Source organism: Mirounga leonina, unplaced genomic scaffold (genome assembly GCF_011800145.1).
Source record: "Mirounga leonina isolate KUSES-001 unplaced genomic scaffold, KU_Mleo_1.0 Mir_174, whole genome shotgun sequence".
Taxonomy (NCBI): domain Eukaryota; kingdom Metazoa; phylum Chordata; class Mammalia; order Carnivora; family Phocidae; genus Mirounga; species Mirounga leonina.
Window position 1 is genome coordinate 8828439 of NW_023270451.1, and position 144179 is coordinate 8972617.

A 144179-nucleotide genomic window follows, 5' to 3' on the forward strand; every position below is an offset into this window, starting at 1 on the left:
CCCATCTTTAGATCCACTGCAGTGTTCAGTGTAGGTCTGAGACTTTACCCTTAAGAGGCTGCCCAGAGTGGGTGAGCAAGGTGAGGGTACAAGACCCCAGGCTGTTTCTGCCCAAGGCAGGACTCTTCCAATGAGCAATATTTACTAGGGTGTGAGAGGGTCAGGATTTTCTCGGAGGGAGGGGGTGGAGCAAGACGGCAGAGGAGTAGGAGACCTGGATTTCGTCTGGTCTCAGGAATTCAGCTGGATAGGGATCAGACCATTCTGAACACCTACAAACTCAACAGGAGATAGAAGAAAAGAATAGCAACAACTCCCTGAACGGAAAAGCGACCACTTTCTGGAAGGTAGGACGTGCGGAGAAGTGAATCCGAGGCGATATTCGGGAGGATAGATGGTGGGGGAGGGGCCTCCGTCGGCCGCTTCTGGCAAGTGATAGAGCTGCGGAGCACAGAATCTGAAATTTTAGAAGTCTGCTCCGCTGAGGGACGTCACTCCGGTGGCTAAGTGGGGGGTTGAACCCTCGTGGGACACTGTGGTCTCAGGACCCTTGGGTCACAGAAAGACCGGTCGTGCCTGAGCGTGGAAGAGCTCCCAGGGATCGGAGTGGGGAAGCTGGCTGCAGAGACGGAGATGAGGCGCGGGCTCTCAGCTCGGGGTTGCCATAAACCGTGATCCGCGGCACAGTTGGGCCACTGCTCCTCCAGCAGGGACCCAACAAGCGGCAGATCCAGGGAGACTCCCCTTCCTCCCCTGGGAGGAGCGGCACGGGAGCGCACCGCAGGGATCTGCTGGGTTTGGAGACTCCACCCGGGGTCAGGTGCCAGAGATAGAAACGCTCGGTCACAGGCCGGGCGAGCACGGAGTGCGGCCGGAGACCGGGGAGACAGGAGTGACTGACTGCTTTTCTCTGGGGGCTCACTGAGGAGCAGGGCCCCGAGTTCTCGGCTCCTCCGGGACGGAGATTGGGAGGCCGCCATTTTCACTCTCCGCCTCCAAAGCCGAATGGAAAGCTTGCAGGGAACAAAAGCTCCCGAGAGCAAAGCCGAGCAGATTACTTAGCCCGGACTGGGCAAGGGCAGGGCAATTCTGCCTCCAGCAAAGACATTTGGGAACCACGGCAACAGGCCCCTCCCGCAGAAGATCAGCAAGAACAACCAGTCAAGACCAAGTTTACCGATCAATGAGAATGACAGAACTCCAGTGCTAGGGGAATACTGCACATAGAATCCATGGCTTTTTTACCATGATTTTGTAGTCTTTCAAAGTTAATTTTTTTTAACTGTCTTTTTTTTTTTAAATTTTTCTTTTTCCCTTCTTCAACCAACATCTTATCAATCCCTTTTTAAAAAAACTTGTATTTTTCATTTTTAGAGTCATATTCTATCCCTTCATAGTAGTTACCCTTATTTTTGGCATATATATATATAAGTTGTTCTCTCTTTAAAATTTTGAGAAAGTTTCTTCTAACAGATCAAAATATACCCTAAATCTCTAGTGTATGGTTTTGTTCTACTCTCCTGCCTGATCACATTCTTTCCCTTTTTTTATTAAATCCTCTTCTTTCTTTTTTCAAACAAATTCTTATCAATTCCTTTTATAAAATTTTTTATAATTTTCATCTTTACAGTTATATTCCATCCCTTCATCATATCAACCCTTATTTTTCTACATATATAAGTTTTTCTTTCTTTAAAATTTTGGGAGGCGCTTTCTTCTAACAGACCAAAATACACCCAAAATCTACTGTGTGGCACTCATCTATGCACCAGCCTGATCATATTTGATAATATTCTGATTTTTTTTGTTGTGTTCTTTTTGTTGTTTTTATCTTTTTCTTTTTCTTATTTTTTTTCTTTTTCTTTTTTCTTTCTTTCCCTTTGTTTCCCCCCGGCTTCAGGTCTTTTCTGATTTGTTTAGAGTATATTTTCTGGGGATGTTGTTACTCTGTTAGCATTTTGTTCTCTCATTAATCTATTCTCATCTGGACAAAATGACAAGATGGAAAAAATCACCTCAACAAAAAGAACAAGAGGTAGTACCGACTGCCAGGGACCTACTCAATACGGACATTAGTACAATGTCAGATCTAGAGTTCAGATTCATGACTTTAAAGATACTAGCTGGGCTTGAAAAAAGCATGGAAGTTACTAGAGAAACCCTTTCTGGAGAAATAAAAGAACTAAAATCTAACCAAGTAGAAATCAAAAAGGCTATTCATGAGGTGCAATCAAAAATGGGGGTGCTAACTGCTAGGATAAATGAGGCAGAAGAGAGAATCAGTGATACAAAGACCAAATGATGGAAAATAAAGAAACTGAGAAAAAGATAAACAACTACTGGATCATGAGGGCAGAATTCGAGAGATAAGCGATACCATAAGACGAAACAACATTAAAATAATTGGGATCCCAGAAGAAGAAAGCGAGAAGGGGGCAGAAGATATATTGGAGCAAATTAGAGCAGAGAACTTCCCTAATTTGGGGAAGGGAACAGGCATCAAAATCCAGGAAGCATAGAGAACCCCTCTCAAAATCAATAAAAAAAGGTCAACACCCCGACATCTAATAGTAAAACTTACGAGTCTCAGAGACAAAGAGAAAATCCTGAAAGCAGCTCGAGAGAAGAGATATGTAACCTGCAATGGTAGAAACATTAGATTGGCAACAGACCTATCCACAGAGACCTGGCAGGCCAGAAAGGACTGGTATGATATATCCAGAGCACTAAATGAGAAAAATATGCAGCCAAGAATACTCTATCCAGCTAGGCTGTCATTGAAAATAGAAGGATAGATAAAAAGCTTCCAGGACAAACAAAAACTAAAGGAATTTGCAAACACAAAACCAGCCCTACAAGAAATATTGAAAGGGGTCCTCTAAGCAAAGAGAGAGCCTAAAAGCAACAGAGACCAGAAAGGAACACAGACAATATACAGTAACAGTCACCTTACAGGCAATACAATGGCAATAAATTCATCTCTTTCGGGGTGCCTGGGTGGCTCAGTTGGTTAAGCGACTGCCTTCGGCTCAGGTCATGATCCTGGAGTCCCGGGGTCGAGTACCGCATCGGGCTCCCTGCTCTGCAGGGAGTCTGCTTCTCCCTCTGACCCTCCCCCCTCTCATGTGCTCTCTGTCTTTCTCATTCTGTCTCAAATAAATAAATAAAATCTTTAAAAAAAAAAAATTCATCTCTTTCAGTAGTTACTCTGAATGTAAATGGGCTAAATGCCCCAATCAAAAGACACAGGCTATCAGATTGGATTAAAAAACAAGACCCATCAATATGCTGTCTGCAAGAGACTCATTTTAGACCCAAAGACACCCCCAGATTGAAAGTGAGGGGGTGGAAAACCATTTACCATGCTAATGGACACCAAAAGAAAGCTGGGGTGGCAATCCTTATGTCAGACAAATTAGATTTTCAACCAAAGACTGTAATAAGAGATGAGGAAGGACACTATATCATACTTAAAGGGTCTATCCAACAAGAAGATCTAACAATTGTAAATATCTATGCCCCTAACATGGGAGCTGCCAATTATATAAGGCAGTTAATAACAAAAGCAAAGAAACACATTGACAACAATACAATAATAGTGGGGGACTTTAACATTCCCCTCACTGAAGTGAACAGATCATCTAAGCAAAAGATCAACAAGGAAATAAAGACTTTAAATGACACACTGGACCAAATGGACTCACAGACATATTCAGAACATTCCACCCCAAAGCAACGGAATACACATTCTTCTCTAGTGCCCATGGAACATTCTCTAGAATAGATCACATCCTAGGTCATAAATCAGGTCTCAACCGGTACCAAAAGATTGGGATCATTCTCTGCCTATTTTCAGACCACAATGCTTTGAAACTAGAATTCAATCACAAGAGGAAAGTTGGAAAGAACTCAAATACATGGAGGCTAAAGAGCATTGTACTAAAGAATGAATGGGTCAACCAGGAAATTAAAGAAGAATTAAAAAAATTCATGGAAACCAATGCAAATGAAAACACAACTGTTTAAAATCTTTGGGATGTGGCAAAAGCAGTCCTAAGAGGAAAGTATATAGCAATACAAGCCTTTCTCAAGAAACAAGAAAGGTCTCAAGTACACAACCTAACCCTACACCTAAAGGAGCTGGAGACAGAACAGCAAATAAAGCCTAAACCCAGCAGGAGAAGAGAAATAATAAAGATCAGAGCAGAAATCAATGAAATAGAAACCAAAAGAACAGTAGAACAGATCAATGAAACTAGGAGCTGGTTCTTTGAAAGGATTAACAAGATTGATAAACCCCTGGCCAGACTTATCACAAAGAAAAGAGAAATGAACCAAATCAACAAAATCATGACTGAAAGAGGAGAAATCACAACCAACACCAAAGAAATATAAACAATTATAAGAACATATTATGAGCAACGCTATGCCAGCAAATTAGATAACCTGGAAGACATGGATGCATTCCTAGAGATGTATCAACTACCAAACCTGAACCAGGAAGAAATAGAAAACCTGAACAGACCTATAACCACTAAGAAAATTGAAGCAGTCATCAAAAATCTCCCAAAAAACAAAAGCCCAGGGCCAGATGGCTTCCCAGGGGAATTCTACCAAATATTTAAAGAAGAATTAATACCTATTCTTCTGAAACTGTTCCAAAAAATAGAAATGGAAGGAAAACTTCCAAACTCATTTTATGAGGCCACCATTACCTTGATCCCCAAACCAAAGACCCCATCAAAAAGGAGAATTACAGACCAATATCCTTGATGAACATGGATGCAAAAATTCTCACCAAAATACTAGCCAATAGGATCCAACAGAACATTAAAAGGATTATTCACCACGACCAAGTGGGATTTATCCCTGGGCTGCAAGGTTGGTTCAACATCCGCAAATCAATCAACGTGATGCAATACATTAACAAAAGAAAGATCAAGAATTATATGATCCTCTCAATAGATGCAGAAAAAGTATTTGACAAAGTACAGCATCCTTTCTTGATCAAAACTCTTCAGAGTATAGGCATAGAGGGTACATACCTCAATATCATAAAAGCCATCTATGAAAAACCTACAGCAAATATCATTCTCAATGGGGAAAAACTGAAAGCTTTCTCCCTAGGGTCAGGAATGTAGCAGGGATGTCCACTATCACCACTGCTATTCAACATAGTATTAGAAGTCCTAGCCACAGCAATCAGACAACAAAAAGAAATAAAAGGCATCCGAATCAGCAAAGAAGAAGTCAAACTCACTGTTTGTAGATGATATGATACTTTATGTGGAAAACCCAAAAGACTCCACCCCAAAACTGCTAGAAGTCATACAGGAATTCAGTAAAGTGGCAGATATAAAATCAATGCATAGAAATCAGTGGCATTCCTATACAGCAACAAGACAGAAGAAAGACAAATTAAGGAGTCATTCCCATTTACAATTGCACCCAAAACCATAAGATACCTAGGAATAAATCTAACCAAAGAGGCAAAGGATCTGTACTCAGAAAACTATAAAATACTCATGAAAGAAATTGAGGAAGACACAAAGAAATGGAAAAACGTTCCATGCTCATGGATTGGAAGAACAAATATTGTGAAGATGTCAATGCTACCTAGAGCAATCTACACATTCAATGCAATCCCCATCAAAATACCATCCACTTTTTTCAAAGAAATGGAACAAATAATCCTAAAATTTGTATGGAACCAGAAAAGATCCCGAATAGCCAGAGGAATGTTGAAAAAGAAAAGCAAAGCTGGCGGCATCACAATTCCGGACTTCCAGCTCGATTACAAAGCTGTCATCATCAAGACAGTATGGTACTGGCACCAAAACAGACACATAGATCAATGGAACAGAATAGAGAGCCCAGAAATGGACCCTCAACTCTATGGTCAACTCATCTTTGACGAAGCAGGAATGAATGTCCAATGGAAAAAAGACAGTCTCTTCAACAATGGTGTTGGGAAAATTGGACAGCCACATGCAGAAGAATGAAACTGGACCATTTCCTTACACCCCACACAAAAATAGATGCAAAATGGTTGAAAGACCTCAGTGTGAGACAGGAATCTATCAAAATCCTAAAGGAGAACACAGGCAGCAACCTCTTCGACCTCAGCCACAGCAACTTCTTCCTAGAAACCTCTCCAAAGGCAAGGGAAGCAAGGGCAAAAATGAACTATTGGGACTTCATCAAGATAAAAAGCTTTTGCACAGCAAAAGAAACAGTCAACAAAACCAAAAGACAACCGACAGAATGGGAGAAGATATTTGCAAATGACATATCAGATAAAGGGTTAGTATCCAAAATCTATAAAGAACTTCTCAAATTCAACACCCAAAGAACAAAGAATCCAATCAAGAAATGGGCAGAAGACATGAACAGACATTTTTCCAAAGAAGATATCCAAATGGCCAACAGACACATGAAAAAGTGCTCAGCATCGCTCGGCATCAGGGAAATCCAAATCAAAACCTCAATGAGGTACCACCTCACACCAGTCAGAATGGCTAAAATTAACAAGTCAGGAAATGACAGATGTTGGCAGGGATGCAGAGAAAGGGGAACCCCCCTACTGTTGGTGGGAATGCAAGCTGGAGCAGCCACTCTGGAAAACACTATGGAGGTTCCTCAAAAAGTTGAAAATAGAGCTACCATAGGATCCAGCAATTGCACTACTGGGTATTTACCCCAAAGATACAAATGTAGGGATCCGAAGGGGTACGTGCACCCCGATGTTTATAGCAGCAATGTCCACAATAGCCAAACTGTGGTAAGAGCCAAGATTTCCATCGACAGATGAATGGATAAAGAAGAAGTGGTATATATATACAATGGAATATTATGCAGCCCTCAAAAGGAATGAGATCTTGCCATTTGCAATGACGTGACTGGAACTGGAGGGTGTTATGCTGAGCGAAATAAATCAATCAGAGAAAGACATGTATCATATGACCTCACTGATATTAGGAATTCTTTTTTTTTTTAAAGATTTATTTATTTATTTGAGAGAGCGAGAATGAGAGAGAGTACATGAGAGGGGGGAGGGTCAGAGGGAGAAGCAGGCTCCTCGCTGAGCAGGGAGCCCGATGCGGGACTCGATCCCGGGACTCCAGGATCATGACCTGAGCCGAAGGCAGTTGCTTAACCAACTGAGCCACCCAGGCGCCCTGATATGAGGAATTCTTAATGTCAGGAAACAAACTGAGGGTTGCTGGAGTGGGGAGTGGGGTGGAGGGATGGAGTGGCTGGGTGATAGACACTGGGGAGGGTATGTGCTATGGTGAGCGCTGTGAATTGTGCAAGACTGTTGAATCACAGATCTGTACCTCTGAAACAAATAATGCAATATATGTTAGGGAAAAAAAAGAAGAAGATAGCAGGAAGGGAAGAATGAAGGGGGGGAAATCGGAGGGGGAGATGAACCATGAGAGACTATGGACTCTGAAAAACAAACTGAGGGATCTAGAGGGGAAGGGGGTGGGAGGATGGGTTAGCCTGGTGATGGGTATTAAAGAGGGCACGTTCTGCATGGAGCACTGGGTGTTATACACAAAAAATGAATCATGGAACACTACATTAAAAACTAATGATGTAATGTATGGTGATTAACATAACAATAAAAAAGAAAAGATTTTCTCGGAGTTGCACCCTAGTCTGAGGCTATTCCTACCCAGTCTTTCTTCTTTCCTTCTCTCCTTCTGCAGGTGTCAGAGCTGCATCCCATTTGAAGGCGCTCTTCCGGTTCCCCTCTCTTCCCCTAATAAACCTCTTTCACACTCATTCTGTTTTGGTATCTCCTTCTCAAAAGACCTGAACTGATGTGCTGTCTTGTAAAACACTCTGTTTTGTAATCTTCATAGCACTTAGAACTACTTTTGAATGTGTCCGGTTTAATTGATCAGCTTACCTATTTATTTAACATCTCTCTCCAACCACTGCCCCCATTCACACCCTGAGCTAATACATCTTACTCATTTATTCCCAGTGCTAAGAACATTGCCTGGCTCATGACGGGCCTTCAATTAATTTTGTTGAATAAGTTAATGTATGGTTTAGAAGACTAGATTTATGCTCTAAATCCAGCTTCTTCCATTTATCCATTTCCAGGGGGTATTTACTGTTCTAGCTGTTGGAGATAAAACAGTAAACAAAAGAAACAAAGTCTCTGCTTTTCTGAATTCATATTCAAGTGAGGGAAGACAGGCAATAAACAATCACAGAAATATGTGGGTTATGTGCTAAGAGTTACAAAGAAGTGGAAGTGCATAGTGAGGGAATGAAGAGTGACAGGTGGATAGTTTAGGGAGTATATTTTCCTGATAAGGTGACATTTGAACAGAGATTTGAATGAAATAAGGGAGTGAGCCAAGCAGATATCTGGCAGGAGAGTGTTTCAGTCAGGGAGAACAGAAGCACAAAGGCGCAATGATGGAGTGTGTTTGGCAAGTTCAAGGAATATCCTGGAGGTAGTGACGCTGAACCACAGAGAGCAAGAAGGAACGGGGCAGGAAATAATATTAGGGGTGAAAGAGGTAAACTTGATAAGTCAGGTGAGTCCTTGTATGTCATCATAAGAACTTTAGATGGGATTTTTCTCTAAGTAAGATGGAAAATGAATGGATGGTTCTGAGTAGAGGAGTGGAAGATATCTGACTGACATTTTTAAAGGATGGTTCCAGTTGCTAGCTAGACAATAGTAGGAGACAGTGGTAAAAGCAGACCGAATAGGAGCAGGCTATTGCAATATTCCATAGACAGTTTGAACCAGGGTGTATCAGTGGGCGTTGATATCAGGCCATGTTCTGGATTTATTTGAAGGCTGAGTTAGCAGGATTTCCTGACAGACTGGATATATAGGGGTTGGGGGGGGTGGCGGGAGGAATCAATGTTGACTTCCGATTTTTGGCTGGAACAAATGGAAGGGTAGAGTTGCTGACTACTGTGTTTCCTCCAGTCGAGCTCAGCTGTGCAGGTGCAGACACGTACAGGCAAAGACTTTAATCAAGTTGGAGGTTTTCCCTGTTGAATACAATGATGGCGGTGTTTTGAAGGTATGTGGCAAAAGTATGATTATCCTTGTGGAAGATGGGACATAAGTTGCATAATGAGAGAAATTAGCACATGACAGGTCATGAGGGACAGGGGAAAGGACTGTGCTCAGGAAGGACTCGATGGCATTGAAGAATTGGTGGCTAGAAGGTATCACCGGGAGTGAGGTGGAAAAATTAGAGGCTGAGGTCCAAAAGTGGGGCAGCTGTGTTCTTTCCTTTGTACCATAAGGACTTCCTTTCTTACCCCTGCATAACACTTGAGAAGACTTATGGCTAAAATGAAACAAAAAATCTCAAATCTACTTCTCCATCTACCATCCCATGTGTCTACCACTCTTTGTGATTAAAATTCTTAAACGTTTCCTCATTAAGCTTTGCATTCAGAGCACTTACTTAACCTGGAATTTTACATCGTATGGATTCCATTCGCAACAGTACATCAAAGTACTTTTGTATCTTTGCCAACCACTTCTTGTTGAAATGATAGATTCATAGGAACTCAGATTTATTGGGACCTGGCAGGTGATCTAATTCAATAAAATCACTTTGACAGATTGGGATACTGTAGTTTACAGAGGTGAAGGGACTTTCAAAGACAACGCAGTTGAAAACAGAGCTTTGAACTGCTCTAAGTTTATCTGATTACCTGCCTAGAGCTTCTTCTACCATATACTACTGTCAATTCTTTTTCTTTATACTTGTCCCTGGGGATATTTTTTGATGTATTGGAAATCATATATTACCCTTTTTCCCTAAACCTCTCCCTCCTTCACTATGTCCTCCTGTATTCTTCAGTTTCCCCTGGCCTCATCAACAGTGACTTCAAGACTTACCTGCATTAGCAGGAACTGTAGCCTCCTAAAAGCATTCCCCAAATAATTCTGAGAGTCCACCAAGGTGACCTCATCTTCTCATGTGCTCCCAGACAGGTTTGTTGGTTCAAGTCATTTTTTTAAATATTCTGCATGTTTTTTCTCTTCTTTTCCAGTTCCTTTTGTCATGGCCACTGTCTGTGAAGCTACTGGAGGGAAACGGAGGATTGCCACTGGTGCAATGCCCATCAGGAGAAAGTGAATGTCCATACCCAAAGCCCTGTGTCTAGAAATTTTAGTCCATGAGTGCACAGGTGCCTGAGAGGTGGTATGTTCCATTCAGAGATGATAGCTTCTACATTATCTCTGCCCCACAATGTAACTTGCACACCCAAAGAGTGCAACTTGTCCTATAAAGTCTCTCAGTAATAATTCAACAGGCTTTTCTTTTTCAACCTTTGCCTAGAATCCCACTTCTCTAGTAGAAATGGTTTTGATTTGGGCTTTTCTAGCTCTAGCTAAAGAGAGGTATAGATGCCATGCTAGCCCTTCTGTTTTTCTAATTTTTTTTAGTCTCTCCCCAAACCAAACTCTTTCCTTCTCACTTAGAAAGCAAAAACCTCAATGTAGGCAATGGAAAAGTGTCCACATGCCATGTCTGTTCTCACCTGTGTGAGCCAAAGATACGCCCTGCCCTTCTGATTTCTTTCTCCCTCCCTTTGTGTGTGTATATATGTCAGGTCGTCCTGACTCTGTCTTCTCTGGTTCCTCCTTATCCCTACACTAATCCATCAACACACCAAGCCAACACATCTTGGATACACTCCCTTTTCCCACTTTTACTTGTTTGTCATATGGCAAGATAAGTAGGGACAAGGTTGGAAGCCAGAAGGAGTTTCTGAATTTTAATCTCAGTTCTGATACTGATCCCATCTGACTTCTGAATGATATAGAATCTCAAGGGTGGAAGGGATCTTTAAGGTTTATCTATTTCTAGATCTTTCCCAAAATGCAATCATCCAGTCTAGATGTTTATATCTTAATCAAGAATGAGCAAGCTTCTAAGGCTGCCTATTCCCTTTGGGGGAATTATACACCATTTTTCTTCACACCAAAGTAAAATTTGTTTGGTGTACCTTTCTTCCAATACTTCTAAATGTATCACCTTAAAGTCCGACAGTTTTGAGTTATGACACAGTTTTGAGATACTTTAAGACCTAGATGCCCTCAGATGAATGTGTCGCAATTGGTCTTAACATGTCTCTAACTTTTTTTAGAACTTAATTCTAGTATAGTTAGCATACAGTGTTATATTAGTTTTGGATGTACAATTAACTCTCTCAACATATGATGCTTGTTAGTACTCAGCAGTAAAAAGAAATGAAGTCCGGATCCATGCTACAACATGGATAAACCTTGAAAACCATACGTGAAGTGAAAAGAAGCCAGTCCCAAGAGACCACATGCTATATGGTTTCTTTTATATAAAATGTCCAGAATGGGCCAATCTACAGAGACAGAAAATACATTAGTGGTTGCTTAGGACTTGGGGTCAGGGATTGAAAAATTGGGGATAATGGCTATGGGTGATGGGGTTTCTTTTTGGGGTGGTGAAAATAATCGATAATTGATTGCCATAATGTTTGTACAACTCTGTGAATATGCTAAAAGCCATTGAATTGTGCACTTTCAATGGATAAATTATATGGTATGTGAATTATATCTCAATATAGTTGTTCAAAAAATATGATGTCCAGAAGGGAAAACAATACTCTGAAGTAGATTGCCTTAACCTCTGTATTTCAGTTTCACTCTATAAAATAGATGAGTTAATAATATCTGCTCCACCTCCTTGACAAGGTTGTTGAATCACACTTTGCAACATCATAATTATGTAAGTTATTAGTTTGAGTGACTCTCACTGCCTCATATGTGGATTACTAACACAATCCATTTACTGGTAACTCATTTGTTTTGTGGGGTAAGAGACTATTTCTTTACAACACTTATTACCCAACTCAGGAGAATATAAGGAACACTTAGCACCCATTGCATAAAGTCTTACACTTCACCTTAATATTTAAAGCTTTCTCCAACTTTGTCCCACACTTCCTATCATTCTTCACAGCCAAACTACATTCCAATTATAAAACAATTGCTTTCCCCAACACGTATTTTACGTATTAACCCTTTTAGCTGGTTATTCCTCTCAAACAAAATATACTGTGTTACAGACTTTCTTTCCCCCTCACCCCCAAATTCGTATGTTGAAGCCCTAACTCCAATATGATGGTATTTGGAGGTGGGTCTTTGGGAGGTAATTAGGTTTAGATGAGGTTATAAGTCTGGGACTCTATGATGAGAAATTAGTCCTTATAAGAAGAGAAAGAGATAAGAGCTCTACATGCCAGGGCACAGCAAGGAGGAGACCACCTATAAGTCAGGAAAAGAGTCCTCATGGGAGACCTGAATTGCTGGTGCTTTGTTCCTGGACTTCCCAGCCTCCACAACTGTGAGAAATAAATTCCCGTGGTTTAAGTCACCCATCTGTCCTAGTTTGTTATGGCAGCCCCAGCTGACCAATATATGCCCCTTGAAATCCTTCACTAATCCTGGTTATGGCTTCCTTCTAAAGTTGGGTTGGTTTTTTTTTTTTTTTTTTGGTAACTTTCTTCTCTTGGACTCCCCCCCCCTTACTGATTACTCCATTACTCTGTATCCTCTAAGAAGGTTAGCTTCATATAAAGCTAATTTTCAGTTCTTTTTCACCTATGTACTATATTTTAACTCCTCACCTACTTGACAAGTTTGTCAAATGAGGGAGGTAATGTGGATAGTTTTGTTGTATCTTTTTTTCTCCAAAACATGAATTTTATGGTCACTTCATCTAGTATTAAGTCATGGTTGCTTCCTCTTTTCCTGTGGTTGTTGGCCCTACACTCAATATGGATATTGAGAAAGGCCTCATAGTCAATAATCCAAAATGGCTAATACACAAACACTATGTTGAAAGTTCACTCTGTCAAGTTTAACCTCAGAGTTTCTGATGAGCATCAACATTTAAAGCATCAAGAAATACAAACTGGGTAGAAGGTGATTAAGTATAGTTTAAAGCTTGCTCCTTTTTGTTGTTATGTTACAAAAGCTCATAGGAAAAGTTGAGGCAGTTCTTGAAATTGCATCTCTTTAGCCCAGCAGGTTTGACTATTGTAGGAGGACACGAAAGGGCATGTCCAATAAGAAGGAAACTGCAATCTCCGCTAGCCCACAGGCCTGGCTTCAGTGACCCACTTCTGCCTATAGCATCAGCTCAGCCTTACCTTCATGGAAAACTCAAGCCAGTTTTTTTTTTTTTTTAAAACACTTTTTAGAAAGTAAGACTTCCAGGTGGAAACCAAAGAGCAATTTCCTAATTTTTAATACATTAAAGAGGATGTTTTACTCTTTGCTACCAGCCCGTCTTCTAATCAATCAACATCCTGCAATGTCAGTAAGGGAAAAGTGTAGTGTAACTTACAGAAGAGACCAGACCTTAAACCTGCGCTCATTCATTCCATTCTGGGTGAAATGCCTCCCAGGGCCCTACCAGCTTATCTCCCCGAGACCAGTTGGCACTAGAAGGATGGAACCATAATATGAATAAACTCCAACTCATTTTATGGGCAAGGAGGCTAACTAAGGCCTGTAAAAGGGAATGTCATGCCTAGTGGCTTATGATTTACTACCGTGGTCATAAATAGGGTTCCAAAATTTGGCGTAGAAGCTTACATGCTGCTCCAGAGGAGGTAGGTTTGGGTGCGGAGCAGATTTATTTGTGTAGGTGTGTTTTGTTGCTCTTGTCATTATAAAATATACTGTGAATATTTGTCTCACATTTTCTCAAGTTATGAGAAAATCTATCAAAATGTTCTCTGCTTGTGAAAAGAAACGTGAGAATGGATAGAGGGAGGGAAAAGGACAGAAAGAAAAACCTGAAGGAAGTTAACCTCCTAGCCCCCTCCCAGACTTTCCTGTTCCCCACTGTCCCCATCTCTGCTTTCGCCATGGCTCCATTCCCTTCCCAGCTCCCTCTATTCCCACAACCCTGAAGGCCAGCCGACAGAGGTTTACATTTCGAAAACCCTTGCGTGGCTGCCGGAGCTGGGCATGCTCAAACGCCCAGCACTGGCTTTTTTCAGCTTCCAACTTTGGCAGCTCTCCCACCTGCACCGCGAAGGGGCAAGTCCGCACAGATCCCGCGGTGTGAGTAAGCGGGGAGAAATTAACCCGCTCCCACGGAGGAAGCGAGGTAGGGGAGCGAGCCGGGCAGTTCGGCGTTCCGGGGCCGCTTCCAAGGCGCCGGGCCCTCGGGGGCTGCGCGGCGCCGGGGTCGGTGGCCGCGCGGGCGCGCGCGCCCGTCCGAGGCCGTGCTGTCCGAGGGCACGTGCGCGGGAGCGCGCCCGGGGAGGGGTCGTGGAGTGGCGGGCGGGGCGGGCAGGGGCGGGGCCGCGGCGGCGCGCGGACGCCGAGCTCCACCGGGCTTCTTGGGGCTGCGGCGCGGCCACCAGCGGGAGGGCGGCAGCCAGCGTATCCAGAGCCTGAAAACCTGGGACTTCGGGGGCGCTGAGGGACGCAGGAGCGGAACCCGGCCGCGGGGAAGAGCCGCGCGGTGCAGCTCGCTGCTTTGCAGACAGCGCTCTCCTCGCTCCGTTTAGGAAGTGGGTGGGGGTGTTTCGTGGCCGGCGTCGGGAGGTGTTCGAACGCCCGCGCCCGGAAAGAAAGAATTCACCTGTGTTTGAAGGCAGCGCGTCGGACGTGGAGGGAGCGGCGGCGAGCTCTCGCTCCTGGCACAATGGGCTGTACGCTGAGCGCCGAGGATAAGGCGGCGGTGGAACGGAGTAAGATGATCGACCGGAACCTCCGTGAGGACGGCGAGAAGGCGGCGCGCGAGGTCAAGCTGCTGCTGCTCGGTAAGGGCGGCTAGGCGCGTCCCGAGGGGGGGCCCTGGGGTCGGGCCGCGGCTTGCTGGGCGCGGCGCCCCGCGGTGGCCGCCACGGCCCCCGCGTTTGGAACCCAGAGCGGACGTGTCAGAGCCGCCGAGAGCGCGGCTTGTGGCGCCGGGGGATGGTTTCCGGGCGCGAGCGGGGCCGGGGCGGTGCGGAGCCGGGGCGGGTGCTCCTCTCCCTGGTCCCTGCCTCTCTCCTCCCTGGCCGGTGAGAACTCGCCCGCGGTGGGGGGCGGGGGGAGCTTCACTTCACTCACAGGCGTTGGTGTGGACCCCGCGAGGAGCCGAGGAGCGGGTCGCGAGTAAGCCCGGTGTCTCTGAAGTTAGCTCAGCCCTCCGAAGATGAAGGGGGCATTCGCGGCAAGGGGAAAAAAACCAAAAAAACCAAACCACACCACCCCTCCCCCCTTGAAAACCCTTCGTACGCGGTGTCGTGTCGCGCTGGTGCTTTTCCCCTGTCGAGAGTGCCTCGCTTTGTGAAATTAGTGCACCTTTTGTGAGGTTCCGTGGGATCGAACTGTGTCCTTCCTGTTAACTTCCTGTGGCGACTTAGTAAGTGGAAAAGGAGCACTGATTATATTTACCTTGCCCAAGGAAGCAGGCTCTGCTGGATGCTTGATTTTTATTACTGTGGAGACGTGGAAACCATCAAAGTTGGGTAACGTTTGCCCCAGTAGTAGGTAAGGCAGATACTCGAGGGGAGAAACCTATGTGAAAGGTGCGGAAGAGTCACGCGGAAAACAGGATTCTCTCCCAGCTGCCACGGTTTCTGATGAATGAGATTGGCCAGGTACACGGCAGGCTTTTATTTGTTCTTAGTATTGTTCTCCTGGTGGAACGCTATGTGGAGGTCTTTTCCAGCTTTTTGAAAGGAGAGACCAAAAAAAAAAAAAGAGGAAGCCAGGATTCTGACTGAAGGATACATTAGGAAAATATTTACAGCATAAGATTGGTAGATCTGTGAGTTAGGGTTTTCTTTTGTTTGCCCCCCACCCCCAACATACACACTCCGTAGCTATTTAGGTAGGTGAAAGATTTCTTAGAATCTTCGTTTGCACTTCCAGCGATTGCTTTTGTTTTAGAACAGTTGTGATAAAAGATCTTGCACAAACCTGTTTTCAGTAAGCTTCTGTTTCATTGGTTTAATGACTGCAGGAAAAATGGTGGGTTTTTTTTCTCCATTACTAGTAGGCTTAGAAGCAGCAAACTTGGCATGACTAAAAGTAATAATGATCTGAGTCATTTTGCTAGCAAACTGTGAAATAACTTTGCATTTTAAAGACCCGGGTGGCCTTCTTCACCCTTGCCCCCAACATAAATCTTTCTCAGTAATACTGTTTACCTAAGTTTTTATGTTAATAAGAACATATTTTGCCTGGGTCAGTGTATTTTTAGTGTATTGAGCATAGAAGAGACACACCTTGATATGGAAACATGTAAATGTTTCTCTTCTGATGTGGATGTGCTTGAGATAAAAATGAAACAGAAGGAAGCTTACAAACTTCTTTTCTTGCAGTTTCTGCACTCCTGCTCTGATGTATTCTTTCAGTGAATTTTAGTGTGACTCTAGTTTGAGCCAGCCATCCACCATGTTTAAAGCAATTGAAAAATGCTTTAATTAGATGTCTGTTGGAGAGAGATGGACTAGGATGAAGGTCAGAGGAGTTCGTTTTTGCTTATACTCAGAAGAAATCAGTGTTTCTCAACCTTAGCGCTATTGGCATTTTAGGCAGGGTAATTCTTTGTTGTGCAGGCTGTCTGGTACGTTGTGGGATGTTGAGCATTGTAGGATGTTCTTTGGCCTCTACCCATTAGATGCCAAGAGCAGCCCCCTTAACCTTTGATCCTTGAAAATGTCTCCAGATAGTCCCCAAAATCCCCTGGGGGTAAAAAATTAATCTCTGGTGAGAGCCTAGATTAACAAGTAAGTACAGTTGAATGTATAATGTAGAAAAGTAAAAGTTGCACGTCTACAACCAGCTATAGTGAGAGGAGGAAGGTGTAGCAGAGTCATGATTTTCAGAAGAAATTTTGAGATTTTGTTTTTCTATACCACTAATGATAGAAAGATTTCAGAATGATTTTTAAAATTTTTTAGGTAACTGAATTCCTTCAGTTGTCCTTTCTAGCTTTGGTGTTTTGCTTTTCCCCGCATCTCCTCTCTCTGTAGAAATCCCTTTGTAACCCTGTCTTGTTGGCCCAGCTCTCCCTCCTCTTCCTCCTGATCTTACTCCTACATTACCCTTTTGCCCAGGGTCCCAGCACTCTAGTTCCTATAAACAAAATGTTGGCTTATTTCATAAATCTTATTCTTGGGATGTTTCAAAACATTTTTTTTTTCCTAATTTGTCTTTAGCAGTGAAGTTTTGACCTTTGGTTCTTTTTTGGATGTTTAAAGTCGTATGTGTAACTAGCTCAATGAAATAAAACAACTGAGGGGCGCTGGGTGGCTCAGTCGGTTAAGCCATCTGCCTTCGGCTCAGGTCATGATCTCAGGGTCCTGGGATTGAGCCCCGCATCAGGCTCCTTGCTCAGTGGGGAGTCTGCTTCTCCCTCTCCCTCTGCTGTTTCCCCCCACTTGTCTCTCTGGCACGCCGTCTCTCTCTCTCTCACTGTCAAATAAATAAATAAAATCTTAAAAAAAAAACCACAACTGAATCAACTGGAAATACAAAATGGTTTTCTAGGTAATCTATAACCACTGTCACTTCCATTTATATCAGGTCGTCTTCCTCTTTAATTATTTTATTTTTTTTCATCAAATGAATTTTTTCCATTTAAGGAAAACATCCAAAGTATAGTTAAGATAATATATTAAATAGTTCATTGTATTGCATTTTTTTCTTGAGGCGTGTATGTATTGTCTTTCAGACATCTGGGTTGAGAGATTCAGATATGAGATGCACATTATTAGAAAAAAATTTGGTACTGGGTGTCTATTATAATTTAAATTTTTTTGAAAATCAGAGATATTTGACTATCCATATTAGGAACAGTGAGTTAGGCCTTAAAAAAGAGAGGACCCAGTCTAATCATTGACCTAAGGGAAATTAGGTCAGGGTTAGAGTGGTTCAAGTCTTTAGGTTTAGTTTCCAGGCATTGGTATGAGAATAAAATCCTAAATAGAAAAACTTATTTTTATAACGAAAGTTTTCTTTCCATTATAAATGGCTAATTGCCTGAGGAGAAAACATTTATTATTGTCATACCGTTGAGGATGTTATGGTTTATCATTTTTTAAGGGCTGTATCATTAGGTTTTGGCTGTTTTTTTCAGTGAGACTATATTATGCATATGGGCGCTTCTTAAATATTGTTATAATTTTCAAAGATGTAAAGGGTTAATTATACAAAAGTAAAACTTTCATCCATTCTTCATTATTCATCTCACTCTGAAGCTGAGTTTTGAATCTCCTTTACTCCACCTCATTATCCTCTCCACTCATCCTCACAGACAAACAAAAATCCACACCCTTTCTCTTTCTGTAGTTTGTTTTAAATATTATAGGTGGAGTGAAAATGAGGTGAGGGATAAGCTCTCTTCTGCTTGGTGAACATTTTTCCATTGCGACCAGCAACCATCTCTTTCAGAAGCTACATCATTAATCTTTTTGTTCCCTTTAAACTTGTCCTGTGACTTCCTTTGTTGGGCAATTCTGGCATTGCAGGACTTTGGATTTTGCCTGGCTTTAGCTATTTCCTTAGCATTGGCTCAGGATCTTAGATGTCAGGAGTCCCATTTCCTTGAATAAATGGACCTGGTATTTCAACATGGGTTCTGTGCTTCTCCGTCACTCACTTACCTGAGGTTAACAATTACTTTGATAGACACTACAGGTGGTATTAAAGTGTGTTTTGAAAGGGCTGATTTTTCTGTATCTTCTGATTCTCATTCTTAAAATTTGTAGTTTCAAGTTCTCCCATGCCTCTGGCGGCCTAATTCCAGAAGGCTTTCCAGCTTCTGGTCTTTTGCCTCTAGCCTACTCTTCCTATCATGCTAATTCCTTGCTCAGAAACCTTTGTTGACTTCTCCATTGCCTGCGCAATAAGAACTTTCTTCTAGACTCCCTTCCTCCATCCTTATACTCTTCTCCTCAGGTCACCCTCCTCCTCCAGATAGGGACAGTTGGCATATGGCGAAGCATATTGCACTCTTGTTTCTAGTGTTGTTTAGCTGTGGGCCCTGCCTGTTTCTCTGACTAGTGTGGACACTTTAGGGGCAGAATCATTGTAAGTTGTACTTGTATCCATCCCTAACAACCATTTACTTTGTCATATGCTTAAGTAGTTCCTAATTAGGTTAATATCTAGTGTAGAATTAGGACTTAACCTAGAATATAAACCATCCATTTTAAGTATTGATGGGAATAATTATCCAGCCAAACAAAGTAAACCAGAAAGGAATATTAACAGCATGTGATGACCAAAATAAGCACATGGTATCTAAAAGCAAATTGGTTTAAGAATTCTTTTTGATTTTTATGAGAACCTTTCACAGTCCTTTATATTATTTGAGAAATGAGAGAAAAATGACAGCGGATATTCATTGGAGGAAAGTCTGCTATGTTGCAGTTGTTATGTCATTCCTTACATTTTTTTTCTTTTGTACATCTCATTTTGTAATCTTTATTTTTGGCCTCTTTTAACCATAAATAAAGAGCATGAGTCCTGTTAAATTTATCAGTGATAGGAAATCTAATGCCTGTGTTATAGGATTTAGTAGACGTTTGGAAATATAATGCTTGTCTTCTAGGATTTAGTGGGAGATGTTATTTAAACCTGAAAATGATTACTATGATTTTTTAAACAAAAAGTGAGCATCCAACCACAATCTTACTGTTTTTCTTACGTGTGCCTCAGCCTCGGAAAGTTCAAGCTACCATAGATTCCCATGGGAGGACCTGAATGTATTTGTTGCACTTCTGGGTCACGTATTTCCTGGTCACCTGTTCTGGCCTGCAGCTACCCAATGTGTGACTTCCCACAGTGTGACATTGGGGAAGCTCAGATCCCAGATGGCATTTGAGCTGTATGAACTAAGGTCAGCAGCACCTTAGTTCTGCTTAGCCTTCTGTCATAACTTGTTACATACTAATTAAAAATCTTAGCAGAAATAAGGCAAACATCATTTTAAGGTGGATGTTCATTCCGTAAATGTAGTGGCTTTTAAACAATGTAAAATATAATTAACTTTACGTTCCTGGAGGTCGGAAGTCCAAAATGGGGTTCACAAGGCTAGAATCAGGATGTCAGCAGGGCTAATTTTCTTCTAAAGGTCTCAGAGGAGAATCTGTTTCTTTGCCTTTTCCAGCCTCTATCTAGAGGCTACCTGCTTTCATTGGCGCGTGGGATCTTTCTCCATCTTCAGAACCAGCAGTGGCTGGTAGAGTCTTTCTCTTGTAGCATTGATCTTGTGCTGGTCCTTTCACTTACAAGGACCCTGTGATTACATTGGACCTGGATAATGCAGGATATCTACCTCACCTCAGGAGACTTGTCTTAATCACATCTACACAGTTCTTTTGTCATGTAGGGTGACATGTTCTCAGGTTCCAGGGATTGGGACGTGGGCATCTTTGGGAGCTATTACTCTGCCTCCCACAGTCTGCCCTCTGGCTGCTAAAGATTTATGTAAAATGCATTTACCGAATTCCAGCATCTCCCAGAGTCTCAGCCCATGAAAGCATCAGCACTGTGTCCAAAATCTCATCCAGATCTCATGATCTAACTGACTTTGGGTGAGATTCTGGATATAATCCATCCTGTGACAAAGTTCCTCTCTACCTGTGAAACTTGAGAACATGTCATCTGCTCGTATAATATAATGGTGGGACAAGCACAGAGTATCCAGTTATAGGTCTTCCTGTTCAGAAAGAAAGTGGAAGAAAAAAAGGAGTCATCCAGTCCCCTGCACTGTCCAAACTACATGAGGTTTCAAGACCTGGGAATAATCCTCTGATCCTGCTCCACCTTCCAGGTGCTGGACTCTGCCCTTCCTTTTTAATGAAAGGTAGCACATGTTTGCCGCTGAGTAATTTTATCACCCGGTTTCTTGCCTGTAGAATTCTTGTGACTTGACAGCATTCTTTCATTTTGGACTCTCTTAATTTATCTTTTTTCCTTTCCTGTTTTACTATAACCAGTAAGCAAGAAAACAGCGTGTACCTTCCAGCAGTTTGCTTGGAAATCTTCTCATCTAAATACCCAAGTATATAGCTTCTACATTTTGTTTTCACATAACCGTAGGACATAATTCACTTAAGCTTTCTGCCAGTAGGTAGCAAGGATCCCCTTTCTGCCAGTTTATAATAACATGTTCCCCCTTTACATCCAAGTCCTTGCCAGCACCACAGTTAAAATCTGTATGTCAGCAGCATGTTCATGGCAATGAAAATATTTTCTGGTATCTCATGTTTTCTCTAATATATGTTCATATAGGTGTTAACATCTGTATTTCTGATAGCGCGTTGGGAGCAATCCAGGCTTTTTGTACCTTGTTCCTCAAAATTTCAGCCTCTGCCCATTGCCTAATTCCAAACCCATTTCCACATTTTTAGTGTTTTTTTTGTGGCAGCATCTTTGATATCTCATGTATAACTTTAGAGCATGCAGAATGATTTTAACTTCATTTTCTTCAGTCCTTTGCAACTTATGTGACTATCATGGTAACAGCAAAATCACCAGTTTCTAGTGCTTCATATTGAACCCATGGTATTTCACTCCAGACATAGTGTTAAAGAGTAAGACTTTTATTTTTGTTTGCGTCTGCTTCAGTGAAGTTCTTCCTGACCACCTAAATTTGTCTTCCTTCCTCTCTCTTCCTAATTATACCATTTTGAAATCATCTTGTGCATTTACTTTTTTATTGTCTGTTGTACCTCTTGTTGGGGTTGGTTTCCTCAGAGCATAAATCCAGTCCGACTTGTTTATCATCTAATGGCACAGAGTAGTCCTTCCATAAATGTTGATTAAATGATTGACTAGTTAAATAATTGAACATTAATTTTGACTAATAATCTTTTAAAATGAAAAAGTTGATACATTTTTCTTGTTCCTTGGATAATTTTAATGAGTTTTGGCCCAGTGTATTCTCATTTATTTCTTTTATATCTTGCTGGTTAGCGTAACTAAAACCTACTACATTATTATTCACACTCTTCTAAAAACTGGAGTTAATTTAGGATACCTAATTCTTGTTGCATGATCAGAAAGATATTATGACTCTTGGGAAATTAGGTGTAGAGTGAAATGTGATTTTTATATTTGCATATTCTGGACAGTTTTTTTTTTTTTTTGTGGACACTTTTTCAACAGGATTGTTGCATTGGTATTTCACATGTTATTTGAGTGCTTTCTTAAAATGCATGCGGTCATACGACGTGGCATCAAATGAATTCTCACAAGGGCGCCTGGGTGGCTCAGTTGGTTAAGCGACTGCCTTCGGCTCAGGTCATGATCCTGGAGTCCCGGGATCGAGTCCCGCATCGGGCTCCCTGCTCGGCGGGGAGTCTGCTTCTCCCTCTGACCCTCCTCCCTCTCATGTGCTCTCTCTCTCTCATTCTCTCTCTCTCAAATAAATAAATAAAATCTTAAAAAAAAAAAAATTCTCACAATAATATCTTTCACAGCAGGACAATGAGATTGTAACTTTGGCTTTCTGGAGCCAGTAGGGTGCTCAGAAACTGACCAAAGTCTGTTCTTTATGTCTTGCCTGTCCTTATGTGGCAAGAATTATCATTGGTGGCATTTGCAAAGTGCGTTGTTTATTTTTGGTTTTGAGTTATGCCTTAGGTTTACCAAATCCTTACGAGAATTTACGATTTACTTAGGGAAATAAAATATATACATAAAAGTAACTCCTCATAACAGCAAATAGGGAAGAAATGGTATAATAATTGATACTAGGGGAGGTGAGCTTCAACATTGGGGGTCTTCATTATTGATCATAGTTGAGGGTGGAGGTCATGGACCTCTCAGAAGTTACTGTGGTTATAAATCTGTCCATTTCCATGCATTTCTGAGCTTATTTTTTGATCCTGCCTGGCTGTAAGATCTGTATTATATAGAAACCTGCAATCTAGAAGAGACTTTGCTATCTATAACTTTGTTTTCTTACAGTCTCCACATAGATGGAATTTTAGCCCTCCAAAGTTTATTTAGCTTTATCCAGAGACTCTTTACACAGGGAAAGGCGATTGACCTACAACTCTGGCAGTAAAATGTTTTCCTTGAGATCTTGGACAAGTTATCCTAATTCTTTAAGCTTTAATTTTCTTTTCCATAAATTCTGGATAATAAATGTACCTACCTCATAGGGCTGGGGGACAGAGTAAGCTAATACATCCAGAGTCCTTAGAATAATACATGGCACAGAAGTTCTTAATAAATATAAGCTGTTATGATAAATACTTGAGAGACTCTTTGGAGTCAACCCTCCCTCTCTGTCTCTTTCTAGTTTGATCCATTTATGGTCATAGATATTAAATCCTTTTATTGGCTCTTGTTAGCAAAGGTATGTACATAGCAAAGATATCAAGAAGTATAAAATCAGTCTTAATTACTAATTTCTGATCCAGCCATGGCTTCCTTGTGGGACTTGGCATTCTGTTAACAGTATCCCCATTGGAAAAAGACCAGGTAAATATCTGTGCTGTTAGGAATTTTAGAGAGAGTAGATTTTAAGTAATTGGAAAACTTTACAAATGATTTAAATGTAATTTTCTCTCCCTTTTATTACCCATTTTTAGAATAAATGTAATAATTTCCTGCAAACTTTCCTTTTATCTTTCTTGAAAATAAAACAAGGCTGTTAGTGTAAGTTATGAAACATTATTTGAGTTGACTCAGATGAATGTGCCATTTCTCTGGGGAATTTATGATTACTTCCCACAAATTTTAAAAACCTTTTATGAAACTTTCTGTACTGATGACTCAGATTCCTAATAAAACTCCAAAATGACCATGAATTTACTTTTAAGAGAGAAGTAGCATCTCTTGAGAAGTGGTAGTAACTTTGATGTAGAAACAATGAAACATTGAATCTGTGATAGTATTTGTCTCTTTTTTTTTTTTAAAGATTTTATTTATTTATTTGAGACAGAGAGAATGAGAGACAGAGAGCATGAGAGGGAGGAGGGTCAGAGGGAGAAGCAGACTCCTTGCTGAGCAGGGAGCCCGATGCGGGACTCCATCCCGGGACTCCAGGATCATGACCTGAGCCGAAGGCAGTCGCTTAACCAACTGAGCCACTCAGGCGCCCTGGTATTTGTCTCTTTTAATAGTATTTCAGAAGAGTCTCTTAAAGATTTAGCCTTGAATTACCTGGAATTTCTTCTGTTTACTTTGCCTTTCTAAGGCACAGTCTAAATTTTTTTCTAGTAATTTACTTATCTAATCTATATTGTAATATTTATTGTTTGTTTGGGCACATGTCTTTTATTTGACAGCCTTTCATGATATTTAAGAAGCATGGGAACTGTAAGTAAATGGCCCCTAAGATCAATATAATGTAATAGGAATTAGAAAAAAAACTGCCTTCTTATTGGTAGTTCTGAAGTTAATGTAATTTCAAGAGTTAAATTTATTTCAGTGCAATTTAAAATTGATCGGAGTTTTCACAAACTGAGCAGTCAGTGTAATTGGCAACAAGATCAAGAATTCTAGGCAAGCGATGTGCTCTGACTGTAACCAGTCATCAGTCTGATCAGTTAAGTTGCTGGAACTGATGAGCTGGTGCTCATCAAGGCCAGTGCTGTGCACTCCCACTCACTCATCCTCCCCTGCCTCCCAGAACCTTCTGTCCACCCTGGTTCTCTCTGCCATCTTCACACTTCTCTAAAGACTCCTGCGTCCTGGTCCATAAACATTCTCAAGTCATGCCCAGCATTAAAAATAATAAAATCCAAGCAAAACTGTCCATGCTCTCCTTAAATCATTTTAAATCTTTCATTTTCCATCTAACCTTTTCAAAATATGAGGCTGCATTCCCATTTTTACATTTTCACTTTCCATTCGCTCTTTAAATTGCTTTTTATTTAAAAAGTTATTTTTCAATTATATAGGAATATTGAGAAATACAACAGGCACTCATGTAATCCATACAAATATATTTTTTTAGAGAGAGATTATCTTATGGTTAGTCTCTGTCTTCTGGATTTTCTTTATAATTAGGTCAGGCTTCTCATTCTAACTTCCTGTCTCTTAACTTTTCTCCAGGTTTTTTTTTTTTTTTTAATCTCCTTATCTTTTTATGTTACTTATATATTTTTTAGTTCACCTTATCTATTTAGCAATAAACTAATCTGCCTTTTAACATATTGAGTTTTTAATTTTATTAGTAGTATTTGTATTTCTAGAAACTCTAACCTTTTGTAAATAGTTTATTCTATTCTTATATTTTCTAGCTTTTTAAAATCACTTTCATCATACCATACTTAATTCATAGTCTGTGAAAAATTTATTATATAAAGTTCTTAGGATTCACATATTTGTAGGGTCTTGACTGTATTTCACTGTAGGTAGATCGTGTCCTCTAGTAATTTTCTATTGTGAGCACATATATATATTTTTTTAAGATTTTTTATTTTATTTATTTGACAGACAGTGAGAGAGGGAACACAAGCAGGGGGAGGAGGAGAGGGAGAAGCAGGCTTCCTGCGGAGCAGCGAGCCAGATGCGGGCGGGGCTCGATCCCAGGACCCGGGGTCATGACCTGAGCTGAAGGCAGATGCCCAACGACTAAGCCACCCAGGCGCCCCTATTTTGAACACATATTAACCAGCACATTGTCTTTGTGAATCCTGTGCACCCCAGGTTGGCTGTAGCTTTCTTCTTAGTCTCGTGGGGTGAGGGTAGAGGGCAGGTTTACTTTACTTACCTTATTAACACAATATTCCAAACGGAAGGCGCCATCTCTCATCCACTTACCCAACCACTTCTTCCTTCTCCCCGTTGCCTCTGTTTTGGTTGGTGGCACCACGATCCTTGATTTCTTATTTGCTTTCACACTCAGTCAAAAGGTCCATCGACTTTGTTTTCTAAAGTTTTTGCTTATTTTCCTTTCTCGCGTTTATCATCCAGCAGTGTTGAACTTAAGGTTTCCCTTCATTTTTTTTTTTTTTTTGCCTCTCGCCACTCTTTGCTCGTGTGGTCTCTGCTTAGCACGAGGGGTATGTGCGTGTGCGCGTGTGTGTACGTGTGTGCGCGTGCGTGTGTATGTGCGTGAGCGTGTGTGGTGGGTTGGCTCTCCCAGTACTGTTCTGGACTTCCTCATCAATTCCCATGGTGCCCCTGTGCCTGGCAGCCAGTTTTTTTTCCTTGCCTGCCAGCATGCACTGCTTATTGGTCTGTTGTGGCTCATTTTGTTCACAGCCAGGATGGTTTCTCTTACGGTCTTGTCCCTCCTTTGTATCTCATGGATGCTATGGATCTCCTGATCTGTTTTTCCCGGGCAGCCTTTTGCTGCAGAACCAGTGCTGGTAGCCAGGCTCTTTCTTGGCTGCCCTGAGTGCTCTGTCTTCTCTGGTCACATCAAGCATGTGGAAGATGATCTGTCCTATACATTTCGCAGTGGTGCTGATATGCCATGGCGAGATGACCTCAGATGTTCCTTCTGCACAGCCACACTTCTCCACCAGGCTGTGTGGATGTGTTGCTGCCTCGGTGGCTTTCTTCTCCCAGGATCTCACATAGACCCTCTGCCTTGAGCAATCTCTTCATCTTCTCTGAAATACTGGTCACCTCTGCAACCGTGGCTCAGAGAGGCATATCAAGATAGAGGTGACTCCCGGCCTCTCTCATCCCTAGCTCCTTTCTGCCTTTGCTACTAGGCCACTGATGACCCTCTGGCTGCCAGGCTGACGGTCTCTGCCATGCGATGCCTGGAAAGTAAACCACTTGTGCTCATCCATTTTCATCTGATGGTACTAAGGCACCCCATCTGCCTCTTCTTCCATTATGCATGTAAATGCGAAGGAGAAAAAAAAATGGATCAGTAATTTTCAAAATATTTCCAGCATTACATCTGCTTTTGTTCTTTATATTCCTGCTCTGAAGTTAGGTCTTTTCATACTTGTCCTTTTTGTATGCTTTTGCTGGTCCAGGTCTGCTCACCTTATTTTCCTAAAGCAGCTCTTCTTAAATTTAAACTTTAATATGCATAGAAATAAGTTGTCATCTTTTAAAATGTAGATTTTCATTCTAAGTCTGGGATGGAGCCTGAGATTCTGCATTTCTCATGGGCTCTCAGGGGCTGCCTTTGCCGCTCATCCCCAGGCCAGTCCATACTTTGGGAAGCAGAATCCTAGAGTAGGTGATCCTCCTGAATCTTTTCCATTTATCCATCGGATAAGCATTTTTCAAGACTTACCCCATCTTTGCCACATTTGTGAAATCTCCCATAACCTCATCTCTAAGGTATTTGAAACAGTGCTTTGCACAAAGTAAGAGCTCACTGTAATTTATACATACACATATGTGTACATGTGCATATGTAAAGCCTACCACACTTATATAGTTAAGCTCTTAATGTTAACCTGAAATGGTTTTTTAGTAGCGCATTTTGAGAAAAACTATTTGATACTATCTTGCATGGAAACATGCACTTCCTGGAGAGTTATCAAAAACTATAATTAGTCATAATTGAATCTTCTGTGTATTTAGCAAGAATTTTTTTTTTTTAAAGAATTTATTTATTTGACAGAGAGATAGCAAGAGCAGGAATACAAGCAGGGGGAGTGGGAGAGGGAGAAGCAGGCTTCCCGCCGAGCAGGGAGCCCGATGTGGGACTCGATCCCAGGACCCCGGGATCATGACCTGAGCCGAAGGCAGACGCTTAACGACTGAGCCACCCAGGCGTCCTTAGCAAGAATTTTTAAAGTGGATTTCATCTTTTGATCATATGATTATTCAGGTCAGGTTGAATGTGACCTTATAAATATGTTTTTATGGACATTTTCATCTGGTAATGTTCATGATGACATTCCTTTCTCAGAAGTAAATAAAGGATGGTTGCAAACTCTGAGAAAGTTTATAGTCATGGGTCTTGAAATAATTGATTGTACTATTTTTATGTAACCTCATCTCTCCTAATCTGTCCTCAACATACAACATGATTTCCATTGCCTTTAAAAGGCAATTCTGATCTTAGAAAACTATCCTTTACGTTAATATTTACTGACAAGTACTACAATATATGAAACATTTTGTGATTAAATATAGCACAAATGATCTATCACTTCTGCTTTCATTTGCTGGTTTGGCTTAGCTTTAAGTTAGTTATGACACCTGGTTCTTATGAAATGTGTAAATTCATTCAATAAATATTTATAGATGCCAACTCTATAGCTTGCATTATCTAGGTATCTGGAAATGGAACAATCTTTGGGAAGCTGATATTAATTAAAATACAGGAAATATTCTTTAAGTGTTTTAGCATAGGATAAAAGCAATATGGTTATTTTGGCTTGTTTACTAATAAGTTTAAGGATAAAGAAAACGGGTTTTGGGTTTCTTCTCTCTTTTGTCTTACTATGCCTATGTAGTAGATCATTTTAACTTTGTTTTGGATGATTGCATTTTATACATCAGGTTGAATTTTATTGCTTTTTGCCAAAAGCTATTCAAAAGCTTTCAGATGAAGGAGTTAGTAAGGAACTCCAGAATAATTTATACTGTGCACATGGCAATGCTTAGAATTTTAGCACTAATTTCTTGAAAAGTTATCAACCAATGGCGTAGCCCATGGGGGTTTTAGCAGTCACTTTTGAGATGACTTAAACTCCGATATAAAATGTAACCAGTATAAAAAGAGTAGTTCTCTGAAGAATAGAAAACTCTTAACAGACTCTTACTAGTGGCTATATTTGGAGAGCCAGTCAGCAGAACTTTATAATTCATAGACTTGTGTAGATTTTGAATTATATTTGTTATGTGTGTGTTTTTGTTCATCAGTGAGCAAATGTTATTTTAAAAAAAAACAGAACAAAAAATGTTAGAAGATTCAAGCATCAGAACGAGTCTTTCAGATAAACAGCTCATTTTTTTTTTTTTTCCTGAATAGAAGTAGAAAATGCTGTAAAGTTCTTGTAGAGTGAACCCATGTACATGGGGGACTAAGTTGAGAACTCAACTTTAATAGTTTCAGAATTGTGTGGTATTCTAGAAATCACTTGGCATAATGGTTTCTCTGGATTTCTGAAAGTTAAGATTGGTTGTTTAGATTTATGATAGTTTTAGTCATTAAATATTATATGGATAAGTTTGCAACCAAGATATTCAGTGCATTTGCTAGGACATTTTGAGTAAGAATATAGAGATGTCGCTTACTTGTCATTTATTTCCCATGTATGTCGTCTGTGATTTAAGAAAGGTTTTTAATAACGTATCTATCATTTACCTTTGCAGTATTTTCGAGGTTTAGTTTACTGTTATTAAGATTCTAAAACTGGGGGCGCCTGGGTGGCTCAGTTGGTTAAGCGACTGCCTTCGGCTCAGGTCATGATCCTGGAGTCCCGGGATCGAGTCCTGCATCGGGCTCCCGGCTCGGCGGGGAGCCTGCTTCTCCCTCTGACCCTATCCCCTCTCATGCTGTTTCTCTCTCTCTCTCAAATAAATAAATAAATAAATAAAATCTTTAAAAAAAAAAAAAAGATTCTAAAACTGGATATGTGTGTGCCTTAAATTGAAGCATTCAGCTGGAGCATTTCTGTTATGATATAGTGATTCTGTTATTTGAGTATGTTTCTTCTAATAATGGATTGTATGGTGTGTAGATCCAAGATAGTTTCATACTTTAATGCAACAGTGGTGTGATAATTTCAGTATAGAGACTTCATAAAAGATAGAGTCTGCAACTTTCTTGGGCATAAAATATTCACAAAGTTTTTCTAACTATCATCTGTTCTTCTAATTTTATCTTTAATATTTATTATTCTCTTATTAAAATGGCATCTGTGCTGGTAGACACGGTAAACATTTGGCATGGTGTGTGAAGAGTACCCCCGTTTATAGGTAAGGCTTTTTCTGTGTTAGGAGGAGATACTTTTCAAGCTAGCTCCGGCGCAGAGTGTGTTATGAGGCAGACATCTCAGAGGAAACCCAACACTGAATACTTCAAAGCTGGTGGGTGGGGAACAAGACTGTGCCTTTGGCTTTGGAGCTGGTGGCCTTGCCATGGTGGTTTCCTTCCAGCCTTCTGATTCCTCCATAAGTTTTATGCTCCGTTTATACTACTCACTGCTTCAAACTCTTAATTAGTTTTCCAAAATCAGACAACTCTGATCTGCCCGTCTCACCTTTTGTCCTCAGCTGTGGAGTCTTCAGCCTTTGGCAGGTGGAGATTGGGCTACCTTTTGGTCAAACACTCGATCCTCTTAGGTCCAGGGAGCTGTGGTGGGAGGGCGGTACAGGGCCATGGCACGGCGCCCGCTCCTCGGCCAAGGAAGGAAAGGGCTGTGAGACTCTGTTAAGCAAAAAAGTTTGGTGCTGCTTCCAAAACCTTTGTACATCTAGTATCAAAAAATAGTTTACTTATTACCTCTTAACAAAGAAGTGGCTTTTTTTTTTTTAAATCAGACTGTTCCATCAGCGACAGCATATATGTTCATTGTTTTACATGCTTTGTGTCGTTTAGTCTTGAGCTTTACATGAGATGTTACTAATATCTCAATGTAACTTGAATATCCTTAGTTATGTACAGCATTATTGTGTTACAGGAAGAAAATACAGGCATTGCTTTCTTTTGTTCTAGTATCTAATTATTTTCAAAGGCTGATTGCCTAATTATTGAGTATTGCGTGTGTTCTTTGAATATTTGGGAAAATAAGCCTTTGAGTAAGTTTCTTTCCTCTTTGCATTTTGAATAGTTTACATGATACTGTATATGTATATAACGATGTACTTTTGTGGCTTATGTATCTACCTACCATTAAATATTTTAAATATATCTCAAGTTTAGTGCCTACATAGTAATCCATCTTCTAGATCTTCATAATTTATTGAATCACACTAATGTTGAAAATTGAGGTCTTTCAGTTTTATAATCAGATATTCTGCCATGAGGACTGCATTTTATGTGTCTATCATTGCCTGTATTCCTGATTATTTCCTTAAATTATTGGGTTACAAGGTTTGAACTGTTTTAAGACTGATGATGTGTACAACTAGATTGCTTTCCCCGCATATTCTGGTTCCCACCCCTGCAGGTGGCATGTGAGACTGCTGTTTCACCTCACCTTCATTAGCATTGAGGGTTCTTGTAATTATCTGTACTAAACTGATGAGTAAAAACGGCTTCACATTGTTACTTTAATCTGCAGTCTAATTTGCGAAGGGGTGGTGGAAGGACAGTCTGTTCTAAAGAAGTGAGTCTCGTCCATTTTGAGATTCATCAGAACCTGCCCTTTAATACTTTGCATACTTGTTGCAAATGATTTCCCCTGTTGTGTGCTTCTTGATTTCGTTGCTTTTGGACGTACATTGCTTGTTTTACCTCAAGTTCAGTAAGAAGGTTTAGAGTTGCTTAAGGTGTTGGGTCAATAACTGTGCCTTGAGTGATTTTTGACAAATGGTTTTTTGGTATTAATTTAATTATATATGCCTTCAGAATATACAACCCGAGAACTTTCTCATCAGCAGTAGAGAAGACTTTCTTAAACAACAAGGAACAAGTGCAAATCGTAGTAGACAAAATGGATTAATTCATTCATGTTAACACTGATGACATGTGCACCACGAACAAAGTGGGGCAAAAAGCATACTATGTACCACCTATTATGATGGAAATGCAAATTAAAATGAGATACCATTTCATGCCTCTCAGAATCAGACAACACCAAATGCTGAGCTGGACAACTTTAATATCCTTTTGGGTGGGAACATCAGTTGCTAGAAGCATGTTGGGTAAAGATACACATCCCTTGGAGGTAGTAATCCCACTCCCAGGTACAGACTCCAGAGAAAGTGTAGTAGCTGTAGTGAGAAAAATGTTCCCTGCGATATTGCTAGTAATAGCAAAATTTGAAATACCTAAATTATTCATCATCAGGTGTGAATAAATGTGAAAGAATGAATAGAGTATATCTTAAAAATGAAATAGTCTATACAATTATGCAAATGAAATACTGTACAGAGAAAGGAAACAGTGTGATAAATCTCAGTGGCAATGTTAAATATGCAGTTTGCAAAATGATAGGCTCTATGACACATTCATAAAGTTAAAAAATCTTAAAAACTGTCTCATATGTTTATAGGTAGACTATATAAGGAAGTATAAGAAAGTGCCTGGTGAGGCTAACCATCAAAATCAGAGTGCTGGTTATTTTAAGGAAGGGAGAAAGGGAAGTAGATGAGGGAGAGGTGTCCAGGGTGCTGTAATGTTTTCATCTTCTGAGTGCCCAGATGTTTGTTCTCTTATTTTCTGGATACTTTTGTATGACTGAAATATTTCATAAGTAAACAGAAGTTTTGTTATTATAGGCTAATTCATAGCAATTTTGGCATCTTTGTTTTCTGTGCTCCCACATCTGGTTATTTTCCAAGCCTTGTTTGCTCTCATTTCCATTGCCTTGTCCATCCTCCTCCTCCTTCCATTTTCACATGAATTAATCTGCTGTAATACCCTCCTACCTGGTCTTCCTACCTACACACTTTCCGCCCTCCATTCTAAATTAATCCTCATAAATGACAGCTTTGATCTTATCAGTAATTTCTTAGAAGTCTTTAATAGCTCCGGTTATTTACAGAATATCACCCTGTTTATAAGTATGGTATTCAAGAGCTTCTGTGGTTTGGCTTCCACCCTGCCTTTCCATATTTCCCATGACTATCCCTTGGCAATCTCTGAGGACCTCCTGTGCTTTCTTATCTTTGATACCCTTGCTCATGCTGTTCTTTCTAGGAATACCTTTCCATCCTTACCAGTTTCCAGTCCTGCCCGTGTGTGTTTATGAGCTGAGTTTGGGACAGTGTTTGTCAAAATTGACTAATATCTATGTCTTTAATAAGGAGGAAACAATTCTTACAGATTCCTAATATTGGTTTACATACATTGTGACATCACTTTATACAATTATGCAACACATAACTAGGTGTAAAAATCATATGTTTCTAACTTCTAAGCAGTCATAAAGCCAAAAAAATTACAAGTTTACAAATTAAACTTCTTATGAACATTACTTGTTCTGTGCTGGATTGTGATATGAATCCAGTAGAGACTGCTTTTTGCATTTGGCATGCCTGTACTACCAAATGCCACAAGATGTCTCAGTTCTCTCCTCCACTTTCTATAATTGAGCTATTGTAAAACCCTCATTCCTGTGATGCTCCCACCTTCATTGGAATAAATGCCTCATTGAGGAATCATCTTTGAGTATCATGAATCATAAGGCTCAGTGGTGTTCCTACCATGTAGCCTGATTTTATACATGAGGATAATGAGGACCTTATGCAGATATCATTCAATAAATCTTTAATTAGCTACTGTCAGATGTGGGCTCTGTCAAGTGTGTGGATCCAAACATGCATCAAACATGGGTCCTGCCCTCAAGGAGTTTAGTGGCAAAATAAAGCAAAAGGAAACCTTAGTTATGGGAGGAATAAATGCTGGGGGTGGGCTTTGAACTTACAAGGAGAGGCACTTGGATTTTAAGTTCAGAGTTGTTTACTATTCAGCCCTTCAGCTATTAAAGCGCACAAACAAGAATATTAGGTTGATATGTTTATACTGAGTTGATTTCTCTACTTTTATATTTATGTTCTTCATTCTCCTTTCTTTGCCTCTCATTTCTTTTTCATGGACCCTGTTTCTTCAATTTTTTAAAACTGGGGTAGGTAATATTAATCTCATGTCGCAAAGTAGGAATCGAAATTGAGGCTTAGATAGATAGTAATTTGCCCAAAGTTATACAACTAGTAAGTGGCCAGGCTAGGTCTTGTCTGTCTCCTTATCAAATTCCAGGTTCTTAACCCTCTTGGTATATTGCTTGTCAAGTACTTTCTTAGATCTAAGGTAAACTTCTGTGCTCGTCTTACATTAAGTGAACTTTTGCATTTCAGAAATTAAAGGGTATTTTCCCTCCATTAGGGGGATAGAGCCTGGTAAAGAGTGGACATTCAGTAAATGTTGGTTGAATAAATGACAGTTATATCTTATGTTGAGAGAATTAATAACTATAACTTAAAACACCAGTATTAACTGATATACTTAATCAGGTGTTTTAACTGGATTTTTTAAAGGGGAAAATAACTCCTACCTGTACATTAAAATAGTGTCAGTGTTTTGTTTTTTAAAAATGTGAGAAACCAAGTTTAGGATATAGTCTGAGATTAGTACAGATTCAGTCTCATCTCTTATATCTTTTCATCTAGGGCTGAAATATTTCAAATGAAAAATGAAATATATGTATATATTTTAGAAATACAGGTACAATTAAATATCCTGAATCTTTGAAGAGTTAATTATACTTAAAAACTATATTTAGCAAAGAATGAATGTGGATTATTATATTTTAGAAATACTTTCTTCTATGTCAATGACTTCCCCATTAACCAAAGTAGCTAAAATGTTAATTTTTTTCAGACTGTGCCACAATGTAAAAATATCCCTATCATTCACAAGCTGGCCACAGCATGATGATAACAGAGACTCTAAGAGGGCCGATTAAATTAATCAAGCTTGTCATGTCTGATGTACTCTTCAAAAAGAATCCCAAGTATTCATTTTAATTTGGCATCCTTTTTTTTTTTTCTTTGATAAAGGCATAATACACAGTTTTACATCCCTGGTTTAAGGTTTTGATTATAATATGTGTATCTTAAAAAATGGGAAGCTGTGGTTAATGCTTGTACAGTATCTTTCTAATAACTTTGGAAGTATATTTGAACACTGATAGGTCTGATTATCAAATTGAAGTTAAGACCATTTCCCTTCCTACAGGTTAACCAGGGATATGTTGGAGGTATTTTTGCTCTGATACAATTGAAGAAAAAGAGATGATTAATAAACAACTTAGAAGTGCTTGGGATAGACAGCTTGTTCCATCTAAAATACTAAAATATTATAAATATACAATGGAGTGCTTCTGCTCAGCTTATTTTGAGGGGCGTATTAGTTAATGGCCTTACTATCCTTAAACAGGGCCCTGGGTGCTTCAGAAAATCCAAAAAACAGATCTGTCTCTTGTGCCTTGAGCAAGAAGGAGAGGAAAAAAAAATAGTGAACTGAAAATAATACTTTTTTTTCCTTGCATTTAGAAAATTGTCCTAGTTTTCTTAATCTTTTGTGACATCTACTCTGTTTCCTATACTGCAAGTCCTAGAAATATTTCATGCAGCCAACTTACATAAGCTTTATGGAAATCAGGTTTATATACTCACTAAATTGATTTTTTTAAAGAGCAATAAAGAGGCACACCTTTATTTTGCTATTTTTATGATTATAATGTCTTATGTTTGAGTTCTGGATTGTAAATGTTTTGTTAAGTGTGTGTTTTTAAGCCCCTGTGGAAATACGGCAAATTTTGTGTTTAGTACAGTTATGGTAAGGTAGGATTGAACTCACTGCACATGGACTTTTAGAAATAAAGCTTTAATCTTTTCCAAAGTCTTGGGCATTTGCCCTGGAAAGAGTGGCAGGGATGGGGTGATAGAACCTGATTCTGTGAACTCTAGTGTGTATATTAACTTCTATACTGAGATTATCTGGGGCTTTCATTTTTTATTTGGGTACTTTTTAGATAAAGAAATTTCTACCATAATTTATATTATTTACTAGAGTAACTTTATTTAGGTTTATGGTTGACAAGTAACAAAGTTCAATTGTTACATAATTGTTTAGGGTGGTTTTCTTTATACTAAAGCAAATGATGGGTATATTTTACATTTGAGAGAAAACTATAAAAATATCTTTTGAAATTGGTATTTTCTCTCAGTTGCAAGAACTTAGAAAGATTTCAATTATTGTAACTAGAGCTTTGACCTCAGAATAGCTTTCTGGGCTGTGTTCCAGAATTATTCGTGGGGTCTTATTGTGAAAGACTTGGATTTACAGTTTATTAAGCTACAAATACAATATTTTTTGAAGTAGGTTATTTTTATAAGATATAGGTTCATCTTTAGTGAGAAATATTACTACAGCAAAAATACCTATTACATATTATAAAAAATAAATAGGTCAGTTATTTTTTATTCCCTTTTAGTCTGCTTTTGAGAATTCATTTTTATATGGATAAATGTTGTATTTCTAACCAAAGTACAGAGATTTTTCAAAATTATTGACTCAATAAGTAGGCTTATGAAACTTTTGAATTATTGAGCTTTCCTTGGTAAAAAGAAAATTTAATGCTTTGAGTCTCCTTCCATGAATAAGAACAAACCATTCAGAGCTCCTGTTAATCAAACACATAAATTATTTTGCTTTTTGGATATTTTCATCATTACTGAATTGTTTTTTTCTTACATAGAAAAGGAAAAAAAATTTTCTTAGATAGTATTGCCAATTTAAATAATTTCCAATTCTGTATTTCTTTTTTTTTTTTAAGATTTTATTTATTTGACAGAGACACAGCAAGAGAGGGAACACAAGCAGGGGGAGTGGGAGAGGGAGAAGCAGGCTTCCCACAGAGCAGGGAGCCCGATGCTGGGCTCGATCCCAGGACCCTGGGATCATGACCTGAGCTGAAGGCAAATGCTTAATGACTGACCCACCCAGGCACCCCCAATTCTCTATTTCTAGCAGACTTGTATAAAGTATAAAAATGAACTTTGGGGTGTGTATGTGCCAAGTCTATAATAAAGGTTTTAGTGATTTCAGAATTTGGTTGTTAGGAGTATTTGTTTTTATTGTGAAATCACATGATTTCATCAAGGTTAAACAAAAACTCCTATGTACTTACCTTCTTCAAATATAATTTATGTAGTCTAGTTTTTAAGACTTTGCACTCTTAGAAGCATTAAGGTGTCAAAGTCAGTGAGTAGGCTGGTGTCTTTATTATTAAAGATCAGTGATTATAATTGAGGTTTTGAAATTTTAAGTAGCAATGGCATTCCAGAAAGAATGACAACAGAGTTATGTAGTTAGATGTTTAAGAAAAAAAAATTCACTGTCACTGAGTAGACTATTAGAAAGCTAATGTATGTATGAGCAGGCAAGTCTGTTGAAGCTTATCCTTAGTCATCTTTTAACAAAGAACTGTTGGAGCAGGACTTAGTTGTTGAGAATGCCATGTTCATTTGCATAATTCTCCCAAACACTTTTCCCCTGTCTTAAAAACATATGTTGTAGTCTGTAAGCACATATTGTGTGCTTATTGTGTGCCATATATCCTGTTGTAAGAAGTGAAAGAAAACAAGAAAAGAGAAGGTTTCTTGTACCTTGGGTCTAGTGGTGAGTGAGGGATTTAAGGTATCATTTGTAAGCTGAAATAAATCCCCAAGTATACATTGTTAAGTACACTTATTCCACCTCAACATAATAAAGGCCATATATGGAACTAACATGATACACTATGGTGAAAAGCCAAAAGCTTTTTTCTAAATTCAGAAATAAGACAAAGATGCCACCCTTCCCACTTTTATTCAACATAGTCTTAGAGGTCATAGCCAGAGCAATTAGGCAAGAAAAAGAAATAAAAGGCATCAAATTGGAAAGGAAGAAGTAAAACTATTTACAGGTGACATGGTTATTATATATAGAAAATTCTAGAGACTCCAGTATGTAACTGTTATAACTAATAAGCAAATTCAGTAAAGTTACAGGACAGAAAATCAACTTACAAAAATCTGTTGCTTTTGTATACACTAATAATGAACTATCAGAAAGGTAGATTAATAAAACAGTCCCATTTACAATTGCATCAAAAAGAATAAAATAGCTAGGAATAACCTTAACCAAGGAAGTGAAAGACTTGTATATTGAAAACTAGCAGACATTAATGAAACAAATTGAAGAAGACACAGAGAAATATTCTTTCCTCATGGATTGTCAGAATTAAGATTGTTAAAATGTCCATACTACCCAAAGCAATCTACAGATTCAGTGCCATCCCTATCAAAACTCCCAATGGCATTTTTCACAAAACTAGAAAAAATAATCCTAAAATATATATGGAAGCACAGAAGACACCAAATAGCCAGAGCAGTGTTGAAAAAGAAAAACAAAGCTAGGGATATCAGGCCCTCTGATTTCCAACTATGTTACAAAGCAGTAGATATCAAAACAGTGTAGTATTGGTATAAAAACAGACACATAAATCAATGGAACAGAATAGAGCGCTCAGAAATAAACCCACATATACATGATTGATTAATTTATGATAAAAGAGCTGAAAATATACAGTGAAAAAAGGCCAGTCTCTTCAGTAAATGGTATTGGGAATATTGGACAGCTACATGCAAAAGAATGAACCTGGACCACTGTCTTAAACTATACATAAAAATTATTTCAAAATGGGGTGCCTGGGTAGCTTAGTCCATTCAGTGTCTGGCTCTTGGCTTTGGCTCAGATCATGATTTTAGGGTCGTGAGATTGAGCCCCATGTTGGGCTGCATGCTTAAGATTCTCTCTCTCCCTCTGTACCCCCATCCCACTTGCACATGAGCACATGTGCACTCTCTCTCTGGGGGAAAAAAAGGATTAAAGACTTGAACATTAGACTGGAAACCATAAAACTCCTCAAAGAAAACTTAGGTTATAATTGTTTGACTCTGACACCAAAAGCAAAAATAAACAAATGAGACTACATCAAACTAAAAAGCTTCTGCACAGCAAAGGAAAACACTGAAAAGAATGAAAAGGCAGCTTACCAAATGGGAGAAAATATATGCAAACCAAATATCTAATAAAGTGCCGGTATCCAAAATAGGTAAGGAACTCCTACAATTCAATAACAGAAAACAATCTGATTAAAAAATGGTCAAAGGGTCTGAATAGACATTTTCCCAAAGAAGACCTACAGATGGTCAACAGGTGCTTGAAAGGACACTGTGCTTACTAATCATTAGGAAAATACAAATCACAACCACAAGATATCACCTTATACTAGTTAGAATGGCTAGTAAAAAAAAAAGAGTAGAATTAACAGCTGTTGGCAAGGGTGTGGAGAAAAGGGAACCCTTGTGCATTGTTGGTAGGGATGTAAATTGGTGCAGCCGCTACAGAAAGTAGTATGGAGGTTCCTCAAAAAATTAAAAATAGAACTACTAGGTGATCCAGCGATTCCACTTTTGGGTATTTATCCAAATAAAATGAAAACATTGACTCTGAAACATGCACACCCCAGTGTTAATTGCAGCATTATTTACAGTAGCCAAGATATGGAAACAATGTAAGTGTCCATCAGTGGATGAATGGATAAAGAGTACTATGATATAAAGACACACTAGAATATTGTTAATCCATAAAAAAATTGAAATCTTGCCATTTGGACAACATGGGTGGACTTCGAGAGCATTATGCTTAAGTGAGATAAGTCCGAAAATACCATGTGTTCTCTTACATGTAGAATCTAAAAATCAGTCAACCAACCAACCCACCAAGCTCATAAATACAGACAACAGATTGGTGGTTGTTGGCGTGGGGAAGGAAGAGAAATGGGTGAACTTTTTTTTTTAATTAAGTTTAAACTGAATTAAAAAAAGAATGGGTAAAAAAATAAGCTGAGAAAGGGTAAAAAAAACCTGACAATAAGCAAGATATATAAGTGAAATATATATTATGTTATATGGTGTTAGATTCTCTGGAGAAAAATGAAGCAGGAATTGCAGATAAGTGTTGGGGCTGGGAGTTGAAATTTTAAATAGTTGTTCATGGAATCCTTCAGTGAGAAGGTAACCATTTGAGCAAATACCTTAAAAGAGATGATGGAGTAAATTACACTAATAACTGGGATAAAACTTCCAAGGATTAGAAACAGTGAGTGCAAAGGCCCTACTGTGGAAATATTCCGGGTATATTTAGGAATAGTGAGGAGACCATTGTGGTTTGAATGGATCCAACCAGAGGGAAAAAGGAAATTGGACTTCAGTGGAAGTCCACATTAGAAGAAAAAGGTTTATATTTAAATAAAGATTGAAAACTCTTTATCTAAATTACCTTTGAGGCCCTGAAAAGCATTAAAATTCTAAGGTTCCTTCTTATAATACATGATCAGTGAGCCTTCATTCAGTGCTATTATCTGCCCCCCCTTTTTGCTAATTAATATCACTCCTCAGGGATTATATGTTTATCCAAGAATTGCTTCTTAATACTTTTGTGAAAACTCAACTATCTTATTTTAGGGGGAAATTGAATGGATAACCTGTGCATAGTATCTAATTTGGCTTTCTAGAAGTCTATTAAATCCTCGGCCATTTTAGAAAATCAAATATACATTGTTTTCATATTTCCACAGCCATGTGTGTCCATCTCAAATTCTTAAATGAAATTATCATAGATTATAAGGGTTAGTAAGTGAATGGCAAAGCAAGTAAACTTCTTGAGAATTAATCAAATTGAAATTTCTTTTGAGGTATCAAACGTTTGAATAACCACACGCTGTGGCCCTTTCCCCTTACTCAAAACTGAAAGCTGTTTATTTCAGTTGAAAGTTGAAAACATAGAAAATCCCCTAAAGAGAAACTCTCAAGATGCAGGGTGAACCTCGATAGTGAAACTTTTTGAGTAAATTTTATGCACCTACTGAAATCACCAAAAAAACAAAAACAAAAAACACTTATCCTAAAGGAGAACTTTTGAAATCATTTCTTTCTAATTCTAAAACTCTTAATGAGGGGTTTGTATGGTTAATCAGTCAAATATTTAACAGTGTTTCTAGATACTAAATTTTTCTTTTTCAAAGAGTGACCTTTAAATAAAGCCGCATTGCCAGTGGTGAAGTCTGTTTTCTCAACAGGCACCAAGCTAATCTTGCCAAGCCTCAGAAATCCATCCCTTTCACATTCTTCCCAATCCATCCTGGGATTTGTCAGGGAGACTTTTTGAGCCATGCCTTTGCTCTTGGCTTCCACATGGACTCTGTCCTTTTCTTCCGCTCTTGGCATGACTCACCGTGGGGAGGTCTTCTCGAGCTGTTGAGGTCGGAGGTGGCCGAGCTCCTGCCACTGCTCGCTACCCACCCCACACGTGCTGGGACTCTTGGTGCCCAGGCTTGAGTGTGCTGTGTCTGTCTTGGGGCCTCACCAAGTCTCTCGGTGGGTCAAGTGAGAGTACTGTCCTGGGCCACTGCTGCTGTGCCTTGTGCTCTCACAGTCCCACAGACTCCTTTATGAAACAGTTCTTTTTAGGTTTTACTTGTTTATTTCAGTGCCCATGTGCCCTATTCTGGCGCAAATCCAGATAGGCTTGGCCGAGTGACACTGTGCTAAGAACCATAGCTCTGGGTCTGGTCTCCTTTGTTTTTGAGCCAGACTGTGAGACTTGATTCCTCCTCTCTCCTCTATTTCTTTTGAAATAGTGTCTTGTAGTGTCTAGAAAAGCCTAGATCCTAGATGACCACAGCTCAGGTTCAAGTAAAATGCTCAGTGGGTGGTTCATCACAGACACTTGAGACATTTCTATTTATTGTTTTCGTTTTCAGTGAACTGTTGGTATTTTAAAACATCTTTGTTTCCTGTTTGGATGGCCAAGAATCTTTATTTGTGGTTATATCCAGGTAAATTCTCTCCATTTCAATTTTCTATACTAAAATATCCCAGTCTTCAAATAGGCAGAATTCAGTTTGAATCTCCACTTCAGCACTTTAACTGGTGGGGTGACCATGGCACATTTCTAAATTTCTGGGGAACTCAATCTCCTCATCTGTGAAATTGGCAGAAAACATCTGTCTCGTAGGGATTGTAATGAGGATTAGACATGTGTCAAGTGCTGGGCACACGCTAGATGGTCATTACCTGCTAGTTAATGTTGACCTCCCTGAGTTGGTTGGATCACTCATTAACCATCAGTAAACAAATCCTCCGCCCCTTACTTTGTCTCATAGATCTCTGCTTGGAGACAGCTCTGTTGCATATTGGTTCCTGGCAAGCCTCTAGGGAACGGGGACAGTCTCTCTTTTAAATGATTCCACCATTACTCCGCAAGTGACTTTTACATAGTATAGGTAGCCTCTCTTTTAGGTTAGCTCACTGCAGACAGTTTTCCTTGAAAATGTGTGGGATAACATTAGAACTGTTTGCACGTGATGTGAGCATATGACAGTCAGCAGAGTGTATATTAAAACACAGGAGCTCATGGAGCCCAGTTTCTCTGTAGTTCTCTGAACCTCAATTTAGTTATTAAGAAAAATGGCAGGAATGAACCAGGTGATCTTTTAAGAACTTTAATTTGTTTTAAAAACCCTGTTATTCTGTAAGATCTGTGCTCAACTTTATATTCTAGGAAGGTGGTTCTCATATAAGAAGGATATATTCTGGTATTCCCATCATGGAGTAATTAAGTGTCTAGGAGAAACTCAGTAGAAGTCAGAGTTTGGAAATTGATCAGTTTGTAGCCCCTTTTGGTTGAGGTCTTCAGAGATTTTTATTTTAAAATGAATGCTGTGACATTCATTTGAAGATCAAAGGCTTCATTTCAAGTTATTTGCCTGTGTGTTATCTGGAGTAATTTTACCAGTTAATAATTTTAAGAAGAAGAGTATTACCTTGAATTGTTATGGTACATTATATTCTTGAGAGCAATGTGAAAATCTATTAAAGAGGATATTTTGGTAAAATAAGTATTTCCTAAGAAAGGCAGGAAGTACATTTTTAATAGTCTTTCCATTTAGTAATACTATTTTTCAAAAAAATGCTTTGATAGCTAACATAATAGTGGATGCCGTATGGCATAGTATCTTCCAAACACTTTTCTCCCAAACACGGAATTTCCATAAATCATGTAAATTGGCTTCCCACATCTAAGAAGTATGGAGTTAAAGTTCACAGACTTTTTACTGTAGGACACTTTTGAATCTTTAATTTGCTAATGTGCATTGTGAATTCTCAAAAAGAAAGTACACACTATATTATGTAGACTGGTATTCTTGGCATTCTTCTTACTATTAGTATTCCAAGGTTACAGTTTGTGAGAAGCTCATTCATATATAGTACTTTGTACTTTATAAAGTACTGTTAGGTTATTACCTCATTTGATTCTCTCAACCCTATTAGGTATTGTTTTGCAGTAGGAGCATTGGAGAAACTGGCTGGCTACATTATGAAGGGGTGCATCAATATAGTTGGAGATTATTTTATGCTGAGAAGGAAATTAGCTCTTAAATCAGCAGCAGCATGTTGTTTTGAGAAGCATTTGAGAAGTTAATTGAGTATGGCTTTGGTGATTAAAGAGAAATCTTTTGGAAGACATTGATTGAGAGAATGAGAGTTTAAGAATGTCAGCTGTTTATCACTGGCATGCTAGTGAAATTTCCCACTCCTTAATTATGTTTGTGTCAACAAGAAAGAATTTCTTTAAGTGTCATGTTTTTAGAAATGCACTATATGGCTCTGCAATATAACCTCTCTGGATTCTTAATAAATTTAATTTAAAAATGTAAGTTAATCTGTAATGTTACTGCTTATTAAGGCGGGCTGTGTTTGTTTATAAAGTGTGAGTTGCACAATCCAAAGTACACTGAAACGGGGCGCCTGGGTGGCTCAGTCGTTAAGCGTCTGCCTTCGGCTCAGGTCATGATCCCGGGGTCCTGGGCTCGAGCCCCACATCAGGCTCCATGCTCAGCGGGAAGCCTTCTTCTCCCTCTCCCACTCCCCCTGCTTGTGTTCCCTTTCTCGCTGTGTCTGTCTCTGTCAAATAAATAAATAAAATCTTAAAAAACAAAACAAAAACACAAAGTACACTGAATAATAGAACAATAGGAACTTTAGTCCAGAGAGATTTTGTTGTCCCTTACTTCGTCTCTCCTCTTTTCCAGAAAGCTGAAGTTATTCCTGCAACATTTCTAGTAGACCATGGAATTGTATAGTATGATTGGAAGTTACTGGAAAGGTGCTCAATTGTTTTATAAGCAGGTACTTGTACAGTGCTTACTGTTTGCCAGGCAGCCTCCTAAGGAATCTGTAAAAATATCAGTGTATTTCATTAAGTCATTGAGTGTCTGCTAATGTGCCAGGTAGTTTGCCTGCATCTTTAAGGTATTTTATTAAATCCTACAGCAACTTGCTGAGGAAGTGTGTATGAGTATCCTCATTTTATAGATCAGGAAACAGTTTTCTCCTGCTAAGATAGATCAGGAGACAGATATTCTCAAATGGAGGGTACACACCTGCATGCCAAGGTTAATATAAACCGCAGGAAGAGAACTATGCTACGTCTTCCGGAGTTGGCTTTGTTGATGCACGAGCAAAATCATTAGAATTCTCTTCAGTTTCATGTTTTCAAAGAGGTTTTGCTCTTGGAACTGTCATTTCAGTAGTTTAGGGAAATCTGTCCACCTAGAAAGAAACTCTTCTTGGGTGAGTGAATACTTTGAATAGCTCTTTAAGGTTGATGGAGATAAATAATAAGTGGTCATTATTCAGCCAGCCACATACTAGGATTTGGTGTGACTGGGCATGGTGGATGCTTGTTGAGACAGCAGGTGAGAAGAGAATGAAAAGGGGTTGGGGTGAGTTTCAGTGAAGAGAAGCAGGGGAAGGAAAAATGGATGTGTGGGGGTAACACTGTTAGGTTTCTGGGATGCACATTCCTTCTCTCCCCACAAAATCTTTGTTAAACTTTAAAAAATAATTTGTGAAGCTGGACTTATTTTAGGGAATGTGGCCAAGTACTGACTACAGCTTCGAGGGAGACTCGGAGCTGACTTGAGACTGACACATCTAGGTGCACTTGTCTCTGGGGTCCTTGTATTCATTTCCCTCTCGTGGTTGTGTCCGTTCTCTTTTATAGAGCATCTGAATGGGTTTTTAGATGTTTGAAGTACAAAATGGTCCCTACCCTAGAACCCCTCAATTTTTTATTTAAGGTAAGTAATTTTAGCTTTGTAATTATCTTTATCACATAACCCCTCCCTCCAGATACCTTAGCATCCTAGTAGCCCTTCTGTGCGTGGGCCTGTCCTGTTTGTAAAGCAAGGTATATTTGAACAAGAGCAGGTATTTAGACCTTGTGTGATCTCCAGATGTCTTCACAGTATGGTCTGTTTAGGGTAGATTCTTCATCATTCTGCTGTGCTTGGTAAACTCTTCACCATTGGCAGGTTAATTCTGTTCTTCTGAAATTCATGATAGAACTACTTCGCTCAAACCAGTAACACATTTTGAGAAATGAGACATTTGCCATCTAACTTCTGTGTCTTTTTTTTTTTTTTTTAGATTTTATTTTTTTTATTTATTCATGAGAGACAGAGAGACAGAGGCAGAGGGAGAAGCAGGCTCCCCGCAGAGCAGGGAGCCCAATGCGGGACTCGATCCCAGGACCCTGGGATTATGACCTGAGCTGAAGGCAGACGCTTAACCGACTGAGCCATCCAGGCGTCCCTAACTTCTGTGTCTTACATCCGTTTTAACATACGTGAAAATTTTATTTCTGCATTTTAAGATATTTACAGATAGAGGTTTTCCTTGTCCACCTTGTGATTAAGGTATGGATTTTGTAGCACATGATTAACACACTGATATTCATATATAATCAATATTCTTTAAATAGATGCTAGATACAAACCCGCCTAAATGAACTGAAGTCCAGCCCTGTATTCTTGTATTGAACACGCATATATTATGGGACATATTGTTAAAGCTTTGCTGAAATTAAGTTACGCTCAGTCTCAGGTATACTCATGCCCTTTTCTCTGTCCCATAATCTTATCAAAACAGGGCTGACTTTTTTAGTTAACCTAGGGCACTTCCTCATGCCAGTGACTTCTCTGAGTGCTCACAATTTCCTTTTAATGAGTTGTTTTTACAATTGTCAGAAGTTGATTCCAGACTCACCTCGTTTTCCCACCCCTTCTTGCTCATCTCTCCTCTTTCTCCATGATTTCTTAGCTTTCATTTGATGACTTTACAAAGGTACCAGCAATTGGACCAGCAAGAATGGTGGTTTAATGATAGCAGATTGACGTTTCAGAGCATTAGAATACCACCTGCTTCTTCATTCGGCCTTTTAAAAGTAATGGAGGGACATCAGAGAAAAGGATTTATAAGAGGTTAAAAAATAAAGCCTATGAGGAAAAGCTAAGGCTGACATAACTGTCCCCCAAAAAGAGAAAGCTGAAGACGTTTATCAGTGAGGCTGTATTTTTGTTTTTGTTTTTTTAAAGATTTTATTTATTTATTTGAGAGAGAGAGAATGAGAGACAGAGAGCATGAGAGGGAGGAGGGTCAGAGGGAGAAGCAGACTCCCTGCCGAGCAGGGATCCTGATGCGGGACTCGATCCCAGGACTCCAGGATCATGACCTGAGCCGAACGAAGGCAGTCGCTTAACCAACTGAGCCACCCAGGCGCCCCGAGGCTGTATTGTTAACGGTCAGCTGTTCTGCACATTCCACAAAGACCAAACGAAAGGAAATGGATTGAAGCTGAACTGTTCAGGGGTTTATATTGAGTGTTATTAGGAATTTTATGATTCTAAATATTGTTGATCTCTGGAGTGACTTTTTAGAGGAAGTGGATTTTTTTCTCCCTAGTCTCCAGAAATGAGAGATTTTTCATTTCTCAGGAATGGTGTAGCCTTATTGTGCTCCCAGAGATTAACAGAGATGCTAGATGACCTTTACAAGTCCTTTCTGGCTCAGTGATTTTGTCTTTTCACAATCTCTCTTCACATCTAGAGATCTTTTGCATTAGAGTCAGTTTTATTCTTTCTTTCTGTCATTTAAAGTGCTGTTAACATTCTATCATGTATCTGCTAATGGAAAAGTGACTGTGCAGTTTAGTGTGCTCTTCTCAGTATAAAAATAAAACTATGTTTATATAAAGTAGGAAGACCTCATGTAATATTTCACTAATTTAAATGGCACAGGGTACTCGTTTTTAGTAACAAACTTTATTTTTTCAGTTTATCTTCAGAGATTTGATGAGAGTATTTTTTTTGTGTGTCTGTTGTGAAATTGAATATGCCATTCATTTATTTTTATTTTCTCCTTCATATATGTCATTACTAGTTTGTTCTTTTAGCTAAATTATTCTATAACTGGAGGTATTTCTTCCTATAGTACTTTCTGAAAACTAGATTACTCTTCAGCCCTCTCATATTATCTATCCCAAAAGAACAGATGCTATTTGGGAATATCATCCTTAAATTTTTTTTTTTTTGATTTAGGAATGAAATAAGGCATAGATATAATCAAAATACTAAAGTAAATATGCAAAATATTCTCATAACAGTTACTGTACCATTAGGACAGTGTCACCTCATTTGACCTTCATTACATTTTACTTCTTTGAGAATTAAAGACAGAGAAGGTAAATTAATATGAAATCTTTGGCTCCTGATCTCTTTTTACAAGTGGGGTAATCTTGGGCAATTTAATTTTTATTAAGCCTCAGTTTTACCATTTATGATAGAACATAGTGCTTATTAAGATTGATGATAAAAATGAAAGCAAAATGCTTAGCATTAGTGCTTGTCACACAGAACTATAAAGGTAGCCATTTTTATGCATTAACAAAAACAGATACGGTTTGCTTACCACCATTTAGTAGACATTATACTAGGCACTAAGCACTTAAGAATGAGAAAGTCAGTCCTTCCTCTGGGGGAGCTCTCATACTTACATGGGAAACATAGGTAGAAACTAGTAATTGTGATAACAAGAGTGATCACAGAAATGCAGTCTTTTAGAAACTGAAGTTGGATAATATCCAACTTAACCTATTCATTGGGAGCAACAGAAATTCCAAATTGTTTAAAAAAAAAAAAGATGCTGTTAGATTGTTTTTCTTTGTGCAGATTGATAAATTGTTCTTGTAAACATTAATAATCATAGGATTAGCAGTAGAAATGCATTTTGCATTTGCTTGACTATAAATGACTGTGTAGAGCACAATTGGAAGTGGAGAATATCACAGATAATACTATTGCAAATATCTGCATGTTGATTTAATTTAGTATTCTAGATTGACTTTATGATTACTCATTGAGTTTCATTCTAATACTCTTTAACGCTACATATTACAATTTAATTTTAGTGCTTTCAAACTATGGGAGTTCTGATAATAATACATATTCATAAAAATAATACATATTTATATTGTTTCATTCCTCCCATTATTCCTGATGTCATTGGTTGGTGATGATACGGATCTTCTTTTACACATAATGCTCTATAAAAATGTATACCTGTGATTCTTAAGTGATTTGCTACAGTTCCCCAAGCAGGCTTCAGATGCTCTTGTGTTAGTCTTCAGGTTTAGAAGTTGATGTGCTCTGTAGAGGTTTTATGATAAGTTTATTTGTCACCATTGGTGTATGTCACCTGGGGCATCATTTTGGGTGTGAGAACTGATGAGGTGGGTGGAATCATTATAAATGATAACCAGTGGGAGTGAGTGGATTAATGGATTGTTGTTTTCTGGTAGTGTTGTGTAACTCCCAAATCACCTGAGAACCATTCATAGTTTCATAGAGTTGGAGCAAAACTTGGAGTTGATCTTTGTCCAGCCTTATAGTGAATGTAAGAATGACCTCTGTCATTCTGCATCTCATCCTGATTCAGAGCACTGCTGCATCTGGATAGATGGAAGACAAAAAAGTTCTTCCTTTCATTGCTTCACATTCTGTGGAATATCTGCAATATACATCCATTTTGTAGCAAATGGATTTAATGTCACCTGTAATATCCTGAGATAAGATGTATAGGTAATTATAACCTATCTGTATATACTTACTAAAAACAGTATAACATGTAACTAATGTATTAGAGAAACAAAAGAAAGGAATTTATGTTTTTCAGTATGTGGATGCTCAGCTGCAACTACAAGTCATTATAAAACTCATACTTTTTCCATATGTAGAATCATGTGTAGTTTGTTATGCATGCAAACCTCAGTATGTGTGCCTCTGAGAATGTCATTGTCAGAAATGGTGCTCAACTGTTGTGATAAAGTCTTCTCTCCATTTGTGAAGTAGTTGCATTCTTGGAAAAATTTGGTATATATTTAAGGCATGCAAAAAAGTCCTTGTGTTTATATGCATGGTGGGGTTCTAGACTCAGATTATGACCCTGTTCTGTTTTTTTTTTTAACCAACATGGGTGTCCAGAGGGTCGTTTGAAAATTGTGCGGCACAGAGGGCAATGTTTCATTGATAGGATTGTTCTGTATATTGCACACAGCCACTCTTAAAACCAAACATGCTCTCATAAATTTCCATTACACTGCCCATGGGTCAGTACTGTCCTGTTTGAGAATCACTGCCCTGTGCTGACTCCAGTAGGACATCATGTAGCAACTTAAAGCCCTAGGAGCTACCTTACGTCAAAAACTTAACATAAATCTATGCATATGAAAGGTGCTCTAGAAATCTCTAGTTATCTATTTAGCCCCTTTCCACTAATTTACTAGATTTTAAGATTACTGTGAAATTATTAGAAACAAGCCCCCAAAGGCCACACCTTGAGCCCTAGACACACTTGACAAATTTTTTCTATTATGATAAAAATGTACATAACATAAAATTCACCATTCTAACCATTTTTAAGTATACAGTTCAGTGGCTTTAAGAATAGTCACACTGTTGGGGTGCCTGGGTGGCTCAGTTGGTTAAGCATCCTGACTTTTGATTTCTGCTCAGGTCATGATCCTCAGGGTTGTGAGATCCATCTAGCCCTGTGTCAGGCTCCGTTGCTGGGCGTGGAGCCTGCTTAAGATTCTCTCGTTTCCTCTATCCTTCCCCTCCCCTCTCTCCCTCTCTTAAAGAGAAAAAGAATAGTTAGACTGTTGTTCAAGCACCATCACTGTCCATCTTTGGAACTTTTACATCATCCCAAACTGAAAGCCTGTGTACCTATTAAACAATAACTCCCCCCATTTCCTCCTCCTCCCAGCCGTTGGCAACTACCATTCATTCTACCTTCTGTCTGTATGAATTTGACTGTTCTGTATCCCTCATGTAAGTGGAATCATACAGTAATTGTCCTTTTGTGTCTGGCTTATTTCACTTAGCATAATGTCTTCAGAGTTCATCCATGTTGCATGTGTCAGAATTTCCTTCTTTTTAAGACTAATATTCCGTTGTACATATTTACCATATTTTGTTTATCCACTTGTCCATTGATAGACATTTTAATTCTTTCCACCTTTTGGCTGTAGTGATTAATGCTGCTATGAATGTGGGTGGTACAGATACAGGTATCTCTTTAAGACTGTTTTCAATTCTTGTGGGTATGTACCCAGAAGTGGAATTGCTAGATCACATAGTAATTTTTTTATTTTTATTTTTTAAAATAAAAAACTCTGTTTTTCTTATTTTAAAGCGCCGGATTGTTTTCCATAGTGGAAAACATTTCACATTCCCACCAATGGAGTGCAAGGGTTCTGCTTTCTCCACATCCTTGTCAACATTTGTTATTTTTCATTTTTATGATAGTAGCCATCCTTATGGGTGTGAGGTATATTTGAGCGTGGCTTTGTTTTGCCTTTCCTAATAATTAGGATGCTGAGCATCTTTTCATGTGCGTATTGGCCATTAGTATATCTTCTTTGGAGAAATGTCCAATCAGGTTCTTTATCCATTTTTTTAGTTGGGTTATTTGTCTTTTTGTTTTGAGTTGTAGGATACACACACACACACACACACACACACATAGGTATTCTGCATATTAATCCCTTGTTAGGTATATTGAAAACATTTTCTCCATTTTGTGGGCCGTCTTTTCATTTTCCTTTTAGTATTTTTGATGCACAAGTTTTTAATTTTTATGAAATCCTATTTAGCTGTTTTTTTTCCTTTGTTGTCATTTTGATGTCATATCAAAGAAATCACTGCCAAATACAAAGTCATGAAGGCTTTCCTGTGTTTTCTTCTAAGAATTGTATAGTTTTATCCCTTGCATTTAGGCCTTTGATCCATTTTAAGGTGATCTTAGTACATGGTATAAGGTAATGGTCCAACTTGATGTTTTTGCATGTGGATATCTAACTTACTAGGTTTTTAACTTTTAAATTTCAGAATTGTTGTTATAGTCTTAGTGATGTTACCATTTTAATGTGTTAATCTCCTTATCACATGTTACTTTTCTCTACTTAATTTTAAAAATATTCTTATTTTCCTAATTTGTTATGAGATCATTTTCTTAAAGATGTGCACATTTTTGTGTGTTTAAGAAATTATTTTAGGTGTGTGTCTCTTTTTCAGCTTTCTCCTTAACCATTATATTTCTTATCTCTTACCTTTCGTTATTGCCCACCAGATACTCAGACTTTGTTTCAATTATGTTTTCTTTTCCATTGTAAGATCATTATTTTTATTACAAGATATGTGAATATTATAAAATAATTTACAAAAAGATATGTAAATCAGAAAATGAAAAGCTCTTATAATCTTAGCTTCAAAAGTTAACAATTTAGTGTATATTCTTTCAGATACTGATTGATTATATATGTACATATTCATATATATGATCTATTCACACACTTTTGTAGCCTGCTTTTTTTTTTTTAAAGATTTTATTTATTTATTTGACAGAGAGAGATAGCGAGAGCAGGAACACAAGCAGGGGGAGTGGGAGAGGGAGAAGCAGGCTTCCCGCCAAGCAGGGAGCCCAATGTGGGGCTTGATCCCAGGGCTCTGGGATCATGACCCAAGCCGAAGGCAGACGCTTAAGGACTGAGCCCGAGCCGAAGGCAGACGCTTAACGACTGAGCCACCCAGGCGCCCCTGTAGCCTGCTTTTTTTTTTTCACATGATGTAACTTATACATTTTTCTATGTTGATTCATGTAGAATCATCACATTTTTAATGCTTATATAAAAATACTCATATAGTTCTGTCATAACTTTAATAAACTCCTTCTTCCTGGACATTTAGGTTAACTACATTCTTCTTGTATTATTAAAATGCATAAATGTCTTAAGGACAAGTATCTAGAAAAGATCATAGCATTTGGATTTAGGTTACTTTTAAAGGTTTTAAAAAATATATTGTCTGTTGCCTTCTGAAAGGTTGTAACAGTTCTATTCTCAGTAATAGTATGTGAGCATACTCAAACTCCCACACCAATTGGTTTGGCTGAAAATATTTTGTCCCTTTCTTTGGATGATCATTGAGATAGGCTCTTTTTTTTGATGTTTACAGAGCTTGTGATTTCCTCTTGTCAGTGCATGTGCTTTGTTTTTTATTTCTTTATTGATACTTGTTCTCTCCTTATTCTGTGTTTATTGGTTTCATCTCATCTATTTTAAATAACAATTTTTTCGTTACCCTCTTTCTGTGCTGCTGTCCCTGATTATTATTTTTTATTTTTTATTTTTAAAGATTTTATTTTTTTATTTATTTGGCAGAGAGAGAGACAGGGAGAGAGGGAACAGAAGCAGAGGGAGTGGGAGAGGGAGAAGCAGGCTTCCCACAGAGCTGGGAGCCCAATGTGGGGCTCGATCCCGGGACTCCAGGATCATGACCTGAGCCAAAGGCAGACGCTTAACAACTGAGCCACCCAGGGGCCCCACCCTGATTAATTTTATTTTCATTATTTGTCAGAATTTTAAAAAGCATATTATTTTTTTTCTCGAATTTAAAATAGCAAAAAATAGGGAGCAAGAATTGTGAATTGAGGGATGACGATTTTAGGAAGATTCTATGTCATACATTTGGCACACTTGGGGTGACTTTTTCCAGCCACTTGGTTCTGTAGGAACCCTCCTGGCTCTCTTTAATAAAGCTTTACAATGACTGAGTTTGAAATGACTGTCTTAAAGGCTTTTGACTTTTGCAAGTCTACAGACCTACAGACTAAAATTTCCTCCTGAGGGACTATTTTACTAGTACTAGAGTCATACTAAAGTAGAAATATATCATTTTCTCATATCAGACACCATCTATATGCTTAGGTATAAAATCTTTGGACTTCTGCTTTAGATAAAATCATGAGTCTTTCAGCAAATTGTGCTGTCAGAAATGCTGCACAATGGAAGGTTGGGGGAGTGGAATGAAAAAAAAAATGTTCCATTTAGAAAAGGTTTGGTCTTACTGAGCAAGGAGCAAAGTGTTATTGAAAGTTTTGGGATGATTTCATGGGAAGGAAGTAAATGGAATACCTGTAATCAGGTTTTTAAAATATTCTTAAATTATCTATTATTATTTTCACCAAACTTCTTTAACTTTTAGAAACATCTTCATTGAGATATCAACCACAGTTTGCCCATTTAAAGTGTTGTGTGAGTCAATGATTTTTAGTATATTCACAATGTAGTATAGCCATTACCATTGCCAATTTTAGAACATTTCTGTTACCCAGAAGAAACCCCATATCCTTTATCAGTAACCTTCCATTTCCCCTTTAAACCCCACCCCAACTCTGAGCAACCACTAATCTACTTTTGTCTCCAGATTTGACATTTCCAAACATTTCATATAAATGGAATCATATGATATGTGGTCTCTGTGTTTGACCCCTTTCACTCAGAATACTGTTTATAAGGTTCATCCATGTTTTAGCATCTATCAGTACTTCATTTCTTTTTATGGCGGAGTAATATCTATTTGCGTATATGGATATGCCACATTCTGTTTACATGTTCGTCAGTTAATGGATATTTAGGTTGTTTCTGTCTTTAGGCAGTTAAGAATAATGCTGCTATGAACATTCAAGTACAGATTTTTACCTGAGCTTATGTTTCATTTCTCTTGGGTATGTATTTAGGAGTAGAAATGTTGGATCAAATGGTAATTCTTTAACATTTTGAAGAACTGTCAGAGTATTTTCCAAAGTGGCTGCCCCACTCTCACCGCTAGTGTATGAGGGTTCCAATTTCTCCACATCCTCCCCAATGCTTGTTACTATCTCACTCTTTGATTCTAGCCATTCTAGTGGGTGAGAAGTGGCATCTTATTGTGGTTTTGATTTGCATTTCCCAGATAACTGTTGATGCTGAGTATTTTTACATGTTTATTAACTCTTCAAACTTTAAGTATAATAAATCCCTAGTAGAAGCCCTAACCTGGTATTTAGATCCATCAGTGAGGATGAAACAAGGGGACACCTCATATCTCATTAATTCAGAGATACACAGTTTCACTTTTAACGTCACTGTTATCAGTGCATCTTTTTTTTCTTCCAAGATTTTATTTAAATTCAAGTTAGTTAACATATAGTGTAGTATTAGCTTCAGGATTAGAATTTAGTGAGTCATCACTTACATATGACACCCAGTGCTCATCACAAGTGCCTTCCTAAATCCCCGTCACCTATTTAACCCACCCCTCTGCCCACCTCCCCTCCAGCAACCCTCAGTTTGTTGTCTATAGTCAAGAGTCTCTTATGGTTTGTCTCCCTCTCTGTGTTTATCTTATTTTATTTTTCCTTCTCTTGCCCTGTGTTCATCTGTTTTGTTTCTTAAATTCCACATAGGAGTGAAATCATATGGTATTTGTCTTTCTTTGACTGACTTCTTTAGCATAATATACCCTAGTTCCATCTACATCATTGCAAATGGCATGATTTCATTCTTTTTGATGTCTGAGTAAATAATCCATTGTACGTGTGTGTGTGTGTGCATACACATAAATACCACATCTTCTTTATCCATTCATCAGCTGATGGACATTTGGGCTCTTTCCATACTTCGGCTGTTGTTGATGATGCTGCTGTGAACATTGGGCTGCATGTGCCCCGGTATCCTTTGGATAAATACCTAGTAGTGCAATTGCTGGGTCATAGGATGGCTCTATTTTTAACTGGTTGAGGAACCTCCATACTGTTTTCCAGAGTGGCTGCACCAGCTTGCATTCCCACCAACAGTGTAAGAGGGTTCCCCTTTCTCCACATCCTCGCCAACATCTGTTGTTTCCTGAGTTATCTTTAGCCATTCTGACAGGTGTGAGGTGGTATCTCATTGTGGTTTTGATTTGGATTTCCCTGATGCCGAGTGATGTAGAGCAACTTTTCATGTGTCTGTTGGCCATCTGTATGTTTTCTTTGGAAAATGTCTGTTCATGTCTTCTGCCCATTTCTTAAATGGATTATTTATTTTTTGGGTGTTGAGTTTGATAAGCTCTTTATAGATTTTGCCCTTTATCATATACTAGCCCTTTATCATATGTGTCACTGATATGAGTGCCTCATACACCAAGTGTAATATGGCTTTAGTAAAAATAGCTTGAAAAAAGAAAATCTTGACATTTAAGAAGTTCACTGATTATGGTTCTGTAGTCCTAGAGCAACTGGTTCAACTAGAACTTAAAGTATTCTCAAGTTAGGTTCAAATATTCCTTCTCTTATACTTCATTGGATTAAATTTCTAAATAAGTCATCATGTGAAGACTTTCTGCTTTTATAAACCTTCTGATTAGTGTGCCAGTGCTTGTGAACTTATTTTATCATGTCCTAGCGGTGATTTGGTGCATTATTCTCATTTTTGAATAAAAAACAATTCCATATTTCCTTGTAAAACATTAATTTTTTTGGATATTTATTCAAGGACTTTTGCCTGTTTTCTTTTTTATAAACTTGAGATCTCTGTGTGTCCATGTGCATGAAGGAGTACAGGGATTTGGTTAAGGCTGCCCCATCATTATTCATTGTTAGATTCACTCTCATTTGGTGGAGACAGCTGATGAGAAAAAGCAGCGAAGCCTTGGGCGCCTGGGTGGCTCAGATGGTTAAGCGTCTGCCTTCGGCTCAGGTCATGATCTCAGGGTCCTGGGATCGAGTCTCGCATCGGGCTCCCTGCTCCTTGGGAGCCTGCTTCTCCCTCTGCCTCTCTCTCTCTCTCTCTCTGTCTCTCATGAATAAATAAATAAAATTAAAAAAAAAAAAAAAGGCAGCAAAGCCTTGTCTTTTGTTGATCTATGTGGAACTTTGACCCTGTACAGAAACTGGGTATGGCCAGAAAGTATGAACTCAACTGAGTCTTTTATTGTTGTTGTTGATATGAAATCTACATGTTAACACAACTGCATGAGTCAGGATGGTACAAATAATTTTAATGATTTTCAGCAGTGTAATCCGGAGTTCTTTTGTGCTCCATTTCCTCCCTCCCTCCCCCACTGTCTTTTTATTGTAATAGGAATACCTAACATGAGATCGATGCTCTTAACAAAATACTAAGTGGACAGTACAGTGTTGTTAATTCTGGGAAATGTGGAGTTGCCCCATTTCTTTTTAATTTATATCTGATGTAAAGTGACCTCTAGTATACACACACACACACACACACACACATATAAACAATCCCATTGACAGATGATGTTGTTTAATAGATCTGGCATCAGATTATTAATAGATTATTATTTTACTGAGCCAAATTTGCTTCTGTGTAATTTCTGTTATTGATCTTAATTCAGCCTTCTTGAGTGTCACACAGTGTAACTTCTCTTTCTACATGAGGGCTCTTCAGCTATTAATCAAACAGCCTGTTTTCCCTGATGTTTTTCTTCTGTTAACTTCTTTAGCCTTTGAATGAAGCAGTTCATAGACCTGTATGCCACCTCTCTGGCCATAATCCCACTTATCAGTGTCCTTTCTAGAAGAGTGGTTAAAAGTATTTCAGATGTTAGCAGAGCAATGGAAAAGTCTAATAGGGTATAGTTCTTATATTTGGAATTATATGTACTTGTGCATATTTTGTATTAACTTTTCTGTAACTTTTTACTGTCATTTTCTTTTTATTAATTTAGTTCTTCCAGTGAATTACTAGATACGTTAATTTGTTAAGCTACATTTGTAGCAGGTGTTGATATTTTTAAGTCAACTGTCTGCATGTATTAATCACTTTCTCTGAGTAGCCTTCCCTTACCACACAATCTGTAGTGTGTGGTAAGGGAAGAGAGAAGAAACACTGTGGTCCATAGATACAATGGAATATTACTCAGCCATGAGAAAGGATGAATACCCAACTTGTACATCAACATGGATGGGACTGGAAGAGATTATGCTAAGTGAAATAAGTCAAGCAGAGAAAGTCAATTATCATATGGTTTCACTTATTTGTGGAACATAAGGAATAGCATGGAGGCCATTAGGAGAAGGAAGGGAAAAATGAAGGGGGGAATTGGAGGGAGAGATGAACAATGAGAGCCTATGGACTCCGAGAAACAAACAGGGTTTTAGAGGGGAGGGGGTAGGGGGATGGGCCAGCCTGGTGATGGGTTTTAAAGAGGGCATGTACTGCATGGAGCACTGGGTGTTATACGAAAACAATGAATCGTGGATCACTACATCAAAAGCTAATGATGTATGGTGACTAACATAACATAATAAAATAAAATTAAAAAGAAAAAAAACATTGTGATTGTTCATTTCCTTAACTGTCTACTTACATTCTGGTTACACCTTCCTAGGATTAATACCTTTGTCTTACTTAACTTTGACTTGATTGCCTAACATAGTTGTTGACACCAAGATGCTAGAACTCTGGTTGTGTGGATTAGATAGATTCTTTTGAACATTTACATGGCTGGAAAGTGGTTGCAGGCATGTGAAAGAGGTGAGACTACAAGGCATTTGGGTTCAAATCCTAAGATCCTTGGAATGCTGTGCCAAGAAATTTGCACTGAAGAGTTGATACAAATTTAAAAATTTGAGAAAAGCAGTTTTGGAAGGAGTATAAAAACTGGGAAATTGAGGTAATTTAGTTTTGAATATGTTGATATGCGGGGGGAAGTTTCCTCTATACTGATGGGATTTGAATTTGTCAAAAACTGCCCGTCTTGGGGCGCCTGGGTGGTTCATTCATTTAAGCGTTTGCCTTTGGCTCAGGTCATGACCCTGGTATCCAGTCCCTCCCCCTCCTTGGGCTCCCTGCTTAGCGGGGAGTCTGCTTCTCCCTCTCCCTCTACCCCACCCCTGCGCGCTCTCTCTCTCATGCACTTTCTCTCAAATAAATAAGTAAAATCTTAAAAAAAAAAAAAAAAACCAACTAAAAACTACCCCTCTTAAGGGGAAATCCTAAAAAAATGCAAACATATCTTGAATGTTTTCTTTTAAAAATATGTAAGTATACTTTTATTTAGCAATCTTTTGATGTAGAATTGTATGAAAAACCCAGATAACATCATACTTAGTAGTGAAAAACTGAAGGATTATGGCCTTTTTTGAGTATGTTTCACTCATTACAGTTGCCTTTTTTGCATATCCAAATAGACCTCTTATTTCCAGTTTCTATTTCTTTCAAGTGAGAATTTAAAGATACCTGCAAAGGAATCTGAATGAAAAATCCTACTAGATTTAAAAAATGTTTTCCTGTCTATTTAACAGTATCTCATACTTACTTGATTCAGTAGCCTTGATGAGCTTGCTTTATTGGATTTTTCCAAGGCATCTCATTTAGTTTTTAGAAGGAAAACCAAAACAACAACAACAAAAACCCAACTGTTTTATTTTGTATATGTTGATTGACATAATATTTAATTTTAAAAAGTTTCTTAAAAGATAAACAGATCACAAAGGGAAGAAAAGAGACTTAAGGAGTATAGCAGAGACTTCTGATTATCCCCCAGTATCCACTGTCCCTCAGTATTTATTTTCTAGACACAGCCACACAGCGAGGAGCCAAGTGAGGCTGGGAGGCTGGGTTCCTCTGCTCGTGGGGATTTGAGTGGAAATGATAGTTACACTTTTTGGGTTACACACTCATAAAGAAAGATCATTTCCTCCACTCCCCTTGCTTGGTCTCCCTCCCACTGCCTGCGAGGTTCTTGTGCAGGTGGGATCACAGAGAGCTACACTGAGCCAGAAGCCATGTTGTGAAGATGCCAGAGCAATAAGGTAAAAAGGCACTTGGATCCCTACTTTATCACGCTGACCGTGAGTTCCAAACTACTTACACTTGGACTGCTTTGTGAAAGAGGGGTGGCATTCTTTCTCTTGTTTAGATCACTTCCTTTGCCTGAACAAAAATTTTATGGAAAACTTTAAGCTTCATGTTTACATGCCAAACGCATGGTATCACATAGAAATGATTTTTTTGTTTATTTTATTTTTTTCATCATGATAAATGCATGCTTTAATTCACATCTCCTATATCCCCCAACTCCCCACCCACCTCCCCGTGGTAACCATCAGTTTGTTCTCTGTGGTTAAAAGTTTATTTCTGCCTGTATGTGTGTGTGTGTGTGTGTGTGAGACTTTCATTTCTTAAATTCCACATATGAGTGAAGTCATATGGTATTTGTCTTTCTCTGACTGACTTATTTTGCTTAGCATTATACTCTCTAGGCCGATCCATGATGTTGCAAATAGCAAAATTTTATTCTTTTCTGTGGCTGAATAATATTCCATTGACTAGTATTCCATTCCATTCCAAAATACCACCTCTTATCCATTCATCTATTAATGGACACTTGGGCTGTGTCCATAGTTTGGTTATTGTAAATAACACTGCAGTAAACATAAGGATGTATGTATCCCTTTGAATTAGGGTTTTTTTTGGGGGGGTGAATACTTAGTACTGTGATCCATGGATCATAGCGTAGTCTTATTTTTAAAAATTTGGGGGGGAACCTCCACACTCTTTTCCACAGTGGCTGCACCAATTTGCATTCCCACCAACAGTGCATGAAGCTTCCTTGTTCTCCACATCCTCACCAACACTTGTTGTTTCTTGTGTTTTTGATTTTAGCCATTCTGACAGGTGTGAGGTATCTCATTGTAGCGTTGATTTGCATTTCTCTGACGATGAGTGATGTTGAGCATCTTTTTACGTGTCTGTTGGCCATCTGGATGTCTTCTTTGGAGAAATGTCTGTCCATGTCTTCTGCCCTTTTTTAATTGGATTATTCGTTTTTTGGATATTGACTTGTATCAGTTCTTTGTATATTTTGGATACTAACCCTTTATCGGATATGTCATTTGCAAATATCTTCTCCCATTCAGTAGGTTGCCTTTTAGTTTTGTTGATGGTTTTCTTCACTGTGCAGAAACATTTTTTTTTTTTGATGCAGTCCCAATAGTTTATTTTTGCTTTTATTTCCCTTGCCTCAAGAGACCTATCTAGAAAAATGTTGCTACATTCTGTGGTCAGAGAATACTGCCTGTGCTCTCTTCAAGGATTTTTATGTTTTCACATCTCACACTTAGGTCTTCAACCCATTTGAGTTTATTTTTGTGTATGGTAAAAGAAAGTGGTCTAGTTTCATTCTTTTGCATGTAGCTGTCCAGTTTTCCCAACACCATTTGATGAAGGGACTGTCTTTTTCCCATTGTATAGTCATTTGTCCTTTGTCAAAGGTTAATTGACCATACAACTGTGGGTTTATTTCTGGGTTTTTCTGTTCTGTCCCATTCCACCAAAAGCATGGTGTCACATAGAAATGATTTAATCTGAGTTGGTGAAAATAGAAAAATAGAATGGTAGTATATGCATAGATTACTTGAGGGAAATGTTTAAAGTGGTAAGAGAATGACCTTAGTTCACATCAGGTGTGTAACACATGGTCATCCAAATCCCTTTTGATAATTCATCATAGCAGGCTGTGATAGTAGGTAAAATTCAGGGTGTTTGACAGGGAAAAGTATAATATCCATATCTCCTTCTAAATATGCTTAGAAACCATTATATATTAATAGTGAGGGTTACAGCAGTTAATGCACACCATTTTTTTTTAAAGATTTTTTTATTCATTCATTTGAGACACACAGATACAGTGAGAGAAAGAGAGCATGGGCAGAGGGAGAGGCGGAGGGAGAGGGAGGAGCCGGTTCCCTGCCAAGCCAGGAGCCCGATGTGGGCCTTGATCCCAGGACCCTGGGATCATGACCTGAGCTAAAGGCAGACGCTTAACCATCTGAGCCACCCAGGTGCCCACACCATTTTTGTTTTAATTTAGCCTAAAATCAACCTACCTCTTGCTGAACCCCTACCTGCTGCTTAGTAGGGAAAATTACAAAATGTTCAATGTTGCTTAAGCCTTAGTCCAATCTGATTATTTAAACAGCCCATTTAGGGGCGCCTGGGTGGCTCAGATGGTTGAGTGTCTGCCTTCGGCTCAGGTCATGATCCCAGGGTTCTGGGATCGAGTCCCGCATTGGGCTCCCTGCTCCGCGGGAAGCCTGCTTCTCCCTCTGCCTCTCTCTCTCTCTCTCTCTGTCTCTCATGAATAAATAAATAAATTAAAAAAAAAATAAACAGCCCATTTATTTTTTTATTTTATTTATTTATTTGGGACAGAGAGAATGAGAGAGAGAGAGAGCACATGAGAGGGGGGAGGGTCAGAGGGAGAAGTAGGCTCCCTGCCGAGCAGGGAGCCCGATGCGGGACTCGATCCAGGGACTCCAGGATCATGACCTGAGCCGAAGGCAGTCGCTTAACCAACTGAGCCACCCAGGCGCCCCCATTTATTTTTTAATTGAATTATTATTAACATACAGTATTATATTAGTTTCAGATGTACAACATTGAATTGGCAGTTCTGCACATTACTGAATCCTCACCACAATAAGTGCGGTCGCCATACAATGTTATTACAGTATTATTGACTATATTCCTTATGCTGTACTTTTCATTTCAATGACTTATTCATTTTATAACTCGAAGTTTGTACCTCTGAATCCCCTTCACGTATTTCATCCATGCCTGCCCCCTGACTTCTCCTCTGGCAACCACCAGTTTGTTCTCTGTATTCATGAATCTGTGTTTTTTTTTGTTTCTTCAGTTTTTTTTTTTTTTTTTTTTTTTTTAGATTTCACATATAAGTAAAATCAAATGGTATTAGCCTTTCTCTGTCTGACTTATTTCACTTAGCATAACACCCTCTAGGTCCATCCATGTTGCAAATGGCAAAAATTCATTCTTTTTTATGGCTGAGTAAACAGTCCATTTATGTAGTTTTCATATGAAAATGTTTTATCATTTGCCATCCTCCACTCCTGGCTGTTATGCCTAATTGGCGTGGGGGTCAGAGTGTGAGTGGGAAGAAAGGGCAGAGTGACTTATGCAGCTCATTGTAGCAGGGCCAGAGTCTTAGATGTGCTATGCTCTGCCTCTTCTGGTCTTGAACATGATGGCTCTTACATAGGTGGTCCTGGCATCACAGTTGAAGTGTCTCGTGCTATAAATCATGGCTTGCAGAGAGCCTACCTGCTTGAGCTGCCTCGAAGTGCAGCCTCATAATCTCTCACCCAAGTCTCTGTAGGGCTGTGGTCATCCCGTCTGCCATATTGGGCCATGTGGTAGACCCAGTGTCTGTCATCTTAGTTTCCACACTGCCTGAAAATTGGAAGTACCTTGGTTGGGAAGGCTCAGCCCCAGATACTCCCCTGCCTAAACAAGGTGTGGTCATTTTTAGTGTCCATTTTGATAAGGGGCTCCACTTAGGATAAAATAGGGGAAGGTAGGGATGATCATGAAAGTTTTAGTAGTAAAAGTAATTTGCTGTGATTAGAATGTGAGATTTATATGCATGAGTGAGTGATGATATGGGAATGTGGGTCTGAAGCAAATGAAATTTAAAAAGATAATTTTATTCAAATTTGATCACAAGAGAGATATGACCAAGTTTTTCTAAATAAATTGCATAATTTTGAGTCAGTGTTATGTACAACATAAAAATTTGGCAATTACAGAAATATTTGAGGAATAAAATTGCCTAAGATATAAACATTTAATGATATACATCTTTTAATGTATTTTTTTATGAATATATATTTATATATAGGTTAAAAATATAGGTTTGTTTTTCCTCTATAAATTTTTCTCTTTTTTTTGGTCAATGTTAATTCATTATGCATTAAATCTATGTTTTGATACTCATTAATTACTGATATTTTCCCCTATTCTGTACTTTGCCTTTCTGCTTCATTTATAGTGATCTGTAGGTTTGGGGATATTTAGTTTCTTTGGTTTATATATCTCTGTGTTTATATATTTGCTTATATATTTAAACCTAGACAACTTTAAAAAAATTTGTCAGCCTGAAGTCCAAGCTCTGTACCAAAGAAACCTAATTTGACCATGGCCTAATGAAGATGGATGCTTATTTCTTCCATGTAACAAATCTAAAGTTTAAGTAGTGTTGAGGTGCTCTCCTCACGTGGCATTGAACGACCCAAGTTTCTGTCTTCTTGTTGCCCCAGCATTGTCTTAATGCCCGTGGGCATTGTTTTAATCCACATACTTAGAACAAGACCACAGACACGTCTAACTTCTGGCTCATACGAAGGACCAGGAGAGAGAATCCAAGGCTGCATTTTCCTTTTGCACACATCATATGCTTTGATGGGGAATGTGGTGATGTTATACCTAGCACTGTAGCAGTGAGGATGGAAAATATAGTCTTTAGCTGCCAAGTTCCCAGCCAGTAGTCCTATTACAATAGAAGAGAGCCTGTTTTAATGGGCAATCACAAGTTCCCACCACACTTTTATTTTTTCCAGTCTTCTAAGAGAATTCTCCCTTTCCACAGTTCATGAAATTATTGCTACATTTTCTCATACTTTCTTCATGGTGTATTTCCTTCCTGTCTGCCTGCCAGCAAATGTGTTTATTGCATTCCTGCCCTGTGCTCAGTATAGGAGAAAACTTTGGGGATATCATGGTGAAAAAAACCAAGGCTCTGGGGGCTCCTGGGTGGCTCAGTTGGTTAAGCATCTGACGTTGGCTCAGGTCATGATCTCAGGAGCCTGTGTTGGGAGGGGCTCCCTGCTCAGTGCAGAGTCTGCTTTTCCCTCTCCCTCTACCCCTCCCTCCCTGCTCCCTGCTCATGCTCGCTCTCTCAAATAAATAAAATCTTAAAAACAAACAAAACAAAGCTCTCTTCCTTCATAGCTTATAGTCCAGTGCCTGTGAAAGACCTTAAATCAGCATTTCTAGGAGTGAACCATGGACCCTCCTCTCTCAGAGGAGACCATTTTCATAATAATACTAAGATGTTGTTTGCCTTTGTTATTGTGTTGTCATTTGTTATGATAGTACCAAATACTAATAGTACCAAATACTAGTACCAAAATACAAATCTCTTCAAACTACTGAGTCAGGTCAATGGCACTAAATTGTACCAGTAGTCATTGTAGGCTTCACTACTATGCACTTGTGATAAAGAATGCTGAAGTTGTAAAAAATCATTATTTTTATTAAATCTTGACTGTTAGGTACATACTTCTTTAATATACTGTGTAACCAAATATGAAGTATACCCAGAGGACTCTGCCATGTTCCAAAGCGTGTTGGTTATCTTGAGGAAAAACAGTTGTGTGATTGTTTGAGTTGTGAATTGAACTAGTTGCTCTTTTCTTGGAATACCACTTATACTTGAAGAAAATTATGGTTAGTCCTGCGTTGGGATTTGGCAGTTAGTTTGTCACTTCAAAGAAAACTGCTAACAGTATTAGTTGCCAATAATAAAATTAGAGATTTTAAGCAAAAAAAATTTTTTGAACTTAAAAAAATGTATCCCTAGAACTGAGAGTCTGATATCTTCGCAAGACCTAAAGTCTTTTCTGATGAAATTATAGGTAATATTAAAAAGGTGATTAAATAAATACATATACTACAGATAGTATATATTCTTATTATGTTAGTATCATTTTGTATTAAAAATACATCAATATTGAGTTCTGCACAGCTTAGTGAACTAATTTCCAAATCAGACATGGGTAAAATACCCATCCAAGTACAAGATAGACCAATTAACTTTAAAGTATCAAAGTATGAAAAGTTCATAGAAATGCATTATAACCAATCTTTAAGCTATGCTTTTCAAATTTTGATATAGAATCAAAGAAGACTATCCACAGTTAACTATAAATGCTATTAAATTGCTCTTCCCTTTTCTAACTACATAATTATGTGAAAATAGATTTTCTTTATATTTTTTTCATGGAAGTTTTTTTTATTATTATGTTATGTTAATCACCATACATTACATCATTAGTTTTTGATGTAGTGTTCCATAATTCATTATGTGCATATAATACCCAGTGCTCCATGCAGAACGTGCCCTCTTTAATACCCAGGCTAACCATTCCTCCCACCCCCCTCCCCTCTAGAACCCTCAGTTTGTTTCTCAGAGTCCATCGTCTCTCATGGTTCATCTCCTCCTCCGATTCCCCCCCTTCATTCTTCCCCTCCTGCTATATTCTTCTTCTTCTTCTTTTTTTTTTTTAACCATATAATGTATTATTTGTTTCAGAGGTACAGATCTGTGATTCAACAGTCTTGCACAATTCACAGCGCTCACCTTAGCACATACCCTCTCCAGTGTCTATCACCCAGCCACCTCATCGCTCCCACCTCCCACCACTTCAGCAACCCTCAGTTTGTTTCCTGAGATTAAGAATTCCTCATATCAGTGAGGTCATATGATACATGTCTTTCTCTGATTGACTTAGTTTGCTCAGCATACCACTCTCCAGTTCTATCCACGCCCTTGCAAATGGCAAGATTTCATTCCTTTTGATGGCTGCATAATATTCCATTGTGTGTGTGTGTGTGTGTGTGTGTGTGTGTGTGTGTATCACGTCTTCTTTATCCTGGCTCTTTCCACAGTTTGGCTATTGTGGACATTGCTGCTATAAACATCGGGGTGCATGTACCCCTTCGGATCCCTACATTTGTATCTTTGGGATAAATACCCAGTAGTGCAATTGTTGGATCGTATGGTAGCTCTCTCTTCAACTTTTTGAAGAACCTCCATACTGTTTTCCAGAGTGGCTGCTCCAGCTTGCATTCCCACCAACAGTGTAGGAGGGTTCCCCTTTCTCCGCATCCCCCCAACATCTGTCATTTCCTGACTTGTTAATTTTAGCCATTCTGACTGGTGTGAGGTGATATCTCATTGAGGTTTTGATTTGGATTTCCCTGATGCCGAGCGACGTTGAGCACTTTTTCATGTGTCGGCCATTTGGATGTCTTCCTTGGAAGAATGTCTGTTCATGTCTTCTGCCCATTTCTTGATTGGATCATTTGTTCTTTGGGTGTTGAGTTTAAGAAGTTCTTTATAGATTTTGGATACTAGCCCTTTTATGTCATTTGCAAATATCTTCTCCCATTCTGTAGGTTGTCTTTCGGTTTTGTTGACTGTTTCTTTTGCTGTGCAAAAGCTTTTTATCTTCATGAGGTCCCAATAGTTCATTTTTGCCCTTGCTTCCCTTGCCTTTGGCGATGTTTCTAGGAAGAAGTTGCTGCGGCTGAGGTCGAAGAGGTTGCTGCCTGTGTTCTCCTTTAGGATTTGGATGGACTCCTGTCTCACATTGAGGTCTTTCAACCATTTGGAGTCTATTTTTGTGTGTGGTGTAAGGAAATGGTCCAGTTTCATTCTTCTGCATGTGGCTGTCCAATTTTCCCAACACCATTTGTTGAAGAGACTGTCTTTTTTCCATTGGACATTGTTTCCTGCTTTGTCAAAGATGAGTTGACCATAGAGTTGAGGGTCCATTTCTGGGCTCTCTCTTCTGTTCCATTGATCTATGTGTCTGTTTTTGTGTCTGTCTTGATGATGACAGCTTTGTAATCGAGCTGGAAGTCTGGAATTGTGATGCCGCCAGCTTTGCTTTTCTTTTTCAACATTCCTCTGGCTATTCGGGGTCTTTTCTGGTTCCATACAAATTTTAGGATTATTTGTTCCATTTCTTTGAAAAAAGTGGATGGTATTTTGATGGGGATTGCATTGAATGTGTAGATTGCTCTAGGTAGCATTGACATCTTCACAATATTTGTTCTTCCAATCCATGAGCATGGAACGTTTTTCCATTTCCTTGTGTCTTCCTCAATTTCTTTCATGAGTATTTTATAGTTTTCTGAGTACAGATCCTTTGCCTCTTTGGTTAGATTTATTCCTAGGTATCTTATGGTTTGGGGTGCATTTGTAAATGGGATCGACTCCTTAATTTCTCTTTCTTCTGTCTTGTTGTTGGTGTATAGGAATGCCACTGATTTCTATTCATTGATTTTATATCCTGCCACTTTACTGAATTCCTTATGAGTTCTAGCAGTTTTGGGGTGGAGTCTTTTGGGTTTTCCACATAAAGTATCATATCATCTGCAGACAGTGAGTTTGACTTCTTCTTTGCCGATTTGGATGCCTTTTCTTTCTTTTTGTTGTCTGATTGCTGTGGCTAGGACTTCTAATGCTATGTTGAATAGCAGTGGTGATAGTGGACATCCCTGCCACGTTCCTGACCCTAGGGAGAAAGCTCTCAGTTTTTCCCCATTGAGAATAATATTTGCTGTAGGTTTTTCATAGATGGCTTTTATGATATTGAGGTATGTACCCTCTATCCCTATACTCTGAAGAGTTTTGATCAAGAAAGGATGCTGAACTTTGTCAAATGCTTTTTCTGCATCTATTGAGAGGATCATATGATTCTTGTTATTTCTTTTATTAATGTATTGTATCACATTGATTGATTTGTGGATGTTGAACCAACCTTGCAGCCCAGGGATAAATCTCACTTGGTCATGGTGAATAATCCTTTTAATGTACTGTTGGATCCTATTGGCTAGTATTTTGGTGAGAATTTTTGCATCTGTGTTAATCAAGGATGTTGGTCTGTAATTCTCCGTTTTGATGGGGCCTTTGTCTGGTTTTGGGATCGAGGTAATAGTGGCCTCATAAATGAGTTTGGAAGTTTTCCTTCCATTACAATTTTTTGGAAAAGGAAAATACCAAAGGATAGGTATTAATTTTTTAAATGTTTGGTAGAAATCCCCTGGGAAGCCATCTGGCCCTGGGCTTTTGCTTGTTGGGAGATTTTTGACGACTCTTTCAATTTCCTTAGTGGTTATAGATCTGTTCAGGTTTTCTATTTCTTCCTGGCTCAGTTTTGGTAGTTGATACCTCTCTAGGAATGCATCCATTTCTTCCAGATTATCTAATTTGCTGGCCTATAGTTGCTTATAATATGTTCTTATAATTGTTTGTATTTCTTTGGTGTTGGTTGTGATCTCTCCTCTTTCATTCATGATTTTGTTGATTTGGGTCATTTCTCTTCTCTTTTTGATAAGTCTGGCCAGGGATTTATCAATCTGGTTAATTCTTTCAAAGAACCAGCTCCTAGTTTCTTTGATCTACTGTTCTTTTGGTTTCTATTTCATTGATTTCTGCTCTTATCTTTATTATTTCTCTTCTCCTGCTGGGTTTAGGCTTTCTTTGCTGTTCTTCCTCCAGCTCCTTTAGGTGTAGGGTTAGGTTGTGTATTGGAGACCTTTCTTGTTTCTTGAGAAAGGCTTGTATTGCTATATACTTGCCTCTTAGGACTGCCTTTGCTGCATCCCAAAGATTTTGAACAGTTGTGTTTTCATTTTCATTGGTTTCCATGAATTCTTTAAATTCTTCTTTAATTTCCTTGTTGACCCATTCATTCTTTAGTAGGATGCTCTTTAGCCTCCATGTATTTGAGTTCTTTCCGACTTTCCTCTTGTGACTGAGTTCTAGTTTCAAAGCACTGTGGTCTGAAAATATTCAGGGAATGATCCCAGTCTTTTGGTACTGGTTGTGACCTAGGATGTGATCTATTCTGAAGAATGTTCCATGAGCACTAGAGAAGAATGTGCATTCTGTTGCTTTGGGATGGAATGTTCTGAATATATCTGTGAAGTCCATTTGGTCCAGTGTGTCATTTAAAGTCTTTATTTCCTTATTGATCTTTTGCTTAGATGATCTGTCCATTTCAGTGAGGGGGTGTTAAAGTCCCCCACTATTATTGTATTGTTGTCGATGTGTTTCTTTGCTTAATTGTTAGATCTTCTTGTTGGATAGACCCTTTAAATATGATATAGTGTCCTTTCTCATTTCTTTATTACAGTCTTTGGTTTAAAACCTAATTTGTCTGATATAAGAATTGCCACCCCAGCTTTCTTTTGGTGTCCATTAGCACGGTAAATGGTTTTACACCCCTTCACTTTAATCTGGGGGTGTCTTTGAGTCTAAAATGAGTCTCTTGCAGACAGCATATCAATGGGTCTTGTTTTTTTATCCAATCTGATAGCCTGTGTCTTTTGATTGGGGCATTGAGCGCATTTACATTCAGGGTAACTATTGAAAGATAGGAATTTAGTGCCATTGTGTTGCCTGTAAGGTGACTGTTACTGTATATTGTCTGTGTTCCTTTCTGATCTCTGTTGCTTTTAGGCTCTCTCTAGGCTTAGAGGACCCCTTTCAAGATTTCTTGTAGGGCTGGTTTCGTGTTTGTAAATTCCTTTAGTTTTTGTTTGTCCTGGAAGCTTTTTATCTCTCCTTCTATTTTCAATGACAGCCTAGCTGGATATAGTATTCTTGGCTACATATTTTCTCATTTAGTGCTCTCAAGATATCATGCTAGTCCTTTCTGGCCTTCCAGGTCTCTGTGGATAGGTCTGTTGCCAATCTAATGTTTCTACTATTGTAGGTTACATATCTCTTCTCCTGAGCTGCTTTCAGGATTTTCTCTTCGTCTCTGAGACTCATAAGTTTTACTATTAGATGTTGGGGTGTTGACCTATTTTTATTGATTTTGAGAGGGTTCTCCGTGCCTCCTGGATTTTGATGCCTGTTTCCTTCCCCAAATTAGGGAAGTTCTTTGTTATAATTTGCTCCAATATACCTCTCTCTTTGTTCTTCTTCTGGGATCCCAATTATTTTAATGTTGTTTCGTCTTATGGTATCGCTTATCTCTTGAATTCTGTCCTCGTGATCCAGTAGTTGTTTATCTCTTTCTCAGCTTCTTTATTTTCCATCATTTTGTCTTCTATATCACTAATTCTCTCTTCTGCCTCATTTATCCTAGCAGTTAGAGCCTCCAGTTTTGATTGCAAATCATGAATAGCCTTTTTGATTTCAACTTGGTTAGATTTTAGTTCTTTTATTTCTCCAGAAAGAGTTTTAATACTACTAATAACTTCCATGCTTTTTTCAAGGCCAGCTCGTATCTTTAAAATCATCATTCTGAACGCTAGTTTCGACATCGTACTAATATCTGTGTTGATTAGGTCCCTGGCAGTCGGTACTGCCTCTTGTTTTTTTTGTTGAGGTGATTTTTTCCATCTTCTCATTTTGTCCAGAGGAGAATAGATGAGTGAGAGAAGAAAATGCTAACAGGGTAACAACGTCCCCAGAAAATATACACTAAACAAATCAGAAAAGACCTGAAGCCGGGGGAAAAGAAAGGGAAAGAAAGAAAAAAGAAAAAGATAAAAACAAACAAAAACAAAACAAAACAAAAAGAATATGATCAAATATGATCAGGCTGGTGCATAGATCAGTGCCATACACTAGGTTTGGGCATATTCTGGTCTCTTAGAAGAAAGTGTCTCCCAAAATTTTAAAGAAAGGAAAACATATATATGTACAAAAATAAGGTTTAATAAGATGAAGGGATGGAATATGACTGTAAAGATGAAAATTATAAAAGATTTTATAAAAGGAATTGATAAGTTGGTGGAAAAAAGAAAGAAGAGGATTTTAAAAAAAAAGGGAGAGAATGTGATCAGGCAGAAGACTAGAACAAAGCCATACACTAGAGATTTAGGGTATATTTTGATCTGTTAGAAGAAAATGTATCTCAAAATTTTAGAGAACAACTTATATACATATACCAAAAATAAGGGTAACTACTATGAAGGGATAGAATATGACTCTAAAAATGAAAAATAAATACTTTTTACAAAAGGGATTGATAAGATGTTGGTTGAAAAAGGGAAAAAGAAAAATTAAAAAAAAAAAAAAAAGACAGTTAAAAAACAATTAACTTTGAAAGACTAAAGAATCATGGTAAAAAAGCCATGGATTCTATGTGCAGTATTCCCCTAGCGCTGGAGTTCTGCCGTTCTCATTGATTGGTAAACTTGGTCTTGGCTGGCGGGTCTTGCTGATCTTCTGCGGGAGGGACCTGTTGCCATGGTTCCCAAATGTCTTTCCTGGAGGTGGAATTGCCCCACCCTTGCCGGTCTGGGTGAGTAATGTGCTCAGGTTTGCTCTTGGGAGCTTTTGTTCCCTGCAGGCTTTCCGTCCAGCTTTGGAGGACGAGAGTGAAAATGATGGCCTCCCAATCTCCGCCCAGAGGAGCTGGGAACTCGGGGCCCCATTCCTCAGTGCACCCCCAGAGAAAAGCAGTCAATCACTCCCATCTCCCTGGTCTCCAGCCGCCCTCCTTGCTCACCCGGCCTGTGACTGAGTGTTACTATCTCTGGCACACGACCTGGTGTGGAGTCTCCAAACCCAGCAGATCCCTGCAGTGCGCTCCTGTGCCACTATTCCGGGGGACAAAAGGGAGTCTCCCCGGATCTGCTGCTTGTTGGGTCCCTGCTGGAGGAGCAGTGGCCCGACTGTGCCACAGATCATGGTTTATGGCAACCCCGAGCTGAGAGCCCATGCCTCGGCTCCGTCTCTGCAGCCGGCTTCCCTGCTCTGATACCTGGGAGCTCTGCCACACTTAGGCACCCCCGGTCTTTCTGTGACCCCGAGAGTCCTGGGACCACACTGTCCCACGAGGGTTCCACCCCCCACTTAGCCACTGTAGCGACGTCCCTCAGCGGAGCAGACTTCTAAAAGTTCTGATTTTGTGCTCTGCTGCTCTATCACTTGCCAGAAGCAGCCAATGGAGGCCCCCTCCCCTGCCGTCTGTCCTCCCTAATAACGCCTCAGATTCACTTCGTACGTCCTACCTTCCAGAAAGTGGTTGCCTTTCTGTTCAGAGAGTTGTTGCTATTCTTTTCTTCGATCTCCTGTTGAATTTGTAGGTGTTCAGAATGGTTTGATCCCTATCCAGCTGAATTCCTGGGACCAGATGAAATCCAGGTCTCCTACACCTCTGCCATCTTGCTCCGCCCCCCCCCCCCAGATTTTCTTTATGTACTTCAACCTAAGTAACAAGTAATTGCACCATATTAAATGCAGAAGTAGATATGAAAATTGAGAAGCCTGATTCCTTTTAATAAGCTATTTGCAGAAATGTAAGACAGTATTACTTAGCTCACTTTTGAGGGGAGGAGGAAAATAGAATTAGTTCATGTTTTTTATAGGTAGTCAGCAATTAAATGACTACAATTATTCTGATCAGTAATCAAGAAAAAAAGGTGACCTTTCTTCTACCTCATTGGTTCATAGTCTTTAGCTTCCAGCAGAATCACTTGGAGGGTTTCTTAAAACACAGATTGCTGGGCCTACTCCCAGAGTTTCTGATTCAGTAAATTTTGATTGGGGCCTGGGAATGTGCATTTTTAAGTGTTACTGATACTGTAAGTATTGCTAGTGCTTTTGGCCCTGAGATCTTAGTTTGAGAACTGCTGTTCTGTTCTGTTGGATTTATTGGACAAACCTGTTTGAGCTGCCATTTGTGGGAAGAAAAAAAAGATTAGAATTTTTCAAAGTTAAGTAGTACAGATGTAGAAATAATGGCTGGAACTGCCCTTAGTTGCCCGAATTTGGGAGTTAACTGAAAATTAAACAGAATAGCTTGTCAAGAACTAGGTTATGACCCTTGTCGAGGAATGAAATTAGAAACAAAATCTTCTCCCAACTTAGAAATCCTCCTTACAAATGTAGCAGAGGAAAAAAAAACACTTATTTTTGAATAAGCATTGAACCATAGTGTGATATTAGAGGCAGTCCACTAAAAGATTGCAAAGACAGAAAGAAATCTCATCCCCTTATATAGCTAAACAGATGCAACTTACTACATAAATATTTTCACGGTAGACCTGACTAGTACTTAAGAGGCTTGACGCTTTATGCACATAGTTCATTGTGTAGACCATTCATGTTAGCTTATTGGCCTTATCCAGAGGAGAAACATATATCTTTATGACAGGAGGTAATTTTCTATCTTGGAGCAAGGCACCCACCCAAGTTAGACCCCTACCCTTCCACAGAAACTGGGAGATAGGGATGCTGTTTTCTTTGATGTTCACATTTCAAAGAAATGGCTCCCATTCTCTTGAGAAAGATGTTCTGGGTTATAAAGCTGACAAAAAAACAACCACCACCACCACCCAACCTAATTGTTTTCCTAAAATACGTCACACACATATTTGAAAGAGAGAAAAAGTATTTATAACTATAATTTTTCTAAAGTAAATGTTCTAAGGATAAGAGGGTAGGGTTATCTCTCCCCTTAGGTTTAATTAAGCCTCCTGTTTTAAATTTATATTTGCCCTTACACCTTCTTTATTGCTTCTGTCTTAAATATAAGGACCTTAATCTTGTTGATTGTATGGCAGCACTATGATAAACAAGTGACTTTATATGCACTTGTAATTTGGTTTTATTCCAGTTTGTACTAAATTATTCTGTAGCTTTATTCACTGTAAAAATTTGAAATTGTTGAAATTCTACATAAAAATTAGGATTCCTTAAAAGTAGAGTTGGTGGTGTCGAATTCAGAATAAGATAGCAAAATTGCCATCTTAATAGCTGAATGGCCTCTGATATCATGAGCAGCTTAAATCCTGAAGCCAGGAAATAAATGTTCTAAATGTGACCCTAAGCAAAGAATTGGACAAAGGATCTTCTTGGGGGGATAAAAGTATTTGTTTTCTGAGGTCAGAGGTTCTTTGTTTTTAAACCACTTGCAGTTAAAACTTTAGATTTCCTATACTGCTCCTCAACAAAATCAGGGGCAGACACTATTTGATTATTATTTTTAAATGGTGAATTATATAAGTCTAGTCAAAGAATTAGAATCTATCTAGCCAAGGGTTACTTTACTTAGATCTTGTTTGTGGTTTGGTTCCTTCTCCCTGCTTGTCCTTACTTGATGTGTTTCCCTTTCCCGAATCCCCTTGTTAGTAGGTGGCTGTGCACGTGTGACCCCAAACTGTGATGAGTTTCCTCTCAGTGTTACTGTGGCGATGCTCTTTGACCTTCCACCATCTGTGTGGTGTGTTACCATCAGATGCTGAGCTCCGCTTCATACTCCTGCTGAGCTTACTCTTTGCTCTCAGAGGTGCAATTTTCTATTAGCCACTTCCTCCTTAGAGATCTGAGGGGGGGTGCCTGGATGGTACAGTCAGTTGGGCATCCCATTCTTGGTTTTGGCTGAGGTCATGATCTCATGGTCGTGAGATGGAGCCCTGTGTTGGGCTCCATGCTCAGTACAGAGTCTGCTTGAAATTCTCTGTCCCTCTCCCCCTCCTACTTATGCTCACTCTCTCTCCCTCTCTTTCTCTGAAATAAATAAATCTTAAAAAAAAAAAGAGGCCAAGGGACCCCTTTGGTGATCCCACCTTTGACTTTACAGCCCATTGGCTTACTAGTCTACCATGACTATATTGCACACATTCTTGGCCCTTTGGAAGTTAAAATCTCCCTTCCTAGTACTCTCTCATTTGACAGTGTGACCAGCTTGTTGACAGTTACTTTGTAGATGACTTAGTCACCTTGACCAGCCTGGTGTTGTGACCAGAGTGGTCACACACTTTGATCTTTTCATACATGTTCCATATTCCTTGTTTCTCCATGAAAGAAGGGTGCTTCCAACCCTTTTTAATGCCGCTTCTGGATTAAGGGAAAAACAATAGCTGTCTAGTTGAGTACTGCTAGTAAAATTTACTTTTCTTCTTTCTCGGGCTTCTCCACTAGCTCTGAGATTTTTTTTTTTTTTTTTTTGCAGTATTTCTTCTGTCAGTGTCTCAAACATGATTGTGCTTAGATTTGTAGAGAACAGCCTTTAACTCTTTTCTGTATGCTGTGTGGAAAGAATACCAGTATGTATTATGTTGGAACCCTGACCATGTAGCATTTCTGATTTTCCTCTTAGGAGTCCGTCTGCATGGAAGTGAGAATTGAAAACTAATTACATAAAATTCCTAAGCTTTGAAAGACTCTTTTTTCAGCATTTCTGCCTCTGGGATAGCTATGCCTCAAAGAGCACCTTGTGACTAGCAAATTAGGTAAAAATCCAATTAATAATACTCCCATCCTCAATCTTTAATGTTAAACAGATTTCAGGATATTTTGAACCACAAGCCATTGACTTAAGGTGCTCATTGCAAAGTAAGCTAAGTGTCCCATGCTATTGATTATTTTGAGATGTGAAATGAATTAGAACTTAATGTTAGGAAAATTTGTTTTTTTCTTAAGATTATAAAATTCTCATCTGTTATATACATAGTTCAACTGATAATCTTATTTCTTTTATTTTTACTATTCCCTGATTTTTATGCCACTTGGCTCTCAGACCTGACTGGCTTGTATCATGTGAGCTTTTCTGGGCCTTCCAGTTGTTGAGCTGTTTCACTAAATGAACGATCCTTGGGTGGCTGTTCATCAGAGGTCACTATGCCAATGGAATCACCACTTCTGTGTGTGGTTACAGGGATCTAGAAGGTCTTGTCATCACAGCATGGCTGCCGCTGACTCAGTTTGCAGTGCTGTAGAAACCCAGAGGGCCTTCTTAAAGATAGCCCCACTGGAAACTACCTAGGGTATGTTAGTTGGGTGGATCTCTCTTCAGTGAGAGAAAGAAATGTGTGAGGCCATAATGGCTACAATGGTGCTTTTCACAGAGCCAAGTACACTGTTGTTGATTAATAAATAATGGGTTGTTTATCTTGGAATTGTTTTTATTGGCAGATGCCCTGAAACATTCAAAGGCTGGCTGTAAATGAAGAATGCCCTCATTGTTTATTCAGCTCCTGCTTTTCTACTTAATGTGCTGGTATCTTGGGAAAATTTCTTGAATATCAAATCACAAGTAAAATTTAAGCAGCTCCCCCCTGCCCCCTGCCCCAGGATTTTCAAATAGGCCATGTAACTATGGTCTGTTCTCAGATGCCTCTGTGATTTTGGAGTGTGTGTGCGTGCGTGTGTGTGTGCGTGTGTGTGTGTCTGTGTGTGTGTGTGGCTAGAGGGGATGGCGTGAAGGGAACAAAGCCCAGAGTTTGCTATTTAATTGTAACAGGCACATGTAGTTTAAATAAATTCAAGTACATTTCTGGTTGACTGTGTGTCTAGCACAAGTTAGCTGCTGAGAATTCAAGAAATATTCATAGAAACATGTGCAAAGTGAGGCGTGGCAGGGATCCCTGGGGAAGTGGATCAGGAAAAGGTAGTTGATGAAGAGGGTAAGTTTATGGTAGATGGAGGATAACCAGGGTGGCAAGAAGGAGCAGAGTAAATTAAATTTTGGCAGGGGAAACAGTATGTTTGAAGATCTGTAGTGTGATCACAGGAGGTGTTCTTGGAACTGTAAGTTATTCAGTAATGCTGGATCACACAGCGCTGTAGGAAGGGCCCTGGGAAAATGGGAATATGGGACCCACATAACAAAAATCCTAGTTGTATCTCTGAAACCGTGATAAATACCTCTATGATATGTAGCCCTGGCCAAAGACAACATGAAGGCAAATGATAGACTTGTCATACTTTCTTTGTTTTGTGTCCTATGTTCAGATATTCTCTGTGTCTAGCAATTGGAAGGAGCCTGACAAGTAATTGATATAATGTGATGTGAAGATATCAGCTACTGTTAAATGTGAAGGATAGGAGGGCTCTACCTTTATAAAGGGCCATTTGATTAGTAATATTTTTATGTTATAATGGCATAATGCTAGGGATCTTGTGAAGGTCCTACATACTTGCATATGTAGAAAGTGAAGGAGTGTTCTGAAAATGGGTTTATGACTTGGGTGACAGGGAGGCTAGAAGAACATGGGGGAGACATTTCTGTCCTGCATACCACTGCATCCCCAGTGCTAGCAGATTATGTCGGCTATGTGTCAGATGTGTAATGATGGTGGTTGAACATACGTTGCATGAGTCACAGCTGTTGTAACATATATTCAGTTATTTGTTATATGGCTTCTTGGTACCACTGCCCTCTACTTCATTCTTAAGAAGCAGCAAAGGTTAAAATTAGGATGACTGACCAAACAGAACATCTTCCCCAAGATGGAGCAAAATTTTGAATAAAACTAATTTGTAGTGCTTTAAGTTATAGAAGATCGAATTTTTTAACGGTTTAGAGAATACAATAATTAAAAGCATTTTTTTCAGTTAAGTTTATTGAATTTAAGTATCATGAAGTAATAAACAGATGGGACTTATTTTTGACAATTTTTCTATATGTTTGGAAACCATTAAAGATTGTTTTGATATAGGGCCACCTGGGTGGCTTAGTCAGTTGGGCGTCTGGCTCTTGGTTTTGGCTCAGGTCATGATCTCATGGGTTGTGGGATCTAGCCCCCTGTCAGGCTCTGCACTCAGTGGGGATTCTGCTTGAGGATTCTGTCCTTGTGCCCCCCCACACACTCTTTCTCTCTCTCTCTCAATAAATCCTTTAAAAAAAGGGGGTGCCTGGGTGGCTCAGTCGGTTAAGCATCTGCTTTGGGCTCAGGTCGTAATCCCAGGGCCCTGGGATCGAGCCCCACATCGGGCTCCCTGCTCAGTGGGGAGTCTGCTTCTCCCTCTCCCTCTGCTCCTGCTTGTGTGCGCTCTCTTTCTCACTCACTCTCTCTCAAATAAATAAATAAAATCTTTAAAAAAAATTAATCCTTTAAAAAAGATTGTTTTGATGTAAAACAAAATTTAGCTGTAAGACAAAGAAAATGTGTGTGTGCATGTGTGTGCACGCACTCATGAGTGTGCCTGTGTTGGGGGTTGGATATGCATAAGTGATGAAGTTAGAAATCCTTTGTCTTACTTTTTTTTTTTTAGGTGCTGGTGAATCTGGGAAAAGTACAATTGTGAAGCAAATGAAGTAAGTAGATTGAAAACATTAAATTTGTTTCTTATATTTAACTGTATCCTTCCATCAAAGGAAGTAAGTGTTTTTTGCTTTTTTTTTTTCCTTTTGTCTCATTAGAATTATACACGAAGCTGGTTATTCAGAGGAAGAATGTAAGCAGTACAAAGCAGTGGTCTACAGTAACACCATCCAGTCAATCATTGCTATCATCAGGGCCATGGGGAGGTTGAAGATCGACTTCGGTGACTCAGCTCGGGCGGTGAGTTCTTAAATTCATTAGAACAGGCCTGATGAGGAGCAAGAATGACTTACATGATAATACCGTACTATGTAACCCAAGATTTATCCGCTGTCTCAAGAGCATTTTATAGAAGTCAAAAGGATGGCAGTGAGTGAAGTGAATCAGAAGCTGTAGAAGTGATGACCTAAGAATGCACAGGATTGTGTCATCTTCTCTTTATACCTAGAATTGTTTCCTCATCCATCAGATGATTTGGACAACTCAGTAACCATTGCAATATTTTCTGTGTAACTGGGTACTCCTGTATCTCCATAACGACTTCTTGTAGTTACTCCTGAGTTTCATGCTGACTCTTCAGTATTTGTTTTCATAATTTGGAATGCTGAAATGATCTAATTATTTGTATTTATGCCCAGCCTAAAAAGCAATCTAATCTCATATAATGAAAACAGTATAAAATCTTGCCTGTCTTTCGAATAGGAAAATATTGGCTGTTAGAAAACCTGTATCAGGATTTTGGAGCTAAAGGGGTGGCGACCTTAGGAGAAAAGCTAGTTCGACCCCCCCTTTATTTGATCAGTAAAAAAACTGGAACCCAGGACATGACAGAAGGATTGCCGTATGGTTAGTGGGAACAGAGCGCCAGGCTGGCACTTCCCTATTTGGCCCAATAACTCATTTTGGATTTGATCACAGCTTCCTTGGTCTAGTCCATAGGACACTTTTTTCCTTCCTTTCACCCCACCCCTGTTTTGCTTGCTTAATCTGTTTAAGTTTTATTATTTGTGTGTATTTTTTTCTTCACTGATTTATTTTTAATAACTGATATAAAACTTCTTAACCCTTCCACAAACCTTTAACTGAAACTCTAGCTTAAATTTTGATTTTTTTGTACAGAGTAGGTGTGTTATTACTATTACTACCACTGCTTTTTATAGTCCCTTGGATTTTATGCATTCGGTATATATATGTGTGTGTGTGCATGTGTGCATGCACACTCGCTATCTCCCTGCTAATACTATGAGGATTTTTGTATTGAGACTGTAACTTTTCCTTTTTGTCTTCATAGTGTCTGATAGAATTTCTTTTTTTTTTTTAACTTTGAGGCTCAATTTGTGCTTAAGAGGAAAAAAATGAATGAAAGCATTATAAGAAAAGATATTTTGGGGAAATTTAAAATAAACCTTTTTTTTTTGATAAGTTACTCTAACATTTCTTTATCAGTTATTAGTCCATATTAATTCACTAAGCTTTTTCTTTTAAACAAAAAATAAAACTTAGTATAATGAATTGAAATGTTCAAGCAGATTTCAAGATTATTTTTCATAATGATTCATTACATTCTTCTGAATCATCTTCTCTGGAATAAGATTTGAACATATTCAGACATTTTTGCCTTATCTACCGTTCGTGTAATTTTTTTTATCTTTAATTGACTCATTTATCATTGATTCATTCAACAAATGCTTTTTGAGCTTTTAATCTTACAGTGGATTACCACCCTTAAGGAGAAGGAATTGATACAGATTGTACTTTATGCCGGTTCCAGTTATGGTGATTTAAATCGTTCATCCCATCACATATATGCCATTCTGCATTTAGATGTTATATGTGATTATTAGATTGGTTTTGTAGCCTCCCATTTTCCGAGGCAATTGAAGGGTCAGTGCAAGCAGTATTTTGTGGAGTCTTTTTATTTCCTGTTTTTCTCTCAAGGACCAAATGACAGAATTGACGGGGAATAATTGCTCTGTCGCCATAGACTTCTTAAAAATTTTTACTTATTTTTACTGGTTTTCTGATGCTTTGAAATCTACATGTGGGACTTCTTTTCTCCTCCTTGTTTCACTTAGTGCTAGTTTGAGTCACTCTTCTTAGACTATCTAGCTGTAGCCTAGTAACTGTGTGCCTCCTACCTTCAGACTCTTCCTTCTGTTTGCTTTAGCCATTGTTACTAACTCCTTCTCACAGATGTCTCCGTGCTCTCACATTGCTTTCAGTTGGTCTGCCCCATGTCTTCTTGTGTTGCCTTGCCTCTGCTGAAGCCTTAAAATACTTGGAGGCTTTTGGAATTGTGCTAAGAAATAACAAAGGTGAACTACACAGGACCTGGGCATGAGGAAGGGACATGGGAGCTGGATATTGAAACGTGTAAGAGTTTTCTAGACAAAAACAAGGAAAAAGCATTCCATACATAAGAAACAGTATATTCAAAGGCAGTGAATATATTTCTATTTCTAAAGTACCAATTCTTGGAAATATTATCCCTGAATCGGAGGATAACCAGATATTTAATTTTGATAGGAACCGCAGATGTGCTTTCAGAAAGAAAGCGACATGAATAATCTTTTCTAACAACCATGCATCAGTGTTTACCAGAGTCTCACCAACTTAGATATTATCAGCACTTTAATTTTTAATATCTCATGCCTGAAAAATACTGTTTTCCTTTTTTTCGTTTTTTATTTTCTTGATTATTAGTGAGATGGGAAATCTTTGTCTTTCTGTATTTCTTCTGTGAATTCCTCTTAGTGTTTTTCACTCAATTCTGTTAAATTACTTGTTCTTTTCACATTGATTCTCTTTAAATATAAAGCATATTAACCCTTCTTTAAATTTTGCAAATATTTTTGCTCAATATATTTCTTTTACTTTTTTGAAATAGTAGTTATGTTGTTTTAGAACTCTTAATTTTTTTTTTTTTGCAGTCAATTCTGACTTCTGTGTATCTTAGATTTTCTTCGACTTACAATTATTTTTTAAACTACTCTTTTCTAGAATGTTTATAGTTTTATTCTTTAGATTTATCACTTCACCCACCTGGAAATGTTATTTGTGTCTCTTGGTAGGTGGGACCTAAGTATATTATCTGATCATCCCTTGCCTTGCAGCCATTTATTAAATACTCCATTCCTCAGTGACTTGAAAATGCTGCCTTTAGCATCAAATTGGATGTGTTTCTGAACTCCCATTTTTTTCCCCCATTGATGTATTTTTTTTTCCAGGTCAGTCACTTATTAATAACTTAACCTTTATAAGTTTCTTTCATTATAATAATATGGAAATGGACACCTGGGTGGCTCAGTCGGTTAAGCATCTGTCTTCGGCTCAGGTCATGATCCCGGGGGTCCTGGGATCGAGTCCTGCATCGGACTCCCTGCTTAGCAGGGAGTCTGCTTCTCCCTCTACCCCTCCCCCCTGCTCGTGATCTCTCTCCCTCTCTCTCTAATAAATAAATAAAAAAATCTTTTAAAAAATAATAATATGGAAATAATAACATTTACCTGGGAGGGTTGTGAGGAATAAGGACATAATAAACATCAAGCATTTACCACATGCCTTGGTCATAATAGATGCTCAGTAAATGTTTGTTGCTACTGTTGTTGCCATTTATAATTATTATACTACTGTTATTCTTGTCAGAATCAATTTATTTTAGTTCCTATTGCCTCATAGGGTTAATTGGTATTTGGTAGGGTAAGAGCACTTATCCCCTTGTTCTTTTACCAAAGTGTGAAGGCGATTATGCATTTCTCTTCCAGGTGAACTTGAGAATCAACTTAATGCCCCACATCCCTGATGAAACAAAACAAACAAACAAAATCTGTTGATATCTTGATTGGAATTACACCTTAGTATGTAGGTTAATTTGATGAGAATTGGCTAAAAAGATGTAAAATTTTTAGAGATGGTAACTAATTTGCTGTGGAGTACTTCGTATTTGGCAGTTTCCAGATTTGCAAAGCAGATTACACATTAATTATTTAAAATCAGAGGAAACAAAGTTGTTTTCAAGGATGGCATAGAGCAATCAAATTTCATGCTGAATATCCTTTCCAACTCTCAGAATGAGTGTACTCAGTCTGTGGATGATAAACTATTGTTTGTAATAATGTGAAGTCTTGGTCACTGCATCATTTAAAACAGCACTGCTCAAAGTGTGCTTCATGGATCTGTGTCCACAAGCATGCGCACAAGATGAATTTTGCAATTACGGTAAGCACTTAGATTTGTAGCAATTGGCAGAGTCATTTATATGTTAACTTTGATAGTTTAAGAAAATGTGTTTATATTTTATGTGGCATAAATTTTATTTTTCTAATAGTAATAGTTCTGAAATAGTTTGGAAATAAAAGAAAATAAAACACAGGACTGGTCCTTTGTCACATATAATTTAAGAAGCACTTACTTGGAATAATTTAAGATATAAGGAGCAGAAAACCTTGCCTTGAATTGACTGGAATGAGCACCCTTTCTCCCCCAAGCCTCAGCATGCTCCTACATAATGGCCGCTTTTCTGTTTCTCTAATTTTGTAGTTTATTTCATTAGTCAGTTCTGTCTCTCTCTGCCTGCATTGCCAGATTGCCTTTGAGAAAAGTTGTATCAGTTTACCTTCCTATCCCGTTTACTAGAGTGCCTTTTTTTAAATTTTATTTTATTATGTTACGTTCATCACCATACATTACATCATTAGTTTTTGTGTAGTGTTCCATGATTCACTGTTTGCGTATAACACCCAGTGCTCCATGCAGTACATGCCCTCTTTAATACCCATCACCAGGCGAACCCATCCCCCCACCCCCCTCCCCTCTAGAACCCTCAGTTTGTTCCTCAGAGTCCATAGTTAGAGAGCCTTTTCTTAGCACTCTGAGTAACCAAAATTTAGAAGTCTTTGCGTTAAAAAATATTGCCTAATTTATTAGTAAATCTTATCTCAATTTGCATTTTCAATTTTTAGTAAATTGCACAGTTTTCTGTCTCTATTAACTATACTCTTCTTTCTCTGTGTCAGTGGCCTATTTTCTGCCTTATTCATTTACCTCTTGGAGTCTTAGTGTTTTGATGATCTATTTGCTTGTTTGTACATAATGTCCAATAGAAATGTTCTCTCACATTTTGCTTATTGCCTTTAATCTTATGGTTTTGGTTTTTTAAATCTTGTTGTTATTTCTTACATTATGTTTAAATTTAGATAATCAGAAATTTACTAAATATTCATTTTAAATGTTTTTTAGGAGAGTGAATTTTAACATTATTCTTTAATCACTGCAAAACTTTGTTTTATGCATGGGGTTGAGACCTACATTATTTCTTTTTTTGTCTTCAGATGGCTATCTAATTATCTATTAGAGTTTTTTTTTTAAGTAATCATATCCTTTCCTACTAATTTACCTTGCCACCTTTATCATATAATAAGTTCAGATTTGGGTTTTTTCCCCTGTTGATCTGCTTTAATACCAGAATGTCCTACATACTTAGGCTTTGAATATCTGAGAATTTTAGCTCTCCTTCCCCAGTATCCTTGTCAAAATGTTCCTGGTTTATTTCTACCTGTTATTTTTTCAGATGCATTTTTGAATTGGTTTTGTATTCTGGCTTATGTTTGAGAACTAAGAGGTTGTTACAGGATTATATTATTTTTGATTCTAAGGAATATTGATTTATGTATGTGGCAAAGTGGAATTGACCTTCATTTGCAATGTAATATGTGCCTCTCCACAGTATTTTTCTATTTCCCTCAATTCATATATTAGGTAGCACATATTTTTAAATCTCTTTTGACAACAAAGTTGTATTGTCCATCCAAAAAACACTAAAACATTTTTATTTTATTAAGTTGAAAATAAAAAATAGACATAAGATTCATAAATATATGTATAAAAGTTATATTTGTCCAACATTTATTGTAATCTCCTTTCTTGATATAGAGAAGCTCATGCTCACTGCAATTTAGTGAAATTTTGCTCTCTGCAATTTAGTTAAAATTAACTTAGATTATTTTATTTTTAGGCTCCCCCCCACCCTGTTAAGCAGTGCTTTGGGGAAAAAAAATGACTTCCTGTTTCTTTGCCTCAGTCATTTTAAGTTTGATTACATTTGTGTTTCGAGAGGGAAAAATGTTTTACATTTGTGTATTTCTTAAAGCCGTTTTTTTTTTTTTTTTAAGATCTTTATTTTTTGAGAGCATGAGTGAGAGTAGGGGGAGGGGCAAGGGGAGAGGGAGCTCTCAGACTCCCCACTGAGCGTGGAGACCCATGCAGGGCTTGATCTCACCACCCTGAGATCATGACCTGAGCTGAAACCAAGAGTCGGCCCCTTAACCGATTGAGCCACCCAGGTGCCCCCAAAGCAGTTCTTGAAATGTCTGGGATTAGCACCATGAGCCATGGAGTGGTGTGGTGACTCCATTATTCTCAGGATTTCCTTAAAGATATACTAACTTTGATAAAAGTGGTATAGTTGTCTTAAATTTTGGGGGTGATTATATCCTATAGAAATGTGGTAGAGTAAATATATGAGTGGTTCTCATATGCGGTATTCACTATTGTTGACTAATGTTATTAATGAAAAAATTCCGCTAAGTCACTGGAACAAAAGATTCCTATATATGTATCAATCATGACCTCAGTATATCATCCTTGTGGCCAAAAATTTAGAGTTGCACTATTTTTAAGACTCCTGTATCATATTATTTAGTCTCTGTTTTAGAGCACTTCCTGATGTTTTCTGTTTAAGCCCCTAATCTCATTCATGAATTCTATCTTCTGTATTACCATAAATAATCATCTAATCTTTGCCTAAAAATTTCAGTCTCTCACTCCCCCTCACCCCCTCCCCGATTTTCTTTGGATGGCTTTGACTGTTAAAAAGTGTTCTTACAAAATTGAAATCTGCTGTCTTTTGCCTTAAGAATTCATAAAGGCTTTATGCCTAATAATGAAGCCTACTCTTTCCTTTAATGGTCCTTAATATGTCAGAAGACAGCTGTCAGGGTCTCTCCGTCTTCCCTTCCCCAGCCCAGGAGGACTCTTCCTAATTCTCATGAAGTGGCTTCGAATAAGATGTGCTGTCACTACATACAGCATGCCAAGTGGTCCCTGACCATCAGTGGGAAAAGAGGCCCTGTGACGTGTCTCTTGACACACAAGCATTTCATAACTCCTTTCTGAGTTCCCAGAGCACACAGTTATGTGACCTGGAGCTTACATTCTCTCCACCATCTGATTTTCTTTTCATTCTTAGTAGCTTGTAAACATACTAACGTGGCTACATCCAGGGATTTTTCCTTGCCACTCAGAAATTGCCTGGCAAACAGCATTTCTCTCAATAACACAAAAGACTGCCTATCTACCCATGCCACTTTACTAACCTGTGTCCCTTCTGATTAAACTTCAGTCTTTTCTCTAGTAATCCCAATTTTTTTTTTTCCTACCCTATGTCACGCTGTTTTGGTACACTCATGTTCAGCTTTCTAAATGTTCTTTTTTTTTTTTTTTAAGATTTTATTTATTTAATGGAACAGAGAAAGATAGCGAGAGAGGGAACACAAGCGGGGGGAGCGGGAGAGGGAGAAGCAGGCCTCCCATGGAGCAGGGAGCCCGATGCGGGGCTCGATCCCAGGACCCTGGGATCATGACCTGAGCTGAAGGTAGTCGCTTAACCAACTGAGCCACCCAGGTGCCCCTAAATGTTCTTAAGTAACATTATTTTACATAAATTTTGAAAAGACCTCATTCCATGGCTCGGTGGGATCATTGCTATCATTCTGCAATTTTAACATTTGTCTTGGGCAATGGCTGCTTGCTAATTGCTTGCTGGTATGTGTGATTGGGTGACCAGTTCGCTGTGAAATTTTAAATGAGCTGCCTAACTTTTCTGTGCCCCAGGGTCTTTTTATACAAAACACAAATTTAGGTAGAATAATTACTAAGGTACTTTGCTGCTTAAATTTATTACCTTAAAGCTCATCTGCAGACATCTGAATGTCCTGCTAATGACATGGAAGTGAATATTCTAATTAGCTTTTCAAGGAAAAGAGACTATTTTACATTTTGTGAAGAAGATAAATTTTTGCAGAAAAATGTTCTACCACTGAGCTATACCCCCCTAGAAGATAAATTTTTGAATGCAACAGAGAGAGTATAGTTTATAAATATACTTCCAAAGTTTCTCATGTCTTTTCTTCAGGCTGCTTCCTAGAAAGATTGAAGAGAGTGTGCTCTTATGACCCATACTAAAGGGCATTAGTGTTTTCTATCAAGAAATTGTATTGAAATTTAATAAATATATCATAAGGAAGGCTCATGAAAACTAAGTGAAAGGTACTTTTCTGAAGTGGACAGAGAAAATTATGTTTGATGTTTAATTAATAAAAATGACCAAATTTAGAAATTTCTCATATAAGGTAATTATTTGAAAAAGCAAATTTTTACTGTAATTAGGTAAGTGGTGCTAAGGATGACTTGAAACTATGTTATTTATTTTTTTTATTGAGGCTGTTGTACATGTGTTACTTGCTTGCATGTATTTATCTTGTGATTTACTAAAAAGGGAAACATGCTTGAATAATATGTTCCCATGCTGAGTTACTTAATTATTTTTCAGTATGGGTTCTATCTGGGAAAAAAAAAAGTTTCACAAATTGGCAGCAGAATGAATTTATACTGTCAGCTAGTACTCTTTACTCTCCTCTGTCACCACATGCTTCTCTACTGTGTACCTTATCATTATATGTGCCATCACTTTATAAACATTTACTACAATACTTCAGGAAAATGCCCCTTGAGAAAAATTAGGGATTGTCCACCCAGTTAACATAAAGCTACAAGTCTCAGGGTACAGAAAATCTCTGTGAAGTTAGCAACTTCACATCTCCCCTATTTTTGGATTAACTATGTTTTTACCTGAAAATTTAGTTGTATAATCCAGCACTGTAGCTACTCCCCACATACAGTTATTGAGTATTGAAAATGTGTCTAACCTGAACTGAGATGTGCTATCTGTATAAAATAAACGCCAGGTTTTGAAGACTAAATATGAATAAAAATAACTATCTCAATAATTTTATCTTGGTTACATGTTGAAATATTTTATGTATAGGTTAAAATATCTTGTTACATTAATTTTACCTTTTTTAAAAATATATGGTTATTAGAAAATTTAGAATTGTATCAGTGTCTCATGTTATATTTCCTTTGGACAGCCCTAACCTAATGTGGTTGATTACCTCTGGATTAGAATGACTATTTGTAGTCTCAGAACTTAAGGATAGTTTAATTAACTGTATATGAAGCATTCTTTCATTTAAAATATTTTTCATGCTGTCTTCAATATGCATTGTGAGTATTTTTCCTTCATAGCTGTGTTTTGTTTCCTATGCCTGCATTAACAAACACCTGCCCCCACCTCCTGGCCTGTTGATTTTAATGTATACACACTTCAAGGTCTCCTGAAAATTTCAGATCATTCTGTGAAACTGTTTTTTATTTCCACGTTGATTTCTCCCTTTTCTGAATTTCTTTTTTTCTATAGAGAATATCAGAAAGCCAACATTTAATGAGATTCTATCTTAAAATAATCTCTAATGGTGTTAGTGTGCCTCTCAGAAACATTTTGGGTAGGAGGGGTAAGGCACACACTCTTTTTCTGTTTCCAAAACTGATCATTATCAGTGCACAACAAACTGTCAGTGATAGTGAATAGTTGGTTAATGTGTCCCCGCATGAACTGTAGGTGTAAGTCATTCTTCCAGTTTCCTAGTGCCTTGACAGCTATTACTAATATTACAAAACATAGACTCATGATGTAAGATTATGCTCTTTGGATCAAGCCAGTTTTTGTAAGTGGTGCTTTAGAGAAATAAAAGTCATGACCCCAATGAAAAACAAAGGAAATTCACCACTGCACTTTTGGTAATCCATAATGCCTCCCTTTGTACTTTTCATCTGTAATGTCTCCCTTTTTACTTACAACAAAACAACAACAACAAAAAAACGGTCTTTGAATGTTCAGGATGATGCCCGCCAACTCTTTGTGCTTGCTGGAGCTGCTGAAGAAGGTTTTATGACTGCGGAACTTGCTGGAGTTATAAAGAGATTGTGGAAAGATAGTGGTGTGCAAGCCTGTTTCAACAGATCCCGAGAGTACCAGCTTAATGATTCTGCAGCATAGTAAGTAATCATAACTTCAGAACTAAACTATCATGAATAATTACATGCAAGTCAAATATACCTCCAAGGCAGTGTTATTGCAGAATTGGCTGACACATTCTTGTAAAACTCAGGATATTCAGGTGACAGTATTTGAAAACTTTTCTGTTTCTTGTGAATTTGTAGATAACATTACTGCTATTTCCTTTGTGTCCAGAAGTGTCTCAAGAGACTCATGCTTATGTAACTGAAGCATGCAGAATGGACTGTTGGCAGCTATTTCCAAGAAATTGGAACTTTGCAAAGTTCACTCTGAATTTGGGTGTATCTCTAGTTTGCCTGGGACTAGCCCAAGGGGAGGGTAACTGATGTGATTCTTTTCATTATGCTAATTAAGGGCCTGAGAAGAGTTACTTGTCCAGTGACAGGCGCCTTGCATGAGCTGTACCCCTTTTGAAGGGGTGTGTGGTGATCCCAAGATGTTTTCTCACTGAGTAAAATAGCTCTAAGCTTGAATATTGTCAATTTTATGTGCCCTGTTGCATCAGACCTTGTTTACAGATAGCTAAGTACAGTATTTTGTAAGAAAAATCTGCCCTGATTTTCTAGGTGGTGGCCACAGAAAGCTCATAAATCAAGTTGTGATAAAACCTGGTCAGGGAGCTTTCTGCTTAGTGATCTAGCTACAGTTAAAAAAAAATCAAGTATTTGTTTCCATAATTTGGCACACATACTCAAAAGTGTCAGATAGAAGTGGCAATAATTGGTCTTAAAATATGTGCTCTGCACGCATTTTACTTTCCACGTTATTCATTTTCTTGACCGAGCTATTGGCGTTCAGGGACACAAGTGAGGGTAAGATAGAATTATTAATAAGATCTAGGTAAATACACACACTTCACCACAGTGAACAATAGACAGATGGGGGATGGCTCTTCCTGATTATCACGCAGCATGTCGTGGGTTACACAGCAGAGTACCCAGTACGTGTCATGTGAGTGATTTCATGTGCGGGAGGAAGTAATACACCTTACTGTGTAACCCATACCAATTTTTATTTTGCTCTGTTTATTTCCTAATCTGTATTTTTAATGCTTTACAACTATATAAGCCATATATATTATTTCATTTGTATTTTATATATGTGTATGTAACATGTTACTGAGCTTATAGCTCCCCTCTCCAACTGGTATCATCCTTTCTTAGGATATTTCTTCTTGACTCACAGATTATGTCTTTAACCTCCCTGTTTTATATACTTATAATACAAAATATTTCAGAGCGCTCACAGATGTACATTTTGAGGTGATTTGGTTTATATTTACGTTGAAATGATTGTTTTCTGTCTGTGCCACTACACTGTACATTCAGTCAGGCCTGTTTTCGCCCTGTGTTCTTTCTCCATTGCCTGACACACAGTTGTCATTCGCTATGCCCTCACTTGATAATGAGTGAATGAATAAACCATACTTTACAGAGGCTAGGAGAGAAATTAGAAGGAAATTATTTACAGCAAGAACGCAACTCTTAGACCATATTACGTGCTTTGGCACCACCAGCACCTGCAGAAAGATCTAAGTGGGAATCACTGTTATGTTGAGAAGACTGCTCTGAGCTGAGCCCAGCAAGGGGAGCTTTTTCAGTAAATAAGGGGTGCTGCTCAGGAATAATTGACTGAAGTCAGTCTTCCCTTATGGTGGGACCTTCTGGACCACTGCAGTCTAATGACCAAGGCTTGTTTCCTGTGCTCACGTGTTTGGGTATGCACCGAGAAGAGTCAGTCATTTGGGCTCCCCAATATTTCATTACTAGTAGTTCTGACCTTAAGATGGCAATAGTGGAGCCATTTGTCAAGAATGAAGGAAGTCCTAGAAATCTGTTTCTCCATAGTGGTCACGTCACAGTGCATCTTGATTTCTGAGTTTTTTGACTGGAGATGGGGGGATGCTGCCAAGTTGCCCGTTAGGACTATCTAACCACCTATTTACTTTAAATTTGTGATCATTTAAAACAATTGGAGTTTTTCACAATGCCTGTTTTTCTTATTTGTTTTGTTGAAATATAAATGCATTAATTTTAGAGACTATTAGAACTGTAGCAGCTTTAAGCAAAGAAATGCATCTGAGTAATCAAAGCACATTTTAAATATTTTTCTTTTGAAGATTTTATTTATTTGACAGAGACAGCGCGCGAGAGAGAACACAAGCAGGGGGAGTGGGAGAGGGAGAAGCAGGCTTCCCGCCGAGCAGGGAGCCCGATGCGGGACTCGATCCCAGGACCCTGGGATCATGACCTGAGCCGGAGGCAGACGCTTAACAACTGAGCCACCCAGGCGCCCTCAAAGCACATTTTAAATAAGAGTAACACACTACTTCAGAGGAACAGTTAGTAAAATCTTGCCATGACCTGTTTATTTATTAAATCAGATTTTCTTACAATAATGTATAACATTATATATGTGGAATTAAAACACCGATTAAAGTACTGGGGGATTATCACCAGTGCAATAATAAGATAATATTTTTAAGTTCAATAAATACAATACGGATAACTCAAGCTATCCTCTATGTATTCTAGTATCAGTATCACATACATATACTTAACTATCTAAAAACACTTTTGATTCCTAATTCAGTGTTTGGATAGCTTTTCAGCTCCATCTCCACAAATCAAATATTTACTGAGCTCCTTTTGTTTGCAAGACCTGTTCTAAAGGGCTAAGGAAGAGTTTCAGAGGATAATAGCAAAGTTGTAGTAGTTGGTGCCTCTCTGTAATAAACATAGATGTATATCTTCTAAATTATCTTTGACCACTCCCCTCTAGTATCAGAAAACACTGTAGGGATGCTCCCCACGCTCAGCTGACCTTAGGATCAATTCCAGACTGCTCACTTGAATGTATGCACCACCTCCTGGGGGCCTTGCTTTCTGAGAAACAAGGTGTGACTCTTCCTGCCTCCATACTGTTTGACTACTTCCCCTGATGTGGAGGGCACTGTTTTTTCTGTCCCATCGTTCAGGTTTCTATTTATACTCCTCACCATCCATGAATGCTTCTTTAACCACTCAAGTTCACATTCATCTCTCCATACCTGGACTTTCTGTAACATCATTTACTATATAAAATGACACCACTACATTTTAATAGCACAGCATATTTGGCATCATTGGCAGGGAGTATTGAATGGGTGGGTAACTAAAATCAGTGAGAAGTAAAACGTGAATATTGATTTAGGGAGCTAGGAAGAGGCCGTAAAAGAGCATGTGTAGTGTTTCCCTGTGTGTGACTTGAATCTGATTAAAAAGGAACAGCATTGAATTCGGCCTTTGGCTAGAGGTTTACTCATTGCTTTCTCAAAAACTTAAGACTTTCTAAATCCTCAGCAAGAGTAATGTCTGGAAAATAAACACAGTGCTACCTTAAAAAAGTATGATAAAGAATTTCAAGAAACAAACTCCTAGTGTACAGCTGCTTGTGTGTGGTTTTTAAGAAGTTATTCTGTTTCCAACAAGGGGAATTACTAATTTGTGTCCTGAGGAAGCAAAGTACACAATGCCTAGAAAATGTTAAAAGAGCTTTGTGGCTGGAGAAGTATAAACATTTTCATTTCAGTGGAAATTGTATAACATACAAACTTAAATTGGTTGTATTATTACATCATTACAGAGAAATGTAAAAATTTCCAATAATTTGGAATATTGCATGCATCAGAATGTTTTGATCCTTGATGTAGATGATCGTTAATGGCTATATTAACTATTAGCATATTGTTTTGTTTATTTCCTCAGCTATTTGAATGACTTGGACAGAATAGCACAACCAAATTATATCCCAACTCAACAGGATGTTCTCAGAACCAGAGTGAAAACGACAGGAATTGTTGAAACCCATTTTACTTTCAAAGATCTTCATTTTAAGTGAGTAGCTTCAAAGCATATCACTTAACAAATTTAGGTATAAAACACCTTTTTAGTAAAGAAAGGTAGAATTAATAAAAGTTTTTAAAAACTGAGCTAGAAATTACAAAACACTTTTCTTAGGTGATTGGACAAAGAATATTTTGAAAGAGGACAAGAAACATTCTTAGGAATATTTATATATTTATTAAGAAAAAATGGCCATGCAAATCTCTTGTCTATATTTTTTAAAGTGATTTAAATAAAAATAGTTTTTGGCTTTTATTTCTAAATGGAAAATATTGCTCTGATATTGTATATTTGGAGAAAGTGTTGCTATATATTTTTAGGTAAAAAAAGAATTTTACTGATTATGCTTATTTTATGGAAATATTAAAAATGAAGGGTACCTTTTTAAAAATTTTCCTGAAAATTTTTATTCAGGCAAACATGTTTGCACTTTTTCATGATGAAAAATGTCATTTAATTTAGAGTGTGTACTAAATATTAAATTACTGAGGTTTGAGCAGAGAAGCACTGAATTGTATATAGGCTTTAGAAATGCAAGGGATCTTGGAGCTCGTTTTGTCCAATACACTCATTTTGTAATGCACTAGACTCAGGGAAGTTCAGTGAAACATTAATTTACAGACCTATGTTCCTCTTTTTTTTTAAAGTATGAGAAAAACTTTTGGACTTTGCTTCAATTTAATGCTCTGAAACAGTAATAATAAAGCAGAATTTCTGAAAGCATCTAAAGATTCCTAGTCAAAGATTAAAAATATTCATAAAGAAGCTAACTGTTACAAGTTGTGGGAAGTACAGTTACATACATGCAACTGTATTTATGATTCCTTCCATAAGTATTTTATTTTTTTAGAGAGAGCACACGCAAGTGAGCATGGGTGCATGTGACGGGGTGGGAGAGGGAGAGAGAAAATCGTTATAGGGCTTGATCTCACGACCCTGAAATCATAACCTGAGCTGAAATCAAGAGTCGGAAGCTTAACTGACTGAGCTACCCAGGCGCCCCCCTTCCATAAGTATTTTAAATACATTTGTTACTATCATTTTGTCCCACATTCAGTGGTTCATGTAACTGAATTTTCCAGAAAACTGCAATTGAATTTTAATTTTCCATGGCAGCTTCCCTCCAAAAACGCCCCCAAACATGGCCCTGCTTTTTTAAAACAGAATTATAGATCATAATTACTTTATCTGACCATGTAACTTTGTACTTTAATACATGGTCGTGTTTTTCATCTGCTTTTAATTCTTTTCTGTTTTCACCAGTTTTTAATCTGTCAGGGGACGTTTTTGGCTTCTGGCAATAGCTCTTAACCAAAATCATTTACTTTCTTTTAATCTGTTTATTATTTTTAGGGTATTAAATGACCAAAGTTGGGAATAGTAAAATATTAATATTTAAATAGTCTGGTATGTCTGATCTGGGAACTATTGTCCTATTTATCTAAGGAAACTCACTCTCAAAATGAGGGTTCCAAGTTTTTTTTTTTTTTTAACTTAGATTCTGATTTTTTTTGTTTGTTTGCTTTTTTACTATTTTAAATGCCTTATTTTTAAAAAGCAAACTTAAATTGTTCAAATAATGGCTTTGTTCTAACAAATGTAGTCTGAGGAGAAAATGCATGGAGTTGAGGGTTAACAAGTGCAAATTCTTGAGTTAGGTTACCCTAGTAGGTAAAGGGGCCATTTGGTTAAAGTTCTTAGCAGAGAGCACTACAATCTTGCCCATTGTCAGAAGTGTAAACATAAATGAGGTTATTGCCTCTAAGGGAAATGAAGAGGGCAGAGCTCTGTCAGCAGGGGGCGGTGGGGGGGGGAGTGTACATTCAGTCATTCAGCACTTTAAGCAATCTGTACAAAATTCACTTTCAGTCTTGGTTAGATTTACCTTAAACATTCACTTTCCAGAGCATACTCTTCACTTCTAGCCTCGGTTTCTCAGAATGGTCATTTCATCATCACACAAGTGCTGGGATTCAGTAAAGCTGGCTCTCAGCATGATGTTCCCAGGAAGTCCATTTATCTTTAGTCTCCTTGGGTGAGGTAGAATTTCACAGGATGTGTTTAGTTACTGTTTTCACTTGCTGCCTTAAACATAGGTTTGTCAGGAACTTGAGATAAACTTTATCTTATTTTGGATTTGAGTTCTGTTAAATTACTATCATTGCTAGCATATGGTTCTGACTTTGCTTTTTATATGTTAAATGAGCCTCAGAAGAATGAGGGCAGAAATATACTTAGAATAATTCTACTGGGAACTCTCGAGTGTGTTTATAATTTTGCATGTTTTGTATTGTAATTCATTGTTTCATTTTAACAGCTGATATAAAATTTCAGTTTCGCTTAGTTTTGGTATAATTGGAATTAAATTCGAAATGAGGCAATAAAGCATTATAATTTAAGAATGTATATTATCACTTCTGTGACTAGGCATTTGTGGAAAGTGTCTACGTGGATTATTTTGCTTTAAGGAATCGACAATTCTACTCTAATATTTTTGCCAAATATAGAATTAAAGCATCCCTTCTATTATAAATTATAAGACAAATGTGTCTTCCTTTTCTATAGTACTATAAATATGAAATGGGTTTTGGAGTATATTTATAAGGTTGATAGGCCTATATGGTCAGCTAGCTTTGTACCAGTCTTGGTCCCGGAAGTGTTAGATGACAGCCTGAGAATGTCAGAACATCTCAGAATCTTCAGTACTTTCCCCTCTCCCCCTAAAAAAAGAAATCTAAGAAAACTCAAATTCATTCCCCTATTTGATGCTAGAAAAAAGTCTCATCTGTTCATATGAAAGAGAACGTATTATAATTTTGTTCTTTTTGGTTAATTTAAAAAAAATAGTTCAGGATTTGAAGATAATTCTAATGTATGTGTGAAAAAGCAATAATGCCTTATTCACAGTCATTTGTAACATCAGATTTTAGTCATTTTTTCTCCTTGGCTAATGAATTAGACCAGTGATGCTAAAGTATGGTCCCCAGATCAGCAGCATCACCTTTATCCACCTGGTGATTCTGATTTATACTAACATTTGAGAAGTACTGGTTTAGATGAAAGGTTCTTTGCTTATGACAAATATATGAATGACCTTCATTTCTAAATTAGAGATTTCTTCTGTAAATTACTTGATTATCAAGTTAAAGCTCTCTTATATGCAACGTTCCTACAGCATAACTAGAAGACCTAGATCTTGAACTTAGGAAAGCTCGTCTATTATTCCTTGAAGGTGTTTTAAAATACTCTGTAGACAGTTCATTCATTCAATGAATATTTATGAAGTACGACAAAGTCTTTGTCTCTACATTGTTGGGAAGGAGGGAGGAGTGATGAAATAACTATAATTATGAGGAGGTAATAATCACTATAGTGAAAAATAAAGCAAGGTAGGGGGGATATATTCATTTCCTAGGGCTGCTATAACAAATTTCCACAAGCTAGGTGACATAAAACAACAGAAATTTGGAGACTAGAAATTTGAAATCAACAGGTCAACAGGACTGTGCTCCTTCTGAAGGCTCTAGGGAAGAATCCTCTCTTGCTTCTTTCTGCTTCTGGTAGTGGTTGGAAATCCTCGGTGTTCCTTGGCCTTTGTCACTTGGCCTTCTTCCCTGGTTCCTCTTGGCCTAATGGCTCCTTCCTCAGTTTCTCCTTCCTTCCTCTTCTATTTTACTATAGCAACAAGGAGAAACAAAACCATACCCTGCACACTTTGCTTGGAAATTTCCTCAACTAATTTCAAGTTCATCTCTTAACACCCAGTCTTAGAGCATAGTCTAGCAAAGATTTTGTGACTTTACAACAGGAATTGCCTTTTCTCCAGTGTCCAGGAACATGTTTTCTCAGTTCCTTCTGAGAACTCATCAAAAACATCTTTAACATTCATGTATCTCCCAACATCGTGTTCATGATGATACATACATCCTCTAAGATAGGAGAGGATCCCACCATCCTTTTCACTCCTAAGTATCTCCAAAATTATTACCTTCTATTATCTGTATTTCTTTAAAAAAATTTTTTTTTGAAGATTTTATTTATTTGACAGAGATGGAACACAAGCAGGGGGAGTGGGAGAGGGAGAAGGAGGCTTCCTGCTGAGCAGGGAGCCCGACACGGGGCTCGATCCCAGGAGCCTGAGATTATGACCCGAGCCAAAGGCAGACGCTCAACACCTGAGCCACCCAGGCGCCCCTATGTCTGTATTTCTAATCAACCATCTTTTCAAAGCAATCTGGGCTATTTCTGTTGAGTAACTCAAGATTCTTCCAGCCTCCACCTCTTACCCAATTCTACAGCTGCTTCACCTTTTTAGGTATTTGTGACAGTAGCACCCCACTGGGGGTGCTAAAATTTCTATCAGTCACACTTATCCATTCCAAGGACTTGACTTCTATGACCCTGGGGGCTGGTGAGTGCAGGCTTGTAGGGCAGGACAGCAGGCTCGGACAGGAACTGATGCTGCATTCTTGAGGTAGAATTCTTTTCCCTCTGGGAGACCTGTTCTGTTCTTAAGGCCTTCCAGCTGATTGGATGGGTGAAGTCTGCCCACATCAGGGATAAGCTTCTTCACTGAAAGACGACTGATGAGAGATGCTAACTACAGCAGTAAAATACCTTCACAGCAGCACCTGCGTTAGTGTTTGACTAAATAACTGCTTAGCCAAATTGGCACATAAAACTCACCATCACAGAAGGAAATTGTGGGTTGGAATGGGTTTGGTTGTTACTTTATATTGAGTGGTTGGGATATATGTGCCATTTGGTCAGAGAAGTTATCTAAAGTTTATAAAGTCTTTTTGGTAAGCTTATTTTCCAGTTGTGTTCCTTGGCAGTTTAACAGATCAGTAATCATTTTAAGTTTTTATTTTGTTCTTATTTGATCTTTATCACAAGCTCCTTTTGTGTCCTACCCATTTTAACTTATTGTGTGGTAGAATCCTTTTGTGATATAGCATACTTAACAATTCATTAACTAACCCAATGGAATGAAGGGCACTTAAATGATAAAAGTAACAATATTAGTTGATGAACTCAGATTTGTTTTATAGGCCAGTAGTACTCTGCAGGGAAATTCTTTTTGCCTGAGAATTAAATAGGGACTATTTTAATTAGTGTGCCATCGAGATAAATGGAGCCTTTTAGATTGTACCAGTTTGCATCGTGTTTCCATTATATAAGTGGTTATTTCTAGGTTGCATAACAATCTATGTGGATTTCAACTTTTGCTTAATAAACTCTTATAAGGAAAAGATGAAAAGGTCATTGTCTTTATACTGTTTGTGTTACTACCCTGCACTAAGCTACAATGGTCTACTATGGTATATGGTAGAACGTTTTTTTTTTTTCCACTCTAAATTTTAAGACTATTCAGTAGTCTTAACCCTTTGATCTCCTATTTCATCTCTTTCTTTTGTTTCTATACCGTGGTTTTACTTTTTAATTTACACAACCTATGTTCCCCATGTAAATACCACTTCTTGCTCAGCTTTTTCTTACCTGGAATAAGGTTTCTTCTCTATGTCAGAGTCCTACTTGTTGCCTCTGAGGGACAGGAAACGTTTTGTAGTGGGAAGAGGGGACCATGTCCTCTGGCTCTAATGTTCTGTGACTTTGGCAAATTGAATATACTCTATTATCTCCGCATTGCCTGGCTGCTTCCTGTGACTTCTCAGTGTTTACTCAGAGTGCAGTCCACTCATTTGTATCTGCTTTAATGTTCTGATCTAACTGTTCTCATATGTTAATGAATGTGTTGTTTTTTTGAGGGTATTTTGGGCTTTGTTTTCAATCAAAAATTTTTAAAAACCAAACTTATTTCCCCTTTGTGAAAACCAATTTGTGACATCATTTTCCTCCTATAATGTTCTCCTTTCTTCCCATCCCACATCCCCCTGCAATTTGGAGCTTTTTTGATGATAGTATAGAACCCTCAGAGCTTTTGAACATTTAATGTGATGTCAAACACTATTTCTCTTACAGAATGTTTGATGTGGGAGGACAGAGATCTGAGCGGAAGAAATGGATTCATTGCTTCGAAGGAGTGACCGCCATCATCTTCTGTGTGGCGCTGAGTGACTATGACCTGGTTCTAGCTGAAGATGAAGAGATGGCAAGTAGAACCACTGTTTGAAATATAAAGGGCTGGAGATGTTGCCAAGAATTTTTAATTCTTGAGTAATTCTTGCTAATGCGTGAATTATTTAAAAGTTCAGGCTCTTTCTTTTTCTCTAGCTCTTCTGTTTATATAATAAAAGGGAAGTTACGCTCACTCAAGAGGCAGGGATGGACCCCCCAAAATAAGAAAAGACTGAGAGTTAATCTCACTTCAACCCTATATGCTTAACTATGCATTTCCGGTATCTGGTTATCTACATAGTGACTGAAAGTAAAGTTAGTTTCCATAATAGTCTAATGCTTATTTTTCTTAATGTTACTTCTGTCAGCTCTGTAATCTTTGATCCAGGTTATATTTTGCTATTGACATGTAATTTTCAGATGTGTTCCAATGTACCATGAATATTTTTAAATAGAAATCTAAAATTCTGTCATTTTAAATTAACATTAGTACAGGTTAGGGAAAAAAAAGTTTAAAAAAGAAATACAGAAGTGACATTTCAAAGATTTATTTGAGAGAGAGAGAGAGAGCATGAGAGCGGGGTGAGGGGCAGAGAGAGAAGCAGGCTCCCTTCTGAGCGGGATGTCCAATGCGGGGCTCAATCCCAGGACTCGAGGACCATGACCCGAACCGAAGGCAGACAGACACCCAACCGACTGAACCACCCCGGCGCCCCAAAATGGCACTTCTGTATTTTTAAAATCAGGCACATACAATTACAGTGCAGTAGGTACACTATACCATCACACATCCATTTTTGTCATTTTGGCTCTATAAAATGTATCCATGTCCTCTTAGAAACCACAGACACTAGAAGGGCAGGAAACAGGATTGGAGGTTTCCTTCCCTAATTCACCATTATCTTTAGAGTGTTGAGCTAATTGTGTTTCAGCTTATTCAGTTTAATTTATTCATCTTTAAAAACCTCTCAATGTCTTTTAATGGAAACTTCGATTCCCTGTATAACAGTGAGGTCTCCAGATGTTTGCACTTGGCATCTCTAGATTGCAGGGTGTCCCCGGGCAGAGTGACACATAGTGGACACTCTGAGCACTGGTTGAATGCAAAAAGTGATGAGTGGTGTATACATTCATCTCACCTGTAATCAAGCATACTTGTCCCTGAATGGCAGAAATGTGTTTTTGTGGTATGCTGGTTTTTAGCTGACTAAGCTCTATTTTATTATAATGTTTTTAAAAGTAATGCTTCTCAAAATCCTTGCCCTTGTGACAAATTGATTGTATTCTTTTGTTACAGAATCGAATGCATGAAAGCATGAAGTTGTTCGACAGCATATGTAACAACAAATGGTTTACAGATACATCTATTATACTTTTTCTAAACAAGAAGGATCTCTTCGAAGAAAAAATCAAAAAGAGCCCTCTCACTATATGCTATCCAGAATATGCAGGTATTCTGCTCTCTGTGGATAACTTATCAAGTCATGTATTTCTAGGGAAAGTCACCCTAATGCAAAATTTCAATTATAGATTTGAATCTTTGCCTTAATAATTCTTACCTTTAAGGGAAATTATTAAACTGCATTCAAGGACAAGTAGTTCCTTGAGGTGTAGCTAAGATGATTGAAAATAGCATAGTCATATGGGAAAGCTGTTAGACAATTTTCTATGTTGACTCATTTAAAATACTGATTTGTTCGTCCATTGACCAGATCTCGTGTCAGGTATGTGTGATGCACAGTAAGATAGGTGTGTGCACACAGTCTAACCTCAAAGACAGATGTACTCATAAAAAAGGCAGTGCAACATGTTACTACAAAGGAACACAAACGGTAATTGTAGGGGATAAATGAAGAAGGAATCCATGAGTTAACTTTTCGGGGGAGTCAGGCAAAGGTTCACAATAAATCCCAGCCCTGGTAATGAGACTGTTAATGGTCCTGTAATCTCCCTGCTGTGGGAGATGGTTCGCACTTTGAAAAGGAGAACCTGAGGTAGAGCCGTGGCTTTCCGTTAATTTACCTGGGTCTCAGTAGCCCATTCGTGAAATCAGAAGTTGAGTTAAAACTTGGTTTTCGTTGAGTTCCCTGCAATCTCCTGGGCTGCTGTTGAAAAGTGGGTGCCAGGAACGGAGACGCTTCTCTCTGCCGCCCAGACACGCACACAACATCTCTCTTATTAAAGCAGAGGGACTTCGTTTTCAATCTGGTTTATATATTGAGTTTCTGAATAAGAAACTATTCCCCCTCTTCTACTTAAATATCCATGTGTTGGCATTTCACCACATTCCATCTGCAACCTGTGATCTTTCAGTGCACTCTCCTTTCATAGTCTTGTTTATTCTCAACATTTAAATTCCATGGTCGATTCTCATTTCTCTCTAGAGCCTCAAGCTTACGTTTCCAGCTGCTTGTTGAACATGTATGTGTTTTTTAGCATCTGAAACTCAAACTGAACCCATGTGTTTTGTTTTCTCAAATCTATTACCACCCCCCTCACAGGTCTCCATTTGTAAACCAGGTTATATCACCTGTACCTGCCTTTATACATGATGGTTCTAGCGCGTGAAGAAAAGGTAGCACCCTCCCACCACATCCTTGCCAATCTTAATTAAAATCAGATTGAGAAATGTGCTCATGAGTTTATTCATGTATCTTGTAGTTAGACTGCTAAGTGCCAAGAGCTAACTACCCATAATATATACAGCAAGTTGAGCTATGCACTCAGTGCAAGCTGTTTTCCCAAAACATTTTTAATTGATAGGTTGCATTAACTTCTTTCATTAAGACACAGTTTATTGCTTTAGGATTTCAGAATACCAACCTTATTGTGATTTGATAAACTAAATTTTGATTTGTAAAGCATATGGTGGTCTGCTAGCAACGTGAAAGAGTTAAATTAAAATGTAAACTTATTTTGACAAGCTAGAAAAAGTAGAAAAATTCCTAGAAATATACAACCTTCCAAGACTGAGTCATGAAGAAATAGAAAATCTGAACAGACCAATTACTTCGTAATCATAACCTCCCATAAGTAAGTCCATGACCAAATGGCTTTACTGATGAATCCTACCAACATTTACTGAAGAATTAATACCAGTCCTTCTAAAACTCTTGCAAAAACAATGGAAGAGGAGGGAATACTTCCAGACTCATTTTATGAGGACAGCATTACCCTGATGACATAAAAAACTTCTAGGCCAATATCCCTGATGAACTTTATAAATGCAGAAATCCTCAACAAAATATTAGTGAACAGCATTCAGCATCTATTAAAAGGATCATACACCATGATGTAGTGGGATTTATTCCAGGGACACAAGAGTAGTTTAACATTTCAAATCAACATGATATGCCCCCTTAACAAAATTAAAGATAAAAGCCTTGATTATCTCAAATGCAGAAAAACCCTTTGACAAAATTCAGCATTCATTTATGATAAAAACTCAGCAAAGTGGGTACAGAGGGAATATATGTACCTCGGCATATAAAGGCCATACATTTATAAGCCCATAGTTAACATCATACTTTAACAATGAAAAATTGCAAGCATTTCCACTAAGATCAGGAACAAAACAAGGAATCCCTGTCTTGCCACTTTTATTCAACATAGTATTAGAAGTCCTAGCCAGAGCAGTTAGACAATAAAAGAAAAGGCATCCAAAATGGAAAGAAAGAAGGAATACTGTCACTATGTGCACATATTTATATATATATATATATATATATATATAAATAAACCTCTAAAGTCTAAAGACCCTACCAAACTATTAAACTAATCAATGAATTCAGTCAAGTTGCAGGATACACAGTATATACAGAAACATTTTGCATTTCCATACACTAGTAATGAAGTATCAGAAAGAAATTAAGAAAACAGTACTATTTACAATTGCATTAAAAAGAAAAAAATACCTAAGAATAAATTTGAGGGGAGAAAAATCTCTACACTGAAAACCACAAGACCTTGGTGGAAAAAGCAGAAGACCTAAATAAATGGAAAGATGTTCCATGTTCATGGATTGGAAAAATATTGTTAAAATGCCCATACTCCCCAGAGCAATCTGCAGATACAGTGCAATCCCTATCAAAATTCCAGTGGCATTTTTTCCCCCCACAGAAATAGTATAAGCAATCCTGAAATTTGTGTGGAACCACAAAAGAACCCAAATAGCCAAAGCAGTCCTGAGAAAGAACAGAGCTAGAGTCTGCATGTTCCTTGATTTTCAACTATATTATAAAGCTATAGTAATCAAAACAGTATGGCATTGGCATAAAAATAGACATATATGAGGAACAGAATAGAGAGCCCAAAAGAAAACCCACACATATATGATCAAAAAATTTACAGCCAAGAACATACAATGAGGAAAATTCTCTTCAATACATTGTGCTGGGAAAACTGGAACACCGTGTTATACCATACACAAAAATGAGCTTAAAATGGATCAAAAACTTAAAATGAAGACTCCAAACCATAAAACTCCTGAAAGAAAACAAGCGGTAGCTCCTTGACATTGGTCTTAGTGATGATTTTTTGGATCTGACATCAAAATTAAAGACAACAAAAGCAAAAGATACCCAGGTAGGACCACATCAAACTGTAAAGCTTTTACGCAGCAAAGGAAACCATCAGCAAAATGGGAGAAGATATTTGCAAATTATGTATCTGATAAGGGATTAATATTGAAAACCTATAAAGAACTCTAACTCAATAGCAATAAACACAATCCACTAAAAAATGGGTAGAGGATCTGAATAGACATTTTTCCAAAGAAGACCTACAGATGGCCAGCAGGTCCATGAAGAGGTGCTCACCATCACTAGTCATCAGGGAAATGCAGATCAAAACCACAGTGAGTTATCACCTCACCTGTTAGAATAGGTATTATCAAAAAGGTAACAGGTGCTGGCGAGGATGTAGAGACCTCACCTGTTAGAATAGGTATTATCAAAAAGGTAACAGGTCCTGGCGAGGATGTAGAGCAAAGGGAACCCTCTTGCACTGTTGATGAGAATATAAATTGGTGCAGCCACTGTGGTATAGAGCCCCACAAAAAGTAAAAATTGAAATATGATCCAGCAATTCCACTTCTGGGAATCTTTCCAAAAAGGATGAAAACACTTAAAAAGATAGCACACCCCCCTATCAGTTGCAGCAGCATTTACAAAAGCCAAGATATGGAAACTGGTGAAGTCCAGTGGAGGGGAAGCATGCTGGAGTATCACAGGTGGGAGCTGGTGTACAGGGTCCGGCCTGACATGGAGTGAACCACAGCTGTGGAGGAGAGGATGTCAGAATAGCTTTACCAAGTGGGCTGGGTAGCAGGACCTTGAAAGCCAAGCAAATAATTCTGTGTTATTACTGCAAAAGAGTTCACCTTTTTTTTTCCCAAATGGAACATCTTTGAGGTATATGTACACATAAAATAGATACATACATGCACACTTAGCATAAATGTGAAGCTCACTGAATTTTAAAAAGTGAAAATACAGATCTATTCACCATTCAGATCAAGAATCTGAATATTACCAGGTTCCCAGAAACCCCATCATGCCTCTCAGTCTTAAGTGATCACAACCCTCCCCCCCACACACACACAGTGATTATGACTTCCATCCTCATTGATTAATTTTGATTGTTTTCCATCTTTTTCCAAACAAACATTTGAATCGTACAGTTTTATACTCTTTTGTGTCTGGCTTCATTTGTTCCACAGTATGGTTCTGGAAGTCATTCATGTTGTTGTGCACAGCAATAGTACTTTGATTCTCATTTCTCGTTACTGTATGGCAGCTCATTGTACAGATACACAAGATTTGCCAGTCTATAATCCGTGAACTTTGGGGTTGTTTCCTAAAGTAGACATTGGTTCTGCTATGACTAGTCTTTATAGGTCTTCTGGTGAGCATATGTATGTGGTTCTGTCCAGGGCACACCGAGACAATATTGCTGCATCACAGAATATGCATGTGATTGTCTTTAGATACGGACCACTTCTGGAGTGTTTGTACTCAGAAGTCTTTAACCTCATGGCCGTAAGCCACACTGGAGACCCATGTCCAGTTTTTGAATAAAGAAAAATGGGAAAAGCTGATTAGTGTGTATAGAGAAAAGGGAATAAAAAGTACTGATCAGCATTCAGCCAATATTTCTTGATCAACCACTAGACTAGAAGGGAAATGGCATGCCACCATCAGGGAAGGGAGTTGGCTCGGTGTTGGGATGGAGCATATAAGGGAGAAGAAAAAAGGGAGATCTGGTATTTGAATCTGGCAGGGACAAAGACCCTGGGGAGCATGGAATACCATACTTTTGATTGTGGGTTTTTTTTTTTTTTTAAGGGTGACTGACAGTCGTGAAAAGGTAATTAACATTGGGTACTTTTCATTTAGAAGAAATCATTTCTCTCATCCCAGAAGGAAAAACACAGTGACAGAATCCACATATTTTGTGTGTATGAAACGGACTTCAGCATTTGCAGGTCCATTTTGCTTAGCCATGTACTCATTTTAACCTTTCGCCTTCTGTTTTTCTTGCCTTTGCCCATCTCAGGCTCAAACACGTATGAAGAGGCAGCCGCATACATTCAGTGTCAGTTTGAAGACCTCAATAAAAGAAAGGACACAAAGGAAATATACACCCACTTCACATGTGCCACGGATACTAAGAATGTGCAGTTTGTTTTTGATGCTGTAACAGATGTCATCATAAAAAATAATCTAAAAGATTGTGGTCTCTTCTGAGTCTTGCAGTTAATGGGGAAAAATGCATTTTCAAACCAAATGAGTGCTTATATGTGGATCTCTCTAAACTAGAGTCTTGCAGCAACACAAGAATGTAGTATACGGCAGTGCATCTGGGACCTGACCAGAGTTGTTCTGTTGTGTCTTTTTTTTTAAACTGAAAGGAACAGAAGGATCTTTCTTAAATGTGAGAGGTGGTCTTGCAGTGTGAAACTAAGGGCAGTGTTAACGCTCGGCTCTAGTGTATTGATGATTTCTGCGTAAGTGTAAATATGCAAATGTATGTATACATGTATTTATAACTTTAGTTTTCCACACTACTTTTAGGCTTTAAGAGTGGCAACTTAAGATTCTAGCGTGATGGCTTTGGTCATTTCAGAAATATTAAGTACTTTGTACTGAATGACAGACTATTACTGTGTTTGCCAGTTTTAAACAGCTTTATTTATGTTCATGTCCTGTAAATTTTTAAGTATAGTAATTAAAAATAGGAAACATTGCAGTCCTTATCTTGATTATATGTATACTTATAATCCTATTAAAGTTATTTGTATAAACATTGCACAGACTATTTTAATAACACGATTTGTTCTTTAAATTCGGTGTGTTTTATTGAAGTGTTCTTAAGAGGATGAATATACCTGCCTTTGGTTCAGTTATGTAAACATTGTATGCATTTTAATTTTTCTTTTAAGAGTGCATGCTGATCTGATTCTACATTGGATTTGGTTTGAAAAACTAAAATTTCAGATTTCTGAGGATATACTCTCTTAGACTTACTATAAACAATTTTTATTCAGTTGGTTTGTTTTCACTTTGAATTTTAATATTTGGATGGTATTCATGCATTTCCTTAAAGGTGATGCCAGATTAATTTTTATATATTTTAAATAACTACATTTTTATTTATAACTAAGTTTAGGTGGATTATCGAGAGCATTTTGTGGGTAAAAAATATGTCTGCATAATGAATTTTGAGACATTCATTTGTGTATTTCCTTTGGGAAATCCCTTGTACCTAGTATACATGATAGTTCCTTATTTGGAAGATAACAAGAAAGACCTTTCATTTTTCTGCTGCTGATATAATGCAAGCTTTAAGTTCATATATGTAACTAGTTTCAAATTTAATTATCACAGTATATTAAAATTACTTTCTTCCTTTAGACTATTCAAATTTCCTCCACTTGCTTGAGTTAATATCTTTTTAAATTGTGCTATTATTTCTGAGAATGAAACAGGCAATTACACTTAGAAAATTAGTAGTATTTATAAAGTCAGTGATTGTATGTGTCTTGAATAAGTCTTACATGTCAGCTCGATATTGAATTTTGATAGTCTTTTCTTTTGATTCTCACAATGTGTCTCTGTGACCTCATTTCAACAACATGAACAGCATTCCCTACCCTCCTTCTGTTTTGTTTCCTCATCTTGAAGAAGTCCTTCAGTAAGCTTCGTGGATAAGTAGTTTCTAAGTTGAGTTATGTGCTGTCATTTTGTTGAAGTGTAGTTCTTGAAGTGTGTGTGTGTGTGGGGGGGGTAACCACAGACTACATTTTCACCTGTTCTATTTTGGGGATTTGTTTTTCTTCTTTGTAAAGAAATTCAAAATTGTCACTTTCTTAAATTTGTTAGTTTAGATTCTTTATGTGCCTTTCATGAAAGATATGTTTTCATTAATTTTACCGATGGAAGACCTGTAACATCCATATTGTGAAGCTATGTATGAAATTCACCTATACTATGAATAAATTTGAATCATGAGAAATACTGTTTAAAAAGCCACAAAGAAGCACATCTTGGTGACCATCATTGGTGAATTCCTGAACTTTATTCTGTGTAATTGTGTTACTAATAAATCCTAATAAATTCAAATTTTTAAAATTTTACAAACCTGTTGACTAAACACATTTTGCCTGAAGATTTAAGTATCTGTCTAGAATGTCCATTTCTCCTGTATCTTTGCTATCTTTTTGCAATTTCATCTACTGCGGAAGCTTAAGTAAATATTCCGGCCCCAAGTTTTCCTCATGAGTTATGGTGTCACATTTAGGACTGCCTGCTTGATAACCCGCTTCTGAGAAGGTGCCGCCGGCTCTGGGTCCACATGCGCCAAGCTGTATTCCTCATCATTCTACCACTAAACTAGTTCTCACCTCCTGGTGTGGCCACTCAGTACCATCATTGATTCAGCCCTTTAGTGGGGAACTTTTTAGCCACTTAGAACTCTTTTTAGCCCTCATCTCCATCTTGCTCACAATCTACTTTTCCAGTGCCTCATTGGTTTTTTATTTTTCTTTCCATTCCTACGACCACCTACTGAAAGCAGGTTTTTGCTTAACTTGCACAGGAAATAGTTTATTAATTAAATTCTCCACCTCCCATTTCTCCCTTCTCTAATCCAGGCCAGTGATCCTAACAGAATTGCGGTTGTGTTACCTGTGCATTGACCTGCATTGGCTCTCACCTGTCAATAAAATCAAATTTAACTTAGCCTCCTATACAGGGCTCTTCCATCATCTGAGCCCAGTTCCTTTCATGTCCACTCCTCTCCCACACTACATCTTAATAGTATGTTTGTGCATAGCCTGGGTTTTCCTTCAAGCATCTCTCTACATACTATGTGAGATATGTTTAGAACAACGTCCAGGACATGGGAAGTGTTCACTCCTATCTGCTAATGTTTTTATTTATTAGGACTTTTGTTTGTGATATCTTTTTTAGACTCAACTGGCATCTTCTTTAGTCTGCCCTCTTGAGAACTCCATGGTTCTAGGAGAGCTGCCACTCCTAGTCCTCCCTGGCATAGACTCGAGCCTAACCAGTCCTAGTCTCCTGTCACTAGGCATGTGACCCAAAGTGAACCAGTTGTAGTCCCAGTTCTCATCCCTAAGTTTCTAAAAGCTGTTCTGGTTTCTAAAATTCCCTTCATTTCAGTACCCTTCTAAAAGGCTCCTTATATGCTTAATCTAATTCATTCAAATTCAATTACTTACTGAAAAAGTCCTGAATAAAATGCGTATGTTCTTACTTGAATACCAAAGTAACAGTAAGACCAGAAAAGGCTCAGAGAAGTTAATTAACTTGAGCAAGATGAAATCAACAAGGTTTTCAATCTGTGACTTCTGACTTCATGTCTGTTAGAGAATTCTTTTTTTTAAGATTTTATTTATTTGAGGGCGCCTGGCTGGCTCAGTCGTTAAGCGTCTGCCTTCGGCTCAGGTCATGATCCTGGGGTCCCGGGATCGAGTCCCACATCGGGCTCCCTGCTCGGCGGGAGGCCTGCTTCTCCCTTTCCCACTCCCCCTGCTTGTGTTCCTGCTCTCGCTGTCTCTCTCTGTCAAATAAATAAAATCTTAAAAAAAAAAAAATTTTTATGTATTTGACAGAGACACAGTGAAAGAGGGAACACGAGCAGAGGGAGTGGGAGAGGGAGAAGCAGGCTTCCCGTGGAGCAGGGAGCCCGATGCTGAGCTCGATCCCAGGATCCCGGGATCATGACCTGAGCTGAAGGCAGATGCTTAACCAACTGAGCCACCCAGGCGCCCCCTGTTACAGAACGCTTAAGAATGCTACCTAATTTCCAGAAAAATGTGTAAGTAGCTTATCCCCACTCTTAACCTTCTGAGTTTATCTGAGCCACAACACTTTTTTTTAGATTAAAAATACATAAGATACAGCAAACCTGGAGGCATCATGCTGCCTGATCCCAAACTATATTACAAAGTTAGAGTAATCTAAATAGTATGGTATTGACATAAAAATACACAGATTTGAGGAACAGACTAGAGAGCTCAGAAACCTAAAGCATTTATGGTCAATTTGTTTACAACAAAAGGGCCAATAATATACAATGAGGAAAGGACATTCCTCAATAAAGGGTGTTGGGAAAACTGGACAGCCATATGCAAAAGAATGAAATGGCCACTATCTTAAAACATACACAAAAATTGAATGGATTGAAGACTTGGATCTAAGACATGAAACCCTAAAACTCCTAAAGAAACATAATTACCTCCTTAACATCAGTCTTGGCAATCAATTTTTGGATCTGATACCCAAATTAAAGGCAACAAAAGCAAAAATACACAAGTAGGAGTGCAAACTGAAAAGATACTGCACCGCAAAGAAAATCATCAACAAAATGAAAAGACAACCTATGGAGTGGGAGAATAGATTCACAAATCCTATCTGATAAGGGTTTAATACTGAAAAGATATAAAGAACTTCTATAACTCAATAGTGAAAATCACACAATCCAATTTTTAGAAGGGTAGAGGATATAAATAGGTATATTCCTAAAGAAGACGTACAGATGGCCAACAAGTCCACGAATGTGCTCAGCATCACCAATGATCAGAAAAAAATGCAAATAAAATCACAATGAGCTATTGCCTCATACCTGTTAGAATGGCCATTACTAAAAAGACAAGAAATAAGAGTTGGTGAGAATGTGGAGAAAAGAGAATGCTTGTGCATTCGCGGTGAGAATGTAAATTGATGCAGCCACTATTGAAAATAGTATGGAAGTTCCTCAAAAAAATTAAAAAATAGGGCTATAATATCATCCAGCAATTTCACTTCTGAAGAAAACAAAGACAGTAATTAAAAAGATTATGTGTGTGTGTGTGTGTTCATTGCAGCATTATTTATAGTAGCCAAGATATGGAAACAATCTAAGTGTCTAGCAACAGATGAATGGATCAATTCCATACACACAATGGAATATTTTTCAGCCATAAAAAGAATGAAATCTTGCCATTTGCAACAACATGGATGGACCTTGAGGGCACTATGCTAAGCAAAATAAGTCAGAGTGAAGGACCGAATACTATATGATCTCACTTATATGTGGATTAAAAAAAAAAGAAGAAGAAAGAAAGAAAGAAAGAAGCTGGGGCCCCCTGGCTGGCTCAGTCGGTAAGCACCCACCTCCTGGTTTCAGCTCAGGTCATGATCTCATGGGTTATAGGATCCAGCCCTGAAGCAGGCTCCACCCTCAGCAGGGAGTTTGCTTGAGATTCTCTCCCTATGCCCGCCCCCCTGCTCATGCTCTCTCCCCCTTTCTCTCTCTCTCTCCCCCTCTCAAATAAATCTTAAAAAAAAAAAGTTAAAAAAGAAAGAAGCTCATTGATACAGAGAACAGATTGGTGATTGCCAGAACAGGGTGGTGGGCAAAATGAGCAAAAGAAGTTAACGGGTACAAACTTCCAGTTACAAAATACGTCATGGAGATAAAATGTACAGCATGACAATGATAGTTAATACGGTATTGCATATTTGAAAGTCTGAGAGAGTAAATCTTTACAAGAAAAAATTTTGTAACTGTGAGGCGACAGATGTCAACTAAACTTGATCATTTCACAATATATACAAATATCAAGTTATCATGTTGTACACCTGAAACTAATATGTTATATGTCAAATATATCTCAATAAAAACAAATATGATACCTATTATGTCTTATACCCAAGCTATTTATGTTTTAACATCCATTAGATTTGAAGCTATTTAAGAGTATGAACAGTTTTAGATGTTTCACATCATGTATTGTCTGCCAAACCAACCATGGTGCCTTGTGTAAATGAATTTAATTAATAACATCATCAATGTTACAGATGTTACTATTGTCATTGCTCAGTGTCCTGTCGAGCAAGTAGAGAGTGGTGGTGGGGCCTAGTCTGGGATCCAGTCTGGGTTCAAATCCTGGCTCTATTTCTTATTACTTGGGTAACCTTGGGCAATTTATTTAATTTTTATCTGTTTCCTTATCACCTGAAAAAAATAGGGATTAACTAATCAGACCACTAATCATAATGGCTGTCAGTATTTAGTAAGTTCACAATGCCTATTAAGCACTGAGAAGTGAGCCTGGCGTGTGGCAAACAATAAATGTCCCTGTTATTTGATTATAAAGACTATTTAATTTGGCAGTGCCTTTAAAATCATCATCAGTGCTTGACCAGTGGTTGTTGCTATGAGCCTTGGATGAAACGCCTCAGAAACAAAATAACCACCGGGATTCATCTTTATAGTTAAAACTTCTGAGTGTCTCACATTGATACTGGAAGAATGGAACACGTGAAGGAGGACCAAAAATGCATTTAATTCAACTTCAGGATTCGTCTCTTGTTTTCATATAAACAAAAAAGTGAGCGATTTAGGTTACAGTTGATTTGGGAAGTTTTTTTTCTTGTTAGTTGCTTTTCAAAACCCTGTCTTAATAGTTAAAATGCCCTTCTATATCACGAGTTTTATATTTCACAACTCCACTGGCCTGTTTCCCAGGCATTTTTCCCTTAATCAATAGGACTTGCTTTGGTGTCTGCTGTGATTTCTATTATTTACTTGGATTTTTTTAGTTACCTTAAAAGTTGTGAAACACATTTCGTCAAGCACAGGCAGGAGATTGCTGGCAGCATGCAGACTGGGGCTGAAGAGGCCATGACACGTGTGCCATGGGATAAATCTTCTCGAGCACTGTACAGAAGGACAGATGTTTCTGACTTACGGGCTATCTTCCTAAGCTCTGTACCAGCAAACTGCCATTACCAAGACACAGTTGTTCGAATTAAGAATGCATTGATTTACTGACGAAAATTGAGACGGTAGTGTTGAGCAAAGCATGTATAGAAGATCAAGGCCGACTGAACGACTATTTTAGCAGGTGGTAAGTGCCACTTTTAATAAGAGAAGGTGCTGTTTCCTCCTGAATTGCATAGTGCCTCATCTAAAAGGAAGCAGAGGAAGATAGAGAGCAGGACTGTTGATAACCTAAGATTCAAGGCCAAAGAAATTACTCTTCCAGTTGCAGTGGCTATGAAGGGATGCTTAAAATTAATTTTATTCCTGCATATGCTATATATGTATTTCCTATCTTACCAGGATTTTCTTTTTTTAATTAGATCTGTAATTTTGGAGTTCATTTTTACTAAATTGAGAGATGTTTGTACAATTTCAGTATAAAGCTACTATTAAAAGTAAGCCATTTGGAAGATTACATATTACCTAGAATTTTATGTTAGGCACTCTTGAATTTTAATTATTTTCTGTGCAACTTCACAGTACAGCTTCAGTCCTTTCCTTACTTCTGAAATCAAAAAGGAGTGAAGTCAAAGCTATTTCCGGACAACTCTGTCCTTAATTTTTATTACATTAAATAGTACTGGTTTCTGATTCAAGATGTAGGAAGACCTTGAGCTCATCTCCTTTCACAGACACACTGAATTTATATACATATGGAACAATTTCCTCTGGAAAAAAAAAACCCACAAAAACAGAACAAAACAACTAAAATCCCAAAAACTAGCTGAGCAACTCCTAAACATTGAGTGAATGAGGGGAAAAAAAACCCCATACTGAAGTGGGTAGGAGAAACGAAGTCACAATCTCACCGTAAAACCCATTCCTAACATGGCTACCCACGACTGGGAAAAATCTCAAAACCCCATGCTTCTTTGTGAACAGCTAAGGGTTTGAACCTGGCATTGAGCACCACAACTTGTAACACCTGCACCTGAGAGATGAACCCCCAAAACGTCCAGCTCTGAAAGCCACAGGGGCTTGCATCCACGAAACCCACAAGACTAGAGTGAACTGAGAAAATACTTCTAAAAGGCTCAAGTGCACAGACTCATCCACCCCAGTGCCCGGTGCAGAGGCCACTGACTGAAAAGTGCCCAGACTTTTTTTTTTTTTTTCAATTTTTCTTTCTTTTTTTTTTTTTTTTTTAAGATTTTCTTATTTATTTATTTGAGAGAGAGAGAATGAGAGACAGAGAGCATGAGAGGGAGGAGGGTCAGAGGGAGAAGCAGACTCCCCGCCGAGCAGGGAGCCCGATGCGGGACTCGATCCCGGGACTCCAGGATCATGACCTGAGCCGAAGGCAGCCACTTAACCGACTGAGCCTTAAGATTTTATTTATTTATTTGAGAGAGAGAGAGAGAGCATGAGAGGGAGGGGGGTGAGAGGGAGAAGCAGACTCCCTGCCGAGCAGGGAGCCCGATGCGGGACTCGATCCCGGGACTCCAGGATCATGACCTGAGCCGAAGGCAGTCGCTTAACCAACTGAGCCACCCAGGCGCCCCGAAAAGTGCCCAGACTTTTATGAAAGAGGCTTATTTGCTTATCTTAAAGCATCAGCCTAAGGGCAGGCATCTAATTCCACACACATCTAGAGGTCTACTGAAATCCTCTGGAGATGGAGGCCGGCAGGTGCCATCTTGGCGCTCTCCTTCTGCCTCACTCCAGCTTGCTGTTACCTCCTGCAAAGGAGTTTGTGCCCTCCTCTGGTGCCCTGACTTCTACGGCTGCTGCCCAGAGAACACCTCCAGAACACCTCGCTCTGGTGGCCAGTGGGGCTTATGCTCATGGTTCACGCATGAGAGAAGCAGAAACAGAGTTCTCAACTGGCTACTGCCCCTAGGGCACAGCATGAGGCCGCAGACCGAAGCGTCCAGGATTTCTGTGGAAGAAGCCTACTGGTTCTTCATACCTGCAGCCTGAGAGGCTAATGGAACACACATCTCAGGGCGACTATAAGCCTCTCCAGAGATCTCAGAGGGCTGGCACGGGCTTTGTGCTCTCCCTCTGCTGTGCTCCTGAGTGACAGAGTCTTCCAGAGGGGAGCTTGTACATGTGTCTGGTGTCCTAGTTTCTGCGACTGTCACCCGGGGATGCCCCTTGATTACTGGTCTCTGGTAGCCCAGCAGAGCTTGCTTTCATGGGTTTCGTGGGACGGTATAACACATGGAGAAACAGTTCTTGACTAGTTACCACCCTCAGGGCACGGCACCAACGACAGACTGAAACACAGTCTTTCTGGAAGTGGCCTATTTACTTTTCCTGGAGCTCCAACCTACGAGACAGGCTCCTAATGTGGCACACATCTAGGTGTCTCCTGAACTGCTCTCTAGGGAGAGAGGTCGGCGGGCCGACCATCTTTGCATTCTCCGTCTGTCTCACTCCAGGTCATCAGTATCTCCTGGAAAGGAGCTTAGACACTCATTTGGCACCCTAACTATGCCACTGCCACCCAGAGGACACCTCTAGGACACCTGGCTGTGGTGGCCAATGAGACTTCAGACTTGAAGCCCTACAGAACTGTATATATTTTCATACTTTAAAAGCTGCTGCCTGGTCGAACTAATAAATTTAGTAAAGTTGCAGGATACAAAATCAATACACAAAAATCTGTTGCATTTCTATACATTTCTATACACTAACAACAAGCTATGAGAAAGAAACTAAGAAAACAATCTCATTTAAAATTGCATCAAAGAGGATAAAATACCTAGGAATACATTTAACCGAAGAGGCACACTGAACACCATGACACTGATGAGAGACATTGAAGAAGCAAATAGAAAGACTATCCAAAGTAATGTACAGATTCAATGTAATCCCTATCAAAATACCAGTATTTTTCACAGAAATAGAACAATCCTAAAATTTGCATGAAACCAGAAAAGACTCCGAGTAGTCAAAGCAATCTTAAGAAAGAAGAACAAAGCTGGAGGCATCATGCTCCCTGATTCCCAACTATATTACAAAGCTACAGTAATCAAAGCAGTGCAGTATTGACACGAAAATAGACAAATAGATCTGAGGAACAGAATAGGGAGCCCAGAAATAAACCCATATATATGTCAATTAACATACAATAAAGGAGACAAGAATAGACAATGGATAAAAGACAGTCTCTTTAATAGATAACGTTGGGAAAACTGGACAAAAGGATAAAACTGAACTACCATCTTACACTATACACAACAAGTAACTGAAAATGAATTAAAGACTTGAACGTAAGACTGAAACCATACAACTCTTAGAAGAAAACATAGGCAGTAAGTAACTTGACTTTGGCCTTAAATGACTTCTTCAATTTGACAACAAAAGCAAAGGCAACAAAAGTAGAAGTGGACAGATGGGGCTACCTCAAACTAAAGAGCTCTGCCCAGCAAAGGAAACCATCAATGAGATGAAAAGATAATCTACATAATGGAAGAAAATATTTGCAAATATATAAAGAACTCCTACAACTCAGTAGCAAAAAATGCCACACAATCCAATTCAACAATGAGCAGAGGATCTGAATAGACATTTTTCCAAAGATGACGTACAGATGGCCAATGGGTCTGTGAAAAGGTGCTCAACATCATTCATTAATCATCAGGGAAATGCAAATCAAAACCACAATGGCTATTATCAAAAAGACAAGAAATAACAAGTGTTGATGGAAGCATTCCAAGCTTCCACCATGGATGAATGGATAAAGAAAATGTGAATGGTATTCTGTAGCCTGTGGAATGTGAACCATCCTGGCAGCAAATTCACTCATCTAATTTGTGTTGGACTCACTTTGTAGCACTCCACTGGAGAATAAAATAGGGTTTTTTGTTTGGTTTTGGTGGTTGTTTTTTTTTTTATAACAAAGATAAGTACCTGTCAATATAAGTGACCATTTCTCAAGCAATTAATTCACAAGACAGTTAACCTCTCATGAATAGAATATTTGTGCAGGCATGGGCATACATTTTATTCCACTCTTAAATTCTCTGTTATAGTAGAGTACCAATTAAGTTTAACTGTGGATCTGTTCTTCAAAAGGAAGCTCATCTAAAATCTTATAATTAATGACTAAAGGTAGATGGGAAAACTTGGAACCAATATAAAGTACCCTTTCTTCTAAGACCACCACCTTTAATCTCCTGCACCTAAGGTGCAGATTTAGAAAACATAGTTCCAAACTGAGTCCCTTGAAAAATTTTACTAGTGTCATAAGATTCATTCAAGACCATAAACCTGGGGGCACCTGGGTGGCGGCCTTCAGCTCAGGTCATGATCCCGGGGTCCTGGGATCGAGCCCCGCATCGGGCTCCCTGCTCCGCGGGAAGCCTGCTTCTCCCTCTCCCACTCCCCCTGCTTGTGTTCCCTCTCTCGCTGTCTGTCAAAATAAATAAAATCTTTAAAAACAAACAAAAACCATAAACCTGTAGTTTTAAATATATTATAGATAATCTGTCTCCTTTAACATCATAAATATATATACAAATGCAGACATAAGGTAATCTACTCAGCGCCTTAGTACCAGGCACTTATGGTGCGTTACTAATGCTTTCATTTAGTCCTAGAATAGTCCTGTAAAGTCACTGATCAAAGCTCCATTTTTCAGATAAGGAGACCAATGAAGAAAGGTTAGGTATCTGGTAGAATGTGGACTACTAGTAAGGTGGCAGAGGCAAGATAAAATTCAGGGCTACAGGCCATTTGTTACCATGTTTTCAAAATCCGGGGGCATAAAGACATTTTTCCTGATTGCCACAAGGTACAGAGCAGCATATCCCAAATGCTGTTGCCTAAGTAGATGTTGATAACTGTGCATGGTGCACACTAGCATGCCAATGGCTATGAGAAGTCCTGCAGGAAAGAAGCCTAGTGTGTTAACACACTGTTTTACAAACATTGGAGCTGTGCCAACCCAGCAGCTATGACCCATGTGTGACTACGGAGCACTTGAAATGTAGCTCTTCCAAATTGAGATGGGCAGCAAGAGTAACACACACACAGGTGTTCAAAGACTCATACAAAAAAGAATGCACATGATAAACTAATATTTTGGATATAATGGGTTAAATTAAATGTGTCTTTAAAATTCGACCTCTTCTTACATTGTTAATGTGGCTACTGGAATATATAAAATAGTCAAGCATCTAGAATTATATTTCTACTTGAAAAGTAAAACACTTTTTTTCTTCCACAACTCGATTTGCATTCCATGGAAAAGTTGCCAAGTTTTTAGAGGAGCATATACCGTAGATAAAAAGCTTAGATGTGAAGACTCTTCCAGTTCTGAAATGCTATGGTTTGATGTAATATGGCCTTTTACTGTGGGCGGGAGGGGGGACTAGCTCATTCTCACTTCAAATATGTCAGCTGTAATAAAAGAGAGCAATACACACTTTAAAATCCATACTCTAAAACTGAATTTTTAAATTAGCTGTGTTGTTATTTTTAGTTCCAATACATGGAGTAGGAGTAGACCCATCAGGGTACCGGAAAATTACTAAGCCCTGGTTTACAAACCCATCTCTTCAGTGTTCTTTAGCCAAATCACAAGATTAGGTTTGTTTTTTTTTTTAATGTTGTTGTTGTGTTTTGTTTTTTTAATATGTTTCAATTCCCTTAGCCAAATTCCTTTCTTCCTCCACACCTCCCACAGGACTGGGCCGAGGACAGTCATGCATTAAAAAAGCTTCTGAACTTTTTTCGGAAAGAGTAGCTCCCTAGAGCTGTGGAGGAGGACAGGAATTTCATGTTCTGCAGGACTTAAATCATGATAGCATATCAAATATTCCAATGCCTTCAATGCATATTTTGTTTTTTGATAAAGACAAAAGACAGTAATAAAATCACATCTGTTCTCAAAGTTTCAATAAAATCACATCTGTTTATCTATACAATTGAAGCTTTCTAGTTTGTCAAAACTTCCCTCAGGATTTGAGCTTTTTAGTTCAATAGTATCAATCTGAGAAAGGTTATTATACATATGTGCATATTTTAGCTATACTCCTCTTTAGAATATACATGTACAAGTTACTCCATGAGAAATATCACAATTTTCTATGTGGCACAATATGCACCAAATGAAAGTTAGCTATATCAGAATAGGTGAATAAGTTCATTTGTAATTATTGAAATCATCAAGACACTAGGCATTTCAGAACTATGTTTAGGTATATTTTTTTCGGTTTGGAAGAGCCCAAATGATTAAAGCATAGTTGCTCTAACAATTATGGAGAAAAAAACAACCCTATTTTTATATCAACTTAATTGTAATTTGATTAAATCAAATATCTGATAAAGGCATTAAGATTCAAGTAAATTTATATCCCTATTTTTGTATCAAACAATATAATGTTTGAAAGAATAAATTTTTTTTAATCAAATCATCATGCAAACATGAATACATGTTTTATCTGCATTCTGGTAATTCCATGTGTTTCTATCCTTTATATCACTGAATCAGTAAAGTGAACTTACTTTACCTAAATACACCATGGTTCAGATTGGAAGCAGTACTTTTCCATAGAGAAACAGCTGTATCAATCCTAAGGCCTAATATCTCAGAGTCTGACTTCATCTTTTAGGCCTATTTTTTGTTGCTGTAACTGTTTGTTCGTTTTTGTTTTTTTTCTTAAGTGTGTGGATAATCAAAATCACAGTTATTCTGTTTACTAAGTGGCAGCAGACTTCACTCATCTGGCTGGCAATCCCAGCCCAGGGTTGTATCTCAACATGATTTTCTCAAATTTGACAAAAGATTTTATCTAATAAGCCATATAAATGTTCCTTATTTTCTAAAGAAATGTTATTTTTCTTGAACCTTGGGCAAAAAATGCCTTTTGTTTCGTTATTGTCAAGGGCAATTGGAAAGCATTTACCAGTTAAGGAAAATATAGCTGCCAGTTCCACTCACAGATACTATGGTTAAGCAACTTAAAAATTCAGGAGAGATGTCACTAAGATGATGACATAGGTCATTCCTGACTTGTTCCTCCTCACAAGAAGACCTAAAATCTATTTACATATAAGACAACTTTGAGAGAATCCTAGAACACAGGGCTGAGACTGAAGCACCCTGCTCTATAACAGAGACCAACAGACAACACAGTAGAAGGATAAGAGGAATGACTACACACTGATCACATCGCCCCTCTCCCACACTGGCTAAAAACTATGCAGAGAGGTCTACCCTGTGCCTATGGTCCTTCCAGTCGGGAAAGAGAGTCCAGGGTAGACATCCAGCTCCCCCAGCCTTGGGGGGTAACTTCCTGGGAGCTCCCACTCCAGTCCTGTCCCACAGAGACTGTGGCAGAATCTTTGGGGCTTGGCCACTGGGAATCTGATTGGGATGGAGAATGGAGGGAGAGACTTGCAATAACCAATGTTTGGATCTTGAGAGACTAAGTTCATACATGTGGGGCCTGAGTTGTAGTCCCAACCAGCAGCTTTGCTAATCTGCTGAGCCAAGGCAGTGGTGTAATCTGACCAGGGAACCTGAAAGGTCTGCCTGATTTGGGTCTTCAGATAAAGACCTTGCTGGCCCTAGAGCTGAGTCATAGCCCAGCCCACAGCTGAGTGTAGCTCCTGGAACTGTTTTAGCAGAAAGCCTGGCCGAAAACATCTCAAATGTTATATAGCCTAACAATACTTGAGCAGAGTCCAGCAGGTAGACCTGATTGTCCACAGAGCAAATCCAGTGGCCCTGGTCAGCCAGAGAACTTGGGGCATGGGTCAACTTGAGTAGACCACAAAGAGCCTTTCTGACCTTGGAACCAGTTTTCCCACTCTGCCCAGGCAGGAAAAGTAATCTGTAGCCTCACTCATAGCCAATACAGCCTTCAGCCCACTCAACCACTGAATGTTAGTATTGCACACAGAAGCTGCACAGTCCACCCAACATCCATGCTTAACTGGTACTTGAACAGAAAGCACAGACCAGGGCTTTCCCCCATCTGCAGAACAAAACCAGTGGCCCCAATATCAGGGAATTTAGTACATAGTCTTGCATGATTCAGGTTCCCAAACAATGACCCATGCAGGCCCTTGGGAACTTGTTCTGCTGCCCCACCAGGGCAGGGAAGCTAATTTGTATCCCCACCTACTATTCAGTATAGTTCCCAATCCTGACCATCTAGTAAACCTGACTGGAGAGCCCAAGAAATTGTGGAGACTGTCCTGCAGCCTTGCTTGGGCAGGGAACAAAGCCAGAGGTTTTATTCAACTCTTCTCAGCCAGTAGTAGCCCTGCCTCCCCGACCTCAGAGTGTGGGCAGTGGCCTCACTTATAAATAGACACTGATAGCAAGCTCCACCTCCCCAAGGACTTTATAAGTGGACACATCCGGATAAACTGAGCCAACTGGTGAAGAATTGTCTCTGCCATAATGAATCTGTAAAGTCTGGACGAAGAGATGGCTTACTCAAATGTACTGATACCAACATAAGGAATCAAGGATCATGAAAAATCACATAAACATGAAAATACCAAAGAAACTAATAAAGCTTTAATAACTAACCCTAAAGAAATAGATATCTGTGAACTATCAGACAAGGAATTCAAAATAATCTTAAAGAAGTTTCGTGAACTATAAGAACACACAGACAACTAAATGAAATTAGGAAAACAATGGATGAACAAAAGGAGAAATTCAACAAAATAGAAACCATCAAAGAAGAAAAAAGAAGCCAAACAGAAATCCTAGAGCTAAAAAGTACCATGACTTAACTGAAGAACTGAATAGAGAACATCAAAAGGAGACTTGACCATGAAGGAAGAAAGAATTGGTGACCTCAAAGACAGAACATTTGAAATCTTCCAGTTAGAAGGTCAAAAAGAAAACAGAATGAAACAGAGCAAAGAAAGCCTACAGGACTTATAGGACACAATCAAAAGAAACAATATCTGCATTATGGGAATTCTGGAAGGAAAGAGCATGAGAAAGAGACAAAAAGTGTATTTAAAGCAATAATGGCTGAAACCTACTTGAACCTGGGAAGAGAAATGGACATCCAGATTCATGAGGCCCAAAGGACCCCCAATAGGTTGAACCTTAATAGGGCTACACCAAGACACAGTATAACTGAATTGTCAAAAGACAAAGACAAAGAAAGAATTTTGAAAGCAGCAAGAAAGAGACAAGTTACCTATAAAGGAACCCCCATAAGAGTATTGATGTATTTCTCAACAGAAACTGTTAGGTCAGGAGAGAATGAGATGATATATTTAAAATTTTAAAGGGGAAAAAAAAAACAAAAATCTGTCAACCAAGAATTCTATAGCTGGTGAAGATGTTCTTCAGAAATGAAGGAGAGATAGACTCTGAGGGAGTTCATCACCACTAAATCTGCCTTATAAGAAATGCTAAAGGGAGTTCTTTGAGTAGAAGTAGAAGGATACTGACTAACATCATAAAAATAGAAGAAAGTAGTATAAACTCACGGTATTAATAAGTATATAGTCATAATTAGATTGTGCATTATGGTAATGGTGGTGCATAATTCACTTACAACTCCAGTTTAAAAATTGAAAAAGATAAAAATAGTCATAGCTACAATAACCTGTTACTGGATTCACAACATAAAAATATGAATATAGTAATGTCAATAATAACTTAATTGTAAGGGGGAAGAGAAGTAAAAGTGTAAAGTTTAGGAATGTTATCAAAATCAAATTATCAGTTTAAAATAGAGTGTTATAATTTTAAGATATTTTATATAAGCCTCATGATAACCACAAGGCAAAAACCTGTAGCAATTACACAAAAGAACCTGATAAAGTAATTAAAGCATACTGATACCCAAGAGACCTGAAAACACAAAAAAAGACAGCAGGACAAGAAATAAGAAACAACAAATCTACAACAGATCCAGAAAAGCCAGAAAACTGTTAACAAAATGGCAATTCTAGGAATTCCTTAACCTATTTACTTCAAACACAAATGGATTAAATTCTCTAATCAAAAGACACAGAATGTTTGAATGGATAAAAAGCAAGATCCAATTATATGCTGCCTACAAGAGAGCACTTTAGCCTGAAAGACACATACTTAGAGTGAAGGATCCTGATACTAAAGCCAGAAAATGACATCACTAGGAAGAAAAAACAAACTACAGTCCACTATCACTGATGAATACAGATGCAAAAATTATCAATAAAATACTAGCAAACCCAATTCAGTAGCACATTTAAAGAATTACTCATCACAATCAAGTGGAATTTATCCCTGGGATACAAGGATTGTTCAACACACACACATCAATCAATGTGATACATCCCATTAATAGAATAAAAGAAAAGAGTCATATGATTATTTCAGATGCAGAAAGGGCATTTGATAAAAATTTAACATCCATTCATTATAAAAACTTTTAACAAATTAGGTATAAAATAAATGTGTCTCAACATAATAAAAGCTATATGTTACAAGCCCACAGCTAACATTATACTTAATGGTGAAAGGCTAAAAGCTTTTCTCTAAGATTAGGAACAAGACAAGTATACCCACTCTCCATTCCCAACCAACATAGTACTAGAAATCCTAGCCAGAGCAACTAGGCAAGAAAAGGAAATAAGAGGCATCAGAATTGGAAAAGAAGTAGTAAAACTGTCTCTATTTGTAGATGACATGATTTTATATATAGAAAATCCTAAAAGACTGCACCAAAAAACTGTTAGATTTAATTGACAAGTTCCATAAAGTTGCAGAATACAAAATTAACATGCAAATAGTAGCATTTTTATATACTAGCAAATTATTTGAAAAATAAGAAAATAATCCCATTTATACTAGCATCAGAAGCAATAAAATACTTAGGAATAAATTTAACCACAGACATAAAAGATCACTCCACTGAAAACTATCAGACATTGATGAAAGAAATCAAAGAAGACACAAATAAATGGAAAAGAATCCTGTGTTCATAGATCAAACAGTTTTAATTCTATTAAAATGACCATATTGCCCAAAGCCATCTATAGATTTAATGCAATCCCTCTCAAGATTACAGTGGTATTTTTTACAGAAGTAGAAAAAAAAAAACAAAAAACAAAATTTTTCTGGAATCCCAAAGACCCCAAAGAGCCAAAGCAATCCTGACAAAGAACAAAACAGGAGGCATCACACTTCCTGATTTCAAGCTATATTATGTAGCTACAGTAATCAAAATGACATGTACTGGCATAAAAACAGACATAGATCTGAGGAACAGAATAGGGAGCCCAGAAATAAACACATGCATATAAAGACAACTAATACCTGACATGAGAGCCAAGAATACTCCATAAAAATAGTCTTGTCAATAAATTATTCATATGTAAAAGAATGAAACTAGACTATCTTATACTACTCATAAAAATTAACTCATGATGGAATGAAGACTTAAATATAAGATCTGAAACCATAAAACTTTCAGAAGAAAACATTGACAGTAAGCTCCTTGACATCAATGTTAGTAATGATTTTTTTTAATATGACACCTAATGCACAAGCAACAAAATAAAAAAAAATTAACAAGTGGAACTACAACAAACTAAAAAGTTTCTGCAAAGCAAAAATATCCATCAACAAAATGAAAATACAACTTACATAATAGGAAAACATATTTGCAAACCATAAACTGATAAAGGGATGATAACCGAACTATATCAAGAACTCATAAAACTCATTAACAACCCCCCCAAATAATCCTATTAATGGGCAAAGGACCTGAATAGACTTTTTTTTTCAAAGAAGATACATAAATGATCAACAGGTACATGAAAAGGGGCTCAACATTACTAATCACGAGGGAAAGACAAATTAAAACCACTATGAGATCTTATACCAGTTAGAACGGCTATCTTCAAGAAGAAGACATAAATGCTGGCAAGAGGTTTTGCCTTTCACCAAAGGCAAAAAGGTAACCTTTGTGCACTGTTGGTGGGACTGTAAATTTTTACTATGAAAAACAATATAGAGTTTTCTCAACAATTAAATATTGAACTACCATATGATCTGGCAATTCTACTTCTGGAAATATATCTGAAGGAAATGAAAACACTATGTGAAAGAAATGTCTGGACCCCCATGTTCATAGCAGTATTATTTACAATACCTAAGACATGGAATCAACCTAAGCGTCCACCAATGGATGAATGGATAAAGACAACACCGTGGGCAAGCTCACGTGCGTGAGTACACACACACACACACACACACACAATGCAGTGGCGTATTATTCAACCATAAAAAAGAAAGAAGTCTTGCCATTTGTGATATAACCTTGAGGTTATGATTAGTGAAATAAGTCAGAGGGGAAAAAAAGGTTAGAGAAAGGCAAATACCATGTGATCTCACTTAGATGTAGAATCTTAAAAAAGAAAAAAAGAAAAACATCCAACCAAACTCTTTGAAAAACAGATCAGCCTTGTTACTAGAGATGAGCGGGAAGGAAAGGGGAATTAGATGTAGGTGGTCAAAAGGTAGAAACTTCCAGTTATAAGATAAATAATTACTGGGGATTTAATGTGCAACATAATGACTATAGTCAACACTGCTGTATGCTATATTTGATAGTTGTTAAGAGAGTAGATCCTGAGACTTCTCACCACAAAGAAAAAAAAAGTTTTAATTTAAAAAAATATGAAATGATGGATATTACTGTGTTAATCATTTCACAATATAGGTAAGTTGAATCATGATGTATGCTTTTACAGTGCTGTATGTCACTTATATCTTAATCAACTGGAAAATAAAATAAAAATGTGTATGTTCTTTCTAGTGACTTCTATTTCCCCAAGTTAATTCTTTTTTTTTTTTAATTTTATTTATTTATTCATGAGAGACAGAGAGAGAGAGAGAGGCAGAGGGAGAAGCAGGCTCCCAAGGAGCAGGGAGCCCAATGCGGGACTTGATCCCAGGACCCTGAGATCATGACCTGAGCCGAAGGCAGACGCTTAACCATCTGAGCCACCCAGGCGCCCTCCCCAAGTTAATTCTAATAATTTCAATTGACATCTTAAAATATCAAGGGCAACATTTTGTATGGATAGCTATTTTAATTTGCCATAGAGGTTTATTTAAAAAAAATTTTTTTAAGATTTTATTTGAGAGAGAGAGTGAGAGTGAGAGAGAGAGAGAGAGCATGAGCAGGGTGAGGAGCAGAGGGAAAAGCAGACTCCCCGCTGAGCAGGGAGCCCGACGTGGGGCTTGATCCTGGGACTCCAGGATCATGACCTGAGCCGAAGGCAGACGCTTAACCAACTGAGCCACCCAGGCGCCCCATGTCATAGAGGTTTGATAGAACACAAACTATTATATTGCAATTGTTTGTTTCCTAAACCTTTTTTCCATTAACAATTAGAATTAGGGGTGTAATTGTGCTAAATTCTATGTCCTTTACTTTTCAAATGACTACATATACTGTGTCGGTGAAAAGTCCTACTTGGGGAGGCAAGAGTGATAGAGAAGCCGGCTTGTCTAACACTGCATCCTGGTTCTGCCACCTCCCACTGTATGACCTTGAGCATATTACTCAGCCTCTCTCTGCCTCAATAGTGGGTCTATAAACTGAGGATAACATCAGTGCCATCCTCCACAGTTGTTGCAAGGGCTGAGTTACTACATGTGATGCACACAATGTGTACAACACATAGCGAGTACGATGGGACTTTTAGCTATTATAATGATCATGATGCTGATGGTCATGAGGATGCTAATGGTAACGATGATGACAAATATATCATGCCGAATAGAGAAAGAGGAAAACCTCCCTTATCTCTGGCAGAAGGAGAAAGGAAATGGGGCGGGGGGGGTGGCGGGGAGCAGCGGGACAGACAAGTATTTAACTGTAATTCAAAAGCAAGCTGCGATGAGCACTGCGGTGGAAATATAAGCAGGGTGACCACCTGTCCCAGGACAGTTCCAGTTTATCCCTGTTTTCCCAGCATAGTTATTAATTTCACCCATTGCACCTTCAGAACTGACCTATGGTCACTTTAAATAAAAGCATCCTGGTAGAAGAGGCCAGGGGATGGACTCCAGGCCTTGGGGAGGAAAGACATTTGAACTGATCCATGAAGAACAGTTCGAAAATGAAAGCCATTTTTCTGTTGCTTGCCAGGTTTCTCCTAAAAGGGACCTGAGGTAAGGGAAAGCTAAGTTTTCCTTGCATTTTCAGCAGAGCAGAAAACAGGAAAAAAAAAAAATCGAAACAAGACTGTATTGGTTTCCTCCTGCTGCAGCAAACTACCACCAGATTAGTGGCTTTACGCAATACAAACTGTTCTCCTACAATTTTGGAGTCAGAAGTCTAACATGGGTCCACGGGACTGCATGTCACCTGGAGGCTCTAGGGGAGAATCTATTTGCTTGCCTTTGAAGCTTCTGAAAGTTGCCTGTTTTTCTTGCCTCACAGGCCCCTTGCTCCCTGTAGCCCAACCTCTCCTCTCTGACCTTGGCTTCCATCTAAATATTTTGACCCTCCTGCCTCCCTAAGGACCCTTGTGATTACATTGGGCCCACCTGGGTAAGCTAGGCTACTCTCTCCCATGCTAAGATCCTTAACATAATCACATCTGCAAAGTTCCCTACACTGTATAATGTATCCACTGATTCCAGGGATTGCATCATAGACATCTGTGGGGAGCCATTATTCTGCCTACAACAGGGACTTGTTTTCATTGCTTTGGTGTCAAGAGCATAGTACTTGGAGCCAAATACCATCCTATTAAAAATGAAAGGTTCAATATTTTAGCAACCTCAGGCACACAGCTAAGTCAGCTAACTACAATTTCCCAAAGTAGAATTAGGAACTCATTTACTGAGAAAATAGGGCTCTAAACTTCAGTGTGACTTTTAGATTTATGTTTAAACTAGGAGAATACCAGGGTAGGAAATCTTCATTGTATGAGAATAATAGACAATGAAAAATGCTTTTGACGTGAATCCTTTTAAAATAGGAAGAAAAATAAGTAATAAATAATGATAAAGTTGACTGGATGCGTTCCTGAGAGATGAAATGTAAGATACTGAAAAAAAATACATAGCTTATATTTAACAAAATTTAGATTACATTTCAATTGTGGTCTAATTTGTTGAACAAAGAGTATATACTTTTGGTATAGTAGTTTTCCAAATAAATAAATGAATGTGATAGAATCTGACTACCTTCATATTTGGCTTTTACAGAATGAGGGGTATTTTGAAGAATATTAGAGGGATTACCATATTTCTCAAGCATCTCTCTTACTTCACCTTTGAATAATTCATTTTATCATTCTTATAATTATTTTTCTTTATTTGTTAACACTTCTTATTCTGCCGGACTATCCTTTCTATATCAGATTTGATTATAGTATTTTTCCATCATTATTTTCATCAATTGTGTTAATTCTCAGATTCTCAATGGCATTGGTAATTGGACTTCACAGTTGATTTGAGTACATTTGCTAGAACTTCAGGTAATAAAAGGCAAAAACAATAATTAAAAGCCTGGATGGGTGAAGGTGTTGCTGTCCTATGATGCACTGTGCTCCTATTAACAGAAGAGGGATGTTTGAGCAGGGGCCAGCTAAATCAGAAGTTCTAAGTCAGGGGCGCCTGGGTGGCTCAGTTGGTTGGGCGACTGCCTTCAGCTCAGGTCATGATCCTGGAGACCCGGGATCGAGTCCCACATCAGGCTCCCTGCTTGGCGGGGAGTCTGCTTCTCCCTCTGACCCTCCCCCCTCTCATGTACTCTCTCTCATTCTCGCTCTCTCAAGTGAATAAATAAATCTTTAAAAAAATAAAATAAAAAATAAATAAAACCCAGGTAACTAATCCAGGCCTTTACCTGAGTAGAGCCATAACAATTTGAAAAATATTTTGGGGGCTAAAAGAATCACATTAAATTTGCCTTAAAATTGTATTCCTTATGTTACTGTTAAGTGCATTTAGAAGAGAGGGATTTCTAATAATGTATTTTTCTTTTTTTTAAAGATTTTATTTATTTATTTATTTGAGACAGAGAGAATGAGAGAGACAGAGAGCACATGAGAGGGGGGAGGGTCAGAGGGAGAAGCAGACTCCCCTCCGAGCAGGGAGCCTGATGCGGGACTCGATCCCGGGACTCCAGGATCATGACCTGAGCTAAAGGCAGTCGCTTAACCAACTGAGCCACCCAGGCGCCCTAATAATGTATTTTTCTAACATATAAGCTCCATGAGGACAGTAATTAGGTCTATATTTTTCACGATTGTGTTCCCAGCAGTAAGATAGTACCTAATATACAGCAGACACTCATTCAGTACTGGGGGGGGGGGGGTGAGAAGCATGATGTTAGTTTTAAAGGTGATTACGTTGAGAAAATATTCACTAAACTGCAGTATTTACCATAGAGAATTTGCTATCTACCTGTCAACAAAGAATCCACTGTAGAAAGTAGGAGAATTCAATTAAAATATTTTATTATCAATATTTCATGTAGAAAAAGTATAATATTTAACTTTTCGTTTTACTATGAAAACAGTATTGATCATAATTCAAACTCGGTATTTCCCATAATTTCTCCACAGAACATAGTATTATTCAAGAAAGACAGGTAGAAAAAAAGGAATTTTTTTGGTCACATTTGGAAATGAATAGCATCCTAGATCCTCCCCTTAGAGTTTTAAAGACACTGGTTAAGTCCGGACACAAAACAAAACTTCTTTATGTTTGCTATACTTAGCGAGTAAGGACGGCTCTGTCCCGCTCAAACACCGACAGGGACAAAATGAGTATATTCAGAACAGTATTTGGGGAAGTATTTCTGTCTTTTTCTCACCCCATCTCTTCTCTATTAACTATGTGCTTTAAGAATCTGGCAAGTAGAGAACGAAGGTAAAAAAAGAAAAGAAAAAAGGAACGGGAAAGGAGGTGAAGAAAGAGAGGAGAAAAGCAGGGAAGGAACAAATGTTGAACAAACGTAGAGCAGATGGCTACACGGGAGGCTACAGGCCTGAGTCATGGTCTCCTGGAGGGGAGAGACCTTGAGGTTAAGTTCCAGGAGAAGACGTGAGTGGTCATCGTTCACAGGAAGGCTCTTGTGTAAGGAGGCTCTCCCAGGGTCTCATGATCTGGTCACAAGTATCCGTGGTTGTTTGCAGAGCACAGCTAGGGAGGAGTTGGTATTCGGGCTTTCCTGGCTCAGAAAGCCCCGGAGGTTCTTGTGCAAATGATTCTTCACCTCTGTAGAATTTTGCAAGCCAGGGAGTCAAGAGGGAGCCGAGAAGATGTTCTGACTGGACTTGCTCTTCTAGAGCTACAGAGCCCACTTAATTGATCCTTCAAGATTTTTTTTTTTTAAATTATGAAATTCTATCTGTGTTTGTATGTAGATAGGTGTGCACAAAACAGGGAATAGATGTATGGTTTGAAGAAGAATAAAACAGATACTCGGGTTGTATTACATAAAGTTAGTATCTTTGGAGCGAGCCCCCATAGGGCTCTAAAGACCCCAGCTCTCTCCATCCTCTCCAGAGCTAACCGGGATCCTGAAGTTGCTATTTAGCAACCTTTTGTTACTTTATTAACTTAGCACACATGCACATAGTCTTTATATATTGCTCAGTTTTTCATATTTTTGAAAGGGTATAGGATATATGGCCTCAAATTGCATGTGTTCTTTTAGGACTTGCCTTTGTTGCTGGTGCTCAACCTTGTTTGTGAGCTTTATGCATGTTGACATGTGTAGCTCTTGTTCATTTTCATTGAATTTTAATCCATTGTATGATCATGTCAATTTATGTAGTCATTCTTCACTGCTAAACTTTTTTTAAAAAAATATTTGTCAGAGAGAGAGAGAGAGAGACAGAGAGCACGAGCAGGGGGAGTGGGAGAGGGAGAAGCAGGCTTCCCACTGAGCAGGGAGCCCGATGCGGGGCTCGATCCCAGGACCCTGGGATCATGACCTGAGCTGAAGGCGGACGCTTAACCGACGGAGCCACCCAGGCACCCCTCATTGCTAAACGTTTTGATCATTTTCCCTTCTTTCATCAATACTGCCACGAGCATGCTCATCTTGAGCTGAGACTTAGGAAGTAGAAGTAGAGAGTACAAGCATAGTCACATCTCGAAGCAGAATTATCTAGTATAAGCCGTCACATCTTGAACTCTGCTAAATGTGAAATTGTTTTTCAAGGTGGGTGTAGCAATTTGTACTCCTACCGGCATTTTATAAAACTTGCAGTTTATTCACATCCCCAGGAACACTTGGTATTGTTCGACTTGTAGCTAATTTGCAGCAAGGCAGCAAAATGTACTCCATGATCAGCTGCTGGGAGGCAGAGCTTGTGGAATTTTGAGTTTACCCTCAAAGAACATCCCCGTGGCTCCAGCTTCCTTGTGAGGCGGGGTGAGGTCAGACCCAGCCACTCTGGTATATGGTGACCTGTTTTGGAAACAGTGTCTGTGAAAATAAATATTTACCTCAGATCTATATCCTTGAAGCTGAAAACTGGTCACCACTCCATCCTGGGCAGGAATCTGGAGCTGCAAGGGCACTTCTGAAGGAGGTGGCAAGCAGCATCTCACAGTGTGAGATGCCCGTGACCAAACCAGTGGTGACTGTGGGCCAGTCTGACCCTACAGGCCTCTCTCCCTGTGTGGTATATGGAAGCAGAACTAATTTCCTTTGTATGGAGTAAGCCCTTTGGTTCTTCAACAATTCAATGTGGGGTTGGGGTGGGAGCATAGCAGGACATGTCAAAAAGGGAAAGAGAGGAACTTATGCTATAGAAGGAAACTTGAAAACTCAACTAACTGGAAAGTAAGAAGTGTGATTGTATTTATATTGCAAGCAAGTGAAACAGGTGAGGCTAAATTCATACCACTTGGTGATACAAAATGCTAATCTCTTCTCCCCTATTTTATACTAAGTCTGATTTAAACTTCTCTGTCAAGGTGCACCATAATCCATCCTTCTTATAATTAGCCAGGCTTATTTCTTGAAATTGATCTTATACTTATCATACTGTATACACTTAATGCATACTTTTAAGTAACCTTGATAATATATAAATTGGTCACTATTTTTATATATAGATTTTTGTTTTGAGCTCACATAGTTCAGAAAATAATTGATCAATTAGTTTCCTGAGGGATGGAGGGAATCTCTCTGCAACACCCCCTCTTTTTTCTCTCAAATTTCTTGCAGTGAAAAATTTACTGATATTTTTAAGCTGATGTTTCTCAAATTGTTTCAATCTATCAACAATTATTTCTGCAAGCTAGCTCTCAAAAAAAATCTTTTGAGATTTACAAAGTAGGTTAGCATAATAAACATTCTGAATGTGCCTGCACTAAAGAAAACTGCTTAATTTAACCTAGTACCTCCCAAACGTTTCTGGCCAGAGAACAGTTTTATAGGACAGATTTGTTAAAATCTTTTAAGTCTATTGCTTGAGGAACAAAGTATGGGAAATACTAATGAAGAGATGTGGACTTCCTTTAAAAGACAATGGCATCTCTGAAATGTTTTGTTAAAAGACAGTATTTTCATGGAAGATGGAGAGAAAAGGGTTCAAGTGTCAGGCTGATATAGGAACAAGACCATTTACCTGGGAGCTCAGCCGTCTGGACCCTAGGTTGATCACCACAGTTAATGCACAACTTTCACTCTGACTCTATATTACCTTTTTGTTTTTTCTTTGGTGTATTTCTTGTTTATTTTTAATTTGCTACTTGGTTGTGCTGCCTGTCTTTAGGTTGTTTTAAATTCATTTTTTCATTTACTTAATAAAAGTTTCTTGAAAACATTATGTGTAGGCTCTGTGTTAGATGGAGGAATAAAAATTTAATGATAAATATATGAATACCTTTAATTTTCCAGTCCCCTGGGAATTTGAGGTAAGTAAGCAAGCTATATACCAAAGTACCATAAAGCAGATTCTAAGGAACCTCAGAGTGTTATCCCAAGCTTCAATGATCAGTTAAGTTTTCTTGGAAGACATCATATCAAAGACTTGGATGAATGGGTGATGGTGAGGTGACCACCTGTCAGGGAGCATTGTTCCAAGTAGAGAGAATAGCATGTCATCTGCTGATAGGAGGAGAGAGAAAACATGCTGGGTTCAAACTAACAGACTAAACATTTAGTATGGCTGCTGCATAGGAGGAATTGGGGGAGGAGAATAGTGGATAGAGGAAGCAAGAACTTAGACACAGCCTAGCAAGCCATTTTTAAGAGTTTGGACATGATCTACTCATGGAATGGAAGAATAAATATTGTTAAAATGTCTATACTACCCAAAGCGGTCTACATATTTAATGAAATCCCTATCAAAATACTGACAGCATTTTTCACAGAATTAGAACAAACAATCCTAAAGTTAGTATGCAACCACAAAAGACCCAGAATAGGCAAAGTAATCTTGAAAAAAGAAAGACAAAATTGGAGGTATCACAATTCCAGACTTCAAGTGATATTACGAAGCTGTAGTAATCAAAACAATATGGCACTGGCATTAAAAATAGACACATCGGTCAATAGAACAGAAGAGAAAACCCAAAAATAAACCCAAAATTTTATAGTCAATTAATCTTCAACAAAGGAGAAAAGAATATACAATGGGAAAAAGACAGTCTCTTCAACAAATGGTGTTGGGAAAACTGGACAGCCACATGCAAAAGAATCAAACTAGACCACTTTCTTACACCATACACAAAAATAAACTCAAAATGGATTAAAGACCTAAATGCTAGATATGAAACCATAAATATCCTTAGAGAGAGCACAGGTATAAGTTTCTCTAACATCAGCCCTAGCAACATTTTTCTAGACAGATCTCCTGAGGCAAGAGAAATAAAAGCAAAAATGAAGAATTGGGATTACATCAAAATAAAAAGCTTCTACACAGTGAAGTAAACAATCAACAGAACTAAAAGGCAACCTACAAAATGGGATAAAATATTTTCAGATGACATATCTAATAAAGGGCTAGTATCCAAAATATATAAAGAACTTCTACAACTCAACACTCAAAAAAATAATCCAACTAAAATGGGCAGAAAACACGAACGGACATTTCTCCAAAGAAGACATCCATGGCCAACAGGCACATGAAAACATGCTTAACATCACTCATCATCAGGGAAATGCAAATCAAAACTACAACTAGAGATCACCTCACATCTGTCAGAATGGCTAAAATAAAAAACACAAGAAATAAGTGTTGGTGAGGATGTGGAGAAAGAGGAACACTTTTGCTCTATTTGTGGGAATGCAAACTGGTACAGCCAAATTATGAAGGAGCCCAAGTGTCCACTGATAGATGAATGGATAAAGAATATATATATATACATATATATGTGTGTATATATATTATATAGATATATTCTATATATAACATTTTTCTTATTATATATTATAAAGTATATAGTCATATATATGGTATTATATATGGTATATATGTATATATATACACAATGGGATATTATTCAGCCATAAAAAAGAGTGAAATCTTACCATTTGCAACAACATGGATAGAGCTGGAGAATATAATACTAAGCAAAATAAGTCCGAGAAAGACAAATACCATATTATTTCACTTATATGTGGAATTTAAGAAATAAAACAAAGGGGAGAAAAAGGGAGAGAGAGGGAGAGATAAACCAAGAAACAGACTCTTAACTGACTGATGGTTACCAGAGGGAAGGGGGTAGGGGTCCGGGGAAAATAGGTGAAGGGGATTAAGAGAGTACATTTATCATGATGAGCACTGAGTAATGTATACAGCTGTTGAATCACTATATTGTACACCTGAAACTAATATAACACTGTATGTTAACTACACTGGAATTAAAATAAAAAACAATATGAAAAAGAGTTTGGACATGATCAGATTTGTTTTAGAAAGATAATGTTGACTATACCGTAGAGAATGGATCGAAAAGGGTTAAGACGAAAAGCAAGGACAGCTGGCTAGTTTTTAAGTCAAACATAAAAGTTCCCCCAAATAGGAACAACTCATGTAAGCTACTCTGGCAGCTGATCCATGCTCTCCTCAGCTTGCTGTACCTTCAGCTAATGGGGTCCTGAGGAAAAGCAAGGAAGTAGGGTCAACAGAAAAGGGCAGCAGGAATAACCCCGCATTAATCTATGCTGCAGATAGAGCCCGTGCTTGACCCGAGAGCGAGAAGGCATAACTCATAACAGCGTCTCTCAGTCTTGCTCCTCATTAGAACCACCAGAGAACTTTTGAAAATGCTGACGCTAAGGCTGAGATTCTGATTCAATTGCTCTGGATTGGGGTCTTGGAAACATTCTCGAGTGGGATCAGTAGGCAGGACTGAGATTCAGTGAGAACCAATGAGTCTACCCAGAAATTCAGACCTATCTTAGTTTTGTTAACTTATGTTCCATACTCTAAGATAGTTGTTCTCAAACTGTAATAGGCACCAGAATTTCATGGGGGAGCTTATCAAAACTCAGACAGATGGGATCTACTCTCAGAGTTTCTGATTCAGTAGGTGGGGAGAACCTGGATTTGTAACAAGTATGAAGGTGTTGCTGGTCCAGAGACCAGACTTTGAGAACCACTTTTCTTAGGCAATCATTTTGGAAATGAGATTTTTAAAAAGGGTTTTGTTTGTTTTTGTTTTTTTGTGGAGGAACTAAGTATTATTTTGTTCTTTTATTAATTTATATGTATGTGGAATCTTTTAGAATAAAGTCTTACACATAGTAAAGAATTTTCAGAGTAATTTATAAAAAATACAAGCTTTAAAATAAGTTTGGCATGTTTTGTACAAACTATATATTTTCTTGCATCAGTATTATTTTTAACAGTAACAATGAAATCTACTCAAAGGCCAAAAACATAATCATCATTATAGACTTTTATTTCTAAAAAGGTACTGATATTAAACATCACAGGAACTATACATATAAAAGTAAAGCCATCAAAATAAAGTGAAATGATGCAATTTGAAACTAAGGAACTGAATTCTCAATTAGGAAAAAAATCTGGCTACACAGATGGATCCTGAACTGAGCCATGAAGGAAAATACACTTGGCTTTATTGGACCATGACCATTGGCCATGGCTTTGCCCTTACCTTGTCATTAACTCTTAACACTTTACCAGACTGGGATATTCCAGAAATAAGGTGACTCAAATTAGCTTTGGGAAACATCTTAACTGACACAAAAAGCCCCCAAAACAACACCTTTTTTTTATCTTAAAATTTTAATTTAAATTCTAGTTAGTTAATAGAGAGTGTAATATTGGTTTCAGGAGAATTGTGATTCATCACTTACATACAACACCCAGTGCTCATCACAAGTGCCCTCCTTATACCCATCACCCATTTAGTGCATCCCTCCACCCACCTCCCCTGCAGCAACCCTCAGTGTGTTCTCTATCTTTAAGAGTCTCTTATGGTTTGCCTCCCTCTCTTTTTTTTCCCTTCCCCTATGTTCATCTCAAACCAACACTTTTTACTTATCATTTCAGATTAAGTCACCAAACATGAGAATTTTTTTTAAAGATTTTGTTTATTTGTTGAGAGAGAGAGCACACATGCAAGTGGGGAAGGGGCAGAGGGAGAGTGAATCTCAAACAGACTCCCCGCTGAATACAAAGCCCTACTCAGGGCTCAATCTCACCACCTTGAGATCATGACCTGAGCAAAAATCAAGGGTCAGATGCTTAACTGACTGAGCCACCCAAGCACCCCTAAACAACATTAGAATTTTTAATCAATTTTGGATGGTTGCTCGATTTTACCTTTACCCAAATTTTTACTGATAAACCTTCCTTTAATAAGATGGTCCCTGCACACACCAAAATTCCATTACAAAAGAAATAATGTGGTTTCTGCAATCTCACAGTTGTCACTCCCATGCCTTTAAGAACTCTTAATTTATCTAGAGCAATTTCTGCATTTCAGGGCAATAGAAAATTATGTTAAGATACGTTAAAATTATAGGCAAAGAAAACTGAAGCCTCTGTAAGCCCACAGAAAGACTTTCATTTTTTCAAATCATGCAAAAGATGTTTTCAGTAACCATTTGTGTCAGAAGTAATTTGTGGGGTACCTACTCACCACTGAAGAAACATTTGCTAAATACCAGTGCAAGACATGGTGCTAGATACTTCACATAGGTTTAGTTTCACTATAAGCATATAGTTGTTCATCATTACTTAGGCACAGGCTACAAAGACACGTTTTAACTCAAAACAATAAAAAGCCTACATGGTTAAACATTTATTCATGTCAGTCATTAATAGAATATTAGTATAGAATATTTATATTTTTATTTATTTTTTTATTTTTTAAGATTTTATTTATTTGACAGAGAGAGAGAGCGCACAAGTAGGCAGAGTGGCAGGCAGATGGAGAGGGAGAAGCAGGCTCTCCGCTGGGCAGGGAGCCGGATGTAGGGCTCGACCCCAAGACCCCAGGATCATGACCTGAGCCGAAGGCAGCCGCTTAACGGACTGAGCCACCCAGGCGCCCCTAGAATATATATAAATATTTGAGAGAGCGATCATGTGCATGAGTATGCACAAGTGTGCAGGGGAGGGGCATAGAATCCTCCAGCAGACACACCGCTGAGTGCGGAGTCCTACTCGGGGCTCAATCCCTTGACCCTGATATCATGACCTGAGCTGAAATCAAGAGCTGAATGCTTAACTGACTGAGCCACTCAGGCACCCCAGTATGGGTTATATTTTTAGAACAAAAAAATATTTACTATTAAAATTATACAAGAAATAAAACAATGTTTTGGATATTACTGATTTTTTTGATGTTTAAAGTATACAATATTTTCATTTCAAAGTATAATCTAATTCAGTAATTTCATAAGATTGTCCAAGAATGTGATTATCTTAAATATTTTGAGAAAAAAAGAAAAACAAGTTTGTGAGAAATGGATCAAAGTATGAACAAATATTTAGAACATTCTTCTCTTTCCCCTTTGTTTTGTGCCAACAAGGGCAATAAAACTAAAATATTTTCCTCTAGCTAATGCAATAAATGATGCGGTCAAGCAGGACGCCCAAGGGAAACCGTATCACATTATTTATGGTTCTTTGAAGTGGCTGTGTGGATAGGTTGGTAAGACACAATCTAATCATATCACTTTAGAGTAGGAGAAATTAGAGACAATCTCTTTCCACAGCCTCACTGACCCATGAAGAAACGGAAGCCCAGAGCTCACACCAGGACTCCGAAGATGGCCCTCTGTCCTATTTGCCCTTGGAGCATAGAGAGCGCAGCCGGTGGTAAGCTCTGGTGTGGTCTGTGTAAACCATGGAACAACTGGTTGGTGGCTTTCAAATGTTTGTGTGTTGCTGTATTTGCTAACCTGCCCCAGGCCCAGAGATGCGATTCCCTAGGTCTGAATGGAGCCCAGTATCTGCAGTTTCAACAGGGATGGTGAGATCACTGGGCTGAGGCAGGTCAGTCTCGGTTGGAACTGAGAAAGGCAGAACTGTAGAATGGAAAGTTTCAAAAAGGGGTTTTATGCTGAATGAGCACACTTTTTTCCAAGCAAGTGACAGCTTTTTCATCAAAACTTAATGGCTTCGGGCGCCTGGGTGGCTCAGTTGGTTGGGCGACTGCCTTCAGCTCAGGTCATGATCCTGGAGTCCCAGGATCGAGTCCCGCATTGGGCTCCCTGCTCGGCGGGGAGTCTGCTTCTCCCTCTGACCCTCCTCCCTCTCATGCTCTCTCTCTCAAATAAATAAATAAAATCTTTAAAAAAAAAAAAAAAAAAACAACTTAATGGCTTCTCCCTTCCTTTGCAACTATAAGGAAAAAGGGAATGTTGTTTAAACGAGACACTGGGAAGGCCACAGAGCAATACCTTATCAACTTCTCACACCTGACAGTCAGAATCACCTGGGGATACCTGGAAACATACACATTCATAGGCCCTTTTTCTGGAGAGTCTTATTTATGGGGAAGTATGTGGTAGTACTCAGGAATCCATAATTTTCATAATCACTCCTGATAATTCTGATAACCAACCCTTTTTTTAAATTTTTAAAATTTATTCATGAGAGAGAGAGCGAGCGCGTGCATGAGTGCACAAGCAAGAGGAAGGGGAGAAGGAGAAGCCGGCTTCCTGCTGAGCAAGAAGCCCAACATGGGCTCCACCCCAGGACCCTGGGATCACAACCTGAACGGAAAGGAGACGCCCAACCTACTGGGCCACCTAGGTGCCCCAGGAAGGATCTGCTGTATTAAAATAGACTTCAACACTTCTCAACTTTGATATATGAAAGGTGAAATAAAATGGAGTCATTCAAGTAAGGGGTTTAAAAAAATCAGCTGGGAGGCTATTAAGGAGGCAGACCCTATGCTTGTCATCACTGGGTGAAACCATGATCTTTTGAACTGGGCCAAACTGCGAATGTTCCAAGGACTCTGCACGACCACCTGCGACTTGCTAGAGTAGTGGTACCCTTAGCGGCCAGTTATGTTAAGCTAAGATCAATCTTCTGCAGCCACACCAACCAAAATGCTTTGTAAACCAGGTACATAAGCATTCCCTTTTTGTCTTTAAAAACCATTGACTTTTAGGGGTGCCTTGGGTGGCTCAGTTGGTTAAGCGTCTGCCTTCAGCTCAGGTCATGATCCCAGGGTCCTGGGATCGAGCCCCGCATCGGGCTCCCTGCTCAGCCTGCTTCTCCCTCTGCCCCTCCACCCCACTCGCGTGCTCTTGCTCTTTCTCTCAAGTAAATACATAAAATCTTAAAAAAAAAAAAAAAAAAAACAACCCACGGACTTTTGCTCCCTTAGTGGGACATAATTTGCATTGTTACCCAATCTTTGCTCCCTGAATTACAGTTCTAAGACCCCAAATAAATGCTTTTGTTTTATTTCAGTTCTGCCTCTTTTCTCAATCAACAGGTGTATAAAATCCACCAGGGGACTCCGTAAGACACTTACCTCCATAGCTTCTGAGCGTGTAGGACTGCAGTGTGGTCCAAGAATTTTCATTGCTTCAAGTCTCCAGATGATGCTGATGATGCTGTGAAAACCATTGGGCTGGGTCCTGCTGTGCAAGGCGAGGCAAGAAAAATGCCCAGAGGCAGCTGTAGGATCTCTGCCGAAACCCAGACATCCGCCCACCGCTGCCCGAGGAGCAGTAACAGGGCCTCTGCTGCTTTTCTTGCCTCCAAGCCTCAAGCAGGTGTTTCTGATTCGTGGAACCTAAAGTGGAAGCTCCTGGTAGAGCTTCTAGACAACGAAGTTCCCAAGCTTCTAGCTGTTACAATGGGTGGGTGCAGCCCCAGGGACGGGGAGGAGGACAGGGGAGAGATGAGGGGAAGCTAGAAGGGGAGAAATTGCGTTCCACTGCTAACAGAAAAGGTGGCAGAGATGTGCAGATAAGTTTTCATAGTCATTTGTTCCAAACTATAAAGGTCCCTTATCCCTGCCCATATTCAAAATATAAAGGGATCTAAGGTCCCTTATCCCTGCCCATATTCAAAATATAAAGGGATCCGAGGTTCTAGGAAAAGGATGAGAGTAAGACTCTAAAAGAGAGAAATTTCAAGGTTGAGGTGACCAGAAGACCAGCCTGCTCAATGTGACTAATAATATGCATGCGATCCTGAGGCTTACCTAGCAAGACCAAAAAGTCATGTGACCAGTGAAAGAAGTCTTTGCTCTGTTGGTGTGCCCCCAAATGCAGAATCCCACTTGGACATTGGAAACTATCCTTTTATCCTTTATGTGCAAGTGAGCTATTAATACGGGGAGTAGGCTTTGGAAGCAAAGACCAAGAGATCACAAGAAGGGCCACAAATCTGTGTTGGGAGAACAGAATTTTGCACAGAGAAAGGCATACTTTAAGTGAGGGAAAAGAAGACTGAGAGGTGTTCTAAATACACAGAAGTGGGTCTCACATTCCCTAGGCAAGTGAAGGTACTAAGACGCAATAATAAAAATGAAAATAAGAAAGGAACTTTAGGGTCAAAGAAATCAATGAATGTTAAAGGTGTAACCGTAGGGAAAACAGCCACCAAGGCAATAAGCATTGCGTTAGAAATAAGAGTTTGGTGAATAGAAAGAAGCCAATCACTAAGTTGTAGTTAGCTTGTCTGACTTCCACCAGATCTGCCTCTGTACAGGCACCATTTTAAAATCAGGCATCAAAACAGAGAATACTCCTGGTATGAAAGATCCGGTTTCATAAAATGACACGCAACAGGGACATTGAAGCGGTCACAGAATCAGGGAGCCCGAGATCATAAGATAATCACATTAGCATAGAGCCAAACTTTCAAACGCTATGTTCTCTTCAATTTTCTCTTGAATCCTATTTTTATATTAGTTATATTTTGCAGAGATGAAAAAGTAATATTCTTTGCTCTCAGTAAATGAAACACCCCACGTTGCCGCAATATCTAAACACATTTTAGGTCCCGTGGGCACATTTAGAAATGCTTAGATAGAAGAAATCACAAAGATAATAAACACAGAGTAAATTAAACATAATTTAACTTGTATTAATACTTAAGACCTCTTTATGGGAAAAAATGTACATTGGAAGGAAAGAGTGTCTATGATAGATTGAATGAACAAAGCAAATGCAGCCTTATATGTATGCTTAGAGTCACATTTAGTAAAATTAAAAAAAATAAACACATTAAACAGATAAGTGGGCATATCTGATAGACATTAAACTAGATGAGATGAGACAGGCAAAGGAGAAAGGAGGACTTACAGTTTAGATTACAGACTTAGTTCCACTCAAGTATTATGAGCCTTTTGTTTTATAAACATAAAAGATTTATCATTTAAATATCAAAATTCTGAATTTAGGAAAGCTGATTACTTGCACATTTCATGACTCCCCTGGCTTTAGATATCTTCTCAGCATTTTATACGAGAAACCAATGAAGTGACATTTGCTGAGTTGTAAGGAAGATAATTTGTTTCACAAAAATGTGATACTAATTTAAGGCATCAGACATTCTCCAGTGAGCAAGTACCCAAGAAATATATAACTCATGGACTCCTCAGTACATACAGAAATTCATTAATCAAAAGTCACTGTGTAAAACACCAGTTATGAATCTATAATCCATTGGAACACAGAATTCATACTAAAATAATGTAGAATCTGATTTCAGAAAAGAACACAAAAGTTGCAATTCAGGAAGTAAAAGCTGCATAACAAAAATAGTAATTTTTCTCTAAAAGACCAAACCAAAAATCTGCAGTGTGCCCCTGAAATGGGAGACTAGAAGTGGGAGAACACACACGTGCAAAGATGACCTCATCTTTCATGTAAGGAGCATAGCGAATGTTATGATGTGCTTGCCCAGGCCCCCCAGAACCAGCACTTACCTTCTTGCCACTGGGAGTGCTGCCTGGTCCACAGCCTGTTGGGGGAACGTCATCAAGAAGATGTGACCGTCAGCTGACCTGTGAGCTGGACGTGGGTGATCAGAGACCCTGCACCCCCTCCTCTGTCTTTGGCACATGGGTTCTGCTTGCCTTTCCCACTTCGAGAGCCTTCTCCAAAGACAAAGTCTTGAGACAGTGATGTGGTGTTGAGAACAGTTAGTGGTACCCGGGACTGATCCCAGTTAAGGCCTCTGTATAAACTTTTAAGATGTGGCCGGCAGATACGAGGATCGATTTATCTTACTGCCTCCCAAGACAAGCCTCCTATGTAAGTTCCCTTTGCTTATTAAAACTGCCACCTACCAACTTGGAGTGGCCTGTATTTTTCTTTGCTCTCTCCCTGCCCTCTGAGTACAGGGGCTGGTTTCACATCACACCTGGGAAGCTCCCGAGGAACCCACGAACCAACACAGCTCTCAGCGCTCAGCTCTCTGCAGGATTTGCACCATGTGAAAATGTGAATCACCTGGCTTAATTAAGGCCATTCTCCCTTTAGGACAACCAGCATCGGTAACTGGTCATCTGGGGGTCCCCTGCCACAGCTCTGAAGGATCGGGTGAGCTTTAGAGTAACCTGTGGGCGGCTAAGGACTTGACTGTGATTGTGTAACAACCCACCTTCCCGATGTCCCCAAACATGTTTTCTTCTCCCCTCTCCCAAATCTTCCCACGCCCAAATCTCCACCTCGGAGGACAGTATAGTAGGTTCCAGCTAATAAGGTTAAAAAGAATAAATAAGCTCTAAATTATTGAAAAGAGAAGAACTGCTTTCTGAAAAACCCTAAAGAAAATTAAAAAATGCAGGGCACCTGGGTGGCTCAGTCTGTTAAGCGTCTGCTTCGGCTGAGGTCATGATCCCAGGGTCCTGAGATTGAACCCGACATCAGTCTCCCTACTCAGCGGAGAGCCTGCTTCTCCCTCTCCCTCTGCCCCTCCCCCCCATTTGTGCTCTCATTCTTGTGTGCTCTCTCTCTCTCTAATAAATAAAATCTTAAAAAAAAGAAAATTAAAAAATGCAAAAACTCATAAAAATTCCATGAAGTGACCAAAACAAGATCAGTACAATGAAATCTATAGCCCTCCCCACCTCAACAAGCAAATATTTGAATACGTAATGAAAAATTTCTGGATAGCAACAAAAAGATAAAACATCTTGGAAATCAACCCCAAAGTAAAGTAAAGCACATGGTATATATGAAATAAATTTTGAAATTAAAAAAAAAAAGAGGGCAATGAGGAGGAAGGATTTTTCCTTTTCCTATCAGTTATCAAAATGTTATATAAAACTAGAGTGATTTTATTAATTTAATATTGGATGACAAAGAAGTTATGCAGAAGAGTGTGAAGTCAGGCTCATGAACATATAAGGATTTAGTTTGTGATAAAAGTAGCAATTTATATAAGTGGGAAGAGAATAGTGTTGAAATGAGTGACTAACTATTTGGAAAACACTGGGTGAGATTTACAAACCATACTGTACACTAAAATACGGTTAAGGCTTAGCTTTTCACTCAAACCTTTGATTCCATTCTTCCTTTCACCCTGTCACCTCATTCCATTCCTTTTCCTCACCTTTTTCTGTATGCTCCACCTCTTCCTTTCTTTTCCATCAACAATCAAGCATACTTTCCTATCTTAAACAACCAACCGACCAATTAAACTAAAGAGAAACTCTCAGCCCAACTTGCTTCTTCCAGCTACTACCATGTTTCTTGCCTTCTTGAAAGAACTCTGCTGTTACTGACTTCGCTTCCCCTCTACTTTTCTTACACAGCTCCCCATGTCTTACACTGGGTCTCTGCAACCAGAGAATTCTGGAAAGAAGGGTTTTCAGGATATGCTCTCAGGAGATGTGCTAGGAAGGAAGTGGAGAAGTCAGAATTAAGCAGATGGACAAGGTGACCCAGAGTGTAGCTCCTACTGAGTACTCAGGTGATCGTGTGAGGGAGCACTAGAATTCTTCCTGTTGAAACAAGGGAACCAGGCCTTTCAATCACAGCACAGTCACTGGCCTGGGCGGCCTTGTGCATGACAGTCCCCTGCCCCTGAGGGCAACTGCCCATGGCAGGGGGTGATTCCTGGCTGAAGAATGGAGTATTTGGCCTTCCAGAAGGGACTGAGTGTAGCAAGATGGTATCCACTACATCTACTCTTTGAGGGGCTTACAACCACTTGCTTCTTAAGTGATTTCTCCCCGTCAGGGAAAAGCTTGACCAGGATTCTGGTTAGCCTGGTTTCCTGGGGCAAATTAGGAGACAAGTGTTGGTGGAATGAACTAGAGCCCCTATGGCTCCCCCTGATCTCAAAACTATGACGGGTGCTCATCTCCCTCCTCCACCACCCATTTTAGTTGCCCTTTCCCTCAGCCAACAGCTCCGCCGGTGGAGGCAATTTGCCTGGTTGGCTGACTCAGCATCATTCCTGAAGGATTGGAGCCCCTGGTTACGTGCCACTCCCAGGTTGCAGCTGCTCTACTTTTCTATATATCATTAAAGCTGGACAAGGCATTGCCAACAGATGTCCCTGAGAATCACTGGAGGGTCAAACATAGTCCTCCCTCCCCGCATTACATAACACTGTCCTGCCTCACCTGATCAATCACCCCTGCAGGGATAATAGCTCATTTTCTTCCCTGCTTGTGTCTTGGCATGAGGATCCCGGAAGACTGGGTTGCAGCGGCAGTCTAAAGCCTCATGGACTGTTACTGGGAACCAGAATCTCTAGCCCTGGAGAATCTAAAACTACATGTGAGGAAAACTCAAATTCCTTCCAAGTGGGTCATTGTGAGTGATGGCAATCAGAGCCACTCCTAATTAACTCTACCATTCCCAAGCCCCAAATTCTACCTCTGTGGACAGAGCTCCATACAATAAGTGCTGATTTAAGGTCGATCTGACATGCGGGAAGATGGCACCTTTCTCACAGGGTATCCTCCCCAAGCTGGCATCTCAGCTACACCTGGAAGCGGCCAACCCATGTCTATCAGGCTGACTGGTTCTGAGTTGTGCAGTAACATGACAGGACCAGCAAATCCCTTGTTCTTGTGCAGGACCAGGACTAGATAAGGCAAGTGAGGACTTTGGGTGCAACATTTAAGGGAACCACTCAACTGGGGTGCCTAGGTGGCTCAGTCAGTTAAATGTCCCACGCTTGCTTTTGGCTCTGTTCATGATCTCAGGGTTCTGAGATAGGTCAGTGTTGGACTCCACACTGGGCGTGGAGCCTGCTTAAGAGTCTCTCTTTCCCTCTCCCTCTCCCTCTGTCCCACCCTGCCTTCTCTCTCTCCCTCTCTAAAAAAAGGAAGAAAAGAAAAAAAGAAAAAAAGAAAGGGAACCACTCAACCTCAGGGCACTCATCTCAGGCAACGTCTCTTTCCTACAGAATGGCTGATCAGATCAAAAATCTCTTCTCACCAATTTCTTCTTAGGCCAGCCCTGTAGTACAGAAACAAACATTTTTGGCTTGCCCCTACCATACTAGCCGACCCATCCATTAATCATGCTCTCTTTTTCTCTTCTAGAGAAACCATAAAGGACTTTCCTTGAGGCAGTAAGAGTGATCTGAGCAAGAAGTGCCAGACAATAGCGGCAAATGACTAGGTATCTGAGCCTCGTGTTCATCCTGTTTACTGGTGCTTTCTGGCTCTGTTCATGCTCAGTTCCAGATGTACCACTTCTGTCTTACCATGGATTTCTGCTGGGCCTTCCCCTGCTTATGACTTGGTGATTACAGTTCATGAAGGAAACAGGTCACTTAGTCACTTGATGTTCTAGGATCAGATGCTCTCTC

The 144179-nt window shown here is 38.6% G+C and overlaps 1 protein-coding gene across 1 annotated transcript; it reads left to right on the forward strand.

The window, feature by feature from the left end:
• Positions 1-14099: 14099 nt before the first annotated feature.
• On the forward strand, positions 14100-106347 carry GNAI1 (G protein subunit alpha i1). The gene is made up of 9 exons (XM_035020446.1): positions 14100-14162; positions 14655-14823; positions 77506-77548; positions 77654-77795; positions 87571-87728; positions 91497-91625; positions 97617-97746; positions 99010-99163; positions 104268-106347. Exons 2-9 carry the CDS (start codon positions 14706-14708, stop codon positions 104456-104458), a joined length of 1065 nt encoding a protein of 354 aa, XP_034876337.1. The 5' UTR covers positions 14100-14162; positions 14655-14705; the 3' UTR covers positions 104459-106347.
• The last annotated feature ends 37832 nt before the right edge of the window (positions 106348-144179 follow it).

Coding starts and splice junctions, on each gene's coding strand:
- GNAI1 (XM_035020446.1), top strand. CDS start 14,706: ATGGGCTGTACGCTGAGCGCCGAGGATAAGGCGGCGGTGGAACGGAGT. Junction 91,626..97,616: donor TTCAAAGATCTTCATTTTAA/GTGAGTAGCTTC, acceptor TTTCTCTTACAG/AATGTTTGATGTGGGAGGAC. Junction 99,164..104,267: donor ATGCTATCCAGAATATGCAG/GTATTCTGCTCT, acceptor TGCCCATCTCAG/GCTCAAACACGTATGAAGAG.